This window comes from Camelus dromedarius, chromosome 14, assembly GCF_036321535.1.
Source record: "Camelus dromedarius isolate mCamDro1 chromosome 14, mCamDro1.pat, whole genome shotgun sequence".
Lineage (NCBI taxonomy): Eukaryota > Metazoa > Chordata > Mammalia > Artiodactyla > Camelidae > Camelus > Camelus dromedarius.
In genome coordinates this window covers 44370047-44510618 of record NC_087449.1, presented here as the reverse complement: position 1 = coordinate 44510618, position 140572 = coordinate 44370047, and the positions used below count along the sequence as shown (strand labels likewise).

At 47.7% G+C, this 140572-nt stretch overlaps 6 protein-coding genes across 15 annotated transcripts; 2 read left to right on the top strand and 4 right to left on the bottom strand.

Moving 5' to 3' along the window:
* The first annotated feature begins 15353 nt into the window (after positions 1-15353).
* ZC3H12A (zinc finger CCCH-type containing 12A) lies at positions 15354-24675 on the top strand. Of its 3 annotated transcripts, none has more exons than XM_031464790.2 (6): positions 15354-15437; positions 16283-16757; positions 21001-21140; positions 22074-22308; positions 22795-22901; positions 23051-24675. In XM_031464790.2, exons 2-6 carry the CDS (start codon positions 16363-16365, stop codon positions 23923-23925), a joined length of 1752 nt encoding a protein of 583 aa, XP_031320650.1. In that variant the 5' UTR covers positions 15354-15437; positions 16283-16362; the 3' UTR covers positions 23926-24675. The 3 variants fall into 3 exon arrangements, with proteins under 3 accessions (XP_031320650.1, XP_031320649.1, XP_031320651.1); XM_031464789.2 differs by having other exon boundaries at positions 15376-15455; XM_031464791.2 differs by lacking the exon at positions 15354-15437 and adding an exon at positions 15972-16157.
* A 7079-nt stretch (positions 24676-31754) lies between these two features.
* MEAF6 (MYST/Esa1 associated factor 6) lies at positions 31755-53671 on the bottom strand. Of its 7 annotated transcripts, XR_010383884.1 has the most exons (9): positions 53519-53671; positions 52240-52355; positions 49801-49888; positions 49608-49653; positions 38339-38531; positions 34647-34676; positions 34484-34541; positions 33814-33847; positions 31755-33315 (listed from the first exon to the last, which is right to left on the bottom strand). XR_010383884.1 is itself a non-coding variant. In XM_031464792.2 (8 exons), the coding sequence occupies exons 1-8, from the start codon at positions 53633-53635 to the stop codon at positions 33307-33309; spliced, it is 633 nt and encodes a 210-aa protein (XP_031320652.2). In that variant the 5' UTR covers positions 53636-53671; the 3' UTR covers positions 31755-33306. The 7 variants fall into 7 exon arrangements, 4 of the variants coding, with proteins under 4 accessions (XP_031320652.2, XP_031320653.2, XP_031320654.2 ...); XR_004140714.2 differs by lacking the exon at positions 34647-34676; XR_004140715.2 differs by lacking the exon at positions 34647-34676 and having other exon boundaries at positions 53546-53671.
* Positions 53672-61354: 7683 nt separating this feature from the next.
* Positions 61355-74239, bottom strand: SNIP1 (Smad nuclear interacting protein 1). The gene is made up of 4 exons (XM_010977511.3): positions 73947-74239; positions 72566-72668; positions 63799-64397; positions 61355-62840 (listed from the first exon to the last, which is right to left on the bottom strand). The coding sequence occupies exons 1-4, from the start codon at positions 74171-74173 to the stop codon at positions 62576-62578; spliced, it is 1194 nt and encodes a 397-aa protein (XP_010975813.2). The 5' UTR covers positions 74174-74239; the 3' UTR covers positions 61355-62575.
* A 789-nt stretch (positions 74240-75028) lies between these two features.
* DNALI1 (dynein axonemal light intermediate chain 1) lies at positions 75029-83213 on the top strand. Its single transcript, XM_010977510.3, has 6 exons — positions 75029-75203; positions 75744-75889; positions 77675-77844; positions 78837-79015; positions 79335-79499; positions 81403-83213. The coding sequence occupies exons 1-6, from the start codon at positions 75123-75125 to the stop codon at positions 81436-81438; spliced, it is 777 nt and encodes a 258-aa protein (XP_010975812.1). The 5' UTR covers positions 75029-75122; the 3' UTR covers positions 81439-83213.
* GNL2 (G protein nucleolar 2) lies at positions 83162-103396 on the bottom strand. 2 transcript variants are annotated; one of them, XM_010977508.3, is made up of 16 exons: positions 103211-103396; positions 101480-101564; positions 100466-100560; positions 98724-98863; positions 95939-96123; positions 95358-95424; positions 94286-94444; positions 93621-93734; positions 90276-90404; positions 89439-89543; positions 88497-88655; positions 88162-88275; positions 85139-85599; positions 84706-84788; positions 84038-84123; positions 83162-83362 (listed from the first exon to the last, which is right to left on the bottom strand). In XM_010977508.3, the coding sequence occupies exons 1-16, from the start codon at positions 103272-103274 to the stop codon at positions 83210-83212; spliced, it is 2199 nt and encodes a 732-aa protein (XP_010975810.1). In that variant the 5' UTR covers positions 103275-103396; the 3' UTR covers positions 83162-83209. The 2 variants fall into 2 exon arrangements, with proteins under 2 accessions (XP_010975810.1, XP_010975811.1); XM_010977509.3 differs by having other exon boundaries at positions 84712-84788.
* A 14894-nt stretch (positions 103397-118290) lies between these two features.
* RSPO1 (R-spondin 1) lies at positions 118291-133087 on the bottom strand. The gene is made up of 5 exons (XM_010977506.3): positions 132657-133087; positions 122351-122542; positions 120273-120422; positions 119783-119971; positions 118291-119037 (listed from the first exon to the last, which is right to left on the bottom strand). Exons 1-5 carry the CDS (start codon positions 132754-132756, stop codon positions 118874-118876), a joined length of 795 nt encoding a protein of 264 aa, XP_010975808.1. The 5' UTR covers positions 132757-133087; the 3' UTR covers positions 118291-118873.
* Between the last annotated feature and the right edge of the window lie 7485 nt (positions 133088-140572).

The window sequence follows — 140572 nt, the reverse complement described above, 5'->3', positions numbered from 1 at the left end:
CAGCTCCCTGTTCACGGCTGTTGCCATGGAGTAATTATTAATAGCGCTTTCATTCTCAAAAGTGTCCTAATCTGGATGACTAATTATGTGCTCATCCTACTTCAAATCCCCCTTTCCAATGAGGGGGCCTCAGAGCTTGCCCCCAGGTTTTGAGGAAAATGTCCTGACCCCTTGACCTGTTTTCTGCCTGACTACAGAGTCCTAACCCTAAGCCCTAACCTCAAGCTTGGCTTGGGCTAAAGAAGCTCATTACCTCAAACAGCGTGATGAAGAGACGGGGTGGGGAGAGACCGGGAAAGGCCAAGGGTGCCCAGAAGGTGCTGGGAAAGGAGTCTGGGATTCCGGGCCTCCTCTTTGCCTCTGAGGGCAATTTACGTAACTCCTGATCCTTAACTTCCTCTTCTCTCTGGGGAAGTGGGGGGGCAGAGGGATTAGCAACAATACTATCTTACTAACAGTTGCAAAGATCAAGTCAAACCAGCGAATGGATGTGAAACTGCTCTGTAAACTGTAAAGTGTTGCTCATATTCTGGTGAGTACCCTCAAGAGGTCAAGTGACATCTGCTTCAGCCACCAAAGTAGAATTTCCAGAATCTATTCCTGGAGGTGACCAGGGTTGGGGACACAGAGAGTCACCAAGGGGCCCGGATGGGGAAAGGATGGTCTGCCCTGTGCCTCGGAACACAAAAGTCCTATAACTCACAGCCTGTGTCCTGCAGACCCTGAACCTCTTCCCACAGGCCCCCAACACCTGCCCAGCAGCTACGGCTGCCCCCAGGCTCCATCCCTCTGTCTGTGGGAGCTACCTTCTCAGAAAAGCTCAGAGAGGGCATCTTAGTGGCTGCAAAGCGGCACCCTTTTTATTCGAGGCAGAATTCTTTACCAGGTTCCCAAATTGTACACCAAGGAACCTCCCTGTCCCCAAGATTTAGCGACAGTTCTGAGAAAGTGGGACCAAGTGGGTGGGGCACTCTCACCCCTCCCCCTCCACACCCTCTCCCTTCTCTCTTCAGCCAGAGCAGCTCTATTTTTTTTTTAATTTTGGAGAGGAGGTAATTAGGTTTATTCACTTATTTATTTTTAGAGGAGGTGCTGAGAATTGAACCCAGGACTTCGTGCATGCTAAGAATGCACTCTACCACTTGAGCTATACCCTTCCCCACCCAGAGCAGCTCTATTTTATATATTCTTTTCAAAGTTTTACTTGCACAAGAACTTCTACCGTCAAAATATTTTTCCTGCTTCTCCTCTCTTCCTTTCTTCCTGAACCATTCAGTTCTAAAACCATCAGGGCAGCAGAGCAAGGGAGACATCTGCGTTGGGGAGGGGGAATCACGGAGGACAAGAGGGGGTGTCACAGCGTGTGAGAAGGGGTTCGTGGAGGGGAGGTCGGGGTGAGAGCCCCCGCAGAGTGAGGAGTGCGTCTATTACAGGGGGACAGCCTGGCCTGGGATGTCGGAGCACAAATGGTGTGAAGTGGCATCCGCACGTGAGGGCAGCCCGGTGCGGGTGTCAGAGGCGGGTCAGGGTGAGTAGGGCAGCCACGACGGGGAATGGGCTCAGCGTGGGAAATCACAGGCCAAGCTGGATGAAGATGGGGCCAGGCTGGGAGATGGGTGTGGGAGCCTAAGGTGGAGTCAAGAGGGGGTCTAAATGGAGGGAGGGAGTACCCTGCCTGGGGAATCAGAGCCTGAGAGGAGCCGGAGCAGAGAAAGGAAGGGTGACCCAGATTGCCTGCCACTCAAACCGGTGGAGGTGGCAGGGGGCAGGGAGGGGAGCGGGTGCTCGGCCTCCTTCGCCTGCCAGATCCTTTCTAAAGCCAAGGAGGACCTGGAGCCCTTCCCAAATCAATTGAAGTCATCAGATATTCACTAAGCACCAGTGATGTGCTGGGCAGCATGCTGGGCGCTAAGAAGAGAACCGGGATGGAGCACAACAGCCCAGCGGGGAGCATCGCCCGGAGCCAAGGGAGCACCTTGGGGACAGCATGACCTCTTAGAGCGTATCAGGAACTACCCAGAGAAGAGGCAAGCTGAGAGGTGAAGGAAGATGAGTTTGCCAAGGGTGGCAGGATGGGGGCAGCAATGACTCTGGACCTCGATTTCTCCCCCTGCCCAGCCTCACCTGCCCAGGGGCACCCCATCCCTGAAGGCCAGAGCCACCAAGAGCCTCCTCAGAGGCCTTTCCATCCTGGGACCCCAGGGACTACCTCCTAGACCGGACCACTCAGGACAGACAGGGAGCTTCAGGGGCCACCTCACTTTTGTCCAGACCCCACTCCACCTGTGGGCTTGTCTAGATAGGAAGGCCTCCTCCGCTTCCCTTTCTGAGGTTCAGCATCTCTCATCATCAAGATATTCTGTTTGGCATTTAACTCGAATCCCTCTTGCATTTTCTTTTTCTTTTTTTATTTCTTGGGGGGGGTTGGGTTTGTTTGTTTATTTCACGGAGGTACTGGGGATTGAACCATGCTAAGCATGCACTCTACCACTGAGCTATACCCTCCCCACCCCTCACTTTTCCTATTAAAAGAAATGGCTAGCTAGGCCCTTCCCCAGTAACCCTGAGCCAATTAAAATCTATCCCAGGAGGAGGTTGGGGGAAGCTGACGAGGCCAGTGAGTTGGGGGCTGTACCAAAACCCTGCTTCAGGCAGAAGCTCCCCTCCCAGTCCTTATTTTTTTTTCTCACAAGCCCTAACCTACAATCCTTCCTTTGGTGGCCCCTCTGCCCTTCCCACACCCAGGTGAGAACCCTACTCATGCACATACACACACACCCCACACCCCACACCCCAGCATGACAGTCCTCTGTCTTACTCCCCATAGAGCCCTTTCAGCAGAGAAATGCTGGCCGGGTCCCACTCCAGGTGGTCCCTTCTATTCGGGCTTCAAGATGGCCCAGCCCAGCCTCGAAAAGGAACTGTTGGACTCCATACGACCTGACTTTCATGCTTCAAAGAGCCCCAGGAGAGGTCGAGGCTAGACCCCAGAAAGGACTTCCTTTGGTTGAGATGTGGCAATGGTGTCCCCGTGCCCCGCCTCTCTGCGGTCACCAGGAGTGGGCGCCACAGCCCAGTCCAAGGGCAGTGTTTTTAGAGGCCGGGCCGTGTCGCCGAGGGGCGAGGGAGGGTCTGTGGGCCCCGGTAGCGATGGGGTGCGGGACAGTAGGGAAGCTGCCGGAGCAGCCACGGCCACCTGGTAGGGGGCGACACGCCCGCGCGGCCGGGACACGGGAAAGGGAGTGGCATCGCGTTCTGCTTAGTCATCGCCTGCGAAGGCTCGCGTCACCTCTGATGTCAGGGCTTCCAGGGGCTTCGTTCCAGTTCCGGGCTCATGGAAAAGGCGTCGCGGGGCTCAGAGGTTACACAACTTCCCCTTAGGTCGCGTCGGAAGGGACCAATAGGGCCGGGATTCGAATCCGTGTCCATGGGTGCCTGCCCGCCAGCCTGGTCCGCAGGTGGCCAGGCTCCACGTAGCATCCTTCCCAAAACCACAGCATAGCCGGACCGGCCTTGGCCTGGCTTCCTTCTTTCTTGTCTCTAAAATGGTCTTTCATGGGAATATCTTGGCAGCTTTATTTAAAAAAAAAAAAAAAAAAAGGGCTTCTGAAACCACAAATGTTTTTAAATTAATTCAGGTCCCAAATTCCCGGAGTAGGGTGGGGAGGCGGAAGATGATGTAAAGCCTTTCAGTGTCAAAGTTAGACGCCAAGGGCGCGGGGAGCCCTCCCCCGACCTCCAGAACCCGCGCTGGCGGGGACCCAAGGGCCCTCGCGCTTCTCTGAAAGTGTCTCCTTTTGAAAAAGCACGAGTCCTTGTGCTCTGAGTGTTTTGAGTCCGGTCCATTATGAGAAATCTCCTTTTGAGGATGGACATATTCAAATCCAGATGTTGTCCTCGCAGAACAAAAAGCGCCCTCCAAACTCTCTTTATGAAGGTTCTCATCCTTTGAAGGAAAAACATCTCTTGATAAGTGGAATTCCCACCCCACCCCACCCCCCCGGAACCAAGAACCTGCTGCTCTGTATTTGTTAAAACCGGTTTAATAGCCTGTCTCTGTTCCATTTCTGAGCCAGGATGGCAGTGACAAGGTGGAATGTCACTGGCTGCTGAATTCAATAGCTTGAATATGGCTTGACTAAGAAGAGAATGTTGGATTTTTTAAAATATACGTCATTTCTTTAGATAGAGTTAATTCAAGACATACATTCTAATGGGGCAGATGTAAGATGAAATACCGATTGTCAGAAAAAATTTCCCAAATTGTACACTTCATTTTGCTGATTCAAAAATGCTTGAATAAAAAAATTAAAATAAACCAAAAAAACAAAAACACACACAAAAATGCTTGAATAACAAGTTTTCGGAAAGAAGGATGCATTAAGGGTACACATTGATTGTAAGACAGTTCCAGTTTCACTAATATTCATTTCTTAAAGTACACCTTAAAATAGGGGAAATATGGATTGCATACTTGTTGACTATAATATGAGTATATATAGCCGAGGATTTTTATTATTAGGGTCTAGTATTTTTGCTGACACTGAGAGCTCAAAGCAGGAATCCTTTTCTCACTCTACTTACATACCACTGGTGACGGGGTGTTCACTACCTATGGATGCAATCCTTTTCATTGTGGGACGATTCTGACTGTCACAGAGTTGGTTCTCAGCCCCTTGTTATCTCCATGTTCTGCCCTTGGAGCCAGGCAGGGTTACTACTGCTCCTGCCTTTGCCCCTCTGAGTCTCTCTTCTCCAAAGTCAGTATCCCAATTCCTCATTATTCTTTGCCCTCCACAAACTGGATTCTGGTCTCTCCCTGTCCCTGTAAAAGTATGGTAACCAGAATTGAACACAACCCTCCAGCTATCACCTCCTTCATCCTCAACCCTATACCTCAATAGATGTGGCCTGAAATCACATTAACTGGGTGCAGCTATCTTAACATGGGGTTATACTGAATCTTCAGCCAAAATCTTTTTCATGCAAAATCTTTTCATTTTACATCCATCCCTATTCCCTTTCACTGTAGGGGGTTTGGTCTATCATTTCATCTGCTTTAGGTGCTTTCCAGCCCCGGTTTGGTTATTTAAAATACCAACCGCCACACCTAGTTTTAGGTCATCTGCAAATCAAGTCAGCATGCCTTCTGTACCTTTACCCCAGCTGTTTGTAGACATGTTGCGTGACCTTACCCAGCCAGCCAGTGTCTCTGGGACTTAGTTTCCCCATGTAATAATAAACAGTGAAGAGAAGAACTCTACCACTAGAGCTCATGTACTGTGCGGCAGACGCTATGCCAAGCCCTTTACAAACCTCACGACATTCATTACTCACGCCAGTTCTCTGAGGGAGGCACTGTTGTCATCCTCCCCATTCTACAGATGCAGACAACGAGGCCTTGCACATTTGAACCCAATTCTGTCTGGCACGCAGTCCGAGGCTTTTAGCCACAGTGGTTCATTGTCCCCTCAGAGAACAGGATCTTCAATATGACCTAGAATACGGCCACTGGGTCCCCAACAGCAATCTTCTTACAAGCTGCTCAACAGCACTCCTGGGGCACCCCTCAAAGATGCCCAAGTTCCACACATGGATCAGAAGCAGCAGAGCTGAAGGTTTAAGAGGACTTCAGAAAGCGATACCAGATGCTTCAACCATGACATATATATCTGTCTGTCTGTGTCTGTGTAGGTGTCTCTGTGTGTACAAATGATCAAAGGCAAATAAATGATGATCACAGAAAAAAGGACCCCTCCCCCCACTGATTCGACTTCAGAGCAAGGTGGACTAGAAACTTCAAGAATGACTGAATGTCAGCCAGCTCTATGGAATTGGGGGCTAGGCATCAGAACTCCAGGTAAGTTTTCATACATAAAGAAAGTGATGCTTCTTACACAACTGAGTTAGCAGACTGGGAGTCAGGACCACCACACCCCAGAGCCAGATGATTTCAACACATCACTTCATTCCATATTTTCAACAGCCCTTGAAGAAGATCCTATTTTCAGAGGTTCATCTGTGGTGAAGCTAATGAGGTTTAATCTACAGGTGAGAGGCCCTCCCAGGATCCTACAGGAACAGCACTTAACTTTATTTACATCTGCAATGTTTAAGAGGCGCCCCCCCCAAAACTACAGGAACTTCAGGCCCTACAGAACCTCCTCTTATTATTTTCCCCACTTTATAGATGAAGAAAAATGTGGTACAGAGAAATCAAGCAAGTCACCCAAGGTGGCAGGGCTGGGAGGTCGTGAAGTCTGGATTCAAACTCTTCACCCCCTCAGGTGAACCAACAAAGGTTTGAGGAGTTTTCCCTGGAAATTCATGTCTTTAAATGCATACTAGCTTCTGTTTCAATTTCTATATTTTTGTTTTGGGGGGGGGTGATTAGGCTTGTTTATTTATTTATTTGTTTTTTAATGGAGGTACTGGGGATTGAACCCAGGACTTCATGTATGCTAAGCACACTGAGCTACCCCCTTCCCTCTTCAATTTCTCTTTTAATCAATTAATAAATACTTTCTAGTAATTTTTTAAAGGGAATTGTTCGAGAGACTCTGGGTGCTTGTCACACTGTGACTCACAGTTACTCAGTCCTCTTATCACTTGGATAGACACTGCCAGCCTCTGCGGTAGCTTTGCCTATGAAACAATTTTACATTATTTTTACAAATTTAAAAACAAATTTACAGTCTATACCCATAAGAGATCACTAGTTAAAGATAAAAATTCTAAAAACAAAATTTGATGCTGAAAAAGAAGTTAATAGGGAAGAAAAAAATAGTTGATGAAAATATTTCTGGAAATCTCTCCTATCTGTACACTACTTACATCTGATCACAATTTTCACACATTATTTGATGAATTTTGTTGGGACCACCAAGTACCCACCAGGATAACTAGATAACTAAATTGGGTCCCTACCTTACACCTGTGCCAAAATTAATGCCAACAGATTTACAAAAAACTGTATATAAAAAAATGAAATCATAAATGTGTTAGAAAAAAAATGGGCGAATTTGTGTCATAGTATTAGAGTGGAAAAAGCCTTCTTACACATCACAGAAAACCCCATAAGAGAAAATGATCTGTTTCTCTACATAATTGAAAACATTTTCCTGGGTAAAGGAAAAAGAAAAGAAAAGAAAAAAAGAAACCCATATACAAAGGCAAATAACAACTGACTAGCACGAAAAGAAAATATTTGAAATGTATCACAAAGAACTAAATTCCCTTATCTTTAAAGAGCTCCTATGAATCAGTAAGGATAAAAGACTAACAATTCAACAGAAAAATAGGCAAAGGATGTAAACAATTGTTCACTCCAAAAATGCAAATCGGCCTTAAATGTAAGGAAAAAGGACCTCCGTCTTCACTTATAATAAGTGAAATACAGTGCGATATCCTTTTTCATCTACTAGCCTGGCAAAGAATAAGATGTGTAGTGACCACTGTGCTGGCAAAGATACAGGGACATGGGCCGTTTTCATCATTGCTGATGGGAAGGTGATGGTATGATTTCTATGAAGAGAAATGCAGCAATATTCTTCTAAAGGTCAGTGCTCTTATACCCTTTGTTATGGGCTGATTTCTGTCCCTCCTACCAAATTTACACGTTGAAGTCCTCACCCCCAGTACCTGAATGTGACCCTGTTTGGAAATCAGGACATTACAGACGGAGCTAGCTGAGATCATACCGGAGGGGGAGGGGCTCATCCAACATGTCCTTTATCCTTATAAAAAGGGGAAGTTTGGACCCACCCACAGGGAGAATGCTACATGAACGTCACGGCAGAGATGAGGTGAAGCGTCTACGAGCCAAAGAAATACCAAAAAGTGCCAGCAAACAACCCACGGGAGAGACCTGGAAGGTTCTCAGATTCTCCCTCAAGGCTCTCAGAAGGAGCCAACCCCACCCTGACCTGATCTCAGACCCCCAGCCCCCAGAACTCTGAAGTAATACATTTCCATTATTTAATCATCCAGTCTGTAGCACTTTGTTACAACAGTTCTAGTAAACTAATGCACTCTTTGACCCAGCTGAGGAATTCATCCCACTACGGATTTGCACAGCTGCAAAGTGATGAACAGACGAGAGGGGGCGCTCTACACGGAAGTGCTGACCGTACTAGCTAAAGAGTAGAAACAACCTAAATGTCTGTCTGTCACAAACTGCCTAAATAAATCACGGTACATCCTTACAATGGGATCTTTTTCAGCTAAATATTTTTCAATAATGAGACAGAATAACACATAGTGATTGGAATTATCTCAAAGGTCTATTATAAAGTGAGAAAAGCAAAGTGCAGTTGGTTGTACAAAAGGTCCCATTTGTATAAAAATAAAGAGAAATAAAGTAGAAAATAAATGTGCAAATATTTGCTTGTAGATCCATAGATTCTATATGGAAAGATACGTAAGAAACTGCTGCCTTCAGTTGTTCCTAGAGAGCAGAATCACTTTGAGGACCACGGAAAGGCTATTTTGGTTCTGATATAAACACACCTGTACTTTTTGCACTTTTTGAACTTTTTACATTGTTTATGTATCACCTGTTCAAAAAAAAAATCTACATAGAACATCAAGATGTCTCTAACACTTCAAAAACCAACAGTGAAAAAAAAAGAAAATACAGCCATTTTAGCTTTTCATCTTTTGGAAATAACAGCTATTCAGACCTGAAATGGGTTATTTGAGAAGATGGTATCTTCTCTCTTATCTCTTCGTTTAGAAGCAAAGCACGGAAATGTGTTTTTAAATAACTAAATAAATCACAAAAATGAAGCACAAGCTGCAAAAGTTCTAAACTCCCATGTATTGAAAGTAAATGTATCTATTTTTAATTCATAGCATGTAGTTACATTTCAATCTGTAATGATAATTTCAGCATTCAGCCCCCAAACCAAGCCTAACAAAATACTTTCAATTCATTTGTCTATAAATCTTGCTTTTGCTCATAAAATTAATTTAAATTCTATTAAACGGTAGGCATCATTTATTAAATAGGGGAGAGTCAAAAAGTAGCTTTTAAAAGAACAAATCATGTTACATATAAACTTTCTAGTACAATCTTTGAAATCAGACTGATCTAAAATAGAATATATTTTCTCAAAATAGCTTCATCTCACAAAAAAACGAAATCATCGTTTTTATTCAAAAAAGGGTTTGCAAGGTCATTGATCCCTGTGAAAATATGAGTGTTCAAACATGCTGAGAAATGCAACCTGGGCTCACCATGTACTGTTGTGCAAGCTGTGAACTGTACAACTCCAGGAGGAGCCATTCAGATCATAATCCAAATTGTGCAGTGCACTGCCTGGGCAGCCAGTCATATCAATCCTGTAACTACTAAAAATGTTGGGGACTGTGGAACGCTTTTGGGCAGGGGAGGGTAGGTGTCAGAAATGAGGTTACATAGATTTGGAGGCCAGAATTTCATGCATCCAGTCTCCCATCTCTCCAGGTTGGCCTGCCTTTTGGAGGCTTTGGCAACAGAAATATCTTAAGTGTTTCTCTGATCCTCATAGCCATGGTTTTCCTAAGGTTGAGCGGGAAGAACCATCTGCTGGGGCCTACAGTCACCTCCTTGGCCTGAGCAACTCAAAGTCCTCTTTAATCACGTGGCAGCCAAAAAAGGTACCCTGCCACGCCCCTCATCTTTACTCCCACCCTAACGGAGCCAGAGGTGGCTAGCACAAGGGGAAAGGTGGAGGCAGCTGAACCTTAAGAGACATTTGGCCTCCAGGACTAGCTGTACCACTATCTCTCTGTGTGACCCTGGCAAATCTTTAAGCCTCTCTGGGCTCCTGCCTCCCTATTTGCAAAAGGAAGAGGCTTATTGCCACTCTTTCTCTGCCTCTTGGAAAAGCAGACAGAAGAAGAGAGAAAAACACAAAGTGATGATCTCGCAGGGAATGCATAAGAATTCAAGCGTCCCAATGATTATCATTAAACTTCAAGAATTAGTGGACTCAGATTCAGGAGTCTCTGCTGATCAGCTATAAAGCCTCAAGCAAATCTCATCACTTCTCTGGGCCTTCATTTTACCATGTGCCAAATGGCAAAGCTTGAATTAGATCAGCCATTGACTGACCTGTTAACCATTAAGAATCTATTTTATTATTTCTAAACCACCCCCACAGACTTCATATTTTGTAAGACTTTATCCCCTAAGCTATATTTAGATAATTACTATATACTTAATAATTACTAAGTAATTATTGTTACCGTTATAAAGGATATTTTTAGTTGTGAGTGACAAGTTTATGGGCTTATATAGGCAAAAAGTCTAGAACTAGGAATAGCTTCAGGCAAGGCTTGATCCAGCAGCTGTTACCAAGGACAAATATTCTTTCAGTCTCTTGGCTCTGCCTTCTCTGATGTGTCACAGGGTGGCTTCCAGGAGCTCTTGGGACTACTTGCTTTTTTCATTTCTGACTGGCAAGAAACAGAGAGCTTGCTGCCCAGTAAGCACAAAGACACAGAACTGAGACTTATTAACCTGGTTGGCTTGATGGGGGTCATGTGCCTTTTCCTGACCAATTACCATAGCCTGCAGGATGAGATACATTGATTTGCTTAAGCCAGTTAGGCCCCACTGCTGGAATGGGGTCATTTCTGACCAGGTCACATGACTGGGAAATTCCCAGTGCTATTAGGAAGAGAGAATCGGATGAAGGATGCCAGAGAGACACCAGCAAGTTTCCTGTGCCATGTTTATCAGCCAGAGATATCTCAAACAGCCCATCAGAACCTCTGACACGCATGTGAGTTGCACAGTAGTGACCTCCAGAATCTTGTGAGCTGATCCCGATGACAACCCCAGCCGTGGGCGGCCACATGGATCATGTGAGCTGACATCAGCCCAGGTGCAGTTAGACCTGGCCAAGGTGCAAGTCCATCCATACTAGTTCTCCACTCCCATCCAGCCCTCCAGAGATGGCTCTGCTGGAGACCCAGGTGAACCTGGAACTCCCCAGCTCCCAGGCCTATGCCTGCCCTTTTCAGATCCATGAGCTGAACAAGGCAAAGAGGAAGCAACAGAGCTGTCTGCAGCAAAACATACCCCATTCACTGACTCACCACAGATTTACCCACATCAGTGCCAGGTTCTGTCCTGGGAACACATCTTCAAAGAGCCACAGTGAGGTGGGGAGGCAGTGGGCCCCAGTTCAGTGTGGAAACACAGAGAGCTGGGCAGCAGCGGGCCAGAGGCAGGCCTCTCCCCATCCCAGGCCAGAGGGCATGAATGTCCAGCCCAGCATGCTCAGCAGCAGGGCCACTTCATCCTAGCCGGTACTCTCCTGGCCCTAGGGAAGGCCAGGGGCCTCTCTGGTAGCTTCAAGGATATCATCAAAGTTGTGCCCCCCAGTACAGACTGGGGAGTGTCCCAAACCTCTGCATAGCATCAGGGCCACGCAGAATTCTCTCTGGCCCGTTCACTATAGTGGCTTTGGGGCAGCAGAGGAACTGGGGGTGAGAGGCAATCCAACTCACCTTTTTGCCTGCCTTCAGACTCCACTTCTTCCTGAATCTTCAAAGCCAGGTGGGATTCCACTGGTTAAGCAAGCATACAGTGAGGCCAAGGGTAAAATTCCATGGCAACCGCTCTGAGATTCTACCACTTCTTTGAATAAGGCATTGCCTTTCTCAGGTCCTCAGGTAGGTAAGTCACCAGGACCTCTGAGCACCTGTGTGGGTCTGATTCCCCTGTCTCCAGCAATGGGGGCCAGGGATGCCTGGGACGGAAAAAGCCTCGCTAGTCCCATTCTCCGCTTTGCCTAAATTAACTTGCCTTGTGGCCAGAGGCAAGTCCCTTTCCTGATTTCTGTCTCCCCATCTATAAAACAAAGATTCTGGGCTAATCAGTCTCTGTGGGGCTTTCCAGCTCTAACAGACGAGAAAGTGAGCATTCAAGGTTCAGAAAAGAGGGAGCAGGGGTGGCTGAACTGGGGGGAGAGGGGAGGTGGCAGGACCGTCTGGCCAGAGCCTCATAGACCCAAAGGCCCTAAGTTTAGACTTCGGACACTCTCTCCAAATAGTTAACCGCAGTCACCAGAGATATATATATATACACCAACAGACATGCACAAAGACATTGGGCCTTCTTACCAAAACATACCACCTACAAGGCCCATGAAATTATATATATTTAAATAAACTTATAAACCTTGGAATTGATTTTCAATTTACAAAAGAGTTGCAAAGATAGTACAGAGTTCCCACATACCCCTCACCCAGCTTCAGTTTCCCCTAACGTTATCATCTCACACCATCTGTCAAAACTAAAAACAAACAAAAAACCCCACCAAAAAAAAAAGAAAGCAACGTTGGTACATCTGTTAAAGTCCAGACCCTATTTAGATTTCACCAGTTTTTTCATTAATGCTCTCACTGTTCCAGGATCCAGCCAGGAACCATAATGCATCCACTGGGTATGTCTCCTAGTGTCCTCTGGTCTGTGCCTGTTTCTGTCTTTCTATGCCTTTCATGACCCTTTTCAGTTTTGTGCAGTCCTGCTCAAGTATTCTGTAGAATGTCCTTCAACTGGGGTTTGCCCAAAGTTTTCCTTCCAGGCTCACGGGTTTGAAGAATGCCACAGAAGTGAGATGCCTTCCTCACCGCCTACTACTGGGGGGCACACGATATCCACCTGACTTACCACAGGAGGTGTTAACCTTGACCACTTTGGTCAGGGTGGTATCTGCCACGTTTCTCCACTGTCAAGTTACTACTGTTTCCTTTCCCTCCTCTACCATTTAGAAGCCAGTCTCTAAGTCTCGTGCACATTCAAAGGAAAAGGAGGGGATAATTAACATGGAGGAGGGAGAACCTGCATATGTTATTTGGAAGATTTGTCTCTTCTTTCCCAGCTAGTTAGTCAATCACTTATGTCTACCAGTACGGACTCAGGGAGATGGATTTTATACTTTGGGTTATAATCTAATAGTACATTATTTATTTTATTTTTCTAATTGTTGCAGTTTTGGCCATTGGGAGCTTTTTGCTCCTGAGTCCCTTTGAAACCCCCCCTATCCTTTTCAGTTTGAGGCATTTCCTAACTCTGGAATCATAAGGTGCTCTAGGCTCACCTTTCTGTGCCTCAGCCCTAGAATCAGCTATTTCGCCAAGGAAATAATACATTTTTTAAACCCAATCCTCCAATTATCTTCTCAATAGTCCAGATATTTTGCGCTGCATTTGAATACATGATGAAAAGAGTTAATTTGTTCAATACTTCAATTTTTGTAGCTCTATTGTGACAAGACTTTTTAAAATATACCAGGAGCCTCAAGACATGGGAGGGACCTGGCCCTTTCTCCATTTCCAGGACATCTCGTGGAATTGAACCTCTGCAGCCACTCTGCTAAGGCTTGGGGGGCAGCCTCCTCACCCTTCCTACAGAGGTGACCTAGGTCTTGTGTCCTCCCCAGTCTGAGCTGCCTGGTGGAGCTACCAGAGGCCAAGGTAATTCCTAGGACCATTCCCTCTTCAGCCTCTCCTGCACCCTCCACCGTGCCACCCAGGTGGTTGACCAGTCCTGGAGCTCTGCAGACCCCACCCAGCCTAGCCAGGTGCAGGCAGGTGGCAGGAGAGCAGGAAGGCTCCAGCAAGGAAGTTGGCAAGCCCAGCGACTAAGACAGTCGTGCAAGAAGGGGTGGAGGCTAGGCGGCAGGGGGCGGGGGCTGGGCATATTAGATCCAGAGGGCTCCTGGGGACTGGGGACAAGGTTTGCAAAATCCAGCTATATGTGGAGCAGGGTTTCCCCATAGCAGCCCTGGCTTCTGCAGAAGAGAGTCAACTTCTCGGGAAAGAGCCGCCTTCAAAAGCCGGAAGAGAGCGAGACTGCGGCTCACTCTGGGAGGACACGGAGCTGTGTGACTCATCGCCCAGTTCTGCCGGCTCCCGCTGCAACAGTGCTGGGCAGCACCGGGCCTGGGAGTACGGGTGGAGTCTCAACCCCATCCTGGCCCCGGAGGAGGTCCCAAGCAGGCAATCACAATCCAGCACGTAGGGACCCGGGCAGGGTGCTGTGGGAGCATTGAGGAGGAAGCAACTCAGCATCGAGGGAGTCTGGGCAGGCCTCACAGACGAGGTGACATCATCAAAAAGAGGAATGGAATTGGCCATGCAGCAGTAGGGAGGGAAGAAGGGGAGGGCACTCCCTGAGCAGAGGAAGGAGATGCAAAGGCACGTAAGTGTCTGCAAGAAGCTGGCACAGTGCCTGCCGCCCAGTGAGTACTCCATCAATGTGAGGCATTACCGCTGTGATTGGCTTATCATCATGATTATTAGCCCGGACTCATTACTTAATATGTTTACTATCTTAAAGGTGGTTACTACAATGAATAAATGCCTAAATAGATCGCACTTTTCACTGAACTATTCACAACTCTAGAAAGAGCTGTTGTGAAGATTAGGGCTACAGCACACACAGCGCTGGGCAGCGTGTGGTGAGTACGGGAGGAGCATAGCACTGGGTGTGAGCTGACACACCGGAGTGGGGCTCATTTTCTCTCTCTCCTGGAGGCCAGTCCCTGGGGTTGCTGTGCCCAGGGCGCACAGATGAAGAGATACTTTAGTGTCCTGAAAGATGACCAGGCAATAAAGTAGGGACTTGGCTAGGTGGGGGTCACTGGTGGTTTCAAAACTGACAAAGGTGGCACCTCGTGCCCTGGAATGGGGCCTCCTGGTCCTGGTCGCAAGTCTTTCCAGCTGGGACAAGGCAAGATGTACCTGCCTTTCTATCCTGGCAATGTCCTATTTCAGGAAAAAAAAAAGTTCCTGGCCCTGGGTGGGGCCCCACTTCTGTGTACCTACTCCAGTCATGATGTACCTATTGAGTGTTCCTGCCTCAATCCGAAAAGTGCCTGCCTGGGTGTACCTAGCTTTATAACTATGGCTCTGCCTCCAATGGTGTGTGGACCAGCCTTCGTGTACCCGATTCCCGTGATGCGTCCCGGACTGTACCTTCAGCATGCTTAGTTCTGAACGTACGTGGCTATACCTGTGCTTGTATCTCCATACGCTGCCTGACTAGGTGCGCGTACCTGGTTCAGCCTGGCCTTACCTGACGCCTGCGGACCGTGCACTCCTGCCCTGCGGAACTCCTCGCCGCTGGAGCCTCCAGGCTCACGGAAGGGGCTGCGGCCCCGTATCCCCCCCATTCTGGGCCCGGCCCGGCTCGCTGGGGCTGCGGGGGCGGGGCCGGAGGCCGGGTGGGGCGGGGCGGCGCGGGGGCGGAGCAGGAAGGGGCGGTGGCCGCTCCGCCCCCTGCCGCCCGGACCGGCTCTCGCCTGCCCTGCCCGGCTTCCGCGTCACGGGCCCAAGCGCCACCTGCCCGCCCACCCGCCCCTTATAAAGGCGCCGCCGGCCTGGCCCCCAACGACTCGGCCCCATGGAGAAGCCGCCGGCTGTGGCTGGCCCACGGCGGGGTGAGGCGCGCCCGGCAGGTCGGGGTCGCGAGGCTCCCGGGCGGGCGGAGGAGGGGGTGGGGAGGGCTCTGGTTAGGACCGACCGCAAAGGGAGAGACGTGAGGGCCGGTCCCCTTCGGCCTCGCCGGTCCCCGGGACCCCCTCCAACTTAGCGCAAGTTAGGCGATCCTGGAGGTAGGAAGACCTAGGTTCGGAGGGGAAGCCGAGCGAGAGCGGGGCTCTGGGCCGGGACAGCCGCCGCGTCACCGAGCCCGGAGGCCAACCAGAGTTTCCCAGCAACTTTTCTCGCTGGTGGGTCAGCCGGAAACTTCCCCTCCCCCAGTCCGGGAGTCCGGGCCACGGACCCTGCGCCTCCTGGGCCTGGGCTCCGGGCACGGGGCAGGCGGGCGAGAGGTGGCAATGGCTTCAACGGGGAAGCCCCCGCCCCACCACCTCACTTCCAACCCCGTGGGTTTCCAAGGAGAGCTCCGCCCAGCAGTGGTGGGGGCGCGGCGAAGTCCTCTGAGGCGCCTCCCACGACTTCTGGGTCCTCTGAGTTGGCGGGGCCGCTGGGGGTGGGGTGGGAGGAGGAGTCATACTGCCTGAGTTCAAATCCGTGCGCTACCAGCTAACAGCTGGATGACCTTGAGCAAGTTCTGAATTGTCTATGGCTCAGGCTCCTCCCTTACATAATGGGAATGACGATCCCTAGCTGGGAGGGCTGTTGAGAGGGTAACAGAGGTAACACTCAAAAATGGCTTTGCCTACTGCCACCACTCAGTGTGGCCTTCTCCCGTTCGAGGGGCGGGGCAGGAGAGGGGTGAGAGAGCCATTCCCCATCCCTAACCCTCTCTGTTGGCCTACAGGAGCTGTGACAGGTACCTTCCAGTGGTCTGAGCTGTGAGTGGCCAGTGGAAAGAGGCCCACTCAGGAAGCCAGCCCCGCCATGAGTCTGTGGGAACTTGAAGATTGCCACAGCTGCCAAGGGACCCCCAGGCCGGCCCAGGAGCCCACCGCGGAGGAGGCGACAACTGCGGAGCTGCAGATGAAAGTTGACTTCTTCCGGAAGCTGGGCTACTCCTCTGCTGAGATCCACAGCGTTCTACAGAAGCTGGGGGTCCAGGCGGACACCAACACAGTGCTGGGCGAGCTGGTGAAACATGGGTCAGCGGCGGAACGGGAGCGCCAGGTGTCACCAGACCCCAGCCCTCAGCTTCCTCTGGTGCCCCGGGGTGGAGGCACCCCCAAGGCTCCCATCCTGGAGCCCTCACCCCCCGAGGAGGACAAGGAGGGCAGTGACCTGAGGCCCGTGGTCATCGATGGGAGCAACGTGGCCATGAGGTACATGTCACTTCTGTGGCCAAGACTGTGGCCAGGAATCGTGGCTGTGTGTCTCTGCACCTCTGGTAGAGTGGACTTCAGGAAGGAGTTTGACCTCTTCTCAGAGACTGGTATAGAGGAAAGGAAAGCCCTTTCTGGAGGCCCTACTGTATGCCAGGAGGCTCTTGAATCCTCATGGCTTCTTGGAAGTGGGTTTTTAGGGATATTTGGGGAGCTCAAAAGAGTTGATCAGGTCACACTCCTGGTAAGTGCTGGAGCAAGGATTTGAACTTGGGTCCTTCTGTCTCCAGAGCTCCTTTATGGTCTTCATGAGGGCCAGCAGTCTCAGTCTCAGTTCCTCCTCTGTGACGTGAGGCCGTGTGGTGTGAGGGATCAGACCGTGGGCTCCAGCTTACTCATACTGGAGGCTTCATTCCTCATCCATGAGGTGGGGCCAGCCCACCCCTCAGGTGGTGGTTGTGAGGGGTGAATGCCCAGAACCTGGAAAGAAGTAAGGGCTCAGGAATCAGCAGTCCTGATTGTTATTACTGTTAACAGTTATTATTACTGTTATCCAGGATCTGGGACTTCTGAGGCCTTATTGTTCCCAGACCTGGGCTCCCATGGAAGCAGGCCTAGCCCCTGAGGCCTGTGTAGCCATGACCAAAAGTAACCTCAAGGGTCTGACTCTACATCAGGGGTGTAGGCAGGTGGCCTGATGCTTTGGCTTCAGATGAGCTGTGACTTGGGTCCCCTCTGCTTCAGCTTGAGCCACCTGGGCTGGACTGGGCTCTGGGGGCTCCCAGGACTCGGCCCAGGTAGCCGTCCCCCCTTCTCTAGGTTCTCATGATTCTCGTGGTAGGGGGGTGGGCAGGGCTGCCACTGATCCCAGGTTGCCCAGACCTCCCTTCCATCCAGGCTTTGCCCTCTGGCCCCACTTTCTCCCAGTCCCTTCAAGGCAGGTGAAGGGTGAGTCAGGGTTGGGTGGATGGTTCACAAGGAAAATTTCCTGTGGGTGTGGGCAGGGAGACCCCAGGCACAGGTGTGGATTGGGAAGGGATTCCTGGCTTCCCTGAAGGATCTCCTGAATGGTTGCCTCTGTGCCTCTGTGTCTGTGGCGCCTCTGCCTCTCCCACACCTGGCCCACCTGGGCCAAGCCAGCTGTCAGGCTGGTCCTGCCTAGCCTAGGTCAGCGGAGGTCCAGGTAGCCTCTTTCTGGCCATCTTTGGGTCAGTCTTCCCACCTCTGAAATGAGCTGAGCCTGGATGGAAATTGAGGAAAGCTGGCTCCTACAGGCCAGTGGCAGCTGGTCACACGTGTTTTGAGAGTTAGGGGACCTCTCTCGGGTTCCAGCAGCTTTTGGCTGGGTAAGGAGCTGGGACTGGTGGGTGACTCCGTCCTCCAGGGACGTGGGCTGGGCCCGAATGCCGTGGCGCCCCAGGGGCAGCCATGTGCCCTGTGTGTTTGTATCCCAGCCGAAGGAGGAGGGGCCAGGACAGGAGGAGGGGCAGGTGGCGCTGGGGGTGACCGAGCCACAGGGGTTTTCTGAGCCGGGGCAGCAGCAAGAGGGGAATTCCAGCCTCAGACTTCCTGTCTCAGCTGCTACTGGGTTCCTGCCCTTCTGCCCCCTCCCCGCCAGGGGCAGGCGGGCCAGCCCCTACTATATGCAAATCGTGGGGAAATTCACCTCTGTTTCCTTCTAAGGGAATTTTTCTCCACTAGCTGGGCCCAGCTGGGGTAGATCTTTTCACCTGGGTATCCTGGCTCAGCCCTGCCCTCTGCCCTGGGGCGGGAGCCACTGAGCTGGAGTTGCCTGTGGGATCACACCAGTGAGTCTCACCAGTGTCTCCTTAGCCAGGCTGGGGGGCCCTGACTTTCTGGGGAACAGGACTGCGGTGAGGGTGGGAGGATGTCTGGTTTTCCTATGCCAGCAGAGCTTCCTCCATTGCAGCAAGAGGGACTAAAGTTAGTCGTAGGGAGGCACTCCTGGCTTGGGAGGGCAGTATCTGGGCTTGGCAGGAGGGACTAGAACATGTGTTCTACTACTGCCAAGAGTAAGGCTCTGACTACCTGCTTGGGGAGTGCTCTGTGGGCCAGGACAGCTGACAGCAGACTAGTCCACAGCCAAGTTTTCTGATGCCCAGAAGCAGTACACTGTCCTGGAAGACCTGGTGTCCCACTGTCCCAGGGCTTGAAGATGCTGGCCTGGGATGGGGCATAGCCATTCACACGTGTGTACAAGGAGGTAGATACATGCATGTACAGACTGTACCTAAGACAGGGACAAGCCAGAGATGGTCATATCCCCACTCTTGGGGAAACAGCAGAAGGCTGAGGGCAGGGGGAAGCCCTGGGCGTTGTGAAGACAGACCAGGGACCTGACCCATCCTGCCAAGTCAGGGAAGGCTTCTCAGAGGCAGTGACACCACCTGGGTCCTGACGGAGCAGGAGTTTGCCAGATGCATGATTTAACCTGTTCCCAGCCTGCCCCACCCTCTTAACACTTTGTTCAGACTCAAGCTTGGGAGCTTTTTCTCCCTCCTAAATAAACTCCAACTCTTCTGTTGGGGCAGGAAGGCAGTCCAGTGCCCCCAGACATGAGTTCAAGTTCTGTCCCTTACCAGTAGCCAGAGAACCTTAGATGAGCCTCGTAAGGATGAAGCAAGGGGATGGGTGATGTGCGTGGTCTCCAGTACGAACTGGGCACCCGCTAATCCCCGCTCCAGTCCGCTGTCAGGGTTGGCACTTGTCTTTGTACCTGTCTGAGCATCAGCACTCGTGGTCGTGAGCACAGTCTCTATTTGTATCTGTTCCACCAATGCTGCTGTGATGCTGGCAACCAGTTGCCCTCTGTTGACCAACTTCCTAGTCTGAATAAAGGGGCAAGGGGCCTTTCATGATAGTACCACCCTCAGAGGCTTGCTTGATCAGGGCCTGGCTCACAGCTCTCAGTAGTAAATGTTATCTTTTATTACAAGCATGCTGGTGGATGGCAGGGGGGCTCCACCTGGCAGGGATGAGCACTGTCTTTGGGCTGGACTTTGCCTCCCCTACAATTTACAGAGACCTTCAGTCCTGGGAACCCCAACCTCACTCCCAGAGCCTCCATGCCCCCCAGCTGCCCCACCTCCCTTGCTATGTTCCCTCGGGGCTCCCGCTATCACCCCCCTCAAAGCCACCCACAGGATGTGGTCGGCCATGGAGTTGCCTCTTTTGCGTAACGTTTATTGTTTTATTTGCCAAATACATGAGTCTGAGTTGCTCACTGAGAGGTTAGCGAGGGGCATCGGCTGTGGGGAAGGGGGCCCCCTCAGCTGGTCCTGGAGTGCACCCATGACACCTAGTGTTACCTGGGAGCCCCTGCGCCCTCCCACCCTCCCAGGAAGCTAGCTGGAACTTCCACGGTGTTGGACTGTCTTTGGCCTCAAGCAAACAGGAACATCGTCCCACTGACATGGACCCTTCCTAGGGAAGCAGCAGACTCCCAGGCCCATTTTTCAGATAGAGAAACTGAGCCAGAGCAACGTCAGCACTTGCTTCTGGGTCCAGCCACCTTTGGATGGGGCGAGGTCTGGTCATTAGACTGCAGCAGGGCAATGTCCCATCTCCAGGCCCTCCTGCTGGCAGAGGCCCCACTGTCTTTCAGAACATCTTCTGGCCTTGGGTCATGCCCTCCCTGGAAGGGCGAGGAGAGGAAGGCAGGCTGGGGTTTTTGGGAATTGGCAGTCTTGGGAGGAAAAGCAGCATCCTTTCACTTTCAGGCTTAAAAGGCCCCACCACAGCCTTCTGCCCCAAGTTGAAGGTTGAATCGAGGCTCCTTCTCCTCAGCCCCAGCCCTGAGGTCTGGGTCTATTCAGGACTGAACTTTAATCCAACTTTAATCCGGAACAATCTGGTTTCTCTTCCCCTGCCCCCACCCGCAGCCCTGCTGAGCAGGCGAGGGAGGGATGGTGACTCAGTCGGCCTGTGTACATCTGTGTCCCCGTGGTCCCAGCGCCTTTCCCCCACCCCCAGGTGTGTTGTAAGTGGCCTGACCCTCCCCCACTTGGGGAGCGGGTGCTGCCAGATTCCTGGGCGTCTCCTCACTGTCAGGAGACACTTCAGGGAAAGTCCCGGGGCTGGCCATCCCCGGCGCTGTGGGAACCAGCAGGGAATACAGGCCCTGGGTCCCCAGCCAGGGCAGGGGCTGGAGTGCAGCCCGCCTCCTTCTGTGCAGGCCTGGGGCAAGGACCACAGGCTGATCCGGCCCTCCTCTCCTCCCCAGCCACGGAAACAAGGAGGTCTTCTCCTGCCGGGGTATCCTGCTGGCGGTGAACTGGTTTCTGGAGCGGGGCCACACAGACATCACGGTGTTTGTACCATCCTGGAGGAAGGAGCAGCCTCGGCCTGACATGCCCATCACAGGTGAGTGGCACCTCTGGAAGAGGGGTGGTCTCACTGCCCCAGGAGCCCTGGTTCCCTTCAAGAGAGACCCTTGGGTTATGCAGCAGCTTTGAGGCCCCAAGGAGGGACTAGCGTTCAGTCCCTACTTTTCCCAGCTTTGGCTGTCCTCAGCATTCCTGCTCTGAACAGTGATCCTTGGAGCAGCCTCTGCCTCCGAGTACCAGGCACCTCCCTCACCCAGTGGTTGCATGCTGTCTCCACAGCCTTGTGGTACAGGGGCAGTGCGGCGTAGTGGCTGAGCCACCTGCTCCTCATCTGAGACGTGGGATGAGGTGAGGGTTTGATAACCTTGCAGGGTTGACCGCGTGACTTAATACGTGGAAGTGCTCAGAAGAACGCCTGGCACACAGCAAATGCTCAGCCAGTGCCACCTCTTAACATTGCTCTTACACAAGAACCCACCTTTGGGATGAAAACCCAAGTTTATTTCCCTAGAAGTCTTGAGATCTGGAGGCAAGCTGGCTGGGGCCACTCACTCCAGGAAAAGCGGCCCCTTCTGTCCTAGCTCTGTAGGAGACAGAGTTGAGACACTGCTCTGGTCCCAGCTTAAGCGGGGGCTCCTTTCTAACTTCTCAGGGACAGGCCGGGTGAGTACCAAAGCCAAGCTCGCCTTGGGCACACCCGAGCCTGGTGTCCAGGACGGGGAGGGAGGTGGCCCAGCTCTACTTTGGAGCTTTTGCAGAGTGGGACCTGCTGACCTGTTTTCAGGGGTTCTTGGTCTTTGGCTATAAACTCCGCACCAGGCCCAGTGAGGGACTGGGATGTGGCGGTGGCCTTCGCAGAGTTGACCCTGGAGTTCAGAACCCAGTGCCTGGCCACCACGGGGTCAGGGAGCCCTGAGGGCTGGCTCTAGGTCCGGGCTGGACCCTGACCTCCGCCCCTGACACCTCCCAGACCAGCACATCCTGCGGGAACTGGAGAAGAAAAAGATCCTGGTGTTCACCCCGTCGCGGCGTGTGGGCGGCAAGCGAGTGGTGTGCTATGACGACCGCTTCATCGTGAAGCTAGCCTTCGAGTCCGATGGCATTGTGGTGTCCAATGACACTTACCGGGACCTCCAGAGCGAGCGGCAGGAGTGGAAGCGCTTCATCGAGGAGCGGCTTCTCATGTACTCCTTCGTCAATGACAAGTACGTCCCCACCAGGAAGGGACCCGATGGCCAGAGACGCTCCCAGGAGGGCCAGGGCTGGGGGAGCTCTGCTGGGGGACCACGGCCTTGGGTCCTGGCAGCTCTGAGAGCAAGATGGACTTGGCTCCACATAGGAAGGGTCAGGCTTTATAATTTGTGGGATGGAGCAGTAGCATTTGAGACAGGATGTGGTCAGTGGTTCCAAGAGGACCTCTCCAGTTCCCAGCACTGAAGCTCTGACCAGAGGCCAGTGGATGCAGCCTTAGATTCAGAGAGCTCCCAGCAGGAGAGTTGCCCTAAAGGCGCCCATGGCTGTGGCCTTCTGGACTGGGACGTCCCTTCCTTGAAGCCATCCCGCCCAGGATGTCCTGCTGGGCAGACGCCAGTTTTAGGAGCTGCCTTCCTACTCTTCCTAGCGAGGCTCCCTGTGCAGCCCCCTCCCTGGCACTGGGAAGTCCCCCTTCATGCCTCCTACCTCCTCTGCAGGTTCATGCCCCCTGATGACCCCTTGGGCCGGCACGGGCCGAGCCTGGACAACTTCCTGCGTAAGAAGCCGCTCACGGCGGAGCACAGGAAGCAGCCGTGTCCCTACGGTAAGAACTCCACGCTCCAGGGCCCTCCTCACTCTGTCATCCCCTTCCTCTCTCCCCTAAGTCAGCATGCACCCCGAGTTCTTCCTCTTGAGGATCCCCAACCCCAGCTATGGGCGCCCCTGCTGAGGGCCTTCTTCATTCTCTCGCAGGGAGGAAGTGCACCTACGGAATCAAGTGCCGGTTCTTCCACCCGGAGCGGCCGAGCCGCCCCCAGCGCTCTGTAGCTGATGAGCTCCGGGCCAATGCCCTCCTCTCACCCCCCAGGCCCCCGAGCAAGGACAGAAGTGGCCGGCGGCCTTCACCTTCATCTCAGCCTGGCTCTCTGCCGACAGAACGTGAGCAGCGCAGCCTGGACGGGAAGAAGCTGGGGGCCCAGGCATCCCTGGGAACCCACCGGGAGGGTCCGCCACAGACCTTCGCCCCAACGGGCAGGAGCCTCCCACCTAGTGGGGGCAGTGGCGGCAGCTTTGGGCCCTCTGACTGGTTCTCGCAGACCCTGGACTCCCTCCCATACACCTCCCAGGAGTGCCTGGACTCGGGCATCGGCTCCCTGGAGAGCCAGATGTCAGAACTGTGGGGGGTTCGAGGAGGCGGCCCTGGTGAGCCAGGCCCACCTCGGGGCCCGTACGCTGGCTACCGCCCCTACGGGGCCGAGCTCCCAGCCACTCCAGCCTTCTCTGCCTTTGGCCGAGCCATGGGTGCCGGCCACTTCAGCGTCCCTGCTGACTATGCACCCCCGCCAGCCGCCTATCCACCTCGAGAGTACTGGTCTGAGCCATACCAGCTGCCCCAACCCACCCCAGTCCTGCAGGAGCCTCGGGTGCCGGGCTCAGGGACTGACAGGGGCCCCTGGGGTGGGGCGGGCAGCCTGGCCAAGGAGCGAGCCAGCGTGTATACCAAGCTGTGTGGCGTCTTCCCCCCACACCTGGTGGAGGCCGTGATGGGGCGCTTCCCACAGCTCCTGGACCCCCAGCAGCTGGCCGCCGAGATCCTCTCCTACAAGTCCCAGCACCTCAGCGAGTAAGCCAGCCCACCTGCACGGGCAGCACCTCCGGCCTCCAAGGGCTGCCAGGCCGGGCTTCAGGCCTTCGAGCAGCCCAGCCCCAGCCCCGAGGCCCACCCCAGAGGCTGGACAGAGGGAGGATTAAAGTAGGAAAGGGAACCTACAAACCAAAGATACTGTAGGATTGGTTCTGGCCCCTCGGCACCTCTTGCCGTCTGCCCGAGGGGTCAGAAGCGATCACCCTGTTGATGCACATTGTATCTCTGTAGTTTAAAGAGACGCTGCCAGTAACGGCCATCGGTCCATGGCTGAGGCCCAAACCCTCCTTTCTCTCAGAGGGCGGGGAGGGAGGCAGGGGGGAGCAGAGGCCTGGGCTGGGGGCCCTGTGCACAGCCCCCCACCTCCACCCTGTCCCTGGGATGCTGGCCTTGGCTGGCTAGTTGGGCACCGTGTGCCCGCCCTCATGGGCCCTCCTCTAAGCCAATGAGGCCTCATTTGTGCTCTCAAAGGCACGAGGCTTCATGTTAGTAAGCAAGATGCTTCTTAATAACCCACCTTCCGTCCCACTCTGTTCACCTGTCCCATTGTCCCCTCAGGGGTCAAGGGCATTCTGGCCCCCATTTTCTCATCCTCCCCCTTTCTCTGTACTTGGAGCAGTCTCACCTGTCCCCCAGGAGATGTGTGTATTTGTTGTACGGATGTAAACATTTTAAGTGTTTCAAGTGGAAAGTCCTTGCGTCCCTTAACACCAATAAAGTACAACCCCTCTAAGAGGTGATGGTCTTTGTTGCGCTCGGGGATGGAGCTGGCCTCTGGGTGATGGAAGGTCAGCAGGTGGGCACTGCCCTATCTCCCTCCTCAACAATTCCCTGACTCTTCACTGGAAGGAAGGTTTCTGAGTTCCACTGAGAGTGCTCCATCCCCCAGGGGCAGAGGCATCCTTCCTGAGGCCTTGGGTCAGACCTTGAAAAGAGGTGGCTGTGGACACATGGATGGATGGGGTGTCAGGAAGCATCCTGTTGTCCTGAGGCTGCGGTGTGGGGACGGGTTGCTTTTGGAGGGGAGTGTCCCCTTTCTTTACCCTGAGGTCAGGGACGAGCATGGGAACCACCTGGCTGGCTTCTGGGAGAGCTTGTGGAGTAGGGGTGTGGTGGGGAGGCCCCTGTGGGCTCAGCTCTCCCCTGTCCACCCAAGTCTTACCCTGCACCAGGCCCAGAGCAGAGTAGGGGCCACGGGCGGAATCAGCCTAGAGAGGCCCTGCCAGGGTAACCCCCAAGCAGGAGGTTAGGGTTCCTGGCCCCAAACTCAAGAACTGGCTCTGTCACCAATTGTGTCACCTGGGGCAAGTGACTACCCGTCTCAGGGTCTCTATCAAGTGGGGATGATGATGGTACCTACCCTACAGGGTCGTACCTTCTGAGAGAACACAAGATTGTCCATGCTGGGTGCTCGTTAAAGGGCCTCCGTCATCTCAACCTTCCCATCTGCCCCTGGAGGGGAAGAAGACAGGCAGGAATACATAGCTTTGTTTTATTTTTTAAGATAAAAAATGAGGTATAAATGTTACATATGTTAAATGAAACCTGGGCTGTCAGATGATCGCCAAACACTATCAGCAGGAAAATGGAAAAAATACAGTTTTAATCATTGTATCTTTGAACATCTCACCTAATCTGTACTTACTGTTTGTGAAGCTTTTATAGTACCTACTGTTTTCTAGACACTGCTTTACCCCAGAACAGCTATGCAGCATGTTGAAGGAAATGCCACCCCAGCCATCTCTCTGCACATTAGGCCCCCGCTCACTCTTTGCCCCAAACGCTCTGTAGAAGCCTGCCCTTCAGTCAGGGGTCCTCCCACAATATGGGAGTGATTTCAGCAAACGTTACTTCCAAGCCCCCACATCAGGCTCTTCTAGGGTCCCTGGGCCTGCTGCATCCAGCCGCCCCGGGAGGTTCTATCTGCACAAAGAAATGTTGCCAGGGGGAGGGTGTAGAGCTCAGTGGGTAGAGCACATGCTTAGCATGAACGAGGCTCAGTTCCATCCCCAGGACTGCCATAAAAAAGAAAAAAAATTAACCTTGACACAACATTGTAAACTAACTATACCTAAATTTTTTTTAAAGCAGGTAATAGAACTGACAATAAGTAAATAAATAAACCTATTACCTCCCCCCCCAAAAAATGAAAAAATTAAAATAAAATTAAAAAAAAAGAATGTCATTGAATTTTTTTTCCAGTCAAGAACTGTATTCCAGATTAAAAGCTATTTATGGGCCTTTGTTTTCATGGACAGAAAGCTAAAATACCAGACTGTCCAGTTCATTATCAGCCACTGACACAGCTGAGTGACTTGCCCAAGGTCCCATGGAGGAAGAGAGACTAGAGGAGGGCCTCGAATTGGGGTCCCCTAGCCAAATAGACCTGAGAAAGGGAGGGCCGCAGACACTAATCTGTGGTGACTCTCAAGCCCCTGAGACAGATGGAGATGGTGGGGGTGCCCCAGCCCCCCACCTCACAACCACGTAGGTTTACAACATCTGCATGGGGACCCTCCAGCATAACAGCTGGCCTGACCACCCCACCCCCCTGCTTGGCAGCAGGTGCCCCAGCAGCCCCAGCCATCCAGCCCCTTCTCTGCACACCGCAGTGGGGCCTGAAGGCCGTGAGGCCCCGAGGGAGGCCTGGAAAGCGTGGTAGGGTGCCTCCACCCCTCTGCCCATCCCACCAGCCTACTGTCTATATAGACTTGAAGGCTCACACTTCGTCCTCGACCAGAGCTGAACTCTTTGTCATTTGCTGCTTCAGCTCTGTGGGGAAGGGAGAGGGAGGCTGATTGTACAGGCCGGTGGGCTGTGGGCCTTGGGCAGCAGGTCTAGGCTGGCTGTGGGACCATCTGGAGGCCATGTCTGGCCTTGCTGGCCCACTGGCAGACAGGGACCAGGGCAGCAGAGCCCGCACGGCAGGTGCTGGGGCCAGGCTCCCGGAGGACTGAGTCAGTTCAGTGCCTTGTCATCTGTGCCTTCCCGGCAGCCTTGGCCTGGCTGGGCTGGCTGTCCAGGGTTTGGAGCCTCCCCTCCAGGCCTCTTTCTCAATCTGGCTTCCAGGCAGAGCCACTCAGAGGCGGCCAGGCCCAATGCCCAGGATTTTCCTTTCCCACGACTTGGGTTTTAACTGCAAAGTTCTCCCCACCACCTTCAGCCCCACGCACTGAAGCATCTTTCTTCACAAGGCCTCAGCATCCCCACCTGTGAAAGGAACACGATGATTCCACTTCTCCCTGGAGTTGACAAGCGGACACCTCAGTTTGTGTGGTGGCAGGATGAGAGAAAGAAGCCCTGGGTCTGGGTCCCCCTCACTGGCAGGGTGGCCCTGGGCAGCTCACTTCCCCTCCAGAGGCTCATGGCGGGGTTGTAAAGTGTGAAGGAGAGGGTGGCCGGCCCGAACGTGACCCTGAGACTGGAGCCACTGCCACAGAGGTGCTGGAGGTCATGCCCTGCCTGCTCTTTCCTCCTTTTGTTTTCCTGGTTCCAGGAGCTGAGACGCCAAAGGGGAAAGCAAAGCATATGCAAATCATGCCCGGTTGGGAAAGGATCCTGGGGCACTCACGGAGGAGGGCCTCCTGCCAGCCCTTCCTGGAACCTCCACAGGCCCCCCAACCCCACCCCAGGGCCCTCACCAGCAGGGGCCTGACACTGAGTCTTCTCACAAGTTCTGTCCTGCACACGGGTTAACCACGCTCTGGGTGCGGGATGACTGTGGAAACTTCGGCCTCCCTGGAAGAGAATGAACTGGGTGAAATTCCCTGCCTTGGGTGTCCATGCCCACTCTGTCCCCATCCCACTGCACCAGCCTGAGGAAACCCTTAAAGACCTGGGGAACTAACCTAGGAGGAGGAGGGCTTTGGGGGCCCCAGAGGAGCAGCTCCCAGACCAGCCTCCACCCCCACCCAGTGCTGCTAACACCCCAAACAACGCTAGTCTCTGGCAGGGTTGTGTTGGGGAGGGGCTGGGAGAGGCCACCAGTCACTGCACAGCTCTCTCCATCCTCCTCCTAAGCCTCCTGGAAAAGCCACAGTTTGTCTCCCTGACTCAGAAGGGCAAGCCCCCTGCCCTGAAGGAGGGGCTGGACAGCTCTCTATGGAGACAGTGAGTGAGCCCCAGAGAAACTGGGATTCAAAGGGACTCAAATCTAGAGTTGGGGGGAGGGGTGGAGTCCCCAGCGCAAGCCCTGGGCCCAGTTGGTCCCCAGGAGCTCCTGCCCCTAACGAAGTCAGTCCTGGACCCTAACACTTTTGCCTCAGGGCTTCTCAAACCTCTGGCTCATTTTTTTTTTTCTAGACCATCTAGCAGAGTGGGTGGAGGGTGGTGAGTAAGAGCCTGTTCTGGGGACCTCCTAGTTCATGGGAAGGGTGTGGAAGAGTTGGCAGAAAGGGACAGGAAGTAGGGCCCTGCGATTAAGGAAACCAGAGCCATCCCAGGCCATGGTATGTAAATCCTTCCGGCTAGTTTCTGGAGCAGGGGGAGGCCCCAGGCTGTCACCCCGGGGTGTGGCCTCTTGAAGCCCAATTCAAGGCAGCTGCTGCTGCTCTTAAACTGCTCACCCACGTAAGAAATGGCTGCAAAACTAGAATTGGGCAACCCACCCCAACCCCCAGCTAGGCTTGTTGCTGGGAGGCAGGTCACTGGGAAGGGCCCAAAGGCTCTGATTGTGGCTGCTCACCAGCAAAGAGCCTCGCTAAAGGCCAGGGGCGCTGCGGTGCTCTGCCTGCCACCTGCTGACACCTTCTGGTATGACTGTCAGGGGAACAGGGGGCTGGCTTAACTCCCAGGCCTGAGCGCAGGGTCTAAGGACCAGAATGTTCTGCAGGATCTGAACAATATGGAAAGTGATAGCAAGCAGAAACTGGGAATTCTCAATGGCATTTGCAGCTCCACCTGGAAAGCAACACCAGAGGTGCCTGCTCCAAAGTTTAGAGTTCCAGGAAACTGCAAGTGTTCTGGGTAACACATGACCCTAGAAAAACTCTCAGGAACTGGAGGGATGGAGAGGAAAGGAAAAGGAGAAAAGAAAGTACACATATTCCTATTTTTAATGTGATCTGGAAGATAGTCATGAGGAGACCCCATGTATTTTTAACCCTTTGGCTCAGCAATCCCACTGCTAAGAATTATATTTGCAAAATGATGTGTGTAAGGCACCACAACACTGTCCAGAACAGCAAAGATGGGAAACAACATAAGAACCATCAACAGAGGACTGGGTAGATGGATCCTGGTACCAATGGATTAGGCGGCCAATAGAAATCAGGCCACGGCACTTACAGAACATTTCCTAAGCTGTATTTCTAGTTGAAAAAAGTATGCTACCATACATGCGCGTACTGCTCGTACACGTCCAAGGTTCATCTGGAAGGCCGCACAAGAAACCGTCCCTGAGGACAACTGGGAGCAGAAGGGCAAAGGGACTGACTTTTCATTGACCACACTTCAGTACCATTTGAATGTACGTCATGTGCATGTATTTCTTATTCAAATTTGCTATTTTAAAGCCTCCTTGGCTATAGAAATAAGTTATGAGGGTGGGGTTGGGGATCAGAGGAGGGCTGTGTTGGCCAGGGGTCTCTAAAGTTTAAACTTGTACAGGAACAGTAAAAACTTGGGGCATACCGACCCACAATGTGTCCATGCTGTTCAATCATCCTAACTGCCGTTTGAGGATCAAAATGGTTGACTGTTAGGGGTTCAACCCAGTGTCATCTATAAATTACCTGCATGTACTAATGAGCTAATATTTTTGTCCATTATATAACACAAAGTGAGGAAGTCAGTAAGCTTGAGCCTGAAAGTAAATATAACAAAGGCCTGGTCTGTTCTTCCCACCTGCCCACCCCTTCCCCCTTAGGGACCACTACCTTTGGAAGCGAGGGTCAGAATCCACTCCACCACAGCCCATCTCAGTGCGGAAAACTGTAGTTTGTCAACTGGAAAACTGTTTCAAATCACGAAGCTTACTGCTTATAAAATTTAGGCCTGATAACATTAATTTAGGTGAACATGGAAATGAGAAGCCCAGTCTCTTCTTCTTGTCTCTGCATCTTCCATGCACATGGCCCTCGCAGGCACTGACCACCACCCCAGCCTGGAGAAGTAAACATGTACACAGCACAGTCCCGCTCCCTCTCCACACTGCACCCCAACCAGGGCAGCACTCCCCGAGTCGGGCCTCAGAGGTGAGTTTTTAAGCATAATATTGCCTCCTGTAATTTGGAGTAAGGCTAAGGGACAGAGGAGTCAAAATAAAAGCAAAAACTAAGTCACAGAGTTTCAGAACAGCAAACTTACTGCTTTTAACCTTAGGCCATTTAGTATTTGATTTAATTCCCTCATTTAGCGCAAGGGTCCCGATGTCAAGAATACCCCTAGGATACGTACAGAGGACTCACGTCACCCCAGCACCCAAAGGCTCAACCTCACAGTCAGAAATAACGCTGATGCCTGCTTCCTCCTCTCACAGGAAGGGATTTTCTTCTAAGAAAAGAGTGTAAACTCTGTTACAGGGAAAACTAAACTACTTACGGATCAATTTCCTAAAGTGCTCCGAGGGCCCCAAGATGGGGAGACAGCAGCTTCGACAGTCTGTGCCAACTCAGCCCACACTGGCCGTGTCCAAGGGCACGACCCTTCCCTCAGGCCCTCCCCAAGGCCCCCGAAAGCTTCTTATCTTCTACTTGTGGGTTGTTCCTGTGGGTTCTCCATGTTCAACTCTCAGGGTCTGATAGTGTTTCGAACACTCTGAGTTTGAACAGAATAAACTATTTCCTCAGCCCCTGGAAAGTGTACTTGAAACTCCTCGTGAGGCTCTATATAGGCACCATCCTCCCAAAATAAGACATAAAGGGCTGGCCTTTTTTAAGATGTCTTATAATGACCAAAAGGAGCAACGAACAACCCATTCCCATCTTAGAGATGAGAAGGTTAAAGACCGGAAGCCAAGTACTACTCCAAACCCTAGCAACCTGGGGAGGGCTTCACCTCCTCAGTGCCCCGGCAGTCCTTCCAGGTCAGGGTTGCGGGTGAGGGCTGCTAAGACGGGAGGACGCTGGCCACCCAGCAGACCACCTCCACCAAGAGTTACCATGGGAACTGCAAGGGCAACTGTCACCTAAGTAAGTGTGTCCCTCCGTCAGTCCGGTTGTTCTTCTAGTCAATAACTTGACCAAAGTCATGACCTTGTCCTCTTTTAAAGTTAAGCAAAAGTAAACTTAGTTTATAACCAAAGTTATAAATATCACAAGCATGGTAAGCAGGGTCCCTTGGCCATTTTTTCCTCAAACCACCCCAATGTAGGGAACCTAAGCAACATTTCAAGACTCTCGAGACTTGAGGATCTCCAGTACACCTGGCCAACTCACAGGAAACTGGGGGGAGGGCCCCTAAGCAATGATTACACTTTATACAGAAAATAAGTATAAAGCAAGCAGCCTGTCTCTAATCGTGAGTATATATACACACAGGTATTCACACACATAGATATGCTTTTAAATAATACCTGAGTAGTCCTAACACAGCTCTAGCAAATGTCAAACTATGAGAGTCAGAAATAGTTTCAGATTTGCCGTATGCTTTCCTCAGAGTTAAGGAAACTGCAGGGATCCTACCTCCCTCTCCCAGGAAAGGAGACAAACTAACAAAAAAGTATACAGAAAGCTCCTTGTTTTCACTGTTTTTAGTTTATAGTTTTGTTGTTGCTGTCTTAAGGAACAATCTATACGTAAGAAATCATTTCCTTAAAAATCCTTGACATTGAAGCTCTGCTACCAAAGACACAGCCAAAAACATCTAAATAGGCACAGAGTCCAAAAAAAAGTTTATTTGAGAACAAGAGTGAAAGCTTTTGCACATCTGACAAGGTAGATGTGTTCTGATAATAGACACCATCCATATTTCAGTTCTACCAATACTATCACAAACGGAACGTATTTTTTCTAACAAAGATATGGGCATAAGTAAAGGACTACGACTAAGCAGAATGAAAGGAAAGTTGAGGCCCCAAATCTTATCCCTTAGACGGATTCACGACATAGGATTTAAATTGAACCACCCAGTCTCCTAATGCAACGGTTCTCGACTTGGCTTCTTACCAGAATCCCAGGGACTCCTTGAAAGAATGCCCCCCAATACTAGACTGTACCCAAGTCACAATCTCAGGGGGTGGGACCCAGGCATCGGTACTTTCTTAAGCATCCCAGGTGATTCCAATGTGCAGCCGAGGTGGATCACCACTGCTCCAGAGGCAGGTAACAACCATCAGCAGGTTCGTAGCCCATTCACCCCTGTAAGGAAAGGGCATCCGTGGGCATCGCAGCCTCTCGGTGATCCTGTCACTCATTCTGCTCAAGAACTCCAGACATTATCGGCTTCGAGGACAATTTGGGGCCTTTCCATGTGTCTTAGTGATTTTTAGAGCAATTTTTAATCAGGCAAATACCAGCAAAGAGAGAAAAGATGGAAAAAGGGAAATTTCCATAAGGCATGATACGAATAAATAAGTGAAAAAACAATCTCAGGTTTAAAAGTAAAGCATGAGAAGACAAAGCCTGTGAAATTTTATTTATACAAAAGAATAAAAATATCTATTTTAAAAAGACTGATTTAAACTTATGTTTTTCGGCTTTTCCTGTTCCTTGAACACGAAACTGCTTCCAACTCAGAAAGATTTAAGATAGGTAAATATTAAATAAACATTCTTTACCTTCCCCCTGCAGAAAAACAAAAAGCCAAGTCCCCATTTTACTTATGGTAAACCAGATTGTTTTCAGTTAAGAGTATTGGCAACTGCACGAAACAGATGATCAGATATGTCAGCAGGAAGATATGAGCTATACAATGGCATTACAAAAAGTCCCAGAAGAAAGTAAGATGATAAAAACAATAATAGAAAAATGATAAAACACGAACAAAATAAGAAAATGCCAGATATTTACAGCCTCCCTCTGAAATGTGACCTGCGTTCTAGTTTCAGCATGAAGGAAGCCCAGAGAACACTGCCTGATGCGTATCACAGACGGAGCTGGTGCCAGCCAGTTTTAGGGGGGAGACATTCATTCATTCTAAGAAGGGAGAAGCGCACGGTTAGCAACTTGCCGGGATTATAACCATGTCTCGGGCCTTTCTGCAGTTCTGTTACTAAAAATGACACAAAGTAAATGATCCGATGTGGTCTTACAGAAATGACTTGTTTGTCACCACATTTCAGAAGAAACTACTCAGAGTCACAGGCGCCGGGTCTGGGGAAGCAGCGGTGGACGGTCACGCACTCGGGTGAGGGAAGCTTCTCTCTGCGAGGTCGGAGGAGGGGAGCAGGGCTCTACGGCCGGGGAGCTCGGGCACTAGCAGTCTTCTAATAGTCCTGGAGAGAGAGAGACGAGGTCCCAGCTTACCCTCAGCAGAACACTGGTTTGAATCTAAGAACAAAATTCTCATGAACAACTCTGCCAGGGGATTGCTCTGTAGCCAAAGATTCTATTTCAAAATATAACAGACAATATTTCACATCTGAAAGTGGCCTGTCTTCTGAGTCCACAAAGGTACTGAAACCTGAGTTCTGCCCTTAGGAGACCTTCTGAGAGCTCACCAGTCGGGGGCTGGGGGTAGGGGAGAAGCTAGTATTAAGTTTATTATTTAATCAAAGGGAATTTTTCTTCAGGAAAAATGAGTGACCCCTTTCTTGCTCCAAAATATAAAGAAAAGAAACCCAAAAGTTGAAGTGTATCCAGATGGACACCCCAGACTTTAAAATGAGAGCTGGGACCCCAGATCAGGAACACTCAAGCTCTGAAGACAAATACATTTTTCTAACCATCTACAAAAATTACCAGCTTTCTGAAAAGGTTTGGCTGATACTTACAGCTCGTGGTTTTTTGTTTAACTTCAGATCAATCCTGTGATAGGAAAGATAAAAGATATTTGCATTTTAATTTACAGAAAAGGGGTCCAAGAATCAGCTACTGCATAGGGCACAAGCTATAACAAAGACTACCTGGTTAAGTAGAATCCACATTCTTCATTAGACTATGTCATGTGTATTTGTTTACCCAGATATTATTAAGCAAGTATTTATTAAAAACATGAGCAGATACTCTTGCCACAAGGTAAACTTAAATGACTCAAAAAGAAACATACTACAGCAGTTATGCAAGCCGTGTCATTTTTAAAAGTTACTCCAAAATTACACGTTAAAGAGATTGGATTAAGAGGGCATGCTCTACGTTAACAAACGTGTTAGCTCTACAACTGGATCGCTGATAATCACTGAGACCCAGAGCGATTATGAACAGGAAAGAGGCTAGGAGTCTGTGTTTCTGGACATGAAACACAAAAGAAATCACACAAACTTCAATTTTTAAATTTTCCAAAGCACAGTATCACGCTCTTCAACTATTAACCTCCTTATAAAGCAAAGCCAGGAAATCAATTTAAATATGAATTAAAGTAAAGGTTATCTATTTTTAAAGAAATTAAAATGCATAAAAGTGAAGTTTACTTAATTTTGCTTAAGTTATTAAATAAAATGTTACCTCCATCACGTTTTTCTGTTTTTAAAAAAAACTTCCCAGCCTAACCTAATATACATACCTACAATTAAACAGATAAACTATGGGTTAGAAAGGTCTCAAAAAGGCATATTGGTCTCTACACACTAAACAACACAGCACAAATACTAATTCAAATCAAACTTACTCAAAGTCATAATCAAACATGCCAGACGGGCTGAGGGGCAGCATTTGAAAGGAAGAAAGCAGTAGAAATTAATACACTAATTCAACAAATTAGTCGATTAGCCACCCTAGCAAGATTTGTAGAAACAAAATCAGTTTTAAGAATCTTAAGCCATAAAGTTTCAAACACCAAAGCACCAAAGATTTTGTGGTTGGGAGATTCCCTTCCCTCAATGGAGTTCGTATCAGAAGAACAGGCTATAAAAAGACAAGTTATTTCATTAGAAAACTAGATACCTGCAGGCCTTCTATTAGCTGCCAGATTCAGAGTTAGAACTTTTAAAATATTTAATTGTAATGAAAAGTAAACAGGGCATTAGAAGAAATAGAGAAAGCAGGGTTTAGTTGTGTAATGAAAGGTGCTCTGAAGGCAGTACTAACAACTCAGCATAACATACTTGCACTAAAATGAAGGATTAAAACATCATAAGTTTTTGAAAAAGAAAACATTTGGCAATTTCTAACTCAAGTTTTATGTTTTAAGTATGTCCAAACATGGTCCCCCTTTTCTCAGCATTCCTACTAGAAGCCAAAGGTCGAATCAGTCTTGTCCCAGAAACCACAGGGCCATGTTACTCTGCCCCTGAACTGGTGAGGGCAGTTAACTGCTTATGTCAGGGCTAGGGTTATGGAACACCAAAAGCCACAGTGCCCCTGTTAAAACAAGGGGGAGCTGACATCCAAGAGCACGCACGCCTCAGGGGTCAGGAAGGGAGCGGCCCAGGGGAGGAGGCGATTTCAGGCCGGCAGTGCTGACAGACCCTGGTCTGGGCAGACCTCCAAAGCATCACTGACCCGGAGCGTGACGTTCGCTCCTTAGCTGGCTCCAACACCTTTCCGACTGCAGGCAGGTGGTAAAATATGCAAAGATGGCTGTTACTTCCTCGTAGCCAATGTTTGCAAGAGTGAGGCTGGAAGAAAGCTTAACGTCAATGTTCCTTATGTAACAGTGTCATTTAGGACATGTGGGAAAAGTATACAGCAAGTGTACAAACCAGGAACTATCAAAACTTTAACTTTCAGCCTACTTTAACTTTGTTCAAGAATTAAAGTGGACTGTACCTACTTAATGAAAACTTCACAAACCACCTTAAAGAATTAGAGTCTGACGTAATAGTAAAAACCTGTAAGAGCAGCTACAGGTTATGATTTTAACTTTTTTCTTTAAAGACACTGGGACTTATGGCTCAGATACCATGTAAAACACAAGAATTTAGAACACTGTGATCATTTATGAATGCTAGAAATCATGTGATCAATTGCCATAGTCCTGAAGAGGACAAATTCAAAGTTATTCCTTCTTGCTAAAATACCGTATATATTTCCACTTTGCTTTAGTCACCACTGCTCAGTGCCTGGCACATGGTGGGTATTCAGACTTCTGTTGAAATAATTTACTGTTGACTTCATCTGACTAGACAGGGTGGGGCACGCTGGAGGGGAAACAATACTGTAGCAGGAGCGACTTTACAAACAAATGCTTCATCCCTACCTCCAACCTATCAGACCCACTTAGATACCAGTCAGGGAGCGAGGGGTCTGGGCCAGAAACAATTCCTGACTAAAGACAGCAGGAATCTGAGCAGGTGCACTAAACCTGTTTCCTTTGGAAAGAAGGCAAATCAGCTCCAATCTCCTCCCCTAGGGCAGGTGAGTCCCTAAGGCCAAAGAAGGTGACCAGCCAAGTATCAAACCAGGGGGATGGCGAAAGGCTCCTACTTATCAAAGAGAAAGCCCATCTGTGAAAGCAGTAACTAACACCAAAGGTCTTTATAAACCCGAGGATTTTTTTGGACGGCGTTAGCGCCCAGGGTCAGGAAAAGAGGAGGAAGTGCGTTCCTTTGGAAATCTAGCAACCTGCGAGAGGAAAGTTAAGGTCAATGCCTAATTCCCTTTTATCAGCTGATCATATCACTAGGGAAAATAAGGTATTACCTGAAATAAATAGCTGTCTAGAGTCTGCTGCCCCAGGAATGGGAAAATATAATTTCCCAGAAACTTTCAAGGAATTTATCCCCTACTCTAGATACTCTGAAATAGTAAATAATTATTACTTTAAAATGACGCTGGAACAAACTTAATAAAGCACAATGGAGCATGACCTTTTTATCTTGACAATTAAAAACAAATTTTTCCCCCAGTAGATAAAAAAATATTAAGAGTATGATTTTCTGCCGTTTGAGATAAGTTAGCATCAGTCCTTTTTCTGTTTTTTTTTTGGGGGGGGCAGGGGGAGTAATTAATTTATTTATTTATTATGGGGATTGAACCCAGGACCTCATGCATGCTAAGCACATACTCTACCACTGAGCTACACCCTCCCCTGTAAGCTGGCATCAGCCCTATCACAGTGATCAAATAACCTGTAGACTTAGCACCAAAAAAAAAAAAAAGGCAACTTTTGCTACTTTTTACTGTACTTGTGAGATTGGCATGGTGATTTCTGGTTTGCAGAAAAATGTTGAACAACAGTCCTTAGTCACTATCTGGAAATATCATTCTGCAGTCTAAAAACCACCACCACTCACAAGAAAAACTCTAACAAGAATTAAAGAAATCAGCTGATGCCAAGGAGGCTTAACCCCATCAGAGTTAATTCTATGCAATCCCTGTGTGCCACAGCCACAAAGCTAACAATTTTAATACACAGAGTGCGTGAAGGAATGTTCTAGGGGACAGCGAGGCCCAGGAGCAAACTGGGGGACAGGGAACCCCACCCATTCCTTGCCTGCCCCCTTTCATCTCCTCAGCATGCAGACTCCTAAGAGGAACAGGAAAAAAGCCAGCCTTTCGGATACCTGGTGTGCATGCCTCCCAGAAGAAGGTTTGAGGCCAGGGCAAGGTTCCTTCCTCTAGAAATATGCATTACCCTCTCTTAGTGCAGCTGTATAATTTCCAGTTATCTGAGGGAAGAGGCCCTGGCATTATCATACAAACCCCAAGCAGAGTGAATGCTAAAATCCTCTCTGGGTATCACCTGACCCCTCTGGCTACTGATGTGATTCCTATCTCATTATGCACTGCAAAAAAAAACAGTGGACAAACACAGTCGAAGAAGGCACTCTCGTATCTTACAGCTTTTACACTGTTTCTCTGATACTGAAAATCAGCATACTGCAGAGATATATAAACATAGAGAAATCATAAGCAATTGAAAAACTTGAATTTAAAAAGAAAAAAAGGCATGTCAGATCAGTTCTCTCTGTCCTCAAGGGAATAAGAACAGGAAGGAATCAGGGATTAAGAGCAAAAGAATTAAGCAGCTTCCCAAAATGTCCCAGAGGCATTTTCCAAATACTAGTAGACAGATTCCATTTCTATTTCCCTCTTCCTCTTCTAAAGGGATTTCAAATTCACTGTATTCCATAAAACAAAGGTTTTATGGAATCAAATTCTTTTGTACTAGAAACAGTGAGAAGGATGTCCTTCACAGTTATTCTAATGCCCACCAATTCCTCCCTTAGAGAGAGAAAAATCAGCCTGCTTCATTTGGGCCAAATGAATTTCTTCCCATCAGCAACCGAAAGACTGCACCAATCGTGAAGAACGTTTACTCTAGCAAAGTCCCTTCACAGCACTGGTCATGGAGGCTCTGGGTGGGTGGGGACAGGGTGGGGGAAAGCAGGGTGGGGAAAGGTGGTCCCTGCCACTGACCTGTGCCGGTTTTTATTCTTTCGTTTTTTGTGGCTGCTGTGATGACTCCCTGAGGAAGTAGAAGAAGCAGCCTTCTGAGGTTTCACTCCCTGCACAGATCCATCCAGATCCTCGGGGTCCTCCTGGCTGGGCTCATTTTCCTGATTGTGGAAGTCTGGAGAAGTATCACTTTCCGTCCCACTTCCTGGCTCCCCTGGAGGGAATAAACACAAGTCCCCCAAGGCATCGTCAGTACCCCACTGGCAGTCTCCATCAGTCAGGAAAGACTGTTTTGAGCACTAATATATAGAAAAAGACCATTTCCTATCCTCAAGGGCCATACACTCTAAATGACAGGATGACACATGCAGTCAAAGCATCAAAGTCACCAGAGTTCCTGAAAAATGCGTAATCTGAAACAGTGTAACCAGAGGCAGCAGACCTAAGGACAGTGGGAGACTGGACCATATAACCAGGATAACCTCATTGCATAAAGGTTATTTTAACATAGATTACACTAATGGGATTAATAATTACACGAGAAGCATTACCGAAAACATTACATAGGTCTTCGGGAGATAAGCAACAACCTTAGGAAAACATCCTACAGCTGGCCCTGGTTCCTTCCCCAAACCACACAGGAATCCTGACTTTCCATCAAGAAAAGTGGCCCAAGAGGAGAGAAGCCCTATTACTCTGAGAAGCCTTAAGAATATTATTTTAAAAGTGGTGTAATAATTCCCTTCAGCTGACACACGTTCCTGATTTTAAAACATCCCTTCAGTGTATTAAATAAGCAAGTTCAAGAACAATCTGTACAAGCATGTTTTTAAGAAAAATTACATATATTTTGGTAAATGTATACTTTTTCTTCCTGAATGTCTTGAAACTCTTAAGGGGATGCAGGAAGACTTTCACTTTACTGAACTGTTGAAGAATCCTTAATATGTACATTAGCTGTTTCTAAAAATAATCAAAAGGCATGATGTGGACAGCAGGACCAGGGACCAGCTTCCTTCTTTTTATGTCTTTGTATTATAAACTGCTGGGAAGAGATTTCAAGTTGAGTAGCACGTGGATATGAGAACAAAAAGAAAGAGGTGGTCCCAAAAAAGCAGAAGAGAGAATTAGCATCAGACCTCCCTCAGCAATCAGGAAACCCTACTTTTGAACACTTTGTGAAAGCAACAGAAGAGGGCGCTCCAGGATTATGATGCTAGAAAAAGTATATTTACTAACTCTGTCCTTCTGAAGTTTAGGAAAACTGATTTCATATAAAAGTGAACAGAAGAACTTCAAAACTTACTACACGAAGCTAGAATAACCAAAACCACGTGGTCCTGGCATTAAGAGTAGATACACAAGTCAAAGGAACAGAATTCAGAGTCCAGCTATAAATCCTTACATTTATGATCAAATGATTTTCAACAAGGGTGACAAAACAATTCAATGAAAAAAGAACAGTCTTTTTGATAAGTAGAGGTAATTGGATACATCCACACACAAAAGAATGAAGGTGGACCCCAATCTCACACCATACACAAAAATTAACTCGAAATGGATCAGAGACCTAAAATGTAGAAGCTATAAAACTCAGAGGACCCCCTGGATTAGGTAATGGTTTCTTAGATAAGGCCACAAAAGCAAGCATGAAGAAAGAAAAAATGTGTACAGTGAACTATCTCATTTATATAAAATGCCTGGGCTGCAAATATCACCAAAAAAGTAAATGAACAATCCACATGGGTGGGGTAAAGGCAAAATGGGTAAAGGGGGTCAACTGTATGACGATGGATAGAAACTAAACTTTTGGTAGTTAGCCCGCTGTAGTATACATGGAAGTCAAAATATAATGTACATATGAAACTTACATGTTATAAATCAATGTTACCTTCAAAAAGAAAAAAAAAAAAAACACAACCTACAAAATAGGAGAAAACATTTATTTGCAAATCATACAAATACTTGTATACTGATAAAGACTTGTATCCAGAATATACAAAGCTCTTAGAATTCAATAATAAAAAAAAGTTTTAATCATAAGAGAATTTGAATAGACATGTCTCAAAAGAAGATACACAAACAGCCAATGAGCACATGAAAAGATGCTCAACATCATTAGTCATTAGGGAAATACAACCAAAACTGCGATGAGGTAGGACTTCCTACCTACTGGAGTGGCTCTAATGGAAAGACGAGCAGTAACAAGTGTTGGTCAGGATGTGGAGAAATTGTAACCCTCATACATTGCTGATGAGAATGTAAAATGGTACAGCCACCTCGGGAAACAGTTTGGTGGTTTCTCAAAAGGTTCAACATTGAGTTAGCAAATCACCAGCAATTCTGCTCCTGAGTATAAATCCAGGAGAAACAGGACGTTCACACAAAACCTGTCACAAATGTTCACAGCAGTACTAGTCACAGTAGCCAAATGTCCATCAACTGATGAACGCATAAATAAAATGTGGTATATCCAGGCAACGGAACAGGCATACCTCAGAGATACCAGGGATTCGGTTCCAGACTACCACAATAAAGTGAGTATCAAAAAAAGCGAGTTACTCAGTTTTTTGGTTTCCTAGTGCATATAAAAGTTATGCTTACACTATACTATTAAGTGTGCAATAGAATTATGTCTAAAAAAAAGTACGTATCTTAATTTAAAAATATTTTATTGCTAAAAGATGCTAACCATCATCTGACAGCACAGGGTTGCCACAAACCTGCAATTTGTTAAAAAAAAAAAAAATGCAGTATCTGCACAGTGCAGTACAGCCAAGTGCAATAAAACAAAGTATGCCTGTATTGTTCAGCACTGAAAAGAAATGCAGGTCCAATGTACATTCTGTTTAGGGTTTTTTAAGTGTGATTATAGTGTAAAGTGCATTTACATAACCACCATATGATCCAACAATCCCATTTTCTGGTATTAAATCCAAAAGAACTGAAATCAGGATCTTGAAGAGAGATCTGCACTCCTATGTTCACCGCAGCATAATTCAACAGCCCACGTGTGGAAACAGATTTCCATCAACAAATGCATAAAGAAAATGTGGTGTACACTACAACGGAATACAGTATTCAGCCTTAGAAAGAAGAAAACCCTGTCATATGCCACAACACAGATGAACCTGGAGGACATGATGCTGAGTGAAATAAGCCAGTCACAGGAAAACAAATACTGCACGATTCCACTTCCATGCAGCATTGAAAACAGTCAAATTCACAGAAGCAGACAGAACGGTGGTTGCCAGTGGCTGAGGGGAGGGGGAAATGGGGAGGTGCTGTTCAATGAGTATAAAGTTTCAGTTATGCAAGATGATTAAGATCTAGAGGTCTGCAGTGCAACACTGTACCATTAACAATACTGTATTGTGCTCTTAAAAATCTGTACATCTCATGTTTAACATTGTGGATGAAAAATGTCACCTGCCGTATCAGTCAACAAAGGACGCTGCAGCCAGCAAGCCTTCAGCCACTGGAGCCGCCCCCTCTGAGGGGGTCAGGATGGAAAAAAGCAAGATGCTGGCCCTAGAGAGTTAAGATGGGCATCAAAGGAATGATTTCGGTGAGCCCGGACTCTTGCATCTTCCCATATATAGAAAAGAGCTAAAGTAATTAACTTCAGAGATCTGGTCTTTTTTAATTAACAGTAATCTCTTGATGTTCCAACTACCTGGTTTTTGTTGCAAAACTCCCTAAATATCCTGGCTCCTCCCTTATCTCTTGGGAGCATTCCCTCAGAGCTTTCTGAGATGCTGTCTTCTGGGCTTAAGTCCTCAGTTTTGTCTGCCAAAAAAACATAATTCTCAACTTTTAGGTTGTGCTTTTTTTTTCAATCAACAGCGTTCTTACCACAATTAAAAAAAAAAAAAAACTATCACTTGGAGATACATAGTGAAATATGTATACAGGAAACAGTGGTATGATGCCTGGGATTTTCAATATAATAAGGGGGGGTGGTGAGAGTAGGCAGGGTGTGGACAGGACAGGATCTGACCCCGGGTTGTGGTGAAGGAAAGTGCAGCGTTTAATACAAGGAGGATGGGTGGCTCCTGCTCTGAAACTCCCAGAAGGGTTTCAGCAAAGCATCTTTTAAGGCCAGGTGAGGTGGGGGTCCCAGGGTATATGATCTGCTCGTGCACAGTTCTGAATGGCTGATGGCGAGGTAACAGGGAGGTGTCACGGGGGTTAACATTATCAATCCTTAGGCTCCAGTGGGCCTGGGGGCTTTGGGGGTAAGGGTCTGCCCTGGGAAGGCCCCATAGGGCCCTGCTCAGCTACAGATGGCCATGATGTGATGGTTTGGGGGCAGTGCAGTATGTACACAGGGAATTAATTACTTTGTCTGTATTTGTGTAGATTCAAATTCATTCTAATAAAGAGTTTTAAAGTAATCTTTTCCCCACTTATTTTATCCCAATTGTTAGGTAGTTAGATAAGTGGGGGCACTGGGTACATAGGTGGAGGAGGGAGGGGATGGTCCAGATGACATTATGCCTACCCTCAGCATAAAGGGACTTCACTTCTAAATGAACCCGACAGCCACAACTCCACAGTAGCACAAAGAACTTAACTGGACAGACACACTGTTCATTGTATTATAATTAACACTGCGGTTTAGGGCTCCCATGGGTTTTTCTGTGTACATTTTGGGTAAGGACATGTGCAAAGGGGCCAAACATGCCTAAACACTCCAGAGACAGGAAATGTCAATCAAAAGACCACCTCTAAATAAGTGTACAAGAGAAAGGGGAGACAAAAAAAAAATGCCGCTTTTTGTCCCTTGGATCAGCCTGCCTCCCTGTTCTTGGAGGTGTACTTTTCCTTTTTTTAAATAAATCTTTTAAATCTTTGCTACACAATGCACCGTGTCCCAACTGTAAACTTACCTTCGCAGTATGACAAGAACTGGGGTCTTTTCCTTTTGGGGGAACACAGTGGTATCTGTAACAGGCCTTTTTCCAAGGTCTGCCTTTAAGAATGGGAATGGCAAGACTGTCTGGAAAGCCCAGGGTGTATTCCAGCACCAACAGCCAATTCTCTGATTCCCCAGACACCAACAATTCAATTTATTCTGACACTAACTATTGGAGTCAGGGTAGACCCCGCAGTTTAAGGGCTCAGTCCTACAAGAGCTCCCCCCTCTCCAGACGCCAGCTGTCACAAGTCCTGGGCCTCCCATACTTCTGACAGATTAGCTGTACGTCAGGCGTGCCCACAACCCCCTCCTCGGGTTCAATCACTTGCTAGACTAGCTCACAGAACTCAGGAACACACTCTACTTACTGTTACGGGTCTGCTATAAAGGATGCAACTCAGAAACAGGCAAATGGAAGAGGCGCTCAGGGCAAGTTATCGGGGAAGGGAGGGGTGCAGAGTTTCCCACCCTCTCTGGGCTCTGGAACCTTCCCAGCACCCGCCTTGTTCTCCATCGATTAGGGGCTTTTATGGAGGTTTCGTTATGCAGGTATGATTAAGTCAGCAGCCACTGGTGATTAGCTCAAGCTGCAGCCCCTCGCCCCACCTTGGAGGCCTGGGGGGAGGGGTAAGGCTGAAAGTTCCAAGCTTCCAATCAAGGATTGGTCTTTCGGGTGACCAGCCCCCATCTGAAGCTATTGGGAGGGCCAGGCAGCCACCAGTCATCTCACTACTCTTTTGTGTGCTAGTCTTTCTTATCATTCTGGAGATTCCAAGGGTTTTAGGAGCTGAGTGCCGGGAAAGGAAACAAAGACCAAATATGCATTCCCCATTATACCACAGAAAGTAACTGGGTTATATTTATGAAAATCACTCTTTGACACTGTAACAGCACTGTCATACAGAAATTAAACCTCCACTACAAAAAACCACGTGCATACAAGGAAGTTTACTGCTGTTCAGAGTGGGAAAAATGGAGACAATGTGAATATTTATCAACAGAAGGCTCACAACCAGAGCAGGGGGTATTTTTTTCACTTTTAAAAAGAACACCACGGGGGAGGGTCTAGCTCAGTGGTAGAGCTCATGCTTAACATGCACACGGTCATGGGTTCAATCCTCAGTACCTACATTAAAGTAAAAAAATAATAGTAATAAGTAAATAAACCTGATCACCTCCCCCTCATAAATAAATAAATAAAAACAGGAGGTGCTAATAACCCTACTATAACCCAGGCCCTATGCTACACACTTCAAATATATTAATACATACAACCCTCCTAATATGACCTCCATTTCACAGAGAAAGGAACTGAGGGCTAGAGAAGTTAAGGGACCCACCCAAGGTCACACAGCTAATAAGCAGTAGAGTTGGGATTCAAACCAGACGGGCTGGCTCCGAAGTCCATACTCTTAATCACTGCTCTACACTGCCCCTCCCCGTATGCACCGAACTGGCAGGGGTATGTGTGCTGCAGCAAGTGAAAAGCAGGTAATACGCACAGATCCAATTTCTCTATTAAAAAAACCCTCCAGCTGTGTGTGTGTGTCCCCAGAAATATGTTAGGATAATACCAAACTATTAATGTTGGCTACCTCTGGAAGTAACTAACCTTTTTCATATTCACCTCTGAATAGTTTGACTTGTAATGAAAATATATTATTCTTCTTGTTAAAAAGTCTAATGAAATGTAAAAAGATGAGTCTAAGATGGAGAGGTGTGGTCAGGATAGCCTTCCTCTCCCACACCCAGTCTTATTTATTTAGGTAAAAACATCATCTCTGAAAATGCAAATGATGGAGGCACTGGTGGCAGGGGCGGTGGAGGGGGACAGGCTGACAGGCATGTGGTCACAAAAGCTTTGGATCGCAGGACGACAGAAGGGACACAGGACTAACGGAGGAGGGGCTGGGCACAGGAGGAGACAAGGGCTAACTAAAAAGGTGAGAAACAAATAAGAAAGGCAAGTTCGATATGGCAAATTTTGTCTCTGCTGCCATTCTATTAAAATATATTGATGAGCTAAAAGAACTGTTGACTCGTTTGGGGGCAGCTGGCGTGGGAGTACTGAGTAAATAGATGAGCCAGTAATATTCCATCAGGTAGGTACCCAGGTACATGCACACACGTGCAAACACATACAAAGCAGTATAAATCAAATCAAAGCCCTAAGAATAGAGTCCAGGAAGTAACTGATGTCCCAAAGAGCTGATTTGGACACTAAGAATTATGGGAGTCAGAGAAGGAAGAGCGGATTATTCAGGAAAAGCTTCACTGAGGGCATGGAATTTAAACTGGACTTTGAAACATGAGAAGCCAAAGTCAGTACAAAAAATAGCACAGGCAAAAGTGCAGAGGTGAGAAAAAAAAAGGTGTATTTTGAGACAAACAAATCAAACATCTCAAACAGAGAGCTTAAGAAATGACAGGTGAAATGGAAAGACACAACTGTCCAATTAAGGGATCTAATCTAGGGAGACAACACGAGGTGATGTGAGAAGAACTGACTTGTTGCTTAACCTTTCTGAGCCTGTTTCCTCATCTGTAAAATAGCAATTCTTTCTCTCATGTGTTGAGTTATCTCTTATGGACGAGACATTGGCCTGGATACTTGGGGCTCCAGCCATGTTCCCCACTTTCAAGGAGTTTATAATCTATGCCTGTCCTCAAGTAGTAGCTTTAAGGATTAAATAAGACAACGCAAGAAAAGAGTGTTTGCTTAGTGTCCAGAACAAGTTAAGTGTTCAAATCTCAACATCCTTGAGATCTATGAACACACAAGTCAAATTCCAAATAACCAGTTGAGGTTATTTGCAGTCAAACAGCTGCCAGCAGGACATAACGAGACGAAGTCAGCCTGAGATTCTGAACAGAAAGGCAACACCAGACAATTAATATGTACTGAGTTCCCTGTGCAAATGCATGTTTTAGGACTATTAGGCTCGAAGTGCTTTACAAGAGGGGCTGGAGCCGGGGAGCCTAGATTAAACACTGTGAAAATACAAAGGCAGACCACAAAGTAACAATCATTTTCTTCCTCAGCTCATGGAAGGAGAAGAGAAGTGACTGCAAGAGGGCTGAGTCACACCACCTCCAAGAACAGCAGCAAGCGGGTCACTCGTATGACACCGCAGCACCATGAAAAGACACACGAGTCTGCGTCTCATGGACGTAAAAGTGATCAACTCATTCTCAGAGCAAAGAATATCAGATTTGAAGTTAAATAAATCTACAGATGAGACACTCTGCTTATTACAAGGAAGAATCAGCTGTTGAACACTGCCGAGGCAGGAACTGCTGATGGGCGTAAAAAGTTTAAAGGCAGAAAGGAAGACACCCAGTACAATGCTCACGCAGCCAGTCACCTACCTGTGCAATGCTGTGGCTGCCAGAGAGGTCTGCTTTGGTGAGAACTGCAGACGACTCCAGTAAACAAACAGGAGAGACTGATGACCCTTCACCGGAAACTGGAGAAAATCTGCCTATTTTTCTTTTTACTTCATTCTTCTTACAAAAATATACAATGCTTCACTAATTAGCATAGAACCCCCCTTTGGGGACCATGCTAATCCACTCCTGTTATAGTGCAGGCACATCAGAAGCCAAAGGAAGCAAAAGTAACACATTTTTGAGGAAATTTTTCAGAACAGTTTGAAAATAAACACAGACCGTGCAAAGCTCCAAAGCCCCTGAGATCTAGGAATATACAAGTCCAAATTCTAAGGGAAAAGGATATTTCTTTCATTGCCACCAACAATCAAAAACATAGAAGTCATTCCACAAGATTTGCTGTACAAAAATTCTGAGACAAGGGAGAGATTCTGTACAAAGGAAAAAAAGAGTGAAAGGCAAAGCGGATCGTTCCTCTCTTGGAACTAAAGCTTGGTGTGAATCATCTGCATCTCTGGGGGACCCTCAAGTCTTGAACTTGGTCCAAGCAGTCCTAGCAGAAGTAAACACAGGTCTTCTCTTGAAGACAACACCTGCATCCTAGCGCTCAAATTATTCTACAAATACTTTCAATTACAGTGAGCAGTGCACCGTCAAAGACAACCATGCACTTAGGGAGATTAGATTTCATAAGTAATAACCAGAAGAAACAACAGACACAAAGAGGTCTGTAAAGACTTTAGAAATTGAAATTAAATACAGAGTACAGAAAAACTATGCTTACTAAAAGAAGTAAAAAATGTGAAGTTTGAAAATAGCTGCCAAGAAAGCTACTGAAAAATTACATAGCCAATCCTTAAAATAGTTAAGTAGAATTTCTAGGAATTAAAAATGTAACAATAAAAGGTTTAACAGTAAATCAAGACTCAATTGAAAAGCAAATTAATGAACTGGTAGATCAGAAAAAAATTACTCATAATGCAGCACAGAGACAAGAAGATATAAAAGAGATAATAAAAGACACAAAAGATGAAATGAGAAGGTTTAACATACATCTCACCAGAAGAAGAGAGTAAGGAGCAAATGCAGTATCCAAAGAGGTAACAGCTGGGAATTTTCCAGAGCTGATTAAAAAACACCAAACCACAGTTTCATAAAGTCCAATGAAACCCAAGCCAAATAAACAAAAAGGATGAAATCCAATAAAATAAATTTAAAATGAGAAACAGAAATAGGAGGAAGTAAGCTGGACGCAGTACTAAGATTCACTCCCAAAATGCATGCTATAAATTCCTATTTGCTTTCTAAAAAGGACAAATTTGACTTTAAGCATATTAGCATCCATACAAAGAGGGAAACTGTCAATTACCAGATTTTCAGTAAAAACCAAATAGTTGTTCAGGGAAAACTACTCTCCTGAAGGAAATAATGGTAATGATAACAAACACCACTTACAACATCCTCTTCCAATAATAGTGACACCTTGTGCAGGACCAAAGTGCAACCGAGCAAATGAAACTTTATGGGGAAGACTGAGGAATATCAATATGATGTATTCCAGAGGTGGGGCTTAATCCAGGGGGAAGATCTTAGGGGCATGGATGGCCTGCATACACTTTAGAGAATCTTTGATACAGAAATGTGTGCCTCAGTCAAGCTGCTGAAAGCAGTGGCTTTAAGATCCTTCCTGACAAGTGCCTGGGCCCACCCCTCCTATGTGGGTAATTGGGTACAGAACCATATACTAAACTATCTCCTAAGCCTGGGGCAGGATAACAGGCTTTTGTGAAAATTAAAAAGTCAGACATCACTCCATCTCAACTCATAGGAATGAGGTCCAGAATGCTCCTTAACCGGTCCTGTTACTACACAAAGCAGACGAAATGGCTCCATAATCTAGAAGTGATATTAACTGAGAACAAAAAAGATTTAACTGACAGTCATAGTGAAAGAAAAATCAAAAGGACTTGGTCCAACTGATCAGGTTGGCAGAAAGCAATCAGAGATGCCTACCAACTTTTGAATGAAGGAGAACAGAAGTACTGTAACAAAACAACTGGGCAGATGCATTTTGAAGGAAATAGAACAGCTCAGTGTTAGACAAATGCTTGAGTCTGACTATCTGAGTGGAAATGTCTGAAAGACATTTTCTAGAATTTTCTAGAAATGCATGAGTAAAACTCAGGACAGGAGTTAGGAATAGGGCTAAAAACTCAGAAATCTGTACACAGAGATAATAAATGAAGTCACTGAGTAGTCTGAATTTCCAAGCTACCAAAATCCTTTTTCCCCAAACCACTGCCCCAATGCAAACAGAAGAACTGGATCCCACAAGATCCGCCATCTGCAGGTACACAGCCACAGCACAAAAAGCAGGGTGTATTTCAAAGTGACCGAACACACAGGGAGAGCACCCGATAACAGCTCCACAGAGCCTGACTCAGAAAGATAAACTTGCAGATCTATGTCTCATCACTAGAAATTAGAAAGGAATTGAGAGTACAGCTTACACACAGAGAACAATACAATTTCTCTACAAAGTAAATACTATCTGCTCTCCAGTTTACATTTAAGAACACACAGGTACATTCTGTTCACAAGATCAGAATTTCCTAAGAATTATTAAGCTGGGCACACGGGGATATATTAAATATGTCTGAAATTTTCCATGATAAAAGGTTTTTTTTTTTTTTTTAATTCTCTAAGACCGATCAGGAGTAGACATCTCTCTGTGTCCTCGAGCAGCTAAAGTCAACCTTCATGTGACTGAAAAGGCAAGAAGGACAGGTCGTTTCTTCCTCAAAAGAAAGACATGATTAAGGATACCCAAAAGGATTCCTGACTTCTAAAAAGAAGAGGCAAAAATATAACAGACACAGTCCTCAGATACACAGCTGATAGGAATTAAAACATAGGGGCTATGGTGGCTTAAAAATAAACTGATGCAAAAGTGAAAAATAAATAAATAAATAAACTTACTCTTTTCAATGAGCTGGTCCTGAACTCCTGCCAATGCACTTACTGCCTAAAAGAAAAAAACCACTAGTTACTAGGAAAATGATCACAGACCCAAGGAGAGCACTCCCCGACAAAGGAAAGAGAAAACTCACAGAACTTTAACTCAGGTCTTCCTGCACAAAGGGCCACAGAAAGATCTCCCCACCCCACTTACAGCTGCTGAAGTCACTGAGGATTTACTGAAGAGCCGCTCCGCTTCCTTGAACTTCCGGTTCCTCCGATCGTTTTTGCTGTTGGAGTTTCTAAAACACATACAAGAAACTCATCATAAGCACCAAGCTATGTCTAGGGCTCAGGCTGAGGACGCAGATGCCCCAGGACAAATGTAAGGAACTCTTGTTTATTTTTTAATGATCAATTTCCATACAGAAATGCCTCCTTACCTACGTGGATGGACCACAGTGACCTTTACGCTGAATGCCTATGCAGACAGCGAAGCTCTCCAAAGGACGGTATGTGCTCCATGGTGGCACAGGGGATGACTTTAGTTAGTTCACAATTGGTTTCATTTTAATATGTATTTATTTTAATACCTATTATTAAAAACACCTAGCACAGACTAGTGATATGAAGTCTCTCTGTTAAATAACCTTAATTAAAAAATTTTTAAACAACCAGGGCTCCTTAGAGAACTGACGGATATCAGGTCTGGAACAAGAAAAGGACAAGGTGACAGAACGCAATCAAGTGCCCAAACAAGCGGGTCATGTCAAAAGGACAAAGGAGTCAGCCTGAGGAGGCTCCCTCTGGCCACATTTTGGGACAAATTAAACATCAAAAAGAAAATGATGGGTGTGTTAGCTTTGTGAAAAGTCAGGGAACTATATATTTATGAGTTGTGCACTTCTCTGAGTAGATTTCAGTAAGTTAATTTTTACAAAAAATTAAAACTTTACAATAAGCGATAGTTCTAGATCTCAATATACTGATTTAAAAAAAAAAAATCCAAGTGTCTACAGTGATACTAAAGAAAGAAAGAGAATGAAAGGGAGGGAAGGAAAGAAAGACTTCCTTTAGAATGCCAGTACTAAATGTAAAAGGAATGGTAAAATTAGAATCACTGTTTTGCAACTCCCATTTTAATAACTGACTGAGATAAGTATCAACAATGGATACCAAAACCAGTGATTAAAAACTGAGGGGAGGAGCAGCATAGTCACACTGCCAAAAAGGATAACCTCCGAAATTCCTTGTTAATTACAAAGAGAAAAAAATGAACTTTCACAATGGTGAAATCACATGATCAAATTTAGCAGCACCAATAAGGGGGCAATCTGACACCACATGCCTCCTGATAAAACAGAGCTGAACAACAAGAGGTACACAAATCACCAACGCAACATTTCCGCCAAAAATGTTTAAAGGATCGCTCATGAGGTCACAGTAAGAAAAACCTGGAAATTGGGACATTCTACAAGACAATGAACGTCATAAACAACAACCTCACCACCAAAAAGAGTGTGACGCTCCTAAACTAAGAGAATAAAGAGACATAACAGTTAAAAGCAAGGCCCGAACACTGACTGGATCAAAAGGTAGCAATGCATTTGGGGACAATTAGAGAACCGTGAATAAAGACTCTATTAGATAATACTATTAACGTCGTGCTAATTTTCTGGGCATAATAACTGCGGTTTCGTAAGAAAGATGTACTTATTCTTAGGAGGGAATTGCTGACATAATTGGGGGAAAGTGTCATGGTATCTGCTTTTAACTTTTAAATGGTTTGGCAAAAAAAATATATATATGTGAGGGAAAGGGGAGATATAACTACAAAGGAGGTATGAGAAGTATTCCTCTATGAGGAAGATCTTTGTGGTGAACAGTTCTGTATCTGATTGCAGTGGTGGTTACAGGAGTCTACACACATGATAAAATGGCAAACTACACATACACATTGTACCAACATCAATTTACTGCTTTTGCTATTGTACTATATGGTTACAAAAAACCCAACCATTGGGGAAAACTGGGTGAAGGGTACATGGGCCCCCTCTGTATTATTTTCGCAACTTCCTATGTATCTATAATTATACCTGTAGATACAGGGGTGTGTGTTAACATATATTTTAGAGAGAGAAAGAGAAGAGAGAGAGAAATTAAATGTGGCAACAAGTTAACAACTGGTCAATGTGGTGAAGGGTATCAAGAGATCATAAACTAATCTTTCAATTTTTCTAAAAATTTCAAAAATTTCAAAAAGTTAAGAAAGTTTTCAAGAATACCACTAAACAAACTGTGGCACAGCTGGCACACAGGTATTGTAAATCTTGTGAGGATGGAACTCGTGACAGATTAAAATGTGTAAAACACTGACAGGAGTCCTGGTATGTAAGGTATTGTATGCTGTACTTCATTTAAGCCTCACACAACCCTGCTGCATTGGCCAGACTTCCCCTACTGTACAGACGCAGGATTTGTCCAGGATAACTCAGTGAGGCAGTGGCTGAGCCAGGGTCCAAGCTCAAGTCTAGACTTCTTTCCACCTGACTTTACTACTGCCTCCCTGCAAAGTCACAAAGTCACTACCAAGAACATACATAGCCCTAAACACAAATATTACTAGGGCAAATGACAGGCTTCTGACACTCACTTTTGGTTGGTCAGATACCGATCCCAGCCACGAATAATATTGCCATACATCTGAGTGTCTTCCAGGTAGCTTCCTTCAAAAGCATAGATCTGTCTCTCCAAGTTTGCCAGTGTTTCCTGAGGATGAAAACCAAGGTAGTGGTTAATGCCTTTTACATGCCAGCATTAAGTCTGACCAAATTGAAACCCTGATATCAGACTTACAAACTCAAGCTCAACTACACCAAACCAGACTTGTGCAGAGAAGGATGACATGGGCAGGGGTGGGCTGTTTCAGACTAAAGACAGTCTAGACCTGTCTTGTTGGATCCCTCTGAGAATAGAATGGAATAGAGAGAGCCTGTCCCCAGAAACATGTACACCCATGCAAAAGTTTGCATATACTCGGAGGCTTCGTGGAAACCCAGCTGTCAAAATCGCCGGCAGAGGCAGAACGTGAGCAGTCTCCACTCCCACGCATAAAAGGTACAGCTACAGGGAGGGTAGGGTGAGCCGCCTTCCAGCGCCAACTCGCTCCTCTCCCCGCAGGCTCGGAAAAACAGCCTGCACAGTCAGTTGCTATGGAAACCTGGAAGGGCAGCGTCAGGTGAGATGGGCCTCCCGTGCCCAAGCCAAAACGCAAGGGGAGGGAGGGCTTAGCCACCAGGGTGCACAGGACCCTGGATGCGTGTCGTAATTCCTAATTCCCCAGACTGAGTCCGTTCCCCTCGCCTATTCCCTTCTAAGCTGTTCCCAAACACATCACATCCCTGCCCATCAAAAACCCCATCCAACGGATCTACTCCTAGTCCCAAAAGGACATACGTCCCTCCATCCTCCAAACCAGAATGGATATGCGGGTCTCCCTCCCTTACCCGCCTCCTACCCCACCCTCCGCAAAACCCACGGGCAAACCCGTATCAATCTACAGCCCACGAGACACTCGCTCCCCGCCCCTCAAAAGATCACAGACCCGCCCGCCCCCACCCACCCCCGCCCACCCCGTAAAGCTCGCGGACACTTGCCTTTCCAGGGCTCCCGCACCAACGCACCCACCCCCAGGCGCCATCCTGCTTCCACGCCCCCGCCCACCTAGTCCCCCTCCCCCTCCCCGGCTCCGCGCCCCGCCCCCGGCCCCGGCTCCGGGCTTCCGATCGGCACAGGCCGGCGCCGAAGGGCCGCGCAGTGCGCAGCCGTCCTCAGGCCGCCGGACTCCCGGCCGCCGCGCGCCCGCGGAGTAACCAACGGCCAGGCGCGGCAGGGCTGGAGCCTGGAGGCGGAGGCAGGCGCAGGGCTCCCACCTGGGCGCCCCGGGTGCCAACCCTCACCGCCAGCTCCTGCTTCCTCTTCACGAGCTCCGCCAGCTCCCGCCGGGTGTCCGGGATCTGCGGCGGCGCCGCCTTGTTGTGCATCGCCATGTTGGGCTGAAGCGGGCGGCGGCGGCGCCGGGCTGGGGGCGGTCCCTGTGCGCCGCCGCCCGCCAGGGGGCGCCCACCGCCGCACTGCGCCTGCGCGCGCGGCTTCCGGGGCGCGCGCCTCCGCGCCGAGCTCCCGCCTTCGGGCTCGCGCGCTCCCTGCCAGGAGGACTCAGTGACGGGCTCTTTTCTTGGACCCAGTCAATTTTTTGCACAACAAATATACTGTGCCCAAAATCAGACTTCTCCAAAGTCTCCTCAGTGAATGACTTTCATTGTCCCACGAATTGCCCTAGTCAGAAACCTGGGTACCATCCTCCTCTCCTTCACCCCCTTAGTCCATCCAAAACCCAAATCCTGTGGACCCTGGAAGAGCCCGCAAATCTATTTTCTTTTGTCTGCCACCTCCCTCGCTCATCCAGATCCTCCCTATTCTGGCGTACATTATTCCAACAGCCTCCTATTTCCACCCTTAGCTCCATTTAATCCTTTATCGACAATGATACCAGGATGATTTGTTTTTGGAAAACAAATGTGTCACTCCCCTGATTAAAACATTTCAATGGCCTCTCACTGCCCTTTGGAGAAGAATGTGTGTGATGGTTAAAAACACAAATGAGACAGAACTACCTTACTCAAAATCTTACCTCTAACATTGATAAACTGTGCCCCTTTGGGCGGGTAACTAAATTTCACTGGTCTCAATTTCCTCATCTACAAAACGGAGGTAATAACAGTACCTGCCAAATACAATCGGTATGAGGATAAATCACTTAATGTAAGGGGCTTGGAAAGTATTAAGGCCTACTTAAATAAAATCGTAAGTCCAATATTGTTAACTTTGTTTTCACCTGCCCCCTGATTACTTCTCCAGCCTCAGCTCTCTCCATTTTTCAGGGTTCTGCAATTTCACTATCATGAATCTAGGCAGGATTTTCTTTCATTTCCTTCCCTCCTTTCCTCCTTCCTCCCTCCTTCCCCACTTCCTTCCTTCCCCCCTTCCCCCCTTCCTTCCTTCCTCCCCCCTTCCTTCTTTTTTTCTCACCTTGCTTTGAAAGTCTTTGTGTTTCTTCAATCTGTGGATTTGCACTTTCATAAGTTCTGGGAAATTCTGAGTTATTTTTCTTCAGATATGCCCCTCTGCCTTGTTTTCGCTCTCCTTTTGGAACTTACATAAGAATCCTTTTATTTTTATTATTATTATTATTATTATTATTATTATTATTATTATTATTATTAAATTTTACCCACTGTTTTTTCCATCCTTTTGTCTCTCTTCTACATTCTGGATAATTTCTTTTATGTGTTGATCTTATAACCTGGGGTCTTGCTGAACTCCTTTATTTATTTACCTAGGAGTTTTTTTGTAGATTCCTTGGGATTTTTTAGGTAGACAATCATTTCATTTGCAAATAGGGAGTTTTATTTTTTGTTTCCTTTCCAATCTGTGTGCTTTTTATTTCCCCTTCTTGCCTTACTGTGCAGGCTAGACTTCCAGTGCTGTGTTGAATAACAATGGTCAGAACACAAGGACCTACTGTATAGCACAGGGAACTATATTCAATATGTTGTAATAACCTTTTATGGAAAACAATCTGAAAAAGAATATATATATATATATATATATATATATATATATATATATATATATATATATATATATTTAACTAAATCACTTTGCTGTACACCTGAAACTAACACAACACTGTAAGTCAACTATACCTCAAAAAAAAGAATGGTCAGAGTGGAAATTCTTGACTCGTTCCCTACCTTAAGAGGAAGATATTCAGTCATTCACCATTAAGCATGACGTTAGCTGTGGGTTTTTTGCAGATGCCCTTTATCAAGTTGAGTGAATTCCCTTCTATTCCTGGTTTACTGAGAGTTTTTATCATGAACGAATGTTGAATTTTGTCAACTGCTTTTCCTGCATCAATTGACATGATCATATGATTTTTATTCGTTAGACTCTTGATCTAGTGGATTACATAGATTCATTTTCAAGTACTGAAGCAGTTTTGCATATCTGGAATAAACCCCTTGGCTGTGTTGTATAATTCTTTTTATATATTGCTGGATTCAATTTGCTAATATTTTATTGAAGATTTTAGTAGCTAAGTTCATGGGATATTGGTCTGTAGTTTTTTTTTTGGTACTGTCCTGTCTGTTTTGGTATTAAAATAATAATGGCCTCATAAAATGAGTTGGGAGGTGTTCCTCACTTTTCTAATTTCTGGAAGAGATGATGTAGAATGGCGCTAATTCTTGAAATGATTGATAGACTTCAATGAAACCATCACCATCTGGGCTTGTATATTTTTTGGAAGTTCTTTTTAATTACAAATTCAAAATTTTTGATAGTTATAGGTCTGTTCAGATGATCTATTTCATATCAGGTGAATTTTGGTAGTTTATGATTTTTGAGGAATTGATCCATTTCCTTTAAGTTGTTCAATTTATATGCATGGATGATTTCTTTTGACCTATTTTCCAGTTCACTAGGTCTCTCTGAAGTTTCTATCCATTGATGGATTTAGTTATTGTCTTTTTCACTTCTGAACGTTCTAGTTGATCTTTTAAATAACTTCCGTTTCACTTATTGCCATTTCTTGTTCCCTATGGGTATTTTCATTAGGCTTTTTTTGGGGGGGGAGATCATTAGGTTTGTTTATTTATTCTTTTCTTTTTAGAGGAAGTACTGGGGATTGAACCCAGGACTTCCTGCATGCTAAGCATGTGCTCTACCACTTGAGCTATACCTTCCCCACCCTGCAGGTCTTTTCAAGTTTTGTCACTTATTTCTTTGAAAATAATAACCATGAACATTTTATAGTACCTTGTTTTTGTTTTTGTTTTGTTTTTTAGACATGCAAAGATTTTATTAGGGTAAATGACTGAGTGAAAAGAAGGAAGGAACCAGAGAGTTGTCAGGTGATTCAAGCCTGACCCCAAGTGAAGAACAGTGACGGTGTGAGGGCCTTGTCTTAGACCTCTGTAAAGCCTAAGGTTCTGCAAAGATGTTAGGGAGTTCTTGAGCCTAAGCAGCTACCAAAAACTTTAAACATGGGAAAAGGAAGGGATTGTTAGAATAATCAGAGTTTCGTACACGTTAGATTGTTTAGGAGATCGGGCATGGAAGGATGTTTGCTCTTTTCTATAATCAGCAATACTGGCTTTTTTTATGGTATTTCACATGCATATTATAAAACTTAAGAGTTATAAGAAGTTATAGAATAAACATTAGGTGGTCTTCCCTTGTGTTCCAGCCATATGCTGGTGAAGTTTTAGGAGTTAGGAATGACCCAGAGAATGGCGCCCTCACTGTCAGGTGAATCATTTGCATTCTGTCCTGTTCTTACTTCTCCACTGCAAACTCTGTTTCCCTGCTCATCTCTCTTCCCTACCCTCACCCCAGCTGTTCGATTTGATTCCAGGGCCTTGCCCTCTCACACTACATGTTCCCACTCTTCCCATCCCATTAGCCTTCCCCAAGACTCTTAGCATCTTTCCAGGACAGGAACACTCTGCCTGATCTCTTCTTGCCCTTTGGACTGGGATCTTGCACTAAAAGTTTCTGTGCTGCATCTGTAACTTCTGAATGGCCTCCAACTTTGAGAGGGTAATCTCTCCGCGCTGCCTTTATCTGTTGGAAAGTCTTCATATAATCCTGCAGTGAGGTCCATATGGAAGATTTAACTTGTTTGAAACATTTAGTTTATATAGTAAGCAACCTTGTTCCACATTACACCAAAGAAATTCAAACTTATAGTATCGTGTAATTCAAGTAAGTATCTGAAGTCTTTGACAATCAGTTTCTGTTACCCATTACTTCTGTTGATGAGAAACTTTTCTTGTGTACTTAAAATAAAATTGTATCTTTGCAGGAAAAAATGTGAAAATAACTGGAGGGGAGATAAAAAGTTCCCTTCCTCCAAAGAGTAATTTCATTTATTTCGATCAGACACCTGGAGGCACTGATAGTACAGGGTCACCTTAAATCAAGTTCAAAGCTTGAGGTTTTCTGAGCTCCCAGGCTGCAAATCCCTGGGAGGATTCAATTTTTGATCTACTCTCTTATTCTGAAAGGTATAGCCCTTTGGTTTGCCAGCTTTTTGTGGGGAACATGTTCTATTTGACTAGTCATTGTATGAGGGCTTTGGGTTTTGATTTCTGTCCCATTCAACCCAGGGCGAGGTCTGATTTGCTAGAATCAAATTCAGTTTGCCTTTAGATCTAATATATTTTCTAGGCATCTGTGTTCCATTTCTCTCTGGATTATTGTTTATCTACACTTCTGGCCTGATAACTCTCTACTTTCTTGTCAATTTTTGGATGCTTTAAGAAAAATCTTTGCTTATATTTTATCAAGAAGTTTTAGCTGTTTTCAGCAGGAGGATTCAGAAAAATAACTAGTTCATCATTAATAGACACCAGAAGTCTCAATCACCCTCTTTTCCCCTATTCAACTTCAAGTGCTTCCGAAGCCTCATTTATCACCTTAGGCATTTCTGAGTGCTAGTCTCTGCCTAGAAATATTCCCCTCTTTTGGCATCTGCAAAATGTGATGATAATAGAGGCCTGCCTCACAAGGTTATGAGGATGAAATGAGTTAATGTATTTGTGCACATGTAAAATGCTCAGAACAGTGCCTTATATGTAGCAAATGTTGAACATTGGTCAATTTTATTAGAGGTCTCAGTATATGACATTTCTTAGGCACCTGATTATATTTGTCTATTTTTGTGAATTAGCATGATGATTTCCAAGTAGCTCTGACTATGACTTGGTGAAGTCAGAATTTGCCTAAGCCACTCCCTACCCGTGAAAGTCCCACCCCCTGGGATTTCCTTGAACCTCCTGTGAATCAGGAAGCCTAATGAACCAGCTGTCTTTTCCCTCCTCAAACCTCTCCATGAAGCTCTGCGAGGGAGGTGGGAGGGAAGACTCCAGAGGAAAGACCACTGAACAAGGACAGAGGTGATTTCCACCCCAGCTCTAGCTCAGCCTTGCTGAGGGACCTCAGGTAAATGATTTTATAGGATCCTTTCCACATACTTCACTCCAGTCTTGCTGTCTCTCAGACTGCTCAGTCTAAAACAATGCCCTTCTCTGCCATTGGTTTAAAATCTACCTATTCTCTGGATAAAGAAAATGTGGTATATGTATACAATGAAATACTACTCAGCCATAAAAAGGAATGAAATAATGTCATTTGCAACAACATGGTTGGACCTAGGATTATCATACTAAGTGAAAAAGTCAGTCAGTCAGAGAAAGACAATTATCATATGATATCACTTATTTGTGGAATCTAAAAAAAAATGACACAAATGAACTTATTTACAGAACAGAAAGAGACTCACAGACATAGAAAACAAACTTATGATTACCAAAGAGGAAAGGGGGAAGGGAGGGATAAATTGGGAGTTTGGGATTGGCTGATACAAACTACTAGGTACAAAATAGATAAACAACAAGGTCCTACTGTATAGCACAGGGAGCTATATTCAATGGCTTGCAGTAACCTGTAATAAAGAATATGTGTAAATATATATATATTTAAAAATCACTGTGCTGTACACCAGAAACTAATACAGCATTGTAAATCAACTATACTTCAATTAAAAAAAAACCACACAAAACCTACCTACCTCTAAGGTGTACCCCAAATACCATCTCTTGCTCAAGGTACAGCCCACCTCCAAATTAGTGCTGCATTTCTAACTCATAGCTATAAACCAATTGCTAGCATAGCAAGCTTATGTAACCATTGATTGGTTGGATTAGTTCACTTTAACTTTAGAGTAAATATGAAGGAATCCACTGTCTTTTACAATGATGTAAATGTACTAGGAAGTTTACCCAGGAGACCAAATGGAGCTTTAAATTACAATGCTTTAATTTAAATCAAGTAGCCCTTTCACTTGATATAAACTTACACACCCAGGAACATCCTATAATCAGAGCATTATCTCACAAGGAGGCATTGCTGGTGTGTTATATGCAAGTCACACTTAGGCTGATTAGCAGGGTATCATTTTGTTCCTCACATCCACAACTAATTTCCACAAAGGGAAAGATGTTAAAAAAAATACAACCATCTCTGCACCATACCAAATAATAATCAATCTGAAATATATATATTTCAGTTCTAAGGCTTTAAAAACCAAGCTATATAGATGTATGTTGGCGTCTCAGTACAATAATATAAAATTTCAAGAAAAATTTTCAGTTATCTGAATTGATTACTCTGCTTTCCCTTATCATCAGGATATGAGAAAGTATTTAAGAGTTCCATCACCAGTTGCGCTTAATGAGCTATCCTTTGTCAGTATCAGAAATAGGGAACTAGAAAATGACTGGGTAGAGGCTTACGGGGACAATCTGATGATTCTGTCCTGTATCTCAGCAGAACGGTAGACGACCACAGGATTTGGGGCAGGGGCTCAGAAGCAAAGGGCTGTTTCGCAGATCACTTGATTTTGGCAGCTTGACTTGCTGACAAGCTAGCTAGCCAGGGTGGAGAAAAAGGTGGGGAATAAAGCAATTGCAAATAGCTAAGGTGAACATAAGTTTCTAAGCAGTGAATTAATTCAAGAAGAAAGTTTTAGAATTATGTCAACTTCAAATGAGAAGTCTGCTGGTGATATCTGGCTTTGGAGATTAGTGTCTTTGACTCTCTCTCTTAAAAAAACAAAAAAAAAAGTGTGTCTGTGTGTGTGTAGAGGGGGCACCTTCCCAGATATTTTGCATGAAGAATCTGAAGAATCTCTTAATCCAGGAAGCAAACATTTGCTACCCAATTAGGACCTTTTATTGAAAAAATGTAGACAAAGTGCTCATCTATCACAGTGCCTGCCAGGCTGGTGCCTGAAGCCAAGCCCAAGGCTCCCTGGGAGCAGTTGTTACACAAATTCAACAAGGAGCGCCTGGAGTGAGATGCCAGGTTAGTGCCTAATTCCAGAAAGAGAAAACCATCACCAGGCTGGATCAAGAGAAAAACTCATCAATACAAAACCTTTCAGACATGCACATATGTAATACATGATCTATGGCATATATCAAAATTAGGAAAACAGCAGTTACAGTGGCCAGTATAGAGCACACTGGGGGACGATGCCAACTGTGGCTTCACTCACCTGACCTTTCACCTAACTGACCTTACTCACTGTTCACTCCTCCAAGGGGATCTTTTCAATAAACAAAAAGTCAGCTGCCCCTCCCCACACTGGTCAACCTTTGACCCTGAGTACACAGAAGGATGTGAGACCTTAATGGAAAAACAACGGTAAGGAAGACACTCTCATAGTATCATCAGTTTCGACCCAAGAGGAACAAGTCAGCAGCAGCACCGACTGAGCTGCACCCTCTTTCCTTTCTCCCCGCCCTGCTCCCCCGTGACCACCGGAGGGTGAAACAGCAGGGACAGGGTAAACTGGTATGAGGCCCACTATGTATAGCCTGCCCCAACTCTGACTATTCTGGGAGGAAAACCCCTTCACTGCCAACTCAGAAAACACTGCTGCTTCCACAGGACCAAGGCTCACTCCCGAGATTTGAAGATCTCGACTCCAGTGCAGGTGTGGGTCTCATCACCTACCATGACCCCCTCTACAACTGTCTATTTCTACCGCAAAGATACTGATACAAAGATTTCTTTAGCAGTAAATACTCCTATGGACACAAGGTCCTCAATGCTCGGAAAGAAGATACACCTTGAAATGGGGTTATATTTACAAATTTTATTATTTTTTATTCCAAAAATACATATAAATGAAAACCTGCTCTTCAAATGCAGGGAGGCCTTTGCCTATCATGTAGTATTACATTTACATCACAAAACATTCTCATGTGGAAATCAGTATGCAGCTCTTTCACACACAATTCTTTTAATATATATACACACACACACACACACACAACAGATGTAAGTAGTTATGACTTTTCTACTTACACATATTCCTCTGGTGGAAAATTAGGAAATTGGGCAATTCCCATGCCCAATTCCAGCCTTGGGAAGGTAAAACAACCTCTCTGAACATTATTTTAAAAAAGATGAAACATGTAAACCACACAACCTCCTTTAGACACATATACGTTATTAGAATAAAGCAAGGACCCTGCCACATAAATGACAGTGTGTTTCTCAAAGAGGAAGATAACGTCTAAATAAAACTGCAAAATTGAAGAACAGATTAGATGACCAAAACTGTTATGTACATGCTCCAATCAGAGTTCTCTCACAGGAAACAGAGCCACGACCCACTTCAGCCTCTCGTGACACTGAATCAGCACCTGCTGGCAGTGGCCATGATCTTCCTGTACAGTCAAGTTTAAGCAGGCTCCATATAGCGTCTAAGCCCAACAGTCAATAATGAGGTCATGTAGTAAATCCCCCCGCCCCACCTCAAATAACGAAGTGCAAAATCAATTTCTATGACTCAAGAGCTCAATCAGGTCAAAGCTTTGGTATGTTCTGGAGGCGGTTTTGGTGATAACCAAAGCTTAGTAAGATTCTCTGTTCAGGGGTCTGCCCCCAAAATGAAAACAAACCCAGTCCACAAAGCTTAGCGACTATATAAATAAAGTAACTATACAAAGAGAACAAGCCACAATTCCCCTTTAGCTAAGGGTTTATAGTCTCCTAGGCAGCAGTTCTGAAAGCACCAACTAAAGCCACAGTGCTTCTACTAGAACACGATGGGTTGGTGAGACTGCTCTGAAAACAGATGCCCACAGGCGTGCGGCTGCTGCACCACAGAAAAAAGTTCAACCAAACAGAAGTCAAAATTCTTACACTGGAGCAGAAGCTGGTCAGCAACAGAGGAAAGACTTAAGGCAATAAGAGGCATTACAGAGAGCACCATGGTGCCCTTTGAGTCAATCCCAAAGCCTTCGAAGAGAAAAATGGTCTCTCGAGAGTTTGGGCTGTTTCCCAGTTTGCTAGCTGTCAGACACCTCCTCCTCCTCCTCGTCATCCTCGTCTTCTTTCCTGTCCACTTCAGAGGTGTCAGAGGACTCGTGAAGCAGAACATACTCTCTGCTGCTGAACCCAAATTTCAGTACATCCTTTTCCTTCAGTTCGTAGTATCTCTGTGGCTCAATTCGCTTGTTGTTCAGGAACGTTCCATTGCCTGAGCCAAGGTCAATGATATAGGGCTTCACCCTGCGGCCGACTGTCCCATCAGCACGGGTGTATTCCACAAGCCTAGGAGAGAGAAAGGAGGGAAACCTGTAGGTGAAATCCTGCCTCAGATCATCCAGCTCTTTTTGCTACGTAGCCAAGATGATGTCAGTAACCTCACTTGGACAAGTTCAAGTTCAAACTCTAGGAAGTCGAGGGGAAGGCATGGCCAGGGATTTGGAAATGCGGAGCAGGTTACATATACTTAAAGAAAAACGGTGAGAACTGGTCACTGGGGAATGAGGGAGGGAATTCATGGCAAGATCAAAAGCTTAAAAGGCAGAATCCAAGGCCTTTTGTCATAATTAAGTAATACATTTTTTTGCATTGTTTATAATCAATACAATGTTTCTTTCATCAATTTTTCAACATATTTTAGCTCCTGTCCTGATGGGAATAAACCAGCAGATTTGGACTTCAGGGTCAAAGGAACAGATAAGATGATCAAAACTGTTCAAATCAAAATCGATTTGAGCCCAAGTTCTACTACAGTGATTATTTACTAGGGATGCACTGGGCTTTGCTAGCTTCATCTTCTCATCTGTCAAATGGGGTATTAATACTTGTTGTGGCCTCCTCACAGGACTGCTGTGAACATCCAACAGAAACAGATGTACCACAGAAACTGTCCAGATACAGATTCAGCTAACACAAGCCAGGCATCCTCGTAATAGCCCTGTGAGGTAGCTAGAAACTGAGGCCCAAAGAGTGACTTGCCCCAGGTCAAACACCTGGTAAGTGGCAGTGGCAGTGGCAGGATTCAAAATCTGGATTTCTGCCACCAAGGTCCATCCTCTTATACAAATGTGAAAGTTTATATAAGGTGATTATTTGTTAGATTAATAATACTCCTTAAGACTAGTATTCGATACGAGGGGTGTGGTCTGCTTCTGCACACACACGTACACAGATCTTAGTAATCGTAACTGAGCCAGACAGCTGGCTTCTGCCGGCACTTCAGTTTCTTTCTGAGGACACTCACCGGTACTGAAAGACGGCGTGCTGCTTTGAACACGAGGGGTGATCAATGGGAATGTCTGCGATGCGGCGGTGTCGGCCCAGGAGGTAAGCGCTTTGTCGGTGGATGTACATCACTGGAAGCACCTCATCGTTTTTAAAGGGGTAGAGACGCCATCGTTTCTTGGGGATACGTGCTTCTGGGGGCTCGCTGTATTTAATGACGACACCCCGGAAGGTGTTGGTGTCCTCAAGAAGGGCCCCAGAAAGTTCAAAGCTGGGCTTTTCTTTAGCAGGCATCTCCTTGTCTTTGCTGTTGCTGCCAGGCCGAGGAACCGGGTCCTGAGACGCATTCCCACTGGTGCTAATGTCGTTCTTCTGCCGGTGCTCCCGGCGCCGGGCGTTGTGAAACTCCCGCTCTGCTTCCTGAGCCTGCAGGTTCTGAATGTCTCGATCCCGTCCCTGAGGCTGCCCGCTCCCAGGCCTCTCATTTGAGCTTCTCCTCTGGTGGGAATGGCCGTGACGTCTGTCTCGGTCACTGTTCCGGGCTCGTTTGTGCTCCTGTCCTGATGGCTCTCGGTGCGGCCGATCCTCCCGGCCTCTCCGGGGATGATCCTCACGTTCCTGACATTCAAACAGATTCCAGAATTAAAGGTGGTCCACAGTCTATGACCAAAGCTGCATTCAAAAAGTCATCTGTGATTTGGACGTTGGCACTCAGAGTAAAATGTCCCTCAGAAATAAGGTTATCAGTGGTGGTCATGCTCCCTGGCAAGGCCACCACATAGAATACGGAGCCCCGGCTGCTGCTGCCCATCAATAGTCTAACAAGGCAAGTCCACGTTCAGGGCCCAAGAAACAAGGATACCTATGGGCAAGCTTATACGGAAAACAGAACTGAGAGTTAAGTAGTCATATACAAGATAAATACATGAAGAAAGCAAGCTAGCTTTCTCTTATGCCCAAAACAAAAATGTAATAGTAATTTTAAAGATCTTATTTCAACAGCAACAAAAATTATTCAATACCTAGGAATGAAATTAAGAAACATGCAAGACATATAAGAAACCTGTAAAAAGCTAATAGTTAACCCTTCCTCCGAGCAGTTGCAGTCTGCCCTCTGTACACATGGTTCCTCTGTACTCGAGGGTCCGCGTCTGCAGATTCAAACAACGGGATATGTAGTACTGTAGTGTTTGAAAAATATCTGCATATAAGTGGCCAGTGCAATTCAAACCTGTGTTGTTCAAGGGTCAACTGTAATAGATATATTTTTTATAGATCTGAAAAAATGAAATGTACCACGTTTTCTTTAAAAAGACTCAGTAATGAAAGTCAGCCCAGTAGATAATAGGCAAAGGATATTAAACAATTTTCAGAGGAAAGAAATATCTAATGGACACCCGAAGATAGGATTATCCTTACTAATCTAATAACCAGAGCATCAGAGTTCCAGAGCAGGCCGTGCACACTTAGGAGCAAGGCCTCCTGGGAAGGGGTAGAGAGGAAATCCTGAGCACTAGGATGAGACTTTGCCCCCGCTCCCCCGCCAAGGCCTTCTCCCTGCCATACACAGGGGTCACGTGGGGGGGCCTGCTTGCTCAGAATGCCCAAGGCATTCACAAGCTTGCCACCACCTTCTGCCTTGAGTTCTCCAGGACTAATCTCATTCTGCCCTTTATCCCCGATTAAATGAGTCGATATAAGAAGTCACAGACTCCAAGTCATTACCGCTACCCTCTTGTATTCTAATCCGCATAAGGCTCTGTACAACCAGGATTCTGTCCCCAAATCCCACCCTTTGTCAATTCCTGAAGCCACTGTACTAGCAAATGGACAGCTGGGCAAAACCAATCCACATCCTCCACGTTTTCTCAGACAGTTCTCATCCCTTTTTGCTCCAACAGAACCCTGGCTCTGCCGTGAGCGCACTGCTCCCCTGCAGCTCTCTCAAATGGAAGCTGGTTCTCTCCCACTGACCTCCCCTCAGCTCCCACCATCTCTGGGCTGGGACAGATGGCAGGCGTCATCCGTGCTTCTCACTGCTGTTCTAGAACTCTCCCCACCCTTCTCTTTCTCCCTAAAAAAAAAAAAAACAACAAAAACACTGCACCTCTGAATCTCACACCAGACTGCTGTCACCCATTATGCTCACTGCTGCCATCACGGACTAATCCTGAATCATCTCCTCTCACTTTGTGCCAGCTGTCCTACCAGCTCAAGTCATTCTCCCCAGCATTACTCGTGGTGGTTTCAATAACACGGAGGTGCCTCTTCCAACACGCTGGCCTCTCTTTGAGTTTCTCTCTTCCCACTGTCTTATTTGTCTCCTCCCTTCACCTCAACCACTCACTCCCATGGTTATACACGGAACTTTTCCTTTCCAATACCTGCAACCCTGTATAATTTCAATTTCAAGCAGTCCTCTCTCTGCTCACTTTCCCAGCTCATATTTTACTCAATTCTAACAGCCCTTATCCTGATAAGACTCACCCACACCTTTGACACTCTTACCTTTGCACAGTCCCTCACTCTTTCAGCCTCTCTTCCCTTCCTGCCTAACTTACATTCCACGGTCACACAGTACAATCACTCCCTTGCAGACACATTCAAATCTCTCCCCTGTGCCATTCTGTTGCACTGTCCTGGCAAAACCACAACCAGTTTTAAGCACACCAAAGTGGCTACAGAAAAACACAAACCATTCCGACTGGTCCCACCTTAGAAGTATGACCCCAAGCCGCCTTACTGATGCTCAACAACTATTCTGCATTTTCCTGATCTATTCATTCTCTCACATGACTATTTCATCCCTCAAATCTCCCACATGGCCTTCCCCACCCCTTATTTACTCATAAGGTATTTTCTACATCTACCCACCTACCAGTATCGACACCCAGATACTCTTGTCTTCCCTTCCTGTGACCATAAGTAAACTCTGTGCTTCTATCTAAAGCTAATTCCAGCACCGGGGTGCGTCCCTCTCAGAGCTATCCCTCTCATCAGGGATATTACTCCAGTGAGTCTCATCTCTCTTGTACATAATCAATTTCCCCAGTCTATCCTGGATCATTCCCATCAGCATGAGCACCTGCTCTCCTCTAGGGTCCATTCCCTATGTCAGTTTCCACTCTATTTCCTCCCTCCTTCTTGAGTAAAACTCCTCAAAAGAGTTCTATTTTAATCAGTCTCCAGGGGTGGGGTATAGCTCAGGAGTATAGCTCAGGTGGCAGAGTGCATGCTCAGCAATCATGATGTCCTGGGTTCAAAAATCCCCAGTACCTCCATTAAAAATAAAAATAAAAACAACCCAATACAAAAATGGGCAGAAGACCTAAACAAGCAATTCCCCAATGAAGACATACAAATGGACAATAGGCATATGAAAAAATGCTCAATACTGCTAATTATCAGAGAAATGCAAATCAAAATTACAATGAAGTATCACCTCATACCAGCCAGAATGGCTATCATTAAAAAGTCCACATAAAAAAATTTTTTTCTAATTTAAAAAATTTAAAAATTAAAAAAAAGAAAAAAAAAAAGTCCACAAACAATAAATGCTGGAGAGGGTGTGAAGAAAAGTGAACTCTCCTACACTGTTGGTGAGACTGTAGTTTGGTGCAGCTATTATGGAAAACAGTATGGAGATTCCTTAAAAAACTAAAAATAAACTTACCATATGATCCAGCAATCCCACCCCTGAACATATATCCGGAGGAAACTTTAATGCAAAAAGACACATGCACCCCAGTGTCCACAGCAGCACTATTTACAATAGTCAAGACATGGAAGCAACCTAAATGTCCATCGAGAGATGACTGGATAAAGATGTGGGTGTGTGTGTGGGGGGGGGCACGTGTGCACACTGGAATACTACTCAGCCATAAAAAAGAATAAAATAATGCCATTTGCTGCCATATGGATAGACCTGGAGATGGTCATTCCAAGTGAAGCCAGGAAGAGAAAGAAAAATACCATATGATATGACTTACATGTGGAATCTTAAAAAAAAAAAAAAAGACACAAATGAACTTATTTACAAAGCAGAAAAAGACTCAGACATAGAAAACAAACTTATAGTTACCAGGGGAGGTGGGAAGGGATAAATTAGGAGTTCAAGATTTGCAGATATAACTACTATATATAAAATAGATAAATAAGTTTCTTCTGTATAGCATGGGAAACTATATTCAATATCTTGTAATATATATAATGAAAATATATTGAAAAAGAATATGAAAATGAATATATATATATGTGTATGTATGACTGAAACATGCTGGTCACAAGAAATTGACACAACATTGTAAACTGACTATACGTCAGAAATAAATAAATAAATAGAAAGAAAGAAACAAAGAGAAAGAAAGAAAAAATAAAATAAGAAAAAATAAAGTAGAAAAGAAGTAAGGTCAGACTATTTGCCATAACAATAATAAAATAAAAATAATTTTTTTAAGAAGTCTCCGATTCTTCTCCCATCTTCTTTTGAATCATCCAATTAGGCTTCACCCTTATTACTCCACTAAAATTGTTACGTCAAAGTCACCAATGGCCTCCATGTTGCTAAATCTAAGGGGCCATTCTTGGTCTTCATTTTTAGTTAAGTGTATACCAGGCAACACTGGTAGAAACTATGGAGAAAATATGACAAATCAAATAATCAGGTAACACAAAATAACTAAGATGTCAAGCATATACCTTCAATTATTAATAAAGTGTGATAATGATATAATATCGTTCTTTTTTCAGAATTGAAGTCTTTGCATAGAATACACACACACACACACACGCACCAAAACATAAAGGAAGAGAGCGTAAGTATAACAGAGCCTTGAAGTATAAATATCAAACTATTAAAATGGCTACCCCTGGGGAGTGAGGTGATGTTTTTGTCTGGGGGAACAGGCGCAATCTGCGGAGCAATGAGAGGAGTAACCATATACCACACACACCATACTCTCACTTTTTATTTTACAGATTTCTGTGTTATTATGATGAGCATGCAATTAATAAATTTTTTTTAGTGGTGGAGAGAATACCTGTAAGCACAAGTCAAGCTGGAGTCACAAGCTGTGTGCACTCCTACAACTCACGTGAAAGCCACTGAGTGTCAAATGCCTGTCAAGCCCTCAAGCCCTTTTGCTTGAGAGCCATTTCCAAACTTCTAGCTAATTAATACAAGCAAATCAGCTTTTTAAGAGATAATCTGGTATACCTGAAACTAACAATGTAAATCAACTACACTTCAATAAAAAATAAATCAGAAAAGACAGAAATTGACACAACATTGTAAACTGACTATACTTCAATAATTCTTCTAAAAAGAGATAAAGTCAGGAGAGAAGTTAGCACAGATAAGCAACCTAAGACACTTCAAAATAGTAAATCACAGAACAGTTCCATGCTGTAAGCCCCAGAATTTATTGTGAAATGTTGATTTAGAAACTAGAGGTAAAGAACTGCAAGTCAAACCTGTTATTTAAAAAAAAGACAACAAAACCCAAGGAATAAAATGGTGGTTACGAGGGGATGGGTGGTGGGATGGTGGGAGGATAAGACTGATAATATTTAAGGGTACAAACTTGTACTGATTAGTAAATAAGCCATACAGATCTAATGCACAGTATAATGAATATAGACAGTAATACTGTACTGTAATGGTGTAACCTGATAAATACTGCTTCAATGGCAATCACATTACAATACATAAATGTATCAAAGTAACATTCTGTGCACCTTAAATCTACAAAATGTATCATGTCAAATTTATTAAAACAAAAAAGTTGCAAGTTGTGCATAAACCTAGACACACACACACCTCCCTACCTACAAGTGGTAGGAGAGGTTCAATCTGGGTACCGAGGTGCCAGTGGCTGAATTCTGATAGCCAAGGCAGTGCCTGACCAACTCATATAACAGACCACCAAGACTGTCTGGCTTTCTATCTTTAAGGTTGTAGAAAGTTGGCCCATAGTCTCTCAAATTAAAAAATCCATTGTCTCTATTTGCACTTTGTAACATAGAATTTCTGTAAAAAGAAGACTCAATGCTTGTCCCTCAGGACTGAGGACAAGGCAAGAGGGTCTGCTCTCACTACTCTTATTTCACATGGTGCTGGAGAGGAGGGTCTAGCTCAGTGGTAGAGCACGTGCTTAGCATGCAGGATGTCCTGGGTTCAATCCCCAGGACCTTCATTAAATAAATAAATAAATAAATAAATAAATAAAGCCTAATTATCTCCCCCTACAAAAAATTTAAAAACAAAAAAATGTATCTGTATCCACATAGTGCTGGAAGTCTTAGCCAGTGCACCAAGAAAGGAAATAAAATGCATACAGATTATAAAGGAAGAAATAAAATCGTCCCTATTTGCAGATATGATTGTCAATGCAAAAATTCCCAAGTACTCTACAAAAAAAGCTCCTAAGATAAATGATTGAGTTTGGTAAAGTCACAGGATATAAGACAAACACACAAAAATTAATTACATTTCAATATACTAGCAGTGAGTAAGCAGACACTGAAATTTAAAATATCACTTACAATCACTCAAAAAAGTACTTAGCTGTAAATCTAACAAAGCACATATAACAGTTGTATGCTGAACACTACAAACGCTGATGAAAGAAATCAAAGATCTAAATAAATGGAGATACACGTAGTGTTCATGGGTTAGAAAACTCAATATAATATTAAGAATTTTTTAAAGAGCCAAAACTCTCCAGAATGCAAGTTTAACACAATTCCAATCAAATCCTAGCAAGATTTTTTTACAGATATAAATAAGATTATTCTAAAATTTATATGGAAAGGCAGAGGAAAGAGACTCACTAAAACAACTTTAAAAAAGTGAAAGAATCAGTCTATTTGATTTTAAGGCATTATACAGCTACAGTAATCAAGATTGGGGCACTGGCAGAGTGACAGATCAGTGGAACAGAACAGAGAACCCAGAAATAAATGCACACACACGCCCAACTGATTTTTGACAAAGGAGCAATAGCAATTGAAGGAAAGAGCTTTTTTAATAAATGGTGCTGGAGCAAGTGGACATTCACAGGCAAAACAATGAATCTCACTCTAAGGCTCACACCTAATAGTAAAACAAACCCAAAACAGATCATGGTCATACATGAAAAACTTTAAGGAAAAAACATCTTCGGGATCTAAGGCCAGGGAAAAAGTTCTTGGACATGACACCAAAAACATAACCTAAAAAAGGAAAAATGGACAAGCTGGACTCCACCTAAATTAAAAACTTCTTTTCTGAGAAAAACCCTGTTAAGAGAATGAAAAGACAAGATACAGACTGGAAGAAATTATTGGCAAATCACTTACCCAAAAAGGCCTAGTATCTAAGAATATTAAAAAACAAAACAAAACAAAAAAAAAACCTCTTAAAACTCAATAGTAAAAAAATCCCCAAATAATCCAATTAAAAAATAGGCAAAAGACCTTAAAGGCCATTTCATCTGAGAGAAAATACAGATGGCAAATAAGCACATGAAGAGATGTTCAACATCATCAGTTATCAGGGAAATGCAAATTAAAATCACAATGACATAGCACTACACACCTATCAGAATGGCTAAAAAAAACGGTGCCAATACCAAGTGCTGGTGAGGAAGAAAACTGGATCGCTCACATATTACAAGTGAAAATGTAAAATGGCAGAGCCACTGGTATGGACTGAATCGTGCCCTCTCCAAATTTATATGCTGAAGCCCCAAACCCCACACTTCAGAATGTAACCACATTTTTTGGAGATAAGGTATTTAAAGAACTGATTGAATTCAAATGAGTGAGACCCTAATCCAATATGGCTGATGTAGTTAAAGGAAGAGGCCTGAGCCAGGGATATGAGCGCACAGATGGAAGGCTATGAGGACACAGCCAAGAAGATAGCTATTCGCAAGACAAGGAGAGAGGCCTCAGGAGAAACTGAACTGCTCTTCTCACCTCTAGAACGGTGTGAAAATTATAGCTTCTGCTGCCTGGGGCAGCCAGTCTGTGGTATTTTGTTACGGAAAACCTAGCAAACTAACACAGCACTCAGGAAAAGTTTGGCAATTTCTTAAAAAAATTAAACATGCAACTCCCATACCATCTGGCAATTATACTTTCGGGCATTTGTCCCAGAGAAATGAAAACATGTTCACATAAAAACCTACACACAAATATTTATATAGCAGCCCATGTCTTAATAGCCAAAAACTGGAAATAACCAGATGTTCTTTAATGGGCAAATGGTTAAATCCATACCTTTGAATACCACTTAGCAATAAACAGAGAGATGAAACAACCTGAATGAAGCTCCAAAGAATTCTGTGGAAAGAAAAAAGCCAATCTCTAAAGGCTTCATACTATACGATTCCATTACATTACGTTCTTGAAATGACAAAATTGGGAGTTGAGGGGTAGGGATGGGACGGAAGTGGGCATGACTATAAAAGGATTACAGGATAATCCTTTTTGGTGACTGGAAATGTTTTATATCTTGACTGTATTGATGTCAGTATTTTGGTTGTGACATTGTTCTATAATTCAGTAAGATATTACCATTGGGAGAAACAGCTACTTCTATATTATTTCTTACAACTGCATGTGAATGAACAATTATCTCAAAGTAAAAGGTTTACTTTAACAAAACAAGCAGGGGTAAAAAAAAGCCCAGTTTTTAGAAAAGTTCGTTGCAAGTACAGATGTACACATACGCAACACTCTTTAGCTATGATGGGAGAGGCTCTCGATTTGCAGCCAGTATGAAAACATCTCAATCCACTCACCTGTTTTACTTTGACTGTTGAGTGGTGAGGACTTCGGCTTCTTTTACTCCGGGGAGACTTACTTCTTCTCCCTGAGGACTTGTTTTTCTTTTTGGCTGGGGACCTATTCAGAGAATGGTACACACAGATTTTATCTAAATTTTCATTCCCTCATATAAATTAGCTTCAAGTATCAGGCTTATGTACTAATACAAACACCATATTTGTGAAGGTGTCTGCTGATCATACTAGAATCGGGAGCTTCACTTTTCTAGCCCTAATGTCTCCCACATATATAACTGCCTCCTGAAACTTCTCACTTTAATATAACTGCCTACTGCAATTTGTCAGATAACATAACTCTAGAGTCCCAACCCTCAAAAAACTTTTTCTGTCTTTACCATCTAGGTAATCGGCATCACCATCTACCCTGTTCCTCAAGCCAAAAACCTAGAAGTCACTCTTGATTCTTTTTTCCCTCACCAGCAACAGCCCCTCCACACAACTCCGTCCACACAATCACTCTATCAATCAGCAAGTCCTCTGGTCCCATCCTCCCTCATTTCTACCACTCTCCTTTGATCACTGGATAACTGGACTTCCACTTCCACCCCTATTTCTAGGAGGATCACAATTAATTTCACTTCAGGTTCTTTGCATGGGCTGTTTCCTCTGCCTAGATCTTTACAAGGCTGGACTGTTCTTACCATTTAGGTCTCAGCACAGATGGCTGACTTTTCAGAGTGGTTCAGGAGAACCACTTCCCTTGCTCTCTCACCATTACATTACTGTTTTAACCTATCCCTAAGACTTGTTACTAACTGAAACTATTTTGTTTATTTGTTTGCTATTTCGTCCCAGGGCCAGAGAACGTCAATGTCGCCACAGCAGAGACCACCTATCATGTTCACCCTTGCGGCCCCAATACCCAGAGCAATCTTTAGCACATAATGGGTACTAAGTAAAACTATGTTGAATGAATGAATGAATAAAGGGACGAGTCTAACAAGAGACAACTTTTTTCCCCCTTAGAGAGTATCTATAGCTAGATCGCCTAGGCCCTCGATGTGTAAACTTTTCGGTGCAGGTAACTTAAAACATAACGCCCGCACTCCATTTGCAGGCAGATGGGAAAAATCTTTCAACTTAAATTATCAGGGCTATCGGCTGGGCCATACTCAGCCAAATGCTGGGCACACAGAAATGTAGGGTCGAGATGCTGCCCAACAGGCATGAGGCGCTTAACGCCCAACTATAACGCAATGACAGGTACCGGAGTAAACGTTCTTTAACACAAGCACGACCAGTCACTCCCATCGCTTTAGAATGAAGCCCAAGTTGCCGCGTCCTCCTTTCTCAATGAGGCCGACCGAAGGTCCTCCCCGGGCTGCTTCCCACTTACCGGCTACCTCCTCGGGCTCGGTTCCCGCGGTGACCGGGGCGGCCCGACTCGCCAGCCGGCGGGGATGGGCTACCGCCGGAGGAGTCCGGGCGGCGGTGGACGGGAGGCGCGGATTCCGGGCTGAGGCGCTCCTGCTTCACCACCACCGCCGCAGCCGGCGCCACCATGTCCTCGTCCCGGTGCCTTCGCCGACTTCCCCGCTCCCGCTCAGTCTTCACCTCCTTCATGCTGAGATTCACGGAGCCAAGTAAAAACAAGTCCGTTGCACTCCTCTCCCTGAAGGAAATGACGGGCTTGATCCTTGGACTTCCGCTTCCGGGTGCGCGCTCTCCCAGAAACCCTCGCGGCGGAGATAACGCGATACGATGCCGGAGTGGGCGGGACCTTAGTCACCCGACTCAGGTGGCGGGACTTTTAAGTTTCCTCCAAAACAAACTTTCGGGGAAAAGTTACTCTCAGTATTGTTTGGTGCCGCGTTATTAGTCATTACTAAACACAGGGACAGCCTACACTCCTAGCAGTAGGAAAGATGTTATGCAGCCTTTCGTAATGCTATTTATAAACTCTCTATGACAAATGGAAAAAAGCCCTGGGTTGTTAAACGGAAGGAGGATATAAAATTGTGCGCAGACTGTGATTACATTTACGTTTGGAAATACGAAGGAAAAAGGAAGAAAAGGAAATGCAATCATAGATGGTAGCCCATGGGCAAATCATTAGTATTTTCCCTCTGTTCCTACACTTTCTGTTATGTGCCATTTCTCCATTTAATTAAAAACATACTTTTTAAAACCTGGGAACTTTAGATGCCTTCATCTGGGAATCGTCCCCACTCATCACTGAGGAGTCAGATTTTGCAGGTGACAAAATCGAGGGTCAGCGAAGGTGATCTGCACCTTATTCAAATCGCGAGCAAAAACGTAGCGCAGGGATTCAGAACCCTTGTTTCCCCTGCTTCCGAGAGTACAGAGGAGACCGGGTGAGCTGGCGGCCTGACAAGATTAGCACGGGAGAACTTTCCAGGAAAGCCGCGCAGAGAGGAACTCGCGCGCTGCTGGCCCCGCCCCATTCCGAAGCCCCGCCCAGGCCATGAGGGTTGAGAGGAGGTTTCCATGGTGACAAAAAACAAGGCCTTGGCTGGAGGGCCACTGCTGGGCTACTACCCCGGCCGCCGCCATGATCCCCCCTGCGGACTCTCTGCTCAAGTATGACACCCCGGTATTGGTGAGCCGGAACACGGAGAAACGGAGCCCCAAAGTAAGGACGGGTCTCAGAGGGTGGGGGAGCAGAAATCTTCCATGGGAAAGGCAGATCCCTGCCTTGAGGATCGGGAGTCCTGAGGAACAGAGGCTGTAGCGACTGGGAGTAAAGGAAATAGGACTGGGGAAGGAGGTTGGGAGAGCTGTACAAGAAGCCCAGATGTTAGGTGACCCCAAAGGGCAGATTTCGGGTGGGGAAGAAAGTCACAGGGAGATGGTTGGGGCTCACCCTTTATCAGGGTAGCAGGGTCCAAGAATGGATCGGGTAGTGATTGCCCCATCACTAGACGTGTGAAAGCAGAGGCCTGAGCAACTGTGCCAGAAATATCTGTTCAAGGAGCTACAAGCATTGGGTTGGGGTAGGACCAGAGACTACATGGCTTACTTCACCTCTGAAACATAACTTCTGCTGAGAAGACAGATGGGGGGGAGAGTGATCTGGGAATAGGGGAGAGTTGTGCCGGAGATCTGGAGCAACCCAGAGGGCCAGGATGCATGGAATTGAGTGTCTAAATCATCTCCTGCCCTAACTTCACAGGCACGGCCACTGAAAGTCAGCCCCCAGCAGCCTGGACCCTCAGGTCCTGTCCCACAGCCACCAAAGACCAAGCTCCCCTCAACTTCCTGTGTCCCAGATCCTACAAAGCAGGCAGAAGAAATCTTGAATGCCATCCTGCCCCCAAGGTAAGAAAATAGGAGCAGTGGCTGGGAGGAAGCCCAGGCCTCTCATCCCAGGACTTGGGAGTGTGAGAGGAGGTATCCTATCTCTGTTTCTGGCTGGGATTTCCTCCCAACAGTCCGGAGTTCCTCGAACTTGCAGGTGGCTGGATCCTGGGAGGGTGTGGGGTGATGATCCCTATCTACCATTGTTTCCTGAGTGCTGTCACTAGGCTTGTGGCTTTAAATACCATCTATATGCTGATGGCTCCCTCCTGTCTATTTCCAGCCCTGTTGTCTCCCTTAAACTCCAGATGTATATATTCTGCTCCTTCCTCATTACCTTCACGAAGATGTCTAACAGACGTCTCAAACTCAGCAGGTCCAAACTAAATCATAATTTCTTTCTTCCCCTAACCAGCTCATCCTCGGTCTGCTCCTTTCCACTAGGGGTTCAGGCCACCTTTCATTCCCTTTGGTCTCTCACATCATGTGTCCTATTCTTCATCGAATTCTTTTGGCTCTACCTTCAAATTATTTTCCAGATCTGACCGCTTTTCACTCTGCTTCCATTATCTTGTTCCCATCACTGTCACCTGCACTACTGCAACAGCCTCCTACCTGAAAACTCTGCTTCCCCTCTTTGCTCCTATAATCCATCCCCACACAGCCCTGATATCATAAGTCAGATCATGGCAGTCTTCAGCCAGAAACTCTTTAGTGGCTCCCCATCTTTCTCAGATGAAAATCCAGAGTCCTTACAATGACCCGGAAGACCGGGCATGATCTGGCCCTTGATGTATCCATGATTTCATGTCCTGTTATTCTCTTCCTTGTTCACAGTGCTAATGCCACGGGGGCCTCTGCTTGCTGTTTCTGAAACACTTCAGTGACATTCCCCCTGCCTTAGGACCTTCTCACTGCCCATGATCCTCTTCCCCCCATATCCACCTGGTTTCCTTGTTTCTTCATTCAGATCTTGCTCAAATATCATTGCCGTGAGGAGGCAGGCTTTCCTTCAGATTCCTTTACAAAAGGAGAGCCCCTTTCTTCACCATCCCCTCACCGTGCTTCTTTCTTCTGCAGCCACATTGATCACCATCTGACATGCCTTTCAACTATTTTTATATACTAAGTTGACAGCAGTCTTTAAGTTATGATGGAAAGGGGAAACAGTAAAAGACAGACCACAGTCTCCTCTGAGATGGAAGGGAGGGTGATTTTTCACTTGATTCCCTCTCAGCTATGCATGGAATCCTCTCCCTTGTGGCCGTTCTGCCCTCAGCCTCCCCCTCGTGATTCCAAAAACTGGCTGTCTCTGACACATATGGAGGACCCCTATACATACATCCTCCAATACATATGTTCACCTCTTTTTGGCCGGCACAAGGGTCATGGTCCCCTGTGTCTCCCACCCCTCAAGTCAGTGGAAACTCCCATTGGACCCTCTGTTCAGATCAAGCAACAACCACCATAAATCTGTCCTCAGAGTGTTAGGAGCATAAGATCTGGGCCAGGGGTGATAACTTCATGGAGGATAGTGGGAGGGTGAAGACTGCCCAGCCCCAAGGTATTGCCCAGCCCCAAGGTAAGGGCCCTGTGGAGGGTGCACAGTGGGTGTGGCTTTGGAGCTGCACACTCCTCAAGGAAGAGAGAGAGAGAGAGAGATGGAGGATTCTGGTGGGTCGAGGACAGAGCTGCCTGCCCCTCACTCCTGGCAGGCAGAGAACACCAATGGCCATCTCTGCTCATGGCCCAAGGACCCTCTCTGGTGAATGGGGTTGGCTCAGCCTGGCTGTGTCTGTGCTTCAGGGAGTGGGTGGAGGACATGCAGCTATGGATCCAGCAGGTGTCCAGCACCCCCAGCACCAGGATGGACGTGGTGCACCTCCAGGAGCAGCTGGACCTGAAGCTGCAGCAGCGCCAGGCCCGGGAGACCGGCATCTGCCCCGTGCGCCGGGAGCTGTACTCGCAGTGTTTTGGTGAGCCATCTGCAGGGGAGTGTACGCCTTCCCTTCCCCTAGCATGGAACCAGGCCCGGAGTCCCTGGAGCTGAAACCCCATCCTGGAATGTCTGTCGCCCCCACCTGCCCTACCCAGGAACTGCTAACTGCACCCTCTTCCCCCTCCCAGCCCACCTTCCCTACCAGTTACCGTGTTCCTGACAACCGGGTTCTTCATCCCTGAGCAGCTGTTTGGAGTAAGAACTTCCATTTTAAATCTTTGTTTTTACCAAAGGTTTCTATAACAAGCACGTGTTAGTTTTTTAATCAGAAAAAGTTAATGTTCTATATTTATATTCGTCCTTCAACATTCAGCCCTTGGTCTAGAAAAATATTGCAGGGTAATTTGTTGTTAACCAACAGACACAGGGATTTGAGATCTCCCTCCTCGGGTGGCAGTGTCAGATGGCGGGCCCTCAGTCCAGTCTCACTGGCCCACGCGGACTTGGAAATGCAAAGCACGTCCAAACCCTGAGGCAGCTGCAGGGGGCTTGCAGGCTCTCTTCTGTCCAAGTGTGATTCTGGTCTGAGTGTGGTTTGCCCTCCAAGTCAGCATTTACAGAGATGGGTGGGCAAGCCCTAGACCCTGTTTCCAGCCCCAAAGCAGTCCAGCCAAGGGGGCACATCGGATTTCCCAGCTGCTTTAAAACAGCCACCATCTTCAAATTGAAAAGTCAGATTTCTTTGAACAGCACCCAGTTTCTGCCTGATGGTGGAAGAGGAGTCCCATGGCTGCAAACAAGCCTGGGCTCATCTCCCATTGTGCCGGCCAAACGGGGCTTGCTGATGGCCTGTACCCTCAAGTGCCAAGTTCAGAGCAGTGGCCACATGGCAAGGCCCCGGGGGCCACTGAAGTCCCCTCCCCGAGGCCTCTCCCACTGAGGAGGACACACACCAGAGTGTGTGGTTTGCAGTAGACTTTTCCCCTCCCACCTGCCTTCTGTGACCTCGCTGTGTGTGTGCCTTGGAAGATGAGCTGATCCGTGAGGTCACCATTAACTGTGCGGAGCGAGGGCTGCTATTGCTGCGTGTCCGGGACGAGATCCGCATGACCATCGCCGCCTACCAGACCCTGTACGAGAGCAGTGTGGCGTTTGGCATGAGGAAGGCGCTGCAGGCCGAACAGGGGAAGTCAGACATGGAGAGGAAAGTGAGTCGGTTCCCCAGGAGCCTTTGGCCTCTGGGACTCTTCTGCCCATCCCAGGGCCACATGTAGTCAATCCAGCACCAAATTCTGGCCCCCTTGGGGGCTCTCCCATCAGTGAGGACCCCTTGATGCACAGTGTCACAGTCATCCGGATCACGGCAGAGTCGTCTCCTGTTGGACATGCCCTGCCAGTCACTGACCTCCCACTGGGTGGCAGTACAGCCCCTGTCAATGCCTCTGATTGGACAGCTGTGTCCCAAGTCCCCCCGCACCCCGACACTCACTTGGCGACATCCCAGGATGACTGGGGTTCTGTCCTCAGATTGCAGAATTAGAATCGGAAAAGCGAGATCTGGAGAGGCAAGTGAATGAGCAGAAGGCAAAATGCGAGGCCACGGAGAAGCGGGAGAGCGAGAGGAGGCAGGTGGAGGAGAAGAAGCACAACGAGGAGATTCAGTTTCTAAAGCGGACAAATCAGCAGCTGAAGGTAATGGATGCGCAGGCCTGGGGCGCTCCCGCACCCCCACCCCACCAGCCCAGCAGGCCAAGCATTCAGTTCCTTCTCCTGCGATGCCTTTCAGTACTTGCCATGCGTGCTCCAAGGGGTAAAGGAAGCTGACCTGGGGAGTGGGAGGAAGTGAGGGATCATTACCAGGATTCTCCATCCAACTGGCTCTGAGGGGGGCTCTCTTCTCAACTCTGAACGCCCATAAATCTCGGCCTGGTTCTCCAGTGGAGGATTTCCCCGTCTTGGATAAAAGCTGTCTATCGTCCAGGAAAGGCAGGTATAGCACAAAGCAGACCGTCTTGCCCACAGCAGCTGGTGCTGTGGAGCCTTCTCAGAGTGGCCTGGGGCCCTGCAGCGGGCTTCCAGGGGAGTGCTTTCCCACCTGCACTTCCCACCAAGGCACTGCATCTGGGGTGGGCAGGGAAGGCCCTAAGGGACAAAAGAACCACTTCAAATCAGGGACCTTCCCCAGGTGTGTGGTCAGAGGAACTCAGCTGCAGGCTTTTTCACCAAAGCCTCTCTGCCAGTGGCATATGTTTATCTGACTGAGCTGAGGCAGAAGGGGGAAGCTAGTGAAAAGGGCGGGCAGCGGGGCCAGGCCTCTGAAATTCCAGGCTCTCTGTCTGGTCCAAAGGTTATTAGAGGTAGGGTCCCAGACTAGCATCAACTTCATCACCCAGCAACTTTTAGAAATACAAATTACTGCGCCACCCCAGACCTACTGAATCAGAAACTGCAGTCGGAGTCCAGCAAGCCAGTCCAGCAAGGTCTCCAGGTGATTCTGATGCTTGCTAAAGTGTGAGAACCTCTGTTCTAGATATATGGCCTATTGACAGGGAGTGGCTGTCTTCCATGGCCCTGGCCAGAAGGGGCCCCTGGATGTATCTCCCTCTCCTCCCTGGTCTCATAGAAAGCTTACATTCTTGAGACTGGCAGGCTTGTTGGTGCTACAAGCCAAGAAGGCCAGGCGTTTGAGATAAAGTAGGGCTTGTGTTAACTGCTAGTGGTGGATGATGTAGATTTTGTAGCTGAGTTTAACAAAACAAAGACACTTTCACAGCCAAATGTGAATGTTTACTTAGCGGTCTCTGAAGCTGCCTCCCTTATCTGCCATACTGTTTTATCCCAAGCCCAAGTCCCCCAGCTCCTCCTATGGTGTTGGCGGCGAGAGCAAAGCCGAATACCTTGGCATCTCTAACATTTACAAGCAACCTTGTAATCCCCAGGGTGAAGGACTCTTTAGAAGTGAGTTATTTTTATTAGCTCAAAGCTGCATTGCAAATAAAGCAGTGTTTGCAGTCCCCAGGATAGACCTAAAGAACTGTCCACACACCATGATAGTGAATTATTTTACTGGCTGCCAGAAGAGCAGAGTAAATAACTCCCAAGTGTCTGAAGCTTTACATACAAGATGGACAGCTCACTACTCACTGGTAGCAATTTTCTCTAATTGGGTGTCAAGTTGTCTCAGTGGCTGAAAATTTGCTGTTTCCTAAACCTCTTGTCCCAGCACAAAGATCCCAGGCTCTCAAACCAGACAGCCCAATGTTTAACTTAGCAGACGTAGTCAGGCCTGAAATCTGAGCCATGAAAAACAACTATTTCAACAACTTTTATTCAATTTCCTTTTCAATGCCTTGTATTATACACTGAGCAGCTATTGTATGGAAACCGGGACAGCTCCCATTTCTCCTAATGCAACAAGACTGCAAGCCAAGCCAGAAACCAGCTAATCTGGAAAATACGGAGTTGGGAACGAAGGGAAGAAACACTTAGAGTGGCAGCATTTGGATTATTCTTCCCAGAGACTTTTATCACCTCTCAGCTATTTGTGTTAGGCTGCAAGTTTCCAATACTAATGGAGTTTGTTTTTGTTTTTCAGGCCCAACTGGAAGGGATTATTGCACCAAAGAAGTGATAATTTCCATCTGGGTCTCAGCAAGCACTACTATCCTGTCATAAGCCCTTTGTAATAAAAAGCTAGTTTCCTAAGTGAAGAAGCCGTACCCTCCCCCTGATCACCACCTACATATTTGTCAGAAGTCACACCACTGCCCCAAGTCATGAAACATCTAAGGTCTGGCAGCCAGGCTCCTGGCTGGACGATGGAAGGCAGAGTAGCCCAGGTCGTCTCGGGATGCGGCCAACTTTGGGATTTGCCAGCTCAACAGTGAGACTTGGAATTCAGTCCTTCTGCAGTAGCCGCTCAAGTGGAGCAGCCGCTTTCTCATCCTCAACGCTCCATACCATCCCTTATTTCCAGCCAAATAAAGCTGCTTCTCTGTACCCCGCCCCCCACCCCCCCAATTCTGGTCCACATCTTATTCCTTAACCTGGGCTTCTCTGGCCTCCGTCTTTCCTTTATTTGATGTCTTTTCATCATCCCCACTGCAATTCAATTCTAGTACCTCCTTTTGGAGTTTGGGGTTTATACCGTATCATCATATCCCCTCCTGCCAAGTCACTAGACACCTTCCTCCTTAGTTTCGGACTGCCCGGGTGAGGAGGCAATGGCAGGGACTCAAACCTATAGCTTTTGAGAAAACGTTTGCTGGAAAGAAACACAAGTCACAGTGTCTGCTGTGAGTAGCCTGGACCTCGGCTCCTCCCCGACCCTACGCTGCAGAAAATCCAACCCCGCTATCCTACACCCCCTCTGATGAGCCCAAGCCTCACCCGCAGTTCAACGTATTAACAACGGGACCAGGGCAGGGAGACGACTACACTTGACTATTTCCCATACGCTAGACTCAAAGTTTGGAGGCTCAGGACTCCTCTGGTTTCGGGGTCCCAGAAGACTAGCTTAGCACATGAATCGATTCAGGGCAGACCAGCAAGCTGAGTGAGTTCCATCATTCAGTCAGATTCTACCAGTAGCGTACCTCAGAAGGCACTAACCCCTCCCCTCGGCTGGAAGGCCTTGAGTGCTCAGTGTTTCCCTGAAGAGGTGCTCTGACCTGATGCCATCCTGGTTGGGGCTTGAAGGCTCAGTGGAAGGACCGCAGTCCACCCAGAAGAGCTGTGTTCCACTGAGTCTTCGAGCATGCCCCCCACACTCTAATCTCAAGCTTGAAGTCACAGCTTTTACCCTTCTCCAGGTGTCCTGAGGAACTGATGCCAAGATTCCACTAACACAGCCTGTCCGTGCTGTCATTTTCACAGGAAAGAACTCTTACCCATCGAGATGTGCTAGTTCCAAGACTCCCTGACAATACAGCACTGGTGTCCTAACTGGGTCCCCCTAACAGACTCAATGAAGGACAACAGAATTTACTGTAGCCTTTTCTTTATATTTTAAAGCCTAGGCTATGTACACGACATCCTTGGAATTCTTTTTAAAGTTCTAATCCAAAGAGCTGCTGTTCCAAATTGCTCGTTGCCAGTACAAGAGAAATACCACACTCTGCATCTTCTAGACCGCATCCCTGTTTCCGTCAGACATCCACACAGCAGGCTGATACTCCTGAGGAACTCAGAGGGCTAATCCAAGCATCAGAAGTTCCGTGGACCCCATCACTGAGACCCTGGGGCGTGAGAGCCTCATCTTTATTGTCACTAGCACTGGTGAATTTCAACTAACAGACCTCAGAACAAATGCATTACGACCTTAGAAACACCGAGCATGAGGAAAATGAACACAGTTTCTAATGGCATATTTTTGCATACTTTAATAAACAACTTTTAAAATGTTACTGCTTATGTTTGAACTTCTTGTGTCTGTGTTTCTGCCCCTCTGAGTCATTGGTCTTCTTTCTGTTCCTGTTCCTGTTTTTCACATTGTGTGTTTCATAGTAGCGCACGCCGACTTTTCTGGATTGCTGCTGCCGCACTGCTCGCCTCCGCTGTAAAAATGGGGCACACACACACACACACACACACACACACACACGAAAGGCAGAAACACCAGTGAGTCACAAAACAGGTCCCTCGGTGCTCCATTCCCACGCAGCTCCCACGACTACCAGAAGCAGTGCCGACAAGGAGGGAGAGGCCCCCTCAGACCCAAGTCCCCGCTGCCCTGTAACTTGCAACAACTCTAAACCAGACTGTCATTCAGTCCGACCCTCATCCAATGCCTCCTTTCTCCTGCACTCCTGACATCTAAGGCTGACCACTCTGATAACAAGCTCTTCACCTCCCAAAGGGGCCCGCGCCAGCTCTGGAGAGCCCAGCAACAAAGCAGAACGTCACAGAAGGCAGCGATCCGTCCACCTGCACAGCTCTGCTCATCGTGTGTCATTTCCCTGGGGCCACATAAGCCCAGTGGACTCTTCCAAATGTTGGCCCACATGTTTGAGGACAGCGATCAGGAACTCCTAAAATGTCAGACACAAACTCAAGGACCTTAGTCCAGTGGGCCAGCTCCTGATCCTATTTATCTGACCTCAACCAGGTCACTTCGGACTGGGGTTCTTTGATTTCAACTCTAGACCATTCGTTTTGGAAAGAGTGGGTCTTAAGAGATGGACTGCCCCACCGCCCCACGCCCAGGTGATACTTAAGACCAAAACACGTACTTCCTTGGATGTAAGCGTCCTGCGAGCCTTATTCGAATGCTCCTCTTCCCTCTGTGCCTTCCTCTTCCTTCCCTTTTTGGTAGGTGCTGGAAACCATACACAAACACACAGAGAACAGAAACAGGAATTCTTTTATTTGAAGTGTGTGTATGAACCCTAAGGTGGGAACATGTTGCAGGAGAAGACAGAAGGCTGGTGTGACTGGAGTGCAGAGAGCAAAGCGGAGTTAAAGCAGGACAAGGCTGGGAGCTGCCAGACCTGGGGGACCTCACCGGCCTCGGCAGGCTCTGCATTTGTGTCAGGAAAACACACTCTTGATATAGAAATCACCAGTCCAACCACGTTAAGGATAAACAGACAAATCATCCACTCCCCAACCCCGGAAAAAAATTTATCTTCAGACTCACCCCTAGATTACAAGGTATTTTTAATAATGTACTCTTTTTAGAGGAAGCTCCCTGAATTACCAACTTAATCCCATGGAATGTGCAGAATAAAAAAGCAGATAAGCTAATCCATGTGATAAACAGTATGTGAAACCAGGATAATCTGCCAGATTAAATATGTGTGGATGACAGTATAAGAGAAAATCTGGAGATTAAATTTAGATTTCCCAAAGTTCTAAATATGCAAATCACATCTACATGACTTAAATAATTCAACTTTACCTGTACCTTCTACATCTTTTTCAGCTGTTCTTCTCTGTTCTTCGGGTTTTGCAAAAACCTTTTCACTTAGGCCCTTGGCTATCCTGAAACCAAAGAACAAAAAAGCTGGCCGACACTCCCCGCCACCGCCCACATCTCATGCCAACGGGGAGGCCGTGACAAGCTCGCAGATTAAAGAAACCCAGGCTCCTCTTCACACAGTTAATGCCACTGGTAGGAGCAACACCATTTCTGCGCCCCCATGGACGTCTGTAAAAGACCCAACTACTAAGCCCCTCATACTCAAAAGTGGCTGGATTTTAAAAATGTACAGATCAGTTTTCAGAAACGGCAATACCCTCCCTCCCCCTATCAAAACACTGCTCCAACCCTCGCAGCGGGTTCTGGGAAAGGGAAGAGCACACTGCAATTCGTGAGAAGACGAGAATACTACCTGACTGCTGAAAACTTCTTAGCCTTGGCTTTGTTTAAAAATCTCTGGTACTTAGCGATCTTCTCATCCAGGGCTTGAATAACGGCCTTGGTGTCGTTTCCTGCGTGTTCTTCCTGGGACTCTGCATAAGACTCTTCCTCATCATCTCCTTGGAGCTCCGGTTCCTCCTCCTCCTCCTCCCTCTCTGCAGAGAGGCTCTCAAGCTCTTCATCGATGTCGGACATCTCCAGAGGAACCAGGTCATCCTCAGAAAACTGAGGCACGACATTGATTTTGCCGAAGTTCTGGCGGACCCGCGCGAGGATCTGCTGCATTTCTGAGTCGGTGCTGCAAGGACCGCACTCCTCCTCCTCCTTCTCCACGACAGCCTCCGACTCTCCACCTGCGCTTCCTGTGACCTCCTCTTCTGGGGTGCTCTGGGATGCTTCTGGGGCAACTTCCAAAGATGAGGAGGGTGGATGCTGGTCAGGCCAAAAAGGGGTGGGGGTGGGAGAGGAATGGAATCAGAAAGCAAAACCTGAATTTCTGATCTTACACACTTTGCTCTCAAACGAGACAGCCCTCTTCTCAGGACTAAGGGCAAGTACCGAAAACACCCACATTTGAGTCATATCACTGATCTACTGTAAGTCAAAGTGCATTAAACCCTGGATCCAGCACTGAAGGACCAGAGGAATGTATCTGCGGTTCCAAAGGATGTGCCAACTGTTAAGAGTATTGAACCATCGACTACACTGTTGACAGGTGAGATTCCCTGTACCTTCTCTGAGGACTGCACAGAACATGGGTTGCGGAGAAAACACACCCAAAATGAGCACACAGCACACCGTGAGAGGGAAAGCCAAGCTGACGGGTCAGGAAGTGTCACGAGCTAAGAGGAGGCACTGAGGAGGCACCTGGAAGGAAGCGCGTGAGCAAAGAGGAGGGAAGCTCCTGCAGAGAGCTGGAAGGAGCCCTGGGGCGGCGAACACTGACATGCCGGGCCGTCCTAGGAAAGGGCCGTAAGGGCAGTGTGAGCTGTGCTGGGCCTGTGGCTTCATGGAGGGAGCATCACTGTATTCTAACAACTGCGACTTGTAGAACCTCAGTGGTTTTCCACAGGCGAGGGTGGCTGTGCAAAGCACTAAATAAATCAGGAATCCATGAAATTCAGGAAACTGTATACAAAATGCATCTGTACATTTTTATATATTTTTCTGGCAAGGTAATTTTTAGCTTTTGGATTCTTGAGGGTTTCTGCCACTACCAAAAAAGAGGAAGAAGAAAAGGCAAGAGACGCACAGTGTGGGGAATAATTATCTAAACTTAATGACTGGACATAGAGGAAGAGTTAGAGAAAACCCCAGAGGGTCACGAGGGAGCAGAGACGGACCTCCTCGGATCCAGAGGCTTCCTGCCACATCGGCCTCCCCTTGCCCAACATGGTCCAGCCCTGTGACTTCCTTTCAGAACCAAACCCATCAGGCTCCTCCCACCTCAGGGGCTTTGGGTATGTTGCTGAAGGCGAATATTCTCCTCTCAGACATCCGCATGGCTCCTGCCTCCCATCACTAAGGCCTCCACAAAAAGGCCACTTCCTCAGAGGCCGTCCCTGACCACCCCACGTATAAGAGCACTCCTCTGTCTCCCACAACCCCCAACCCTGTTTAGTTTCCCTCACAGCAATCAGTGTCTCCTGCCACTATGTATCTACCTGTTTACTATCTGTCTCCCCGTAGTATTATAAAAATACATATTTGGTCTCTGACCCCTAGTTCCTGGCAGAAGAGCTCCTAAAACCCTTGGAATTTCCTGCGCAAAGACAGGAGTGTCTTTTGTTATTCATAATAAGCCCCTTTTCTCCACACCAGAGTTTATGCTGATGAGATGACCCATGGTGGTGGGACCAAGCTTCAGAATGGGGGCTGGTCAAGCAACCAATGGGAGGGCTGGAGATTGAGCCCAGTCACCAACGGCCAATGATCACATCAACCATGCCTAGGTAATGAAGCCTCCATAAAATCCCCGAAAGGATGGGCTCTGGGGAGCTTCTGGGTTGAACACTGATGTGCTGGGAGGAGTGGCGTGTCTGGGGAGGGCATGGAAATTCCACGCCACCCTCCACCCTGCCCCATGCACCTCTTCCATTTAGCCGTTCCTGACTTGTTCCTTTTACAATAAATCAGTAATCATAAACAAAGCAGTTTTCTGAGTTCTGTGTGTCCTTTTAGCAAATTATCAAAACTGGACACCCCTGAACTTGTAGTCAGGTGGGCAAAAGTGTGAGGAGCCTGAGAAGCCCAACCGTAGCTGGCATGTGAAGTGGGGGTGTCTTGTGGGACTGGGCCCTCAACTTGTGGGGTCTGCTCCAACTCTGGCAGTTAGTGTCAGAACTGAACTGAATTACTGGACACCCAGCTGGTGCAATCTCAGAGGACTGAGAAACAAAAGTCACCTCTTCAAGAGACCTGGCTGAGTTCTGAAAAAGACCCCAGAAATAGAACGGCAAAGTGCCAAAGTTGGAGCCCTGCATAGTCCACTGCTGGGGGAGGCAAATGCAACAGTAGAGAAGCCTCTCAATCCAGCCCAGAGGCCCCCAAACTAAGATGTCTTTCCCCGAGCACTGACTGTACTGCTCTCCTTTCCCACTGACCATGAGCGTCTGAAGGGCAAGGGCTACGGTATTTATTCCTATGCTCCCTGTGCCTGGCACGTGGTTGGGTGTAACGTTTGTGAAACAAATGAATCCTGGAAATGCTACTGTCCTTCAAGCAAAAGAAAAACACAAAACCTGCAAGAGCACTCACATTTAATGAGCCCTCTTTTTTTCAAGGCTAAATACCTGAAGACTGGAATTTACCCTCGGTCTTCCATCATACATCTACTTCCTGGTCACCCCCTACAAGGTCCCAGCAGTGGCACCTGGGATGGGTGACACTACAGCTGAAAGACCCACCCCAAAGGAAGAAGCGGGCAGGCCCAAGACACGGCACACCCAGGTCAGTAACCACAAATTCCCAGAGGTGGGTCCGCCCTGTTCTTACCTGGGGGGATGCAGGGGGTTCTGTATTGGGTGGCTTGACGAAGAAAGGAATCCGGCCCCTCTGCCAATCATTGAGGACCATCTTCCCCACAGTCCTCAGGTCGGGCTCCCCACCCTGAAACATCACAGGAAGACACCCAGTTAAATTCAAACCATAAAACCACCTCCTGGCTTGGAGGCATGTCAGCTGCCCCAGCTGTCCATCACCACTGGTTGCATACTTCACACTGCTCACACACGCAAAAAAAAGGTCCAAGCCACACATACAAACACGCGCGCACGCACACGCATACCTGCAGCACATCCCAGTCTAAACTCTCACAAACCCTGGCTCACCTTTAATAACTTCCCTGTCCGGAAAGCCAGCTTCTCAAGAAAGTCCTCAGCGTTCTCCCACGAGTCAATCTTGTACGTCTTGCTGATATATTCTGTCTTTGCTCGTTCAAGTACGGCACCAACGTGGTCTTCGGGAGTCTTAATTTTCTCAACTTGAACCTAGATGTTGACAGGAAAGCTCTCGCTTACAAATTCTATTATGGAAGGAGTAAAGTTTCCAGTGTTCTTGGTAACAATATCTGAAAACAGATCTCAACGCCCCAAAGCCAGGGGGGCCTGGCAGGAGCTCGTCCTGGAGGCGGTGAGACACGGTCGGCGGAGGGCGCCAACCACAGCCGCAGAACCCAGAACTCAGCTCTAATCCCAGTTCGCCACAAACCAACCGTGTGGCTTCCGCAAGCAGTTAAAACTTGGACTGCTTCATGCTACTGACTTGCCGAAATGGTTAAAAGTCTGCGGACGCCAGGACAGGGAGAGAAGGGAATGGTTAAAGGAAGGAGGGGAGGAACCGGCACAGGATGTATAGCCAGAAGCACTGGTTAAAGTTAAGTGGAACCATTTAAAGTTTTCGGTCCTCTTCAGAAACAAGTGAGGAAATGACTGAGTTCCAAAATGACTCAACCCATAAACTCACGAAGATGAATTATCACTAAGCATAAACAGGCCCCGCTTCCCTCTGGATCCTGTGTGTAAACTACAAACTCTTGTGGGATGACATTGACCAGATATGCCCACAGTTCCACTAACTCCTCAAACAGGCTTAAGTGGAATGGAGAGGCCGCCCTGTTCAGTGTCATGTTCCTCAAGTTTGGTCAGACAGGCTGACCCCAAACTGCCTGTTGAATGAGTAAAAAGTGAAGGTATCCAGTGTTCCCCATGCTCTCCCCCACTCCCGCCTCCTCCCCAGGCAAACAAAGAGCCTATCTGGACCAAAATACTCACAACTCCTTTTAGCACGATGTCTGTCTCCGAGTCCTCTGAGGGGTAAACCACACCTGGGCAGTCGATAAGGAATATCCGACGCATCAAGGTGATGTACTGCCAGACCTAAGACAGAAAAAAGCCGGAGACTTCGTGGGTCAGTCCCTAAGAGTGATTTCACACACCCCTGATGCTCACGAAGCTGGGTGGTGGGTGGTGGTGGTGAGGTGGGCAGGTGGGGTATGTCAAACACGAGCGATCTTCTGAGTAATTAGCTATGAAGCCTCCTCTCTCTTTGTGCCGAGCATGAGGCACTTCATGAGCCATAAACTATAGTTTCCATCAGCTAAGGGTCTAAAAATATGCAGAGGCAGGATCTCCATCTAGTGTTGTGCAATAATATCCAGTAAACCTGCCTTGATTTTTAAAAGTGCTCTTGGAAGCTTAGTACTGCTTGGCCCCTGTTCCTTTCCACAGAACTACGCTGCTCCCCAGACACTACGTGTTCCAGGGTCGGACCCCCAACTGCCAGAATCTCCCCTAACACTGAGTTTTCTTTCTTAGCCCAGGCACCAAATATTCTTGGGTTAGGTCTGTTTATCAAAATAAAAAGCTGGAGTGACAATTTCAAACAGACTCAAAGGGCACATACCAAATCACGCCAAAGTCAGGCAGTGGCACACAAAGTCTTACCAAAATGGGCAGAAAACAACTCCAGTGCATTCCAAACTACTATCTGGAGACTACGTGGTGATGTTCATCCAGGAGAAGCAACAGAAATCTCCACGTCCTCAACAATCACCCTCCGTGGAAATAAAACATGCAGAAGGAAAGAAGGCCCCTTCCAGCCAGACGTACCTTTGTCTCACCTGCGATGGGGGCCACATTGCAAACTTTCTTGGAACGCAAAGTGTTTATCACAGAGCTCTTGCCAACATTTGGATAGCCAATGAACCCCACACTGATCTGTTTCTTGTCAGTATGCAACTGTTCAAAAAAAGAATGCGCACCTCATACACGCAGCCATGAATATCCCTTTAGACAAACAGGTGGTGTTACTTCGCTAACATAAAGAAAACAGCGCAAAACTATTGCTACCACTTGATTTAAAGCCCAGTCATGTATCGCCTGCACAGTCTGAGTGGGCTGCACACATATACTTATTAATAAATCAGAGGTCAGTCAGCTCCTCAGTCACACATGTGAAATTATTCTTGAATGTTTTAAGGCTGAAAGTATGTAGGTCGAGAAACAAAGGAAGAAATAGCTTGTTAGTTATCAGTTAAGCAGAACACCATCCACGGACAAAACGCCTTCAGGGAAGAGGACCTCAGCAGATGCTCCAAGTGGCAATGCCATGATCCATCCCTCTTTTTTCTTTGTACAAGACATTTTGCACTTTTTATCACCTAAAAATAAACAACAAAAGAAAAAAAGGCAGCCTCCAAAGTTAGACCGCTGGGTGAAAGTCTCAAGGACTTTCAAGCCCAGGAAAAGAGTTACAAATGGACGGGGACCTCAGACAAGAGAAGGCGGACGGAGCATCCATGCCCTCCACAAGCTCCACCAGTGACAGCGGTGGGAATGAACACATATAAACCCATAAATATGTAAAACCAAAGCATGAGCTGGTGATGAGACAATACAAACTATGCGTGATGCTAACAAAATACCAGCACCTAAAAAGCAGTGTCTAACCTGGCCCACTACAAAACAGGAAAGCTAAGTGGTTGCAAAGGTAGAACAGCTAAAAATCTAGCAAAAATACTGCCAGTGAATCACAAAAGGCAGTACAGATCCCTCCAAGGGTGGGACTGAAATCAAGAGGACTGACCAGCGGAAGGTCTGTGCAAACAGTCACACCTCTTCATCCCCTCCCCACCTCACGCAGTGTGGGCACTCAACTTCTCCACCCCAGAGCCTTAGGAGATGATGATTTTTTCCGAAACTCTTTATTTTCTGGAAATATCTTTAATTTTCAGACCTGAAAGGGACTCTAGATTTAGCAATAACAGTAGCTGAAGGCAAGCGTTCCCAGAGTGATTAGTTGAAAGTCTAATATTGACTAGTAAGACCCTCAAGCCCCTACTCCCACTCAGTTCCCAGAAGCCTGGCAGCCAGGCCCATACACCCCGAGCTGGAGACTGGACAACTCCTTTCTAGGGAGACTCACAGGCCCAGGAGTAAGACCTACAGACGGTGAAGTCTAGGGTGTCCCCCAACCAAATACAGTGAAGTCTATCATTCAACGAGCCTACCCACTGCATAAAATTTCTACTGCCTTTTTTTGGTGTCTCACACTTAAATATGAATGGAGAACCAAGAATAACCAGGCATCTGAAGTGACTTTAGTAGCACAGATAGAAAAGCAAACTTGGAGGAAACAGAGTCAATGTAGGACAACGTAGAGAAAAATTTCAAAACAGCATCAGCAGCGTCGTTCTCGGAGACAGAGAAGCTAGCGCCCCCGTGAAATAAGAAAGGGCTGTAATGGGAGGCAGGGCAACTCGGAGTTAAACAAGAGCTCTCAGAAATTACAAATTAAAAGTGAGAGGCAAAATACATTTTGTGATAGAACAGCTAAATGACCGAGTCACGGAAACGGCCCAGAAAATTGGGCAAAATGTCATAAATGTACTGAAACAAAGAAGTGATAGGAAACTTCAAGAATTTAACCAGGAGACAAAACCAAATTCCTGAATGAGAATAGAGATGTCTTGGGGTGGAGGGGGCAGGGGTTTGCAAGAAATATTATAGAACCAGCATCAGACAAAGCCCCCCCGACGCCTCGCTCACGGAGCGACACAAGGCTTCTTAAAGCACATCATTAGCAAACTGCAGAACAGGAATTTTATTTTTTAAGGATCCCAACCACAAAGGATTAGGAGTCAGAGTGGCCTCAGATTTCACAACGGCAACTCCAGAAGCCAGAAGACAATGCAGTGGTGCCTTCGACATCCTGAGAAGAAACCATGTGAGGGCAGAGTGAAGACATTTCCAGAACGCAAGGTCTCAAAAGATGTTCCTTCTAAGCACTCCTTCTCAGGAAGCTTTTGGAAAACATGTTCCATCAAGAGGAAGGAGAGAAAACCAAAAAAGGAAAAGGGATCCAGTGAACAAGGGAGCCAACACAGGAAGCAGCCTCGGGAATTCTCAGGTGACAGTGAAAGGGAATCGCGGCAAGAAGAGCCTGCAGCCGTCGGGGAGCTGCCCGTCCTGCCTGGACAGGAGGTGCCAGACATTTTCAAGTTCCCACTCCACCAGGGGATCTGCGATACGTCAGTGACAAATAAAACAGACCTACTCAACACCAGACAAAGATCCTATTAGAAAGGAATTAGAACTATAACACCATGTGGATCAGAGGGGACTGACATTTCAGTCATAATGACATAAACACTGAATGAATAATGGTTTAGCCAAAGTCATACAATAACACGAGGAGAGAAGCGGGAGGGGAAACATGTGGAGGGAGGTCGGAGTGAGACACCTGATCTTCCTTTTCCATAGCAGAAACTTAATAAATACCTAAAACTGAGACTTCCTTCTGAGCACTGCTCAGGAAGCTTTTGAAAAACATGTTCCGTCAAAAGGAAGGTGGAAACCAAAAGAGGTGATAGACGAAGAAACAGTCATAAGCATGTATAAAACATACACAATACCAGTCGGAAGCCCTTCTTCTGGGAAGTCGGGAGGGTGGGACAGAGGACACGTGTCTTTTGCTAGAAGCCAGGTAGGATGGATTAAACACAGGACCACAAAGTCTCAGGCCAGAACGCTGAAGCGGCGACACCACCTGTTCGTGTGACTCCCTGACCTCTGACTGGAAATCTGATGCTGGAGTTTGGCAGGCGCCTTCCAGGCAGAGGGGAGAGAAAACTGCATGGCCCTGAGAGCCCAGAGTGGGGAACATAGTGTGGGGAGGGGATCCGTCGTCAAGCAGAGGCTGGGCCACCAGGTGCCAGGGATACAGCAGAAAGGGAAGCCATGGTGGTCAGGGATTGGGGTACAAGCTAGAAAGTACTTCCAAATCTCTTGTGATCCTGAGGCTTTGAGTTTTTACATCTCTAGGACACTCCGTTCTCATGACTGGGAAGATGTAGGGAGTGAGGCTGGTAACTTTCTGACACATCCTGGGAAGAGGAATTCTCACACAGACCCACACCAGGAGGACTCCAGGAGGAACAGGTCTGGTCTCAATACCTTTCCAAACTGCCGCAAAAGCTGAATAAAGGCTCCTTTGCCAAAGGGGTTAGTAAGACTTGCATGGAAAGCAAGTGTCGGGTAATCCTGGGAGAGGACAGCAACCCATCGTTTCTGAAGGGAGAAAAGAAAAGCAGCTGGTAAGTTGCAACCTGTTTACTTACAATACAGGAAGAGTCAGAGCTTGAATGACAGGACAGCACTTCAAATACACAGTCGTCTAAGGAAAATGTTAGCTGTAATTCTTTGAAATATTTCTTTCAAGTATGAGTTAATGCTTTGTCTTTTGTCTTATAAACACAAAACAATATTCCAAAAATGCCTTCATTGCTACTAAATACAATTAATGTAACATAATGTGAAACAGGCCAGGGGCCGTGGCAGCTGCCTCTTCTGAAGGGACATACGTCACTCATCCTGTGGGCACCACAGCTGTCCTGTTACCAACCACTGGACGATCAAAGGGGACTTTCGTCATCAGTGAAACCCTCCTGAGTTCTGTTTTCAACGAGGACACTTGAATGACTGCACTCTCAATAGCACAACACACTTTAACTGCTGCCCCCAGCCCGGCAACCATGAAACTGACTGACTTCTGGACAACGCAGGACCTGCACAAGTTGCGTGGCCTTGGCCGTCTGTTTTGGATTAGCAGCTGTACTTACTGTTGCCCAGGTCGGAACAAGGTCACATTTGTTGAGAACAAAAATGAGGTGTTTCCAGGGTTTTTCCTTTTTCAAGTAAGTCTCAATGTGAGGGGAACGGGTACCCATGGGATCTCTGGCATCAAGAACTTGAACCACAACATCTGATGAATCTATCACCTGCAAATTCAGAGAGGCAAAAGTGACCTGCTACAGGACAAGGGCAAAATGAAAGAGAGATTTAAGGGAACTTGGGAAAAATGAGGCAGGAACAGAGATAACCTCAAAACAGCCTTATGAGGAGAGCTGGTTGCAGCCAATCCCAAAGCCCAGTGATGAGTATTCAAAAAAGCATTTTCATCCTGTGGGTATTTGCAACTTGTTGAATTTCAAAGAGAACAAGTTGGATAAAATCAGTCTCACTGCATGACTACTATGCATTACTGAGCAGAACCACTAACTTCTCAGACTTTTAAGTTTCTATGTTACAGGTTTTGTGTATTTTACAAAAACTAAAAAAATTTAGTTTGCTTTCATAGTACGAGTTTCCTACTATGCTACCCTTTAATGACAAGACTATGCCTGAGAGCCTTTGTTACCGAGAATTACTCAAGTGTGGACCTAAAACTCAGCTAGTTGAGGAACACTGGATCAGGACTCAGGATATACAAAGCCTCTTCCCTTAACCACCTGCGTGAGCTGGGAGGCTTTCTAGACGTGCACTGTCATCTAAAAAAAAAAGAGAGCGCTGAACTAAATCACTCAAAACTTCTCATGCAGCTCTCATCACGTTTAATAAATCGAAACAGGAATATCACTTTAGCAGGTAATTCAAAGAAATACTGACAAAGAATATATGAATCTACATAAGGTGGCTGTTACTATTATACGAGCAATAAAAAAATGCAGTCATCCAGAACAATGGTAGTATGTGCGAGGCCACGTCCATCCTGGTTTCTCCGTCGGGGGAAGAGGATGGAATGGGCAGTCTGTGCTTTATCTGACAGAGCTTCAACACGCCCATGTCAGCTTTCTCACAGAGGACCACAAAAGCCAAAGGAACCACTCAGTAAGAAAGAAGTTAAAGTCTTACCTTGTAGAGCTCACCCCATATCCTTCTGGACTGCCCTTTTTTATATATCTCTTCTTGGGCTTCATTTCTAAACAAGAAAGCACCCAAAGTGAGGAACTGGAGCACAAGAAAGGTTAAAAGGATATTCCAGGGAAAAATCAACAAGTACCAAGGGAAAAGGATACTGAAACTAGCTGCACATGGACCAAAACCAAAATTTAAAAAGTGACTCTATCCAAATCCCCGTCAACAGATGAATGAATAAAAAAAAAATGTGGTGTATACATAATTGAATACTGTCAGCAATAAAAGTGAATAAAGAACCGATACAACACGGGTGACCCTGAAGGCGTTATGCTAATGAAATAAGCCAGATACAAGAGGACAAAAGTCCTACGAGTGCACTTACAGGAAGAGCTATTCAAGAGAGCAGTCAAACTCATAAAAGGCAGAAAGTAGAAAGATTTTTCTAGTCTAACGGAAGAGACTAACTCTCCATCTATGAGTTAAATGACCGAGCTTCTTGCAGGTGAGTAAGTGTGAAGAAGATGTCTGTTGCAGGAAAGCAAGTGCTGAGAATCACAAGAACTTCAAAACCATACCTCACACCAGTGTCTTCGGCTACCAAGTCACGATCCTTGCCCTGGTCATAACTCTCAGTGGACACTTCTGCATTTTCTACAAGTGACTGCATATCACTTGCAAATAAATTTGGTCGCTTCCTCTGCGCTTTAGGGCCAAATGTAGTTTCAAAGCTTTCAGTATCAAGAATGTGCACCTTTGAGTTCTAAAGAGAAAGGAGAATTACAGGTAAAACTCAGCAAAGCACTGAGAAAAAGCTGAAAGTTCAAAGCCTACCTGGGAAAGGCTTTCTGCTTCTATTTTTGCGAAGCTCAAGCCATACCAAAATCTACGACATGGGTGCAGCCTGACTGCAAATCAGAAATGCTTATTTAATTCGCAAAAACACTTGTGTCCCTCTTCTGAAGTTCTGTAAGCTCCCTTGGAGAAATACAAAAGTAATTCAAATAGTCAAAGCAAATATGAATAGCTGTGTAAGACTTGCCAAAAACTCTGCTTTATTTCATTTATCATAAACTTTAGTCAAATGTAATTTAGGCTACAATGATGAAAATGAACTTCTCTTTTCTGACTTTTTTTTTAAAGCTTTCAAACAAGTGCATAAAATTCGCCAGATTCACAGATTTTGTCAAGGACAATCATGCTCAAACTTGTGTTTTTTTTTTAAACCAACTGTAAATGCCAACTTTTTCTTGGAAGTTAATTTCTTTCATGGCTAAAAGGAATTGCTTGTTTTGTAAGATGCATTTTAGTTTCAGATAACATTTTCCCTAATTTAGGTAACGTTTTTATTAAATGCACATGGAAAGTCTTCAGATGAAAAACATCTAGCAAAGGTCCAAAATAATAGTTTAGATGTGATAAAAGGAACCTGATACTAAGTAGAACTTGATGTGCCTGTAAAGGAGTTACGGGCATAGGAATTTTTGAAGCAGGATAAAAGTCAAAGTCTGAGTTAGGATCTATCACGTAACAGAATGTTAACAGCCGGCAGAGAGTATTTTCAAAAAAAAAATCATCCTCTGCCCCTCAGTACAAGCTCCTCTGTATGCACCAGCTACTTACTAAACACGAAAGACAGAACAACCCCTCAGCTCCTAAAGATCTATAAGCTATTAACATCTTCCCAGATTCCCTAACCCACTTCTTAGTTTCGTTTTACTCACTACCCTCCAACAAGGAAACATCCCCAAACAGAACTGTCACGTTTCACGTGAGAACTAGGTTCTAATGTCACTGGGAAAATTATGACCAAAATTATCCTTAAAAACCTCTTAACCTATAAAGCATTGTATACATGGGTCTGCGCATATAAACCTATACCTTGGTAAGTACAAGGCAGTAATGTGCAGTATATAATAAAATACACATGCAAAATAAGTTATAGTATTCTGACTGAAGTATTGCTCCAGAAACACAGTAATTATAATGCACATACAGGTGAATGTGCAAAAGTTAAAAGCATATCTGATCTGACTCCACCGTGCAGCAAAACTCAGAATGAGATTTTATAACAAGTAGTAGGTATCACACTGAAATAAAACAGGTAAGGGTTTTTCCAGGCCAAAGCAGAACACTCATCAGTTACTCCAAGTACCTGTCTGCACCAAAATAATGCTGACTGCCGCAGCTGCGGGCCCTTCACTCTACGTATCAGACATTTAAGCACTGAATTTTAGAAGCACTGAACAATTGGTATGGGCAACAAGGCAATAAATCCATAATAGAACTTCTCTGTTCTTCTCATAAACAGGATTCAAGAGTTTGTGAAGAGATGGCTTTAGGGAGAACAGACAAAGAGAAGAAGGGAAATGAGCAACTTATCTGCGGTTCATGAATTACACTCATGTGTTTCCCTGGAAGAAAACAGCCACTCCACTAATAGGTGCCATTCTTCTAGTCTGTCGTAAAACAAAGCATAATTGACAAAACCTGAGGCAATAACCAGGCCTTGAGCTTTTTTTTTGTTCTGCAAGTAAACACTTCTCTTTGAACTGTTTAATCCATGTATGCATGTCAATGTCCTCTTCCCCTCCTCATGCTGGAAGGGAGATCCGTGCTGTACTTACATGCATTTCTGGGAATTACAATTCAATGCAAGTAAAAACGTGCAGGCAAACATTAGGCCACCTCCTTGGATCTGTGTGAAACTCATTCCTCTCAAGCCAGATTCTGTCCCTATTCCCCTCCAACTTCAGTGATTAGCAACCAATCTGACCGGCACTCTTTCCTTCAGCTGAAAAGACTCTCCAGGGATCTCACAGAAGCTGAAAGTACTTAATTCCAAAGGTCTCCCTCTTACCAACCCAGTCCTAATTCTACGTTTCCCCAAAGTTTGATGGCTTTACCACTTAAACAAGTCTGCCTACCACATACATTTAGAAACAGTGTTGGCAATAGCCACGATCTATTTAGCTCTACTTAGATGGTGGCCTACGTGCTTGCTAGGTGCCAAGAGCCTTAAGGATGTTTCATCTGCATCCAAAACACCTGAGGAAATGGGTCATCCTGACTTTCCAGTTGGGGAAGTGAAAGCTCAGGGAGAAAGCTAAGGCTGAAGAAGGGATAGAGCAAAGACGGAAATTCAGGTTGGACTCCAGAGCCTGTGCTTTGGTCCACTGTGCTACTGAACCTCCCTGGCAGAGCTCGATTCGTACTAGAGGTGAGAGCGCTCACAAAGGCGAAAGGCGAAGTCTCGGGAAGCCCATCGGTGCTGCACCAGGCACTATTCTCTACCGGAAAACAAGAGACAAATACTGTAGAGAGGGATCTGCGTGGAGTTTGCCAGGACATCCCCCATCTTACATGAGGCCGGATTCGATCATTGAGAAGAGACATGGGTAACTTGCTTTGCTTCATGACAACTTTGTACGGATCCTTCAAGACCGTGTCCATTTCCTCTTGAAATTTTTGTAATGATGACTGCTTAATCACACGTGTATTTCCTGTTTCACAAAAGAATGTTGCCATTCAATAAATAACTCCTTTTTGCTTCCGCACCCACCTTCCCAGTGACGCAGTGAAAGGCAAGGTTTTAAATTCCCCTCTCACCCGCACACCTGACACACCCATCCCATGGAGCCATTTTCAAACTTAAAAGAAGAAAAAAAAGAAAACCCAAAAACAAAAAAACTGCCTCTCCTGCGCTTATACACGATTAACTAATCCACCAACCAAGACACACAGAGCATTTCAATAGTTTTCCAAGTCCAATTTCCTGACTGGATGAAACTGAAAAATAAACATCACCGAATGGAACTAAGAAGTACAAACGTCCTACTTTCTGCTAGATCCGGAGCCAATCACAGCTGATGTGTCAGTGCACTCAGAGAATCCCAAAGCACGGAACCTAAGAGTCACAGCTACTGTGTTCAGAGAAATGAGAGTTTGAAGAGACTACTGGAGAACCAATAAAGCCATGCAAGGGCACAAAATAAAGCTCTACAGCACTACCTAGAGAATACCCTGGAAGTGACAGAGCCTGAAGAACACATTCACTAAACAGCGTGTTGCAGCACAAATGCCAAACTCAAGGTGACGACGACTACAATGGCGGCGACAGTGACAGCGGCCAATGCTTACATGGTACTACTTGCTAGACACCATTCTAAGCACTCTGCATACAGTATTTACTCATTTAATTACCACAATAGTTCTATGAAATGGCTGCTATTTTTTATCTTCATTTTACAGATGGAGAAATTGAACAAACTTGCTCACGGTCACAGATACGGCAGAACTAGGGTTCAAACCCAGGCGGTCTGGCTCCAGAGTCACGGTCCCTTGCCACCATGCCAGACGCCTCCCAAAGGAGTTCTCCTGAATACTCTTCTGTGCTGCAGTTTCCTAGGGGGCATCCGTCCCATCAAAAGATGCAAGAGATCTTCAAAGGTAGTTGCCATCTGCCCCCCAGCAGAGGTCAAACAGCAGGCAGCAATGGGGTCTGACCATCTGACGTGCCCACACGCCTGGCAGCGGCTAAGGGAAAGGCTGAAAGCCCAGGCTGAGAAGGTGGAGTTTCCAAAGGAAGAAATCCTGCTTCCCCTGCGCCTCTGGAGACATTTCTGCTCACTCCTGGGAAGGACCAACGAGAGGTCCTTTCACTGGCACTCAGTCCGAATACAACCCCATCAGGAAAAAGTGTTTCAGAGGAACTTCAGGCTAAGACACTTCCTCTTCAAGCTAAAGGCACAAACAAACCTGCAAGGCACCTCTTCAACAGTAACCTCTCCCGACAACCGGAAATTAAGAGATGAGAGTTCCAAGGTCTGAGCATGCTAGTCATTAAGGATGGTCACATCTGTTTAAAAGGGTTCACTCACAATCAACAGTGATGAGCTCTTTTCGAAAGAAGTTATTTATGAAAGCCACCCCTGCTACTTTTCTCAGCGCTTTTCCCGCTGCGGGGACTCGGCTCACCCCTTTCTCATACAATCCGTGGCAGCTTCCCTCACACCAGACACCAGGCTTTTAGACACCTGAACATTCTGCCTTTTTCCACACGGCACACATTTCCCAGGGCAAAGGCAGCAGAGGACAATACTCACCAAACCACTTAATGTTTGGCTCCACTCTCGCCACTGTGCCGGAAGCCACCGTTGACTGATACTGCAGGGGCTTAACCACTTTACCACGGCTGTTCCTAAGTTGAGAAAATAACAGATTTTGGTTGATGACAGAAGAAAGGCAACTGCAAAGTTGGGTTTACAGAATACCCTTTCCTTCAAAAGGACCTCCCCACTGCCTGCCCCAGTTTTAAATGATCATGAGATACAGACTTTGGTAAATAAAAAGTACTTCTACATTCGAAACAGACTGCCCAAAAGCCATTTAACCTCTTGCAACAGAGCACGTAATGATTTTCGCTCTATGAATAACAACTAATGTCCATGTTTAAAAATCTGTTTACTGTTTATTTGCTTTAAAAAAAAATCACATACTTGAGTCTTTTGGGATAATTATTTGAAGGCTGGTTTAAATGAATTTTAAGTAGAGGGTGATTTATGCTGGAACTCAAAATTCTAAAACAAACTGCAGAGTAGGTGACTAAGGCAGATTAAGTTCATTGACGTTTGTGTTTCAGACACATCTTTTAGAAGGGATGAAGAATCCAATTACCAAACAAATTAAGACCAGCTTGCAAAATGCCACACTCAGCAGGTCCTTGTGGTAGAGGCTGCCTCAGCAGAACTCAGCGTTGTGATGGGTTTCCAAGTGCCACAATGTTGTGATCTAAAGTTTGGCATCAAAAAAACAACTTTTCTGGCTGCCTTCATGACACTGTCCTATCTGCTTTGTTAAAGAAAACCAGATACCTATTTGATGGATATTTACCTTGAGATTTAACAGGTCATCGGTAGAGGCAGAGGCTGTGAGGGGCAATACTTCTAATTGCTGTGGAGGACCGTGACATAATTCAGTCTCTCATACAAAACGATATTTGACAATACACTACTCCTGTCTGGGGAGAGTAGGGATGGGAGTATCAAAGGCCTCACGGGTGTCCGCTACGAGTCAAGGGCACGCAGGGAAGGGCAGAGGACAACAGTGGCCACACTCACCTGCGCTCCTTCTGCCTGTACATATTCAGGCGTCGGATTGTGGCCCGGTCCCTCATGTTTTGGCCTCCTGCTCCCTGCACCCGATCTAGAAAACACAGGAGAACCAGCAGGTCTAAGTATAGCTATTGCTTCAAACACACCAACTAGTTCACTCAAAGTAGGCGAGCTACCACCTCACTGCAAAATCTCCACTTCCTTCATACGCTGCTCCAAGAAAAGCATTACCAGAAGCGACACGGTATGATAAAGCTGATCTACTCTCGAACCCTCAATAGGATTGTTTGATAATGATAATAGGTGATATTTCTGAGCCCTCATCATGGCCCTGTGCCAGCCACATTATAGGCATCATCTCATGTAATCCATACAATAATCCTAGAAAGAGGGACACATTATCCCCATTGTGCAGGTTAAGAAACTGAGGGACGGAGGGCAGACACCTTGCACAAAGTCACAAATGGCAGAGCCAGAATTTGAACCATAGCACTGAATCACCATCTGTGCTTTTAACCACTAAGACACCTACCTCTGTGTCTCAGTTTAAAACGTACTGAGTGCCTGTTCTGTGCAAAACATCACGAAGACTACGACTATAATACACAAGCGTTCCCGAAGGACCAGTTTCTTAATTTCCTAATGTTTAATTTTGGTTTAATCAACAGCAAAATAGATAGTAATTTTTGCCTCACATCTCAGAGAGAGAAGGACAAACTGGCATCATAATACTGGCCTAGCTTCTCATTTGGGGATCCCTTCAAGACACCTGTCTACCCTCGAAGTGATGCAGTAGAAAACAGGCTGAGATGACAGGACTGGTGGCTCTACCACTCACTGTGCCGACTGTGACAAGAAACTTCCCCTATTTTGGCTCAGTCTCTTCAACTGTGACATCGTGATCTCTAAGGGCCTTTTGGGGTCTAAGATTCCAGTCTACACACATTAAATAATGTATCAGCAATTCAGGGAAAACATTTGACATGAATTAAAGTCAAAAACTTTAAACCATATTTTAATACGTGTTAATAACTAAACCCAAACGGAAGGGACTCCCCCAAAGGCTATCTTGTTCATCCTCCAGTGGAACCTCCACAAAATTCATACTCCTCCAAAAATGTCTTTACTGAAATAATTGTATTTATGTATCTGTAGAGTTTTCTATGCATTTTACTGGATGGGATGACTTCAAGAGCCAAATCTACAATCCCTTTCTCATTTAAGTGGTCAAAGCTAAGGTGCAGGCAAGTGTGGTCAAGAGTAAAAGGTCAGCGGGGTTGGTCTCCAACACTTTCAGTCTGGCTCTGCCTAATTCTAGCAATTCCTTGAGCTGGAGAGCTGGAATCACACGACTGAACTATACTGGGGGAGGGGCTTCAAAACCTGACACACACAGGAACACAAGAAGAGGTCAAGTTTAACTGCCCTTCCAACTCAAAAGTTTCCCAGTCTCTGCACCTCACAGTTGGAGACTCCCCGAGGCTGCAGGCCTGAGTGTTCACTTTTCCCGGCTTTAGATCTGGTTCCTGGCATCTAGCTTTGACAGGTGTGTAAAAGTCAGCCCTCCTCAGTGCCTCCAAACAAGAAATCATCTTCTCCCTTCTCACCCCCAAGGGCCACTGCCTGAGGTCACTCCAAGCCATGCCACCCAGGGTCCCTCCTCCCGCTGGGTCTCCTCGGAGCCCTCCCCGCAAGCTTCCTCCAAGCTCCACCCTCCGCGAACCCCGCCGCCCGTACCGGGATTTGTGCTGGCCTTAGACGGGTTGATGGTGCTCCGTCCTTTGTACTTGGGCTTCACCATCTTGCCGACGGGACGGGGACCGGAGCGCGGGGTCCGGCCTACGTCGGGTAAAAGAGCTCGTAACCTCCCAGGCCAGGCCGAAGTGACCCGCCTGAACCACGCTGGACCACGTGTGCGGGGCTACGTCACTTCCGCTCGCACCCTTCCCTTCCCCTGCGCGACTTCCTGCGAACGCGCGGCGCGCGACGCCGCACTCCTGGCTCCACCCCCGCCCCGGCCTCTTAGACGTCGCTCTGCGTCGAGCGCCCGCCCCCTCTGTCCCTAGCAACCGCCAAGCTGCCCTCCATAGCAACCGCCTAGTTTCCCCGGACGCACGGCCCAGAACTCCTAGTTGGGTCTACCCGCAAACGTAGAAGTCTCTTCTCTGGCCAATGACACAAGCTTAAGTTTAATTATCTTCTGAATTTGTCCTCTAAGCCCTTCCAAAAGTGGCAGACCACACAACAGCCAAATACCAATCAGAACTTGTCACCCTTCTTAAAACTCCAATAGCTTACCATCACTCTTAGGGTTAAAGGAGAGAAACAGAAACTCAAACTGCTTGCCATCACTACAGAATTCTGCAGGATCTGGCCCCTGCCTATTTATTTGACCTCATTTGTACCTTCCTCCCTCTGACATTTACACTGGATGTTCTCTCTTCCTGAATCATCATTTGCCTAAACCTTTGCATAGCAAGTTTCTTCTGGTCATTCTGTTCTCAGCTCAAATGTCACCCACTGGTAGGGTTGCAAGATTTAGCAAATAAAAATACAGGATGTGGGGGAGGATATAGCTCAGTGGGACAGTGCATGCTTAGCATCCAGGAGGTCCTGGGTTCAATATCCAGTACCTCTGTTAAAAGAAAAGGAAAGAAAAGAAACTAATTGCCTCAACCCCCCCAAAATAAAATTTTAAAAATTAAAAAATTTTAAAAAATACAGGATGATGCCCCGTCCTTTGTACTTGGGCTTCACCATCTTGCCGACGGGACGGGGACCGGAGCGCGGGGTCCGGCCTACGTCGGGTAAAAGAGCTCGTAACTTCCCAGGCCAGGCCGAAGTGACCTGCCTGAACCACGCTGGACCACGTGTGCGGGGCTATTTGATGAAATTTGAATTTCAGATAAACAATGGAACACATTTTAGTATAAGTATATTCCATGCAATGTTTGGAACATACTTATGCTTAAAAAAAATTCATTGTTTATGTGAAATTCAAATTTAATTGGGCATCCTGCATTTTATCTGGCAACCCTTCCTCCTGGGAGAAGTCTTCCTTGTCTAATCTGTGTAAATCAGCCATCTCCCACTCTCCTGCAGTTTTTCTGTTACAGTATTTGTTTTAATTATTCATGGAATTTATTACTAGCTGAAATTATGTTATTTACAAGTTTATTGGCTGCTTCCTCTAGATTGTAAGCTGCTTGAGAGCAGGAAACTTGAAAGTTTGTTCATTGCTGTGTCTTCAAGACCTTGAAAAGCACTTGAAACACAGTAAGAACTGAATAAATATTCACTGAATAAAGAGATGAATAGATGGTGTCTTAGCTCAGGCTGCTGTAACAAAATACCATAGACTGAGTGGCTTAAACATTTATTTCTCATAGTTCTGGAGGCTGGGAAGTCCAAGGTCAGGGTGCCCACCTGGTTGGTTTCCTAGTGAGAACTTTGTTTCTGGCTTGTGGACAGCTGTCTTCTCACTGTGTCCTCACTCGTTGGGGAAAGGGGGAGGGTTCTGGTGTCTCCCTCTTCTTATAAGGGCACTAATCCCATTATGGGGTCTCCATCCTCACGATCTCATCTAAATTCAATCATCTTCCCCACCTCCAAATACCATCACATCAGGGATTTAGAGTTTCAAAATATGAGTTTTAGGAGGACACGTTTAGTCAATAGCAGATGGGCATGTCTCTGCATTCCTGAGGGGGAATGAGGACAGTAAGGCCCAGCAGTTTCTGTTTTTGTCAGCCAAAATAAAGTCTTGAGATGTCTGTGTTTCAACAAAGAAACCTCCTTCTTTTTTGGTGCCTCAAGTTGTCAGGACATGTCCATGACTATGCCTTCAGGATAGGTCAGAGAAGAGGTAGTTAGGCAGGAAGAAGATGGATCCTGGCCTGTGGGGTATCTCATTCCATCAAAACAAACAACCTGGTATGAAGTGATTTACTCTAACTGTGGGAGGGATGACTGAGTCTTTATTTCTCTGCGTCTGAAACAAACAAACCCCAAAACATTCTTTCTAGAGTAAAAACAGGCCATGTCCTAGACAAGAGTGGGAAATACCTTCTTTCCCCTGAGACTCACTTTTATTGCCCCCAGGGCAACTATCATGAGCATAAACACGACTTTCCTAAGATGGCCCTGACCTTGACGTGGTGTTTCAGGAAGTCTCTGAGAGCAGGTCAGAAGCAACTTCATACCTAGCGAAGACCCAAAGATGTCCCCTTCTGCCTCACGCTGTCCCTCCCCACCCCCCAACAAGGGTGCAATAGCCCACTTCCGGAGAAAAGAATAGGCTAATGTGTTTCTGATGCCTCAATTTGGTTCAAACCAGAATAAACACAAATGGCAAAAATCAGCCCATGAGCTCATTCAGGCTTTGATCAGAGACATAATTTCATTATGAAATTTTGAATCAGGCTGTTGTGAAGTCTTGCCAAGGAGTTTCATTTTCCCAGATGATATGGTGGGTTGTTTCTCTCCTCTTCTCATACTCGGCTTGCGTATAACATATGAACTTTCCATCTATTTTTATAATCTGATCCATCAATCCTTTTACAGCAGTATTTGCTGATGCAAACAACCAGCCTCAATTCTACCAGCAGATAATAAGCCTGATCAAAGAAGGTCAAGCTAAAGGTATTGGTTTAGTTTGTCTGTCCTGCTCATCGCATGTGTGATACATTTTTCACATACATCCTTCCTGATGTTATGGTGACCAGAAGAGGCAAGACATACCTCCAGGCCTATAATTTCTCAGCTTTAAAACAGACCTATTAATTTAACTACCCGGAAAGACTGCAGTGTAGCCATATGAATTACGGGATATGAAAAGCATTGTATACCCACTACACACAATGCAGATGGGAAGCTTTCTCTGTTCCTCCAGACCCATGGTGAGCTCCTCATTCCCTGGAATCTTGCTCCCAGTAACCACAGGGTTGTGTGAATGGGAAGATCCCAACAGAAATGGAACAAAAAGGTGGCTTGAAATGCCACATTTATTGTGGGGGAGGGTATAGCTCAAGTGGTAGAGCTCATGCTTAGCATGCAAGGTACTGGGTTCAATCCCCAGTATCACCTCCAAAAATAAATAAATAAACCTAATGACCTCCTGACCCCACAAAAAAAAAAGTTTAAAAAAAAGTAAATAAATAAAGTCACCTAAAAAATGTAAAGAAAAACAAATTTTAAAAAAATAATTTTTTAAATTAAAAAAAAAGTGCCACATTTCTGAAACAGCTTTGTGCCCAGTTCTGTTAGGAAAGAATGGACTGTTTTCATGGGAAGCAGAGACCCTGAGCTCACTTTCTTCTTCATTCTGTACAAACTTATTCATTGGGATCTAATGGACAAGTAGAAGCAGCTTCTAACGAGGGACTTTTCAAAGCGTGGTCTGAGGACCACCAGCATCAGGGAACAGTTGGGGGAACTGGCGTAAAATGCAGACTCGGGCTTCACCCAAGAGCTACCGAAATCAGACCCTCTGCTGGTGGGGCCCAGAGAATATGCATTTTTAACGAACTTCCCAAATGATCCTTGTATACACAGAAGTTTGAGAAGTTTTGAAAAGCAAAGTCTTTCCCGAAAGTCCCCCTGAAGCTTTCTGATGAGCTGACCAGAAGGCAGCCCTAGGAAGACGCAGCACCTTTCCCATCTACCTTAAATCCTCTCTTTTCTTCTCAGCAGAGCCAGGCTGCGGCAGGCTGCGGCAGTGTCTAATGCACTCTGAAAATATATGTCTTGGCTCTGCCCCAAATGCCTTGATATTTATGCTGCAGCCCGAGGGTCGTTATCCTTTGGCAAAGCTCCATTGTAAGGCCATTAGCTCTTAATTAGTGCCAGCTTGTTGGCTTATCCTTCCCAGTTGAACTGAGAGCAGAGGCTCCTCTGAGTAAGCCTCCTGTGTCTCTCCTCTGGCAAGTCCTGATGAAGTGACCCCTACCTGCTGGGGCTAAGAGTTGGGCCCCTGGAGTGGCCGCTTCTCCAGGTAAAACAGTTACCAGCCCCCAAGAGGGGCTCCGGACCCTGGAAGAATGGAGAAGCACTCAGAATATGTTTGGAGGATTTTGTTATTTTTGTTGCATTCATAGCAAACCAGAAGGAAGAGTCCTGGTTTAGACAACCTTAACAGTGTACAAGGGAATATAAGAAAAGTAAGGTGCATTGAATTGCAGCTTTGTGGACCAAACTTCCAGTTCTCAGTCTAGGATGCCAGGGAAGTTTTAGACGAGCGTATAACAAGCCAGTGGGCTGGGGGGCTGTGAAATGTGGCTGAGAGACTCACCCCTGGGAACCCCAAGAAACTTCATGGCTAATGGACCTGGTCACCGCTTCTAAGTGGGAAAAACGTAGTCTATATTGGTCTTGGCATTCGTCTCATTGCTGGAGAAGGAGCTCTTCAAAAAGATCCCTAGATTAAGCTTTGGAAAAATAACTAGCAGCATGTTGCTCCCTCCTATCACTGAATCCCTGTAGTCTTCGGCATATTCTGCTTAAGAAAATCTGAGAAGCAATTTTATGAGATGCTATTAACGGCCTCTAATTTTCAGCCTGGTTAAGATAACGCAGGACTGCTGGCTGTGTCTTGAGAGGTGGATCCAGAGCACACACTGATGTGGGAATATGAAGTCTCATTCCAAGTCGTAGATAATTGTTTTAGCTCCAAGGAGGCTGGAGGGCCCATATTAAGTCATCTCCCCAGGATCAGTGTGTTTCCTATTACACTCGATGTCTATCTGTCCAATGATCCTTCTGATTTTTAAGCCGTTAGACTAAATCTTTGTGTAATTCTTTCCCCCCTCCTCCCTTGCCCACCTCCTCCCTTTTCCTTAAGAAAACATTTTTTCAAAATGTTAACCAGGTACCTTGGATTGTTTCCAGAAGAATAAAAAAATCTGAAGTCAACTCCTGACACCAGCGTGTCAGGGCGACCTCTGCCTGTCAGAAGGGCAGCCTTGCCACACGGGCAGCTTCTGCCCAGCAAGACACTGAGATTTTCCTTGGCCTCCTGTATTCCTCTTGCTCCTTGTCTGGTCTAGTCTAGACTGGGAACACAATCTTACTCCCGAAGGGGAGACTCAGGCTGAGGTATGTAAGAAAGTTAGGACGAATACCTTCTCAGGCAGCAGAGGAAGAAGTGGTCAAAACCATGATTTACGTGACTTTTAGACCCTTGATTAGAAAAAGATAAGTCAGCCACCTCTTGTGTCTCAGGAAAAAAACAATCCTTCCAACTCACTCTGTAACTAGGTTGGAAGAATCTTCCAGATGCTTTAAATGTCTATTTGGGAGACTTTAGAGATGTCAGTTTTGCTTCCAGCCAGATTTGGGCATATCCCTAGGATGTTTGGCCACTGTGCTCAGGACCTGGGGACTCAGGTTTCTGCTGTGTTACCCCGCCACCACCCTTACCTCACCAGGGTACCAGGCATAAACCGAGTAGCTTATCTCCGAGGGCAGGGGTAAGCAAACTTCAGCCCTCCTGCCAAATCCCATCAGCCACCTATTTTTATAGGGCTCATGAGCTAAGAATGGTCTTCACATTTTTAAATAGTTGGAAAAAAAATAAGGATACTATGTTGTGACACATGAAGCTGATAAGAAATGCAAATTTCAGAGTTCATAAATAAAGTTTTATTGGAACACAGCCACCCTGTTTGGTCTACAACTGCTATTGCACTACAAAGGCAGAGATGAACAGCTGCCCTGCAAAGCCTAAAATATTTACTACATGACCCTTTACAGAAAAAAAAGCTTGTCGATGACCCCTTCCTGGGGCTCTGGTGGGAGTTCTGCTCATTGAAAAGGGGTGTAAGTGACTAGAGCTGACTGTCAGTCACCATTGCCCTCTGAGAGTGAAATTTCCCTGTCCCAGCATGGAGGTGCAGTTCTTTTTTTTCTACCCTGGGGAAGATGAGGGGGTTCCCTATACATCGGAGAGTAGCTGATGCTTTAGTGGGCCAGCAGGGGGCTCTCTGAGGAGGTTTACATATCATGGGGAAGGGGGCAGAAGGAGCCCATGTGGAAGAGAAAAGGGGGTTCGGGAAGAGTGACACTGGCCTGTCAGTGTCTTTCAGCCCCAGGAGTTTTTTTCTGAGCTCAAAGGAGAAGGGGGCTTCAGGCAGAAATCCAAAAGCCTCTTTGTCCAGAGTCTTTGTGAGACCGGCTTTGGTGATCTTGAGACAAAGCACCACACATGTAGGGGAGAGAGGCTCTCTACTTCACCCAGCGAGATTTTAGGTGCATCTGGGTCTTCAAGGTCTGCACCCAGGGTGGGCAGCTCCGGGCGTGTCCCAAGGCAGCCCCCCAGGGCCCAAGGCTGGTTCACGTGCTGGCAGTCACCCGGTGGCAAAGTGGTCTTGAGCAGCTTCATAGCAGTGGGCGCTGATGAGGGTCTGGAGGGGAGAGGCAGGGTCTGGTGGATGCCCGGGAGGACCCTATGGCGTTAATGATGAGCACATGTGGTCCATCCTCTGGCTCTCCCTCCTCTTCCTGATAAAGGAGCAAGACCTGAATGGGCTGGGTATCATGGTACACAGGTGGGGAAAAGGACGTGCAAAATGTGAATTTTCACACAGCTAGGTGGTAGCACAGCCAGACTCCCTGAGTTCAAATCCTGGCTCCACTATTTATTAGCTGTGCATCCCTGCTCACATCCCTTCACCTCTTCTTGCCTCAGTTTCCTCATCTGTCAAATGGGCATAACAAAGGTACTCACCTCATAGGGCTGTGGGGAGGATGGAGTGAGGCAGTGCAAATAAAGGGCTTAGAAGAGTGTAAATACTATATAAATGTTGGCCATTGTTATTATAAGTATGTCTCCAACTGCACCCACAGCTCTGTGAGACTTGAGGAAGGACAGGAAGTACAAGAAGGAATCCCAAGAATATGAAAACAATCATATGTATGTATATGTATGACTGAAACATGATGCTGTACATTGGAAATAGACACATTGTAAGTGACTATATTTTTTAAAAATTAAAAAAAAAAAGACGAAGAAGAAGGAATCCCACAGTCCTCGCTCTCAAGAGCTAACATTCGGCTGGAGACATACATTTAGATATGAAAAAGGTGTATAGACAGTCCATAGAAACACAGACGGAGGGGCCAGTAGCACAAGCACCTTCACATACTAATTCAGTGTGGGTATGAAATATAAATAGATCCCCAGATGAGAGTGTGGGGAAGCACATTCTAGGGGGAGGGAACAGCATGGGCAAAGGCACTGACATTTGAAAGTTCATTTGAACTGGGCACCATTGAGTAGTTCTGGGTAGAAGAGGAGATGGGATGCAGGATGTGAGTGGTGGGCCATGACTCTGGAAAGCTCGGTGGTCACAACCAGCTGTGGCCAGATGACAAAAATATCAAGGTCAGGTTGCCGTTGGTTCAGGCCCTAATGAACTTGGCTGCTGGCCTTATTTGTCCTCCCAGGAGGAGAAAGGAGCAGGCGTGATCCAGAACTATGATCTCCAGGAATAATATGAAAATAAACATGTTCAAGCGAGACCTTTTCATTCATTTGCTTTTTTTCATTCATTCAACAAACATCCGGCCCATGATAACAAAAGACAAATGCAATTGGTGGAAATTACAGGGGGCAGAGGAGCTGAGCAAGCCATGGCTGTGAAGGGCCTGTGGCTGTGCATTGAAAGGAAAAAGATACAGGAGGGCTGTGGGAGGGGGCTGGAAAAGCTCTGGAGAGAGCAGAAATGTCAAAGCTGGTCTTCAGAAAAAAGAGGGAAATGGGAGGTGGGGAAACCAGGGGAATGCAAAGAGAATGTGTTGGTGAGAAATTGAGATGCAATGTCTGTGGACATTTTGTTGATTTGGTGGCAGGAAAAGAATTGTAAATATGCATGGTTGGCAAATACCTCGCACAAAAAAATACCTTGTGAGAATGAATGGGAGGGCATGAGAGAAACCAAGCACAGTCCTCAGTGATGGTCCTGCCCTTGGGAGAAAAGCCAAGTATATATTCAAGGCAGTTGTTGCCACTACCCCAGCCCTGGGGGTAGATCCGAAGTCTGAACCAGATGGGTTTTCTGTGTCTCTCAACTGGCGTGAGCAGGTGATGGGCCATCATTGGGCTATTCTGTCCAAAGCGGGGAGGCACTGCTCTCCTCCTTCTGCTCAGAGCCCAGCCCTTGAAAGATGGCCAGAGAGGCCAGGGTTCCACTCAGTGGCCAAAGAGAGATGGCTCCAGCTTTGGGCCAGTCCTGAATGTGGCTCACTTTGGACTTTGCTCTGCCTTTGGCGCCCCAGCCCCGTGGTGCGTCAGAGCAAGTGAGTAGAGAGCAGTCTAATGCCCTTCAGGATGTGGCTTGCTCACGCCCCAGGTGGTGAATCACACAGAAGCGAGTCATGGGCTCAAATTAGGAACCATTACGCAAATGTAAAGCCCTCCAAGATGAATCTAATGAATGAACTGTCGCAATTAAAATGCTAGGTTCTGCCATCACGAGCCTGCTCTTCACATGGCCTTGACGTCTGAGGCCTCCCTGTTTGAATCCTCCAAGATGAGACCATGGACTTTAACTGCCCACGTGGCCCTCTGCACATGCCCATCAGGCAGTCCTGGGGCCAGTGGATTCGGTGCTCATGAATTCACCAACTCAACTGCCCCAGCCTCTTTTCACGTCCATGTGTTGCTCCAGCTCCCAATCCTTGAGAGGACATCTCTCCTGGTCCCTGGGATTGTGACACCCTCACTGTCACCACCATTGCCAAGTGAGCCATCCAGGGCTGGCCTGGGAAAGCATTTTGCTTTGTTCCTTGAGCTGCCAGCTTGTTTGACAGCCTTGGATCTGGTCTGGCTATTCCAGCATCACTTAACCCCCTCCCCTGCCCCAAATCCCTGTTCCCCCTCCTCCTGTTCCCCTGCCCTGAAGGCTGCCGGCTTATTCCTTTTGGAGATGAACTCACTGTTGACTTTAACTCACTTCGATGTTTCCCAGGGAAGCAGGCTGGCGGGAGGCCCACCCCAGCTCCTAGAAGAAGACAGCAGGGTCAGTTCCAAGACTGGGTGCCAGGGGCCTTGGACCTGCCAAAATGCCTCCCATTTTATGGACAGGCCTGGCTCAACCTGAAGACATTCCAAGTATTTAATCAGCAGCCCATGGTACATATTGGGTTGCAGAGGGAGCCCTCAGAAGCCAGCCCCTTTCAGGAGAGATGAAACTCAGCCAGAGGAAGGAGCCGGCCTTCTCCATGGGCCAGGCTGATGCTCCACAGATGGAAAAACTCTATCCCAATAACAATAATCAATAACCGAAGGCTGGCAGCTGCTGTGGCCTGGCCTGAGGGGCCCCAGGGGGGTTGGCTCTGCCCTTTTTCCCACATAGGACTAAGTCCAGCCAGAAATCCATCTCACCCACCACCCTGCACCGAGCTCTGGGAGAGCGAACAGGCGAGGGAGGAACCATATTTCACATACTTTCTCTTTCAAAATGTAGCCCTATTTCGCAATTTCCTACTTAAGCTCTGGAAGGCTCGAGGCTAGGACCCAAGCCACCTTCTCCAGCCACTGGCCTGGGTCTCTTCTCACCAGCAGCCTTGGAGGGGAGGGGAGGGGAGAAATGTTGAGGCCCACACTTAGCTGCTCTCCCACCATCCCCATCGGGGCGGCTGACCCAGGGTCTATTTGATGCTGAAGCCAAGCAAGGCTCCAGACAAAAACCTGTTTATTCTTCACCCTGGGTCAGCTCTTTCCCTCGGGAGAGCAAAGAGGTACACCACACCAAAGCAGGTGCACCCAACTCTGGTATGCTCGGTCTCAGCAACCCCGAGGCATCTAATCTTCCGATCTCCTTGCTCCCCTATAACTAGGCTTTTGTTCCACATCATTTTTACTAGCCAGGCACTACTCCAGCCCCTTTGCAATGAATCCTTTTAATCCTTCCAAATGGAACCTGTTCTCTCTGGTTGTTTTTCTCCTTCCATACCACCTCTCACCAGGGTTGCCACCTGTTGTCTGCTTCAATCCAGTCTGGACCACAGCTGGAGGAGTCAGGGGGAAAAAAAAAAAGCCAGCACCTGGATTCCTGGCCCTGTGTCAGGGACTTGCATCAGGGCCCAGGAAGGTGACCCTTTTCCTAAATTCTCTCTCAAGTCTTCTAAACCAAACCAAACCAAACAAACCAGAGAAGGGAGAAAACTCCACTTAAAAAAACAAACTCAGAAAACACAATCCCATCACCCGAAATCTTGACATGGAAAACAAATGCATTCTCTAGAGGACTGGTCTGAAACATACCCGAGCTGGTACTGGGTCAAGGGGCCAGAAATGTGTTAGTCTGAGCACGTCTGCTACCCTGTAGAGGAAAAGTTACAATTTTCCAAATGACACAGAGGCCAGTTAGCAGGCACAGACACATCGTGGGCTGTTGTTGCTTAAACCTGGGAGTAGGATTAGGAATCTTGGCATGACTCCTCTCTTTAGCACCCCCTCACTTGGAGAATCACAAAGTGTGACATCTCATCAATCCTTGTGGTCTCCGGCCTCAGGTGGGCTGCTTCTAAGGCTGCGAGCGGGTAACTGCTCCCCAACTTAAAACACGCACTCTATCTCCAGCTCAAAAAAAAAAAAAAAAAAACACATTGTTAGTCTTGAAAGGATGGAGTGACACAGACAGGGGTAGGTCCAGGTGTGGCCGTTTGCAAGGATGCACTGGGATTGCACCTGGACGCACAGTGTATCAGTATCAGGAGAATTCCCTCCTACCGGTAATTCAGCAGCTATAAACACTCAGGACCTCCTGAAGTCCCTATTTAGTTCCCTCCCTTAGCTGCCTAGAGCATCAGGAGTGGCTTTAGGAGGGATGCAGAGAAGCCGAATGCCTCAGCATCACCCAGGTGATGCAGGAGATACCGGAGGATCCAGCTTATTCTTTGATTCTGAGATTCTGGGGTTTTGTTTCCGTGTTGTTTTAGAGGCAAGCTGAAGGCAGTGCTTCTGAAATGTTTCACTTGTGTGTGAATTACCTGGGGAATCTGTTACAAGGCAGATTCAGATTTCTAGGTCTGGGACGGGCCTGAGAATCTGCATTTTTAACGAGCTCCCAGATGAGGCCGAGGTTGCTGATCCGGAGCCATGCTTTTAGCAGCTAGGACCTGAGGTTCTGGGAGATGGGGACAAATCAGAGCCAGAGATGGCCAAGACATGCAGGGACTGAGGACCGATATCCAGACAGAGACAGAAAAGCAGAGAAACAATGGCACACACACATGGGGTCAGAGGCTGAGGAGGTGGGAACAGAGAAAGACATGGTGACAAAAAGAGGGACAGAGAAGAGGGGAGGGTATAGCTCAAATGGTAGAGTGCCTGCTTAGCATGCACTAGGTCCTAGGTTCAATCCCCAGTACCTCCAATGAAAAAGTAAAAAAATAAATAAACCTAATTACCTCCTCCTGCAAAAAAAAATAAATAAATAAATAAATAAAACTCTAAAAAAAAAGGGGGGGGTTGGACAGAGAAGGAAGAGTCAGAGAAACAGGGAGGGGCAAAGGTGGAGAGACCAAATCAGAGATGGTCAAAGGATGGGGCCAGAGAGACCAGCAAAGAACAGAGCCAGGATCAGAGAGAGAAGGCAAAAAAAAAAAAAAAAATACAAAGAGAGAGAGAAGGCAAAGTAAGGAGTTTGGGGAGAGGCCGGAGCAGCCGTGGGCAGCCTGTGACCACACAGGATCCTGACTGGCAGCGTAGGGTCTCAGAGCTACGGGTGGGTTGAGCCCTACAGTGTGTCAGATGCACACACCTGAGCTCCCCCACCTTCCAAACCTCCCAGGCTTCTCACACCGGCAGCACCCTCTCCTCCTGTAGAGCTGTAGAGCTGTCCCTCCCACAGAGCCTCCCACTACTGGTGTTCCTCTTCCGGCTCCTGTGTGTTCAACCTCTTCTTAACTGGACCCCTTCCCAGCAGGTTTTAAACATTTTCAAGTCTTTCCCACCTAAAACACAAAACAAAACAAAAAACAAAAAAAGGAAAAAAAACTCTCTCTTGACCCCATATCTCTTTCTAGCCCCTGTTCTATTTTTCTGTTTCTCGGGGAAACTTCCCAAAAGAATTTGTACTGAATTCTGCCTCCATTGCCCTCTCCAAACAGCTCTTGCAGAGGCTGCCACTGGCACACACACTGTAAGTCCAATGGTCAGTTTCCAGGCTTCGCTTTCGCTTGTCTCTTAGCAGCCTTTGGTCCTCGTGATCTCCCCTCCTGCTTGCTGGCTTCTGGGACGTGATGCCCCCCTGGTTTTTCTCTTGCCCGCTCCTTCTTTGACATATCCAAGGATATCTGATCTTTATCCTCGGAGGGCTGGACAGCTGGGTCTGAGCCCCCTCTTCACCCAGGGCTTTTCCAAACCTGCAGCCTCAGTGATCTTCTTGACACCAGTTGACATTCCAGTTCAGACGTCCCCTGTGCACTCTAGATCTATCTTTGTGTTATCACAATGTCTACCCACCATCCTTACCCGGATGTCTCACAGGCATCTCAAACTCAACATGGTCAAAACCAAAGTTTTGTTCTTTCTCCTCCTCCCAAACTGGTCTTCCTCATGGGCTCTCCATCCCAGAACACAGCATCATCATTGGTCTGGGTTTTTCAACCAAAAATGAGGACTTTGTCCTTGACACCTCCCTCTCCCTTTCTCCCCTCATCCACATCTACTTTATCACCAAACTCTTTCAACTTTATCCTCCAAATTCCTTTGGCTTTGTCTTCTTCTCTCCATTTCCACTGTCACCATCCTCATCCAAGTCTTCAACATTTCTCACCTGGATGACAGCAACAGCCTCCTGAGCAGTTTCCCAACCATCTGTTTTCTATACTACAGCCAACAGATTTTGCAAATCTGATCATGTTGGCCTGCTGCCTAAAATTCTTCAGCCTCCCTTGGCTCTGAGAATAAAGACCTAACTCTAAGCAACTTTTCTGGGATCATCTCACCTCCCTTGCTCTCCAGGCCTTCCAGCTCTACTGGCCTTCTTTCATTTCATTGAACACCAAGCTCTTTTCTGCCACAGGACACTTGCATGTGCTTCGTCCTCTATGTAGGATTATGCTGTCCAATACAGTAGCCACTAGTCATGTATGGCTAGTGAGCACTTGACACATGGCTAGTACAACTGAAGAACCGAATTGTTAATGCTATTTAATTTCAATGAATTAAATCAAAAACTTGAAACAGTTCAATTCAGTTATCAGAAAACTTAACTACTCTTTAAACAGCTTGGGTGTGTGAATCTATTTTTCAATTTTTGAATCTACTTTTGAATTTTTATTAAATCTAAATACTGATCAAGTATTTCTGGCGAAAATTTAGTGTCTGAATTAAGATATGCTGTAAGTGTAAATATACACACCGAATGTTGAAGACAGTTTAAAAAAGAATATAAAAGATCTCATTAATAATTTTTATATTGATTATGTTAATAGATAATATTTTGCATATATTTGGTTAAATAAAAGACATATTTAAAATTAACTTCATCTGTGTCTTTTTACTATTCAAATGTGGCTACTAGAAAAAAATTTTTTTGTTTTTTATTTAAAAAATTTTTGGCAGGGGAGGTAATTAAGTTATTAATTAATTAACTAATTTTAATGGGGGTACTGAGGATTGAGCCCAGGACCTCATGCATGCTAAACAGGCACTCTGTCACAGAGCTGTATCCTCCCTCTAAGAAAATTTTAAATAAGATTAGTGGCTCATACTGTATTTCTATTGGCCAGCACTGGTTTAGAACTTCATTCCTCCTCTTTGTGTTAACTCCTTCTATTCATCCTTTAGATCTTAACTTGAATACCACCTCCTCTGAAGAGCTTCTCAGAGATAGAATCTTTTATTTTGTTTTATTTAGTTTCAGAGCTGTGTGTGTTTCAGTGATTGCCTGCCTTTAACTCCACTCATTTGTAATCATACATTTATTCGAAGGATTACTTAATTCACCCCAGTCCCGCCACCAACCTCTAAGCTCCATGAGAGCAAGGCTCCTGTCTGGCTCAACTCTGTAAACCCAACATTGCATATATTTGGTTAAATAGAAGATATATTTAAAATTAACTTCATCTGTTTCTTTTTACTCTTTAAATGTGGCTTTTTACCCTTTTAAATGTGGCTTTTTACCCTTTTAAATGTGAGTCCAGAGCTTGGTGCACGGATGGCTGCCAGTGGACACTTCAGAATGCCACAAGAGGTGACTACATCCACTGTTCTGCATTCACGTCCAACTTGCACCAACCATCTCAGGGAGCCTGAGCATGGCCTCCCCCTAGAAGCGCCACGGTAGCCCTTCAGTTTAGAGTCTGCTTCTCTCAGATGGAAAGTCTCCCTGTATAGCTGACTACAATCCCTCCTGCTGCAAGCTGGCCGAGATCTTTGTTCCATCCTTAGAGGTAATTAAAGGAATGCGTCTCAAACTTAAATGAACACGCCAGTTACCTGGAACTTTGATAAAATGCAGACTCTGGTTCATCAGGTCTGGGATGGGACCTGAAGTTCTCATTTCTAACAAGCTACCTGATGATAATGTCGAGGCTGATCCACAGACCACATTCTGAGTAACAAAGATGTAGAGAAGCTGGTTACCACCTTAAACATCCTCAAAGTTTTCTTCCTGCTCTGGAGCCTCTGTCGAGGAGGCCAGGAGGGGTCTCTGTCGAGGAGGCCAGGAGGGGTCTCTTGAGATTCAGCCCTGTCCCTTTCTGCTCCCATGCGTACTCTACCAACCCCCGTACCCTGAAAAGGAATGTGGTACCTGTGGCTTCTGTTGGCATTTGGTTTTTGTTTTTAATTTGAAATAAACCTTTAAGCAGTTTTCAGAGTCAGGGCAGCCCTTATACGGATCATGGATGTGTAACAAAACTCTCCAAGGATAAAGTCACACAGCTGGAGATGCGGAACAGTCTAAAGCTTTGGCTCCTGTCTGCCACACCAGGCTGGTCCTATCAGCTCCTCCAGAAGGCTCCACTCTGCCAAGTTTGGGCTTGGATGCTGGAAAATGTTGTCTCTGAGGCGTCCGTCCACTGGGAGAATCACAAACCAAGCATATGCCTCTGGGCCCTCTGCTGGGCAGCGATGACCCCTCCACCTCCCCGCCCTGCTCACACAGTGTTGTCTGAGGGCTAGAAGGATCTTCCAGTAGCCTCTATTGTGTGTGTGTGTGTGTGTGTGTGTGTGTGTGTGTACGCATGTGCACATGCATACACACACATATTTGTATGTATGTCGGTTACATATTTGGATACAGGGTCTGTGTGCATGTATCTGTGTGTTCCTGTATGTATGGAGAGTGTGTGGACGCGCTGCCTCCAGTGCTCGAGTTCAGTAAAGCTCTCATCACACAGAGCGGCGCTGGACTCTTGCTGCATGGGCCTGGAGGCTGAACAGTGTCCCTAGGTTGTCCCCGCAGAGGTGACCGGCCCCACTGTCCCTTGCTGCTGCTGTTGTTGGCCCTTGCGTCTCCGAGCGCCAGCGCCCGCCTCCTTGCTCTCCTTCCGGCCCGGGTTCCTGTTGGCATTCTCCCGCCGGCCCTGGCCGCCCTTCCTCCTCTTCTGCCCTGTAACCCCAACAGCAGGAAGAGTCAACAAAGGGTGTCCTGACAGCAGGGAGGCCCTGGGCATGACCAAGGGCCCAAGGAGGAGAGTGGTGAGGAACCTGGGCAGGGGGAGGCGGGAGGAGGCCTGGAGATGCTGCCCTTAGGCAGTAGGGCCCCCTCAAGGCCTCTTCTGACCAGCAGCCACTGCAACATGGGTACCAAGATGGGGTCCCAGGAGCCTCTGTACCCTCCACCCCTCAATGAACCAGACCTCCCCCACTTCCTTGTGTCTTCCTCAGACCTTGGATCCCAAGGGGCTGAGAGCATCTCCCAGGTCATCACTGTAGCTCTCCCAACAGACAGGACGGCCCTCAACTCCTCCACCACACACCACTGCTGCATCACTGCCGACTGCATGCTGTGTGACCTTGGCCAAATCGCTGCATCTCTCTGGGTCTTAGCATCCCCTTCCATGCCTCTGTCTGACCTCTGAGGACCCTTCCAGTGCCAACATCCCCTGGCTCAGAGTAAATGGGGAAACTGAAGAGATAACCACAGAAGCTTTTGGTCCCACCATACAGAGCTGCTGCAGGGACTGCTCTCTGTCTGGCACCGGGTTGCACAGCATGGGGGACCTGAGCTGGGGACTCCCCATCTGGCCCTGGCCTGAGGCCGTCTCCTGGGCCATAGACAGGAAGCAGAGGTGTTCAGACCTGCCATGGCTGTGCTGACCCCCGATCCCAGGGAGGCGGAGGCTATAACTCACCCTCCGAGCAGGGTGTCCTCCGCACAGTGCACCTCCGGGTCTCCTTGGTGTCGGAGCAGACGGTGTGGTCCCCACCAGGGGCCTGGAGCACCCTCCGTGTCCGCTCCTCCAAGCCCCTCCGGAAGCCACAGAGCTTCTTCTTCTTGGAGCATGGCCCCCACAGAGACCACTCGCTCATTTCACATTGTGCTGGCAGGAGGGGAGGGAGGACGGAGAGAGGCAAGAGAAGGAGGGGGTCACATCTCCTCATCTGGCCCCAGGTACCCCAGGGGAGCCTCTCCCACTTGCTCTCTGCCTCAGCCCCAGGCCATAGGCATCTGTAGTCCAGAGGGCAGAAAAGTCCTGGGAGAAACCTCAGATGGTGGCCGTGGGTGAGCTTTCTCTGCACAGTGCCTGGCCCACGCTTTCCCTGGCCAGAGCCACCCGACCCGCCCCCTCTCCAGGGTCCTGGACCCTTGGCTGCAGCGCCCTCCACGCCTTACCGCCTTACCAGGGCTGCTGCACTCCATGGTGCCGTTGGCGGCCACCGAGCCCTCGGGACAGGCGGGATAGCAGCGGCCCTTGTGCAGATACAAGTTCTCCTTGCACTTGGTGCAGAAGTTGTGGCTGAAGCAGGCCTCACAGTGCTCGATCTTGCATTCTGAGGAGAAGGCCAGATTGGGGGCCTCTGGTTCAGCCTTGGATGGACACCTCCCCTCATCCCCATGCCCGGTGCCCACCCATCCTGCACAGGGGCAGGACCGCAGCCTGGAGCTGTGATTACTGCAGAGGAGTCTTGGGATGCAAGGGAGTGGGGGAGAGGAAGCCAAAGCAGCCTCTTCCCAGGGCAGGCTGGGACTCTGGCCACAGTCAGCCAACCCTAACCCCAACCCAATCCCAGGCCCTGGAACCCAAGCGGAGGACCAGGAGAGCCAGTTTCAGAGGAGAGGAGGGTGCCAGCATCTCCTGGCACACCAGAGGGCCACCTAATCAGAGCTAAACTGGGGGATACAATAACCCCCAAGAGTGGCTATGTGGTCTCCCCCACTGCTGGGCATCCACGACACCCCATATCCTGTTCCTCCTCCTGCCCGGGCCAGCAAGAATCTGCCTGGAGGAGAGGGGAGCAATCCCAGGGCAAATTCCTCTGCCTCTGCAAGGCCAAGTTCCAGGAACCACCTTGGTTGGACTCCTGGGTCCCTCCCTGATGTCCTCCTGCCAGCTGTCCCTCCTCTGGGGAAGTGGGGGGAGGGTGGGTTGCCAGGCTAGGCTGGAAGCGGCCAGGGTCTTTCACAATCTCTCCCCTCCCAGATCATGGGTGGAGCTGACCTCTTCCCGTGAAGACCGGGTGCCAGTTTCCCAGGAGCTGGCACAGCTGGGAGCTCCCTACCCCAAATGCCTGAGGACCAAGAGGCAGCCCCGGGGTCCTACCTCCATCATCACAAGTTCCCCACCCTTACCCACCCTCCTCTGTGCCTCCTGGCTTCTGATTCTTGAGTCTGGTGGCAGGCAAAATACAAACAAAAATAAGAATAATGGCAGCTACATTTATTGTGTGCCAGACAGAGGGCTTACGTATGCCTCTTACAACAGCCCCTGGGGTACAAGCGAGCACCCTCATTCTGACGATGAGATTTTGAGAGGCTGTGACGTGCCCAAGGTCACGCAATGAATAAACAGCAGAGTTGGGATTAGAACCCAAGTCGGCAGATCTTGGGTCAGTCATTTCCCCTGAGGCCTCGATGTTACCAGCTACAGAAAGGGTCCCCTCACTTAGGTCTGTCTCCCTCCAAAGGTAATTGTGAGGCTCGACCAAGAGGAGGTCTGGAAATGCGTTCTAAACCCCAAGGCGCTGAACAGACTGGGAGGGGCTTTGGAAGTGTTGACGGAAGCATGTTCAGTGCGCATGTCATAGCTGACCTGGGATGGAGGTGTGACAGCGTGTGCTTGGAGCACTTGGGACTATAATTGGTGTGAGAGCACGGAGCAGAGTCGGGAGATGGAGGGAGAAGGGTGCAGAGAGAAGGCTGGCTGGGGCTTGAGTTTCCCTGCAGTCAGTGGAGCCAGCTATGATTTTTAAGAAGTGTGACTGGATAGACTGTGTTTCTCAGAAGCATCCTTCTGGCTGCAGTGAGGAGGGAGGGTTGATGGGAACCAAATGAGGGTTGGGGGACCAATGAGACTATTGCAATGGTCCAGGAGAGAGGTGATGGGAGCCTGGATAAGACAAAGGCAATGAGGATAGAAAGGAGATGTAAGAGGCACAGTTTGGTTATTGGATGGATGGTGGGTGGGGCATGAATGAGAGGTTGGCTCTCAGGTCTGTGAATGGGTGGTGGGTTGGGACACTAATAAGAGTGACCTGTGGGAATACAGGTGGGTACAGGTCTGGAGGCAGGAGATGCAGTGATGATAGAGGTTTGAAATGTGGGTGGGCTGTCTGGGGTTGCCCGGCAGCTGGATATGTGAATCAGGGACTCCCCGCCTCTCTGTCCCCTCTACTCCTCTTGCAGGCTGTCAGCAATTCAAAGCCCCCATCCCCTGAGTCCATAGCCTCCGGCACCCCTCTCCAGCCCTGCCCACACTCACTGATGCACTTGTTCATGTCGGGGTTGCGGGCATCGAAGTATCCAGGTGGGCAGGATGGCAAGCAGACGCCCACCTGGCGGATGTCGTTCCTCTCCAGCAGGATGAACAGCTTGGGCGAGCACTTAAGACAGCCGTTGACCTCCGAACAGAGCTCACAGCCTTTGGCACAGGCTTGGCTCCCCTCGGTGCTGACTGGAAGGATGGAGCGAGGGTGAGAGGCAGCCAGAGGAGAGACCCCTGTCTTTCCCAGGCCCCCACGAGGATCGGAAGTGAGTAGACCGGAGTTTCAGCCTACAGAATGAATGTGCTTCTCAGAAAGCACAGACCAGGCAGGCAGCTCTTGGCAAGGCTGCTTTATGAACCTCCCCAGTATCCGCTTTCAAGGGAAACAGCACAGCAAGCGCTGCCATCCACCCTAAATGCCTGCTCAGCTCCAGGCACCACACAAGCTCATCTTCCAGGCTGGCTCCATCATCCCCAGAGAGGCCACTGACGCTGCACCCTTCCTGGAATTTACACCTGCACATCCCCGGAGGAAGGAAAGCTCAGGCTCAGGTATAGAAGGAGGGCTTTTAGTCCTTGAGAACGTTTTAAGGACAAGAAGGATAATGGGTTAAACTAACCGAGGAACAGCCACCTGCCCAGAGACAGAAGACAACTGGAATAACCTATGTCTAGAACAGTGGTCCCAACCAGAGATGAGTCTGCTCCCCAAGGGACATTCGGCAAAGTCTAGAGACATTTCAATTGTCACACTAGAGTAGGGGCTTTTCAGTGGCATCTGGGGGTTAGAGGCCAGCGATGCCGCTAAACCTCCTACAATGCGTGGGGGCAGCTCCCACCACAATGATCTGGTCTAAGATGTCAAAGGCATGGAGGTTGGAACCATCCTTTGAGCCAGTGTTGTCTCCAGCCCCAGCCTCGAGTCTCAGACCTTTAATCTCATTTCCTCTTCCACTTGTTCAACCAACACTCACTCAGCCCCTCCCAGGTACCACATGCAGTGTGAGCGCTAGGGACGGGGAGGCAAAGATGCCTGGCCACTGCGAACTGACCTCTCAGTGGTGCAGACAGACCTGTAAACATGCACATGCTGGCAGCCGCGAGGCCAAGCAATACAGGACCCAGCAAGAAGGGAGGGGAGGAGTCACAGGGGAGGTGCCGTTTGGGCCAACTCTTGAAGAAAGAGTAGAGATATGTCCATTAGGAAGTAGAGACAAAGGCCCTCTAGAAGAAAGAGGTATAAAATGTTGAAGGAATTGCGGGTAATTTGGGGTACGGGAGAGGTGGGGTAGGGGAGCCGTGAAAGATAAAGTGTCCTATCTTGAAAGGCCTTTAATATCATGCCAATGAACTTGAACGCGATCCTGCCAGGCAGCATTTCCCAAAGAGTATTCCTTGGAACATGATTCCCCTAAATGTTCATAGGAGGATGTGGAGAAAAGGCCACTGTATCAGGGAAGACTGACAACTACCAGGTCCAACAAGTCTAAACCAGGATTCTTTCCTGCGGGGCTTTTTGCAGTCTCCATTATGCTCCTGGGACTTAGAGTGACTCTCTAAGAGGGGGACAGAGTGAGCTGCATTTACCAGACATTCTGGTTTTGCAGGGTTTGGGGGAGACCTTTCTCAGAGCTGATTAGAAAACAGGGAGTCATTGGCAAGTTTTAATCAGGAGCAAGACCTGATCTGATTCATATGTTGGAAAGATTCCTCTGCAGCCTGGGGAGAGACAAAGACTGAAGGACCATTTGGGACGTTCAGCTGACCTGATTATCCAGGTGAGAAAGTCTTAAACCAAGTTCTGTTCAGTGGTGATAGAAAGAAAACGATTTGAGAGATGCTTAAGGAATGCAGTCAGTATGGCCATTGTGACTAATCTGAGGTGGAGGAGCCTGGGTGGCTTCCCAGGGTTCTGGCATAGGGGAGGGGTGGGACCAGTCACTAAAGAGGGACCAGACAGCAAGGAGCTGTAGAGACAAGCTGGAGGCAGAGAGCTGAGGGAATCAGAATAGAGAAGACAGGAGAGCGTGCAGCAGAGAGGACCCAGAGCTCAGGCTTCAGAGTCGGCTGGACCTGGAGCCGAACAGCCAGCCTGGGACCCTGGGCGCAACATGCATCTTGTGGGTCTCCCTCCCCACCACCAAAAATGGGAGATGAAGGTGCCCATTCTGCAGGGCTACGGAGAGGAGCACCTGCTCCAGGAAGGATCCCTGATTTCAGGACAGGAGAACAAGTAAGACAAAGGCGAGCAGAAGAGACGAGGGGAATAACAAGTGACAACGACAAAAGCGACGTCATAGTCACAATCACGGCAGCTTGTTACTGTCACTTATTCTGTGGTGGGCACTGCTCTCGTGCTTTTCAAGTATTAACTCGTTTAATCCTTACCACCCATGAAGCAGGTACTACTGATTTTTTTTTTAGCCCTCTTTTTCACAAATGAGGAAATGGAGAGGTTGAATTTCTTGAACAAAGGCTTCATAGCCAGTATGTGTCTCAGGCAGAGGGAACAAAGCTTATGAAGGCCAGGGGTAGGACAATACAGGGTGACATGGAAACTGAAAGGATGGCCAGACTGACTTTTTTTTAAATAGAGGATTTATTTATATAGAGTCAATATTACCATTTAATTAATCACTGAATTTTAAAATGGTAATTATAAGCAAAATAAAGACTCCAAATGTTGTGTTGATGGTATAAGGGAGGTCCCTGGGGGATTTTTTTTTTTTCACTGTTGATAATGTTTAATTCTTAATTTGGATGGTGCCTGGGGGATTAATTTCCTACTTCGGGCTTTCGCTCAGCTGTATCACAAATTAAGAAGCCACTGTAGAGTCCAGGTGCCACTTCCACTTCAAAGAGATTTACTAGTCTATTACCCAAGGTTTTTGCTTCATTCACTGTTGGAGTTTATCAAAAGTTTTTTCTGCATCTATTGAGACGATCCTACGGTTTTTATTCTTCGGTTTATTACTGTGGTGCCATCACATTGATTGATTTGTGGATATTGAAAAATCCTTGTATCCCTGGGACAAATCCCACCTGATCATGTGTATGATCCTTTAATGTACCATTGGATTGGGTTTGCTACTTAACCTATTGTTGGAATGAATTCTCCCTCTAGGTTCTTCCCTTTGTTTCAACAACCAAAGTCATCCAGGTGCCCCCCCTCGCAGGCCTCTACTGTTGCATTCTCATACTCATTTATTCCTTCCTATCACTTCTCTTAAGGACAGATTTGCAAAAGGCCTTCTCACAAGCCTGCTCCCTGCCTCCCACTCAACCAGCAACAAATCTCTGTGTGTGTTTCCCTTCGGTGCTATCAATGACACGCGAGACAAAGTGAGGCACGTGGCGGATCTGAAGTGAGCTCAGTAATTTCAGTGGAGTGAGTGGAGAAGGAAGCAGGGGCCAGGGAAGGAGGGGCCTTGAATCCATCTAGAGGAGGGCGGACACTATCCTAAAGGCAATGAGAAATCCTTGGGGGTTTTAAAACAGGAGACCTGGCCAGGATTCCGTTTTAGAGCGATCACTCTGCAGTGGGGAGAACGGATTGCAGGGAGGGCGAAACTGGAGGCAGGAGGACTCCCGGGTTCAAAGAGAAGGAGCTGAACCAAGAGGATGGAAAGGAGTAGACACAGGGAAGATATTCAGGCTGCAGCATCAAGAAGATGAGGTGATGGACTGGACGTGGAAGTGAGGGCCCCAGGGAACGCATGTGTCGAGGACAACGCCCAGGTGTTGGGCTTGGGTGAGGGGGTAGCTGTCGGCTTTTAATCAAGAAAGAGAGAGAGAGAGGGACCGGAGGAGGAGGAGCAGATGTGGGTGGGGTTAATGATGAGCTCTAAGTTTTGCATGTGTTGGGTTTGTGGGTCCCGTGGGATGCCCAGGGGAAAGTGTCTATTTAGCAGCTGAATCTGTGGGTCTGGAACTCGAGACATATTTTGGCTGGAGATTGAGACATGGAGTTCTTAATATGAAACTGTCATCAAAGGCTTGCAGGGCCATGAGATGGCTGGGAGAGTGGGCATAGATGGTAAGAAGAGTAATTTGACATTTAAGAGAAGAACAGAAGAAGAAGGGCCAACTGAGAGGCCAAGAAGGAGCCACCAGACAGGTAGGGGATATTCACAGGCATGTGGTATCACAGAAGCCAAGGGAAGAGGACACTCCAGGGAGGAGGGAGGGGTCCAAAGCCAAATGCCGTGGAGATGTCATGGTGCCCTGGTTGGGGCTGGAGAGCGGAGGGCGGTGGTGGAGGAGTAAAGGAAGGTGAGGAAGGAGAGCCTCACATTCAAGACACTGGCTGTGGAGAAGGGGAGAGAAACCAGTGATCCGTCCTGGGAGCTGTCGTTGGTGGTTCACTCCCTGGGAGTGGAAGACATCCCCAGGGAAGGAGCTGTGCAGCTTGAGAAGAGGACCAAGAACGGAGGCCTGGGCGGCCCTCGCATTCAGCAGACAAGCAGAGGAAGGGGCTGGGAAAGAGGCTGAGAAGGAATCGCTGGAGAGGCGGGAGGACATTGAGAGATAAAGAGTGGATGGAAGCTGAGTGGGAAAAGGAGAGGTCTGCAAGGACCAGGGCTGGGAGGAGACCAAAGCCTGGGAGCTCTGGGCAAATCTATGACATGTGCACTAGAGGGGACTGGGTGACCTTAAGAAGGGCAGTTTTGGTGGAGTGGTGGGATGCAGGCCAAACCCCGGGGACGCTGAAGAGTCAGTGGGGAGGATGGAGGTCGGGGGTAAAGTGAGGAGAGGGACAGAGAGGGTCAGAGGCCATAGAAAGAGATGGAAAGGAGAGACCAGCTGGGAGCGGGAGTGTGATCCCAAGACAAAGAAAGGCACGGGAAGTGCTGATGTGAAGACCCAAGGATACGGGAGGGTCAAGATACAGATACTGCCCCGAGGCTTGAGGCTGGGGTCAGGAACATGGGACCAGGGACTGAGTTCCATGAGGTCTGGGGACTCAGGAGGGGGGAGAGGTGCTCCGCAAGGAGGAGAGGGGCTCAGTGATGGGCAGGGACAGTTCAATGAGGAAAGGGATGCTTATCAAGGGAGATGGGAACCAAAGGGTGTTCTCAGCTCACAGAGGCAAACAGATGAGCCGTAAGGGGACGGGGAGCCAGAGGGGAGGGGGGCTTTGTGCTGTGTGTGGGTGGTGTCCAAGGAAGATCCTCGGTCTGGGCAGAGGTTACATAGTGATTCAAAGGGAGAAATCGAGGCTCATTCATTCCACAGACGTTCACTGCACACCTAACGCATGTCCAGACTTGCTAGGAGCTGGGGATGTGGAGGTATGGCAACTAATGCCCACCTCGGGCTGGTTGCACCCTGAGGGGAATGGGGGAGAGGTGGAGGGTGCTCCTTTACCCAGCAGGCTAGGTGAAGAGGGTGTGCAGACAAAAGAAACAGCCTGTGCAAAGGCTGTGAGGCACCAAACATCCTAGCTTGTCCATAGAATAGAAAATAGGGCTTTATTCTGTTGGCAAGGAAAGGGAGCTCAGAAGGGCATGGTGGGATTCCCAATTTGAAATGCTCCCTCTGGCTTCTGTGCCTGTGATTGGAGGGTGGCGTGCGAGGGAGGCAGCCTTGGAGGGCTGAAGCCTGGCTGAGGAGGCTGGGTGGGCTCAGGGCTGGGGAGGGCACTCAGAGAGATGATGGAGACTCCTTCTAACTTCTTCACAAAACCCCCTTCCACAGCTCTGCCCTTCCCACCCGCTCGCTACTCTCTCTGCTCCCGAGCTCCCAAGCACTCAGCGGAGCCCCTTGCACTGAGCCAGGAAGGCAAGGCCTTTCCCTTGCTGCTTCCCCTCCTCCATCCTTGCCCCAGCGTGGCCCAGCCCCCACCCCACTGAAGAATGCTTCTGGCCACAGTCTCCTCCCCAGGGCTTCACTTTGTCCAGTCCCCCAACTTTCTCATCTTGACATCTTTCTAAAACCAAACTTCTGATGGTGTCACGCCCCTGCCTAAAACCCATCAATAACTCCCTATTGGCTGCAGAATTAAGACCCAGCTCTTCCACCTGGCCTAAAAAGCTTCCCTGAGCTGATCTCACCCACCCCACCTCTTAACACTACCTCTAAGCAATATGGAACTATGTTTTTTTCTCTGAGCACATCACACTACTTCAGGCCTCTGGGCCTTTGCTCCAGTTGGCCCTTCTGCCTGGCACACCCTCTGCCTCCTCTCGAGCCTCTTTCAAGCCTCAGAACTAAAGTCACCTCCTCCAGGAAGTCTCCCCCAATCTTACCACTCTGTAAAATCTGGATGGAGTATTCCGCTGTGTTCCCTAGCCCCAGTACTTGAATCCATCACGGTAGACATCACCTTGTGTTGTTACTGTCTGCTAACATGTCTTTTTCTCTCACCAGAAGGATCTTTGGAGGGTGGAGCCTGTCTTGTTTCTGAATGGGAGCCCAGTAAGGGGTGAAGCTTCACAAAGAGATAGGACTCCCCACGAACGTAGGGCTGAGGATTCGGTGAGTGAGACAGAGGCTCAGGGAGGGGGGTGCACAGAGGTGCCCACTGAGTGTTCAGTAAAGTGTGGGAGTGGGACTGGATAGGATTAGGAGGTTGAGTGAGGGTCAGAGATAGAGGGAGAGGAACTCTCCATGACCCAGAAGAGGGTTGATCTTGATCTTGGGGTGGTTTCTAGCCTTAGAGGAATGAGATTCAATGAGAGAGCCCTGAGTGATGTGGGTGGGGGTGAGGGTGGGGTGCGGGGGTGACAGCAACCAGGGCCTCACTGAGGAGGCTGAGGTGGGAGTGGTGGGTAGGGAAGGGCCCTTCTCAGGCTACAAGCTATCCCAGGAGATGTGTCCATTCCTGGTGCCCTGGTGCACTGGGCACATCCCCCTGGGAAGACCTGGCATTCTCTAATTCAACCGTGAGCTTGGTTTAGACCTGTGCTTTTTCCTCATCTGCACCCAAATAGGGCCTGTTTGCCTTCCACCTTGAGCCACCTCCCCTCACCCACTCCTGCAGCAGGACCACACCGCTAGCCTGAACCTCTCAGTGGCTCCTCATTACTCAGAGCGCAAGTCAGGTTAAGGGCAAATTTGGTACCTGGTGGGGACCAAGCGCCACCATCTGACCTCTGCGCACGTCTGTGGCATTGCCCCCAGGAAGGCTCCCTCAGCCCCAGGCAGCTTTCCTTGCTCTGCCCTAGTGGGCGTTAGGCATTTTGTTTTAGCAGCACAACCTTTCTTTTCAGTAGAAAAGGACCTCCACATAGAAAACAGAATGAGCAGAGCTGCTTCTGTGAAAACCCCAGGACCCCCTGTTTCTCCAGCTACTCCTGGCTATTTCCCATTTCCTGCATCATCTGTGCCTTGTCCAAACTTCTCACCTTTAGACACGCTGGTCTCCTGCCTGAAGTGCCCTCCCCTACCTCCACCCCTCACCCCCCAGCCTGGAGATCGCCTACTCATCTCTAGAATCACAACCAAGAAGTCACTCCCTCTGGGCCCTCCCTGGTTCCCTCTCGCATTCACTACACTAGATTGAAATTGTCTCTTCCCCCCTCACCTGTGAGCCTCTCAAGACCCATCTCTGCTCCACAGGGCTGGGCTCTGTGGGTTTGCAATGGACGGGTGGGAATGGCCCACGGAGTGAATGGGGCTTCAGCGATGGGACTCTACAGATGGTTGATGTGGGAGGGGATGAATGCTCCAGATGGAGGATGGGGCAGTGAGAAGGGGCAAAAAGGGGAGTCTAGCTTCTGGAGGAGTCAGGGTTCAGTGAAGGAATGCAGGCTCCATGGGGGGGGCAAGACTCAGGGGGCCCAGGAACCAGATAGGAGAAGGGTCTCAGTAAGGGGAGGGGTGCTTAATGTGAGGGGTGGTGAGGGAAAGAGGGCTCCGTGCGGGGCAGGAAATCCAGGTGGGAAAATGTTCACAAGAGGGTGAGGGCCAGTGAGGATGAGTGGAGGGGGCTCAGGGAGAGGAGGGGTCCTCAGTGAGCAGAAGACAAGGAGATCGCCCTGCCTGAGTTTGTGGCTCACAGCTAAACTTCTCCCCCTCCACGCAGGGACACCATCACTCAGACCTGAGATCAGACATTCCTTGGCTCAAAACAGGTGTGTGGCTCTGGACCAGAGCTATATTGGATGGCTTCTGGTGGCCCTTACCGACATGCAGTCACGGGATGGCAGAGTCCACAGACCTGAGGCTCATAAACACAGCAAGCCTACCTCTGCCCCACCAGGCTGCCCCGCCCTTGCACGTGCTGGGGGACCAGAGCAGCCACACACACTATTTCGGTCCTTTCTTTCCTCTCCCACTCCCCTGGAAACCCTGGTTTATGTAACAATGATGTGCATGCAGACTGACCACACAGGGCTTGCTATTTTACAAAGATTTCACCATGTCTACATAACCATTATCTCATGTAACTCTCCCTGTGTTCCTATACAGTCACACTTGCAGCTTTGTGGTTACGATTTTGAAAGTACTGCCCAGCACATCTACTCTCATCTCTCTCTGAGTCTCTGTCCACTTTGGACCCTCATTGCATCCTGAGTCTTTCCCACACCTCAACGCATCCTTGTATCTCACCATCGAGGATGTCCTTCACTCACACCACTTGGTAATAAACCCTGGGCTACATGCTGCCGAGGCTGTGAGACGTGACTGTATCAAAAGTGGACACATCAGAATCACCACATTTGATTGGCTGTTGCTAGGACTGGCCCATTCTGATGGCCAAGCTGGTACTATTTTTTTTTTTTAAAGTACAAAAGATGAACCCAGGTCTTCTGATCTTTGGTATAGGTGAGTGTGTGGCTCACCCATGGAAGTGTGACCACTAGGGCATCTCGCATGAGTGTGAGTGGCCTCTCCCATTCTCTCTCTCTCATCTCGGAAATAGAGGAGACCAATTATAAACTGCTAAACCACATCTGGCCCATGGAGTCCAAAACACTGGCCGCAGCAGATGAGAAGGGAGGAAAATCAAGGCCTCGCTGCTGATTAAACCTAACTGTCTCTAATTGTTTGTTAAGCCAGGGATTTTCAGCTTCACCAGTTCTCTGAGCTTCTCCCCCTGGGCTGGGTTCTGGCCTTGGCCACTCCCGTGGAGACCCAACAAAACCCCCACGGTCTTTCAACCTTTCCTGGCAGGCCTTGGTCTGCTGAAGGCCTCAGAAGTGAAGCAAGAAGTGGTCGGGCTAGACTTCCGAGGACCTGCCTGCCTGGGGGCATGACATCTTTTCCGGGGGGTTGTTGAGAGACAGATAGCCTCGGGCTGGGCATCCACCCCACTCCCTGGCACAGTCCCTCACACACAGTGGCCACTCCTCTAACGTATGGCAGGTGCAGAACCCCCATCCCTGGAGGCATCAGGCAGAGGCTAGGGGGCCTGCTTTCAGGACTGCCTAGGATGGGATTCTGGGAGGGATGGTGAGGACAGTGGGGACAGACAAATCTTGAACTCCATCAGGCTCTGTTTTCAAGAAGAATGGGCTCACAGGAACAGAGAGACCTGGGTTCCAATGCTGACTGTATGTCCTTGGGACCATCATCTCTTCCCTTTTCTTAGCCTCAGTTTCCCCATCCATACAATGATAGGATTATTATTATTATTATTTTACGCTGGGAGAACCCTTTCTTCCAATGGCATCTTACGTGGAATCTTCCCGAAAGCAGGGAAGGTGAAATTGCTCTGGTTTGAAGGGCAGTGGGGCCAATCTCCTGCCCACTGCTTCTCCTTCACCCCCTAGTGCCGCTCCCTGAATCCCACCAGGCAAAGTTAAAAACCACAGCAGTGGACTGTCCCCAAACCCTCCCTGCTCCACTGTTCCTGCCCCATGATCTGAGCAGGGAAGGCTGTTGCCCACTGCCAGGCTGTGCAGGGCTCCTGGCCCCAAGGGGTTGAGGGCTGCACTTCAGACTAAAAGAAAGGAGCCCTGAACTGTCCATGAGGTGGGGACTGAGCACCCTGGGGGGAACCGGGCTGGGAGGCATCTCCATGGATACCACACAAAGTTGGTGTTACGTCAAAGGGGATAATCCGCAAACTGGATCTTCACAAGAGAGGGGTTAATCTAGAAAGCAGGGTCTACAAAGGGGAAAACAGACAAAATGAGAGATCCACAGAGTGGGTAGTAATCTAAACAAACCCATCCACAAATTGGATAATCCACAAGCAGGGTAATCTACTGAGTAATCTACAAAGCTGTAACAGACGAAGTAGAAATCTGCAATGGTCATCACAGAACGAAATGACCAAAGGCCCGCGTCCCCAGACAGCACCCTCACCACCACCACTCCCAAGGCCCACGGTGGTCCAGCCCCATCCATTACTCACTCCGCCTCTGCCTCTTCCCCTTGATCCCCCGGCTGCCGGCGGCGGTGGCGAGGTGCATCCAGCTCAGAACCAGGGCCACCACACACAGCCCAAGCCGCATAGTCACTCGCCAGCTCCAGGCCCCTGGTAGGAGGGGTGGTCTCTGGGGGGGGGGGGGGGTGGACGGCGCAGGGCTCTTGCTAACGCCTCTGGGGCTGGGTCAGCAGCAGGAGGCCCAGGCCTGGGCTGTATCCCAAATCCACCATAATCTCAGCTGGGGACAGAGAGGGTGTGGGGAGCCCACTTCTCCATCAGCCCATGAGTAGGTCCAGAGAGCTTTCCTCAAAGGCACCTCAGGGTGTCACATGGGAGAACTCTTTCACTTCAGCAGGGACACCTCCAAAAACCAACCTGTTGGGGGAGGAGAGAGAAGGGTTAATTCTGGGGTACCATAAGGCTCCCCAACCTATGCCTCCTGCCCTCCCACATAGTCCCCTACCCAGGAGACTGTGAGAACTCAGCATGTTTGGACCTTACGAGTCACCCACCTGGCACCCCTGTAGAAGAAACTTGCTCCTTCTCCTATCTCACAAAAGCCCCTAGCCTGGGATTGGAGCTGGCTACCCAGGTAGTTGGAATATGGTGGACACTCGAATCAAACTTGTGGATCACTGGAAACCAGCTGCCTTGTTTCTACCCTGCCCAATGTTAGCCAGCTCTAGCTGGAAGTCCTTCTTTAGGTCTGCCCTATACACCTCATGCTGCAGTTATATCATGTCTCTTAAAGAGGAGCTCTCTCTGTTCTTCTGTGACTGACCCCTCAGCCTTCTCTCCCCATTGCTGAGTCACCCCTGTGCCTTTCACTTGTCTGGAGCTAGAGCAGTGGCCCCCGACAAGCTGGCAGACCCTGCATGGCCCTCTGGGCTTGGCGGGAGAAAAGGAAGTAAGGCTTCCCCCAGCCACAGAAACTCTGACACAGCAGGCCCGGCGGGCCTGGCCTTTGTGAGAGGATAAAAGAGGCAGCGACGCCCGCCCTGGCCAGAGACACAGAGAATGGGGATAATCCCCCAGCCCAGCGAGAGCCAGGTCTCTGGACCCACTGGCCCGGGTGATGGGGGCAGGGGGAGCTTGTCCCTCCCCAGTGAAATGTGTCTGGGAAGTTGGAGCCAACCTGGGAGTCAGGGGATGAAAACTCGCTTCATACTTAGGATCGCATGCTCTCACAACACAGGCCTGCACACGCATTGGCCCACACACTTGCCACACACACATCCGCACTCACACAGGGGCAGGAATGGAATAGCAAGCCTTAGGGACACTTTGTAGATGCCAAGGAAGCATTGCCCTCCCACCTGATGGTTAAGATGCCTTTGGACAAGTCGCTTAGCCTCCTTGAACCTCAGTTTCCTCATCTATAAAATGGGGATAAATATGCCCATTTCACAGGCTTGCTCTGAGAGTTGGCTGAGTTTGGGCTTACTAATGAGAAAGCTGAAATGCTAGAGTGGAGGTGCCCCTCCCAAGCCTGTCCCAATCCTTTCCCCCTTGGCCTCTAGGGAGGCCCCAGGAGAGCCCACCTGCATGGGAGATAAATCATTATCCCGCGAGGGAGTTCAACACCCCCTCCTCGGCCTCTCCCACAGGCTTTGAAGGCCAGACACACTCAAGTGGTTAAGCTGCCTGTGAGAAGTGTTTACATGAGACTGATGGATCCCACCTGGAGCTGCGGCCGGAGCCTGCGGAGATGCCCCCAGCCACCCCCAAGTGCCCTGTCAGCTGCCAGCCCCTACCTGCCCCTCCAGTACTCCCTGCGTGGCCTGCCAGAGCCATTCCATCTTTCCCAGCCCCCACTACACACTTCCATCACCCACCAACTGTGAAAGCTCTGGCTGAGCTTATCAAACTGGGGTCTTCAGCCCCAAGTACACAATCCCAGAGGCTGGCCGTAGAGCATGATGGTTAAGGGCATCAACATCAGAATCAGGCTGCCTGGCTTTGAATGTTGCCTCTGCTACTTATTAGCTGTTACCTTAGGGCTAGTTACTTAGCTGGTCTGAGCCTCAGTTTCTTTATCTAAAAGAGGGTTGTTGCTGTTTTTAAAGCTTAAATGAGTTAATACATGGAACTGTTTAGAACAGTGCCTGGCACATCATGAGTACTCAATAGTGTTTTTCTATGACCAAGACCACTTTGAGTCTACATTCCAATGGTCATCTAAAAAGCAGTAGAAACAGTTTTTATATCACCTGGCTACTAATCTCAACACTGAGCACTGTTGCGCAATTTCCATATTTGCATTTATCTTTTTGGTTGATTGCCTTGGCCCCAGTGATCACTCAAAGTGATAGGGTTGACTTTTACTTGTTTATTTTTCTTTCTTTTTAAACCTTTTTTCTTTGTGTGTGTGTTTTTGTTTGTTTTTTTCTTGCTCTGTGGACCTATGTGGAGAAGGGTTAAATTTTAATTGTGGCATTTCTCAAACTGAGGTCTGTGGACACCCTGGCAAATACATTCTCAGGGTACCATGAATCCTTATATTTGACAAACACTGGAGGAGAAGACCACATCAGACAAAGCTGGTGTTAAATCCTGAGTCTGTGAGGCTTTGGTCTCACTGTGTGATCGGTACCCATGGGGTCCTTGGGGCAGAACAGGTCTATGCATCTCTGCACTCCCTGCACCTGCCAGGCATGGTGTCTGGCCCTTTGGGAACAGTGCTCAACAAATGTTAGCACCCTTCCTCTCCCTCCCTCTACTTCCCTCTAAACTCCCCCTTGGTCCTCCCAGGTCTTAGCTTTCTGTCTGGCCCTTGCCATGCTCGCCCAGTCCTAGCCGGTGAGGATCTTCTGACCCACTCCCACCTGAATCACCACCAACCCATGATCTCAGCAGGGAAGTGTGGAGGAGGCTCCAGATCTGAATGTCAATGGAGCAAGTGACACTGGCCTTCCTCACCCATCACTGGATGGGAAGAGTTGCAATGTAGAATCAACCCTGAAAAGGAGCTAAGTGTTCATCCTATCAGGGATACAAGCAACAAATAGGAGGCATGCTGGGCGTAGAGGGGGTGAACTGGAGGGCAAATGCCCCATCTAAAGGGAGCATCGGCTAGTCCACTCCAGCTGACTGTTGATAGGCAGAAATCCTGGCTCCATATTGCTAGATCTTCTGCTTTTTTAAAAAGAAGTTGAAAACTCTGAATTTTATGTGAAATCTGATTTTAAAAGCAGGACAGGTCTCAGACTAGGCACCCTGCAGTACCCAGCCCCAGAAAGTCACAGGTCTCTGCATTCCCATCCCTTCAGCAAGTCCCTGCCCTCCCCGCCCCAACATGCAGTGGGTACACACAACCTTGGACCAGGGCTAAGAGAAGGGATAGGCACTCATGACTTTCTTTTAAGTAGCCTGCCTCATTTCTATTGGTTCCTCCATCTGAGTCCTTTGCTCCTTGGGCTACAGGGCACAGACAGGTCTTTTTTAGAGGCCCATCACTGCACAGGCAGAGCCAGCAATGGGAACTGCTGGCAGCGACCATGACCTCAGGCATCCGTGGGGGTGAGGAAGGGCGTTTTGTCTCTGCCAGGGTGGGGTGAGGGATCCACACTCATGACGTGCCTGCACCACCTGCCATGCTCCGGACCCTCATTGACTCCTCACCAGAACGCTAGGAGGAAAGCGGGAAAGAATTATTCCCATTTTATTGGCACTGAGAGGTTAAGGGTCTTGGGGTTAGCAGCTCGTGACCAGGAACTGGAAAGCCCAGCAAGGGGCAGCGAGCGGAGGGGCGGAGGGGCGTGGGGCAGCTTGGGGAAGGAGTGGGAGGCAGGGGCAGAGCTGGGGCCACTTCGAGAGGCCGAACATGCTAGGTGGTCCGAGGAGGGGAGGACAGACTGGGGAGGAGGACATAGCTAGGAGTGGAGCGGAGGGCGAGCATTCAGTGCCCCCAGAAGTCTGGAATAACTTTCAGCTTCTTGCCTGCAACACTATCTGGATAAACTGGTACTCCATCCGGGGCCAGATACAGACCCAAAAATGTAAACCATCCCGATAATTTCTCATTGGCCCTCCCCGGGACCAGCTACGGGTGGAGCGTGTTGGCCGCCAAGCGGGCTGGCGGGCGGGGGCAGAATTGCTGGGTGGGGGGCAGGAACAAGTACGTGCCGGACCGACCTGTCTGGATTAGTGTGTCCGCCAGAGCCAAGCCAGGTGCTGGGGCCGACCCACTCCCCCGCCCCCAAATAACAAGGGCAGCGGGGAAAGGCTCCTTCACGCCCCTCCATCACCGCTCCAAGCGCGCAGAATTCCTCCCTATTCTCCCGAGAGGCCCAACAGGTGCAGGGGGAGGGGAGGCGGACTTGAAGTCCCCCTGACTTCCCCCCAAAATCCAAGAGAACTCTCCCAAGTCCAAGAGGCGGGTTTCACAAGACAACCCTTGCCCCAAGCGCGCGCATCCGGAATCCGTCCTAGCCCTCCTGGGAACCCTGGGCGAACAAATAGCCCCCAACTCTCCCCAACCAAGCAAGACCATCCGGCCCTCGGCGCCAGACCCCGCGGGCCAGTGAGCCGCGCCACCCCGCAGCGCACTGGGGGGCGCCGCACACGCCTCCTGCCACGTCGGACTCGGGCCAGGGCTGTGGGGGGTAACCAGGGGTCGTGGGACTCAGGGGAATCCCAGGTGAAACCATGAATCAAGAGCTTCTGGACTGGGAGTGGTGGAGAATAGGTCTGGTGGATTTGGGGAGTGAGGACTATCACCGGGGGCTGCGGGGTTGAGGGGAACCCAAGGCAGCACCGGGTGAAGGCTGCCCACTGGCTTGAGGGATGCCCGGGGTGGGGGCAGCAGGACTTGAAAGAGGGGCTCCAAAAGGTGCCCTCTCCCACCCTCGCTCACCCGAGAGCAGTCAGAAGTCCCCTTCCTCTGGCGGTCTCCCCCCCCCGGCACTCAGCTCGGCCGAGCCCGGATAAGAGGGCCCGCGGCGCCTCAGGTCCTGCTAGGGAGGAGGACGGGGCAGCTCCGAGGAGACTCACCTCCGCGCTGCCAGCCGCGGCGGGGGCAGGCCCGGGAGGCGCGAGGGCGCGGCCGGCTCACCCGCCCGCCGCGGAACTGTCCTGGGCGCCCAGCGCGCCCGCGCTCCGCCCGCCGATTTCCAAGTTGCTCAATCTGCGGGCGGCTCACGCCCTCCGGGGCCAGCGCCCCACCCGGCGCATCGGTCCTCCGGGGCGGCCCGGTCCGGCCCTGCTCTCTGCAGTGCCCAGCTCAGGCGGTCAGCTCCCCACAGTCTGCCCGCGCTGGGGTTCTCCGTTGCGCCTCGGCTCCACCGGAGCTCCCGGCCGGGAGAGGGGCTAGTCCTCCGTGCGCACGAGGGAGGGAATCCCCCTCTTTGCAGTCCCACCCCCGAGCCGGCCCCCCTTCCCGGGATCCGCAGCAAAAAACGGACTGGAGCGCCAGGCCCGGGAATTCGTAGCCCCCTCCCGCACACCCTTGCCCTTAGCTGGGTCGCCGCGCTTGGAGCGCAGGGCTGGCAACCGCACCCTTCGTCTGGACCCTGACACAGACCCTCTGTCTTTGCCTCCTCCCCTTCCCCAACCCCTCACCCCAGAGATTCCACGCAGCCAGAGCGCCAGCTGCAGCTCCAGGCGTCTTGGGGTCAGAAAAGGGCCAGGGAGTCTCTCGAAACCTCAGTTTCCCTGTCAGGAACCTGGAAAGTGACAAGGAACAGGCTTAATTGGGCCTGTGGTCCTGGCCACGCCCTCCTCTTCTCAGAGTCAACTCTTTAGAGCATCTTCCTAGTTCAGATGAAATGTGAGATTCTAACATCCCCAGAACCCAGGTGAGGACCCTCCACTGGGAGCTGGTGCAGGAGAGCAAGGTAAATTTTGCAATAAAACCTAGATTCAAATCCCTGCTCCACCACTTACCAGCTGTGTGGCCATGCCTAAGTTACTTGACCTCTCTGAGCTTCAGGGTTCTCTGTTTTGAGGGTCAGTGAAACGAAGGGTGCAAGTTGCCAGTAAATGGTAGGGACTCTATAAATGTTTGTGGAATGGGTCTTGAAAGGCTGCAGACACCTGCAGTGACCCAGATGATGCTGAAGTCAAGCCTGAAGAAGGAAGGGAGGGAGGAAGCCTCACTCCTTAGGGTGGCAAACAGCTGTTCTCCAGCGTCTTGTCAGATTGGGTAAAGGGAAATGGGCTAAAACTATAGTTAGCACGAGTTAAGTTAGAGTAGAAAAGCTATACTGATGGGGGGAGGGGGAGAGGGGTAGGGGATGGCGAATAATCAAGACAGGCTGTGGAATCTCCTCAGGAGAGGAAGGGGGAGCCCTGAATATTGAGACAAGGGCACAGAGTCTTTTACAGTGACAGGGAATGGATGGAATGACCCCTGGTGTGTCCTGATGGCCAAGGAGCAGAGGTGGTGGACGGACAGAGGAAATGAAGCAGTTGAGTCCCAAATGCCAGTGTCTGGGCTCATGCAGCCAGATCCTTGCCAAGTTTGAAGGGGGCAAACAGCCATTGCTGAGTTGGTCCTGGGCCTCCTTCATTCCTCCCCCCACCCCACCCCTCCCCTCTCCCCTCTGCCCTGAGCTTTCCCTCCATCTCACCGGCCCTTGGCTCTGCTCTGTGCCTAATCAAACAGCCCCAAATGCTGAAAACTCAATGTTTATTTTATTTTATTTTTTTACACACTTGCATAACTCCCTGACAAGCCACGCCAGGCGTTGGGCTTTTTGTTTGGTTTTATTTTGTTGCATTTAGGGGAAAAAGAGAGAGAGAGAGAAGAGAATGAATAACACAAACCACCCAGCCCTAGAAGCTGTCCCAGGCCAGGCAGTGGGTCGGATTTCCTGCCTGAGGAAAAGTCTGTGGGAGTTGGGGGGCCTCGCTACTAGGCTCAGGAATGAGTGAGAAAGGGAAGAAAGCCACCTGGGTCAGAGAAGATAATGAATTAGAACCAGGTGACAAAAATGGATGAATAATAAAGAGCTTTTCTTGTGCACCTAATATATGCCAAGTACTATGCTTTGCATGTAAATTCTGTTACCTAATTTTGCAACCATTTTACTTTTTTTTCTTTTTCCTATAAATGTGAATTCTGAGCTTCAGAGACATCAAGGAATTTGCTCAGAGATACACAACCCTTAAATAGCCAGCTCGGTTCCCAGTATGCTAAATGACTTGTAATTTCCCTGAAAGAGTTATGTTCACGCCCTGAGTTTGCATGTGCTGGTTATTCTGCCTAGAAATGCCTTTTTCTCTGATCCTTCTCTTATCACACCTTGAATGTCAGCTTCTGGACCTCGTGTAGACCTTCACATCACTCATCACTCGCCTGCAATCATCTCTCCTACTGCAGTGTGAGCCTCTTAAGGGCAAAGACTGTGTCTGATTCAGCCTTATAATCCCACGGACATATTTACTGATGTTTGGTAAATTGAAACCCTAGACGGCTAGGATTTTATCTTTTGTAGATCCTGCAGGCTTCTTCAGATCATGTCCCAGGTCACTATTACTACTCACCCAGACCAACATCATCATTCTCATTAGAAGACCAAAGATCAGTGGACCCAAGCCAGGGCAGTAGCTTCCAGAAATTAGTGAAGTTCCTTATGCTTTATGTCATCTTCTATGTCAGGCAAGAACTATTCTACCACTTGCAGAGTCAGTATCAATAAACTTTCAGCTACAAGTAATGGAAGACCAACTCAAAATGGCTTAGACAGCAGGGTGGTTTATTATCTCATGTATCAGGAAAAGCTGAGGTAGGAATGATCCAGCAGCTGAGGAACCATATTAGCTTCTTTCCTACAGCCTCATTCTACCATCATCAGTATGCTGGCCACTGTCCTCATGATCACAAGATGGCTGCCACAGCTCCAGACACTACATCTTCAACCAAGTCCAGCAATCAGTAAAGCTGTCTCTTTTTAAAGAGT

Bases quoted from the DNA above. Each gene is read 5' to 3' on its own strand.
- ZC3H12A (XM_031464790.2), top strand. From the start codon at position 16,363: ATGAGTCTGTGGGAACTTGAAGATTGCCACAGCTGCCAAGGGACCCCC. The intron at 16,758-21,000 runs GTACATGTCACT...TCTCCTCCCCAG, and splicing joins GGGAGCAACGTGGCCATGAG to CCACGGAAACAAGGAGGTCT. The intron at 21,141-22,073 runs GTGAGTGGCACC...GACACCTCCCAG, and splicing joins GCCTGACATGCCCATCACAG to ACCAGCACATCCTGCGGGAA.
- MEAF6 (XM_031464792.2), bottom strand. From the start codon at position 53,635: ATGGCGATGCACAACAAGGCGGCGCCGCCGCAGATCCCGGACACCCGG. The intron at 49,889-52,239 runs GTGAGTGTCAGA...TATGTGTTTTAG, and splicing joins CGGTATCTGACCAACCAAAA to AAACTCCAACAGCAAAAACG. The intron at 33,848-34,646 runs GTAAGTTTGATT...TTCCTATCACAG, and splicing joins ATGTTTGATTATGACTTTGA to GATTGATCTGAAGTTAAACA.
- SNIP1 (XM_010977511.3), bottom strand. From the start codon at position 74,173: ATGAAGGAGGTGAAGACTGAGCGGGAGCGGGGAAGTCGGCGAAGGCAC. The intron at 64,398-72,565 runs GTGAGTGGATTG...TTTGAATGTCAG, and splicing joins CAACAGTCAAAGTAAAACAG to GAACGTGAGGATCATCCCCG. The intron at 62,841-63,798 runs GTGAGTGTCCTC...TCTCTCTCCTAG, and splicing joins CACGCCGTCTTTCAGTACCG to GCTTGTGGAATACACCCGTG.
- DNALI1 (XM_010977510.3), top strand. From the start codon at position 75,123: ATGATCCCCCCTGCGGACTCTCTGCTCAAGTATGACACCCCGGTATTG. The intron at 75,890-77,674 runs GTAAGAAAATAG...TCTGTGCTTCAG, and splicing joins AATGCCATCCTGCCCCCAAG to GGAGTGGGTGGAGGACATGC. The intron at 79,016-79,334 runs GTGAGTCGGTTC...TTCTGTCCTCAG, and splicing joins AGTCAGACATGGAGAGGAAA to ATTGCAGAATTAGAATCGGA.
- GNL2 (XM_010977508.3), bottom strand. From the start codon at position 103,274: ATGGTGAAGCCCAAGTACAAAGGACGGAGCACCATCAACCCGTCTAAG. The intron at 95,425-95,938 runs GTATGGTTTTGA...TTTCTTGTTTAG, and splicing joins GCCGAAGACACTGGTGTGAG to AAATGAAGCCCAAGAAGAGA. The intron at 85,600-88,161 runs GTAAGAACAGGG...TGGCCTGACCAG, and splicing joins AACCCCCTGCATCCCCCCAG to CATCCACCCTCCTCATCTTT.
- RSPO1 (XM_010977506.3), bottom strand. From the start codon at position 132,756: ATGCGGCTTGGGCTGTGTGTGGTGGCCCTGGTTCTGAGCTGGATGCAC. The intron at 119,972-120,272 runs GTAAGGCGGTAA...CCCTCCTGCCAG, and splicing joins CATGGAGTGCAGCAGCCCTG to CACAATGTGAAATGAGCGAG. The intron at 119,038-119,782 runs GTGAGTTATAGC...TTGGGGTTACAG, and splicing joins GAGGACACCCTGCTCGGAGG to GGCAGAAGAGGAGGAAGGGC.